Genomic DNA, 144,179 nt, shown 5'->3' with positions numbered 1-144,179 from the left:
GTGTATGCAGTTATCAACATTTGTCTCTGGACCACTTCTGCACAAAATGACAGACCAGATTAGTGCTCACCTTTCAAAATCTGTGAAGCAAAGCAAGTGTTGGCAGAAAGGCCAGCAGCTGGGTGGCTTACATTACACTGCCACACATCTGTTTGCGTATAAAAAAAATTCTGTCTTAAAACCATGTCAGCTTAATTCCTGCACTTAAATATATGTTATTTCACATATTATTGTCCATCCTAGAAGGTTTTCAAGACTGGGCTAGATAAAGATCCAGGCAACTTAATCTGAGTTATAATTGACCCCACTTTGAGGATGAGGTTAGACAAGAGAGCTCTTGAGGTCCCTTCCAACTTGAATTATTTTACAGTCCTATGAATCTTTATGCATTGCTACACAGAGCTACTCAGTCCTGATGTAATTAAGAACAGCAGAATTCGAGTTTTTTTCTTTGTGAGATGGTACTGAAGTGTTTCCACTGCAAAAGGTACCTGCCTCTCCATTCCCTGATGTCATGGCAGCCTATCTGTGTCCTGTCACTACCTTTCTCTAGGCCTGGATTAGGCTCAGCAGCAGCACAAGGAAGCTTTCTACCTCCACTTGCTGAGGGAAAGTTAAAGAAAAACTCTTTACACTCTTTCAAATAATAAAATAATAGTTTATTATTGATTTTCTACTTAGTTCTGTATTTTTTAAGAGATTCCTTCATTACACAGAGAATGGGAAATATTTAATATTTATGTCTCTGACAGAAGCAACTGAGATTAGAAGTAAAATTTAATTGGCTTCCATGCAGAGTTTAATTTTCTTGATATGCCCATTATAGCTTGTGGTCATTGTCCCAAATTGTTGTGATGCAGTTTAACATAATCAGGAGAACAACAAATGAAAATAGCATCAATTTTGCTCCATAAAGCAAGAATAGGTTGCCATTCCTTCTGAGGCTGAGTGTGGCTAGTGGTTATTGGCCTGAGATAAGGTTTCCTAAAGCTCTACCTCCCAGATCACTGCAAGTTAATTAGAACCTGGAGGCTGCTGCTTCATCACACTCAAAGAGATTGCGGAAGTCGGAGGAGTATGTTTAACACACTGCACTGGAAAATGTACACATTTATCTCTATCAGCCTCTGTTTATATTGAAGAATAACACAATTTAGCTCTCTCTAACCTAGCTGAGGTAAGGATTTATCTTATACTGTTTTCGTACATATTCAGCATAGTTGAAAATTACTATTCCATTGATTACAGGTTTCTTTAATGGAAGATGCAACCAGGTTTAATGTTGCCCCTGACTGTGCTCTACATAAGTCACTGCTTTGCTGCTAGTCTTTCTGGTTTGTTGGGAAACATTTGAATGTGGAGAGGAGGAAAGTCAGCTCCTGTGCTGTCTTCTGCAAATCTTTATCTTGCAGAAAAACATATTTTCACAAACAAGGAGTGAATAAATCCCAGTCCCTGACACTTATTGACTAAATCTCCAGAATAGGTAGATCCATTGCTGGTGGTTTATTACAATAATAAGCTGAAAGGAAATCCCCATCTCAGTGCTGAAGGTTTTGTGTAATCCATCAGCTCTGATATTTATTTACATTTTTTTTTAATTTTGTTTAGAGCAGCATCTTTGTATACAAATAACTGTCACTAAAAAGGAAAGAGAGAGGAAGAGACATATATAAATTCTAAAGCTGTTTTTACAATCCCAAATTAAAATGAAAAAATTTTACTTAAAGTCAAATAAAATTTCATCAGCATTGAAGTTCATAGAAACTTTTAAAAGTATACATAATGTGGCTTTAATTTGAGCAGAATCAGGTTTTCAATAGGATTATTCAATGTCACCAATAAGCTGGAAGGAATAAAATTCTTCCCATGTAGAATGACAGAGCAGAGCCTGAAAGAGGGGAATCACCAGGCATATGTTTCCTTTCCACTCACACAGATGGGACCTGATGTTCATGAGCCCTTTTTGCCCTTCATTAACATGCCACTACAAAAATATGGGCTATGCTTAAAACATTAGTGCAGCTGATGGACACTTCAATTAAGGCTTTTCTGAAGTTTTGCCAAATTGCTTTAAAGCAGTTGACTGAAAAGTCAGAATTTTCTTTCATTAAACCTCCCACTAAAGCTCCATCCCTTGTGTTTCAGAAATCTTTTTATTTTTACCTTTTCCACTTGGATAGCAAGAATAACTTGCTGAAAAAGGTTTTCTTCCCTGACTTGCCATATATTGTGCTGTGAGAGATAGAATTTCAGATTCATGTTTACTTTTTGGGTTTGGGCATCAATACTAAGTTATAAGCTGTGAGTCACTATGCATTGGCTTTGCCACTTTCACAGATGAAAATTAATTAACTTTGTGGGGGGTTTTGGTTGGTTTGGGTTTAAGTTAAACTACCGTGTTTTCTACTCATGGGCTTGAAGACAGGGATTGGCTAAATGTTTTCTCAGTTGTATTAGTCTTAATTTTTTCTGTTAGACCTGGCTTCTGGGTGTTGAAGTCCATTATGTCCATGCTAGATTTAATTGTCCTCTACTAGGGGTTGCAGGATGCTGCCAGCAAATGTCCAGGAACAGCTTCTGCATTCTTAATCCTGGGTTGCCAAAAAATTCTATCCCCGCCCAGATTTAGGGATGCCTCCTAAATATAGGCACCTTTCTTACTTAGAAATCAGTGGTTCCTGCAAAGATTTGCAAATCAGGACTTGACACACAAGGAAGGTTTATCAGCTGGATGTATATGGGCTGTCTCTGAGGCAGGTGTGCTATGTTTTGGAGTTTCTGTTTCCTTTGATTCTTCATCAGATTTGGGACAACATTGCTCAGACACTGCTTTTTCCTTCCCCTTTAATCAGTTGACTTGCAATTTCATCTTCAAACTCATCACTCTCTATCTTGGTGACTCATATTTTAAAGTTATCAGATCTCATATATTCATTAAGCCTCTAGACAATGATACACAAGCCAAAATGAAAACCATTTCCAGCTCCCATGATTGCTGGGATAACAGAGTGAAAAGATCAGTTGTCTGGCATTAGGCAAATGAGACTGCATGTACACAGAGAGAAAAAAAATGTTGAATAAGAAGGGCTCATTGCTGCCTACTCACCCTCTCTCAATCATAATTGCAATCTTAAGTCATAGCCAAAAATTATTGAAAAGATTTCAGAAATAAAAATAGCTTGAGTATATTATTCATTTTTTTTTAATAGAAATCTACTTTTTCTGTCTTTGAAGACACAATTTGTTAACCTTTCCTCATGATAGAGCTTCTTATTAATGCTGTAGAGAAAACAAATACATGTATGTGGAGGCAAAAAAACCCAACCAAACAAATAAACAAACCCAAAAAATCTCCTGTTTCTTTAAGAGATGCTTTCCTAAACCTTTCTAGAGCACATTTGCTTAGTTTGTCCATTTATCAGCCTGTCAACACATCCTTTGTGTTCTAATTGTGCCATCTGTAGTTTTGGATTTATACAGTTGTCAGTATTCCAGACTGAGAAAGCAAGTGCTCAGAAGTATGTAAACTTTGGGGCAGCACAGATGAAGGGAAGGGAATATTTGGAATAAATAATATTCAGGAATTTATTCCAAATGAAAAAAAATATCTTACAGTTTCTCCTGTTTTTCTAAACGCCATGTAAACAAACGACAGTGTTTGGCCGTAGAGAAGCTGGGAGCCATGACTGTAAATGATTGAAGATTCAAATGTCCAAGCTACGATAGATTTTGTACTATACGCAAACAGTAAATCTAGTGCTGTGGACATGTGTACCTCAGTGTCCTTCTGACACAGGCTGTGGTGTGGTGATTTTATGCCATTTTGGTTTAGCCTAACTTTGGAAAATGCTAGTGGATCCCCTTGGGAATTATGAAGGCACTGCTTGGCTTTTAATAGCATAAAAGACGTGTATGAGAAAAGATACATAGAATCATATAATCAGTGAGGTTGGAAAAGACCTTAGAGATCATCAAGTCCAACCTGTCACCCAACACCTCATGACTTCAAGTGCCACATCCCATCCCTTTTTGAACACCTCCAGGGACGGTGACTCCACCATCTCCCTGGGCAGCCCATTCCAATGGCCAACAACTCTTTCTGTGAAGAACTTTCCCCTCACCTCAAACCTAAACTTCTTCTGGTGATGCTCATGACCACTGTACCACCATTTCAGATCTCAAGGCACCCTGTTTTTAATTGGTTTTGCTCCTGGTTCCCAGAATTAACTACCTGAGGTAGATGATTTCCCAGAGCTGGGGTAAATTAGTAGCACCAAATCCAGTAATAGAAGTAGGGAGATTTTGGCAACCTGCTGTGAGGTGAGAGGAAAGACTCCTTTGCTGGTAGAGACAAATTGAGCATATCCCAGGCATGCACCATGGACTTCATTTTGATAGCAATGGTCATTTGTCCTCACCTTCTGAATCTCATATATTGCAAATACTACACCTAATTTTGCACAAGGAGGGACACTTCAATGTATGCATGCTTACCACATGCACCTCTGTACAGGGACAGTTGGAATTACATTTTTTTTACATGTTTTCTAGTACCCAGATATTTTTTCACTCCAACTTCTGGTAACAAATAAAAGATTGTTTGTATGTGGAATATTTCATTCCCTCTTTTCAGTCCAAAACCTAGACACTGGTAAACATTCAGGAAAGAGACACAAGTTACACCCATTCCCCAGTCACTTCACCTCACACCCACTCTATCCGCTTCAAGGAACAAATTAGAAGAAACTTCACGCCTCTTATTTCTGTGTGTCAAGGGTGAAGCCTGAGCGGGCTACTAAATGAATGACAGATGCTCTCTATTAACCTCTCTACCTTTCCAGAAGAGGAATAGAAAGGGAATAAGAGAGGAAGACTTATGGACTGGAAAAGAAAATGGGGGTGGGGGGAAGCTTTAATTAAAGAGCAATGTTTTTTCCTTTGTTTTACTCAATAAAAAATTAATATAATGCATACAAATATATGCAAACCAAATAATGAACTCCCAGAGGGTTCATGCTGGAGTCAGTGGCAAAAGGGAACTAGATTCATGAACTGGATTCAGGAAGTCATAGGCTGGGATCAAAGGCAGAAGAATGCACAGAGTCCTTCTCAGACACCAGCCACAGAAGGTGGCAGCTTAACCCTGATGATCCCTCAGCGTTATAATGGGTATGACATACATGAAATGGAATACTTTGTTGATCAGGTTTGGGTCACCTGTCCAGTCCACTCCTCCCTGCAAGTGCAACCATTCTACACACAAGATTTAACAGTGACTTTGGTTTCTATAGTAGCAATTTTACGGAAGTGTCTTCTGCACACAAGTCTACTATAAACATGGAACATTATCACTTCTGGAAGCAGACACTGCCTGAAAAAATTGTTGTTAACTTCAGAAATCACAATTTGTAAAAAGAGATTTAGATGAAAGGTAAAATCATTGAATGCAAAATTTGTTCTGTTCTAACTCAAACCAGGACAGTGTGTGGACAAATGCAAGACATTACTAATGGTTATCCCACCTACAAGATATGCACCTTCTCTTGCACCAGGAATTCCTTTTACTCAAGTTGTACTATCTAGAGCTGGTTAAAAGCTTAAACTCTCCTGATTTTCTATGTGGAGCACTCTGACATTGAATTATATGTTTTATATGCTTTTTTCATATATGAAATTATATTTGTAAGCTGCACCGAAGAAGAGAAGTGATGATCTCAGAATCTAAGGTCACAGAATCACAGAATTATTGAAGCTGGAATAGACTTCTGAGATGATCAAGTCCAGCCTATGATCTAACACCACCACATCCACTAGACCCTGTCACCCTGTCACTAAGTGCCACATCCAATCTTTCCTTAAACACCTCCAGGGCAGTCCATTCCAGTTTCTAATTACCCTTTCCATGAGGAAGTGCTTCCTAGCATCCAACCTAAACCTCCCCTGGCACAACTTCAGGCCATGCCCTCTCATCTAGTCACAAGTTGCCTGGAAGAAGAGCCTAACCCCCACCCTACTACAACTTCCCTTCAAGTAGTTGCAGAGTGTGATAAGGTCCCGCCCCCCCCCCGAGTCTCCTCCAGGCTAAACAGCCACAGGTCCCTCAGCCTCTCCTCATCACTTTTCCTCTAGTCCCTTCACCAGATTCTTCACTCTTCTCTGGACCTGCTCCAGCATCTCAGTATCTTTCTTGAAGTGAGGGGCCCAAAACTGCACACAGTGCTCAAGATGAGGCCTCACCAGCACTGAGTACAGGGGCAGAATTACATCCCTAGTCCTGCTGGCCACACTATTCCTATACAAGACAAGATGTCATTGGCCTTCCATGTCCCCTGGGTGCACTGCTGGCTCATGTTCAGCTGTTGTCACCCAGCACTGCCAGGTCCCTCTCTGCCAGGCTGTTCTGTAGCCACTCATCCCCCAGTCTGCAGTGCTGCATGGGGTTATTGTGGCCAAAGAGTAGGACCCTGCACTTGGCCTTGTTAAACCTCATCCTGCTGGCCTCAGCCCATTGACCCAGCCTGTCCAGGTCTCTCTGAACTGTCTTCCTACCTTCAAGTACATCAATGCTCGTCCCCCAGCTTGGTGTCATCCATGAATTTGCTAACTATGGACTCGATCCCCTCATTTAAGTCATCAATAAAGACGTTGAATAGATGTGTTGGAATTAACTCTTCATCCTTAATGGTAAAATCATGCAATCCAGTATTTTGTCTGCAAAGAAGTTGTTTCATAGTCTTTGGATTTGCTCAGAAATTTGAGATCAGTCTTTGGATGAAGCCAGGTATTGACAGGGTGCCATTACTGAGCCAACATAGTCTGAGATGGGAAAAAAAAAAAGCACAGCCACAAACATGTTGGTCATCTGTTTCTTCTCATTGCCAGGACAGGATTACTCTTCATTATTGTACATTTGGCTAGTGTTGTGTCCTGTTTGGTTGTCTTCCTGCCAGAGCATGAGTTTTGAGAATTTTTCCTGAGAGATGATTTCACAGGCTACTAAAGTTGTAAAATTAAATTAAAACTGAAGCTGGTCAGATGTGAAAATTTTGTATTTCCCATGGATGCTCATCTGAAGCTGTGGAGCCTTGAGTTTCCTTTTTTTTTCTTTTCTTTTTTGAACTAAAGCATTAAAGATGCTGATAGCCTCTTTCTTATTAGAAACTCAAGCAAGCTCAAGGTAAGATGACAAAAAAATGTGAAAACAGGACATGATCCAAGGAACAGGACAAACTTGGGAGCTTCAACTCAATGCTCGAGAAATCAGGAAGAACTGAAGCCACTGTTCAGCCCTCTTGCTTCAGAATACCAGTTTCTCCTAGCAACTGGAATAGAGCAGCCAAGGATAAAACCTGCAGATGAAGAAAAAACAAGCAATTATTTTTATGGAGGTTTTCTACAGTCTGCATTCATTCTGTCAGGAACTCAGGGACAGGCTGTGTGGAGGCAAGAACCTTCAGTTCTCCTCTTCCAAGTATTTCCCTGTTACAGCCTTGGGATAAGCACTGCACCTTCTTTGCAGTCCTCCAGAGGATGCAGATAACTGAGAAACACTATAGTATGGCATGGTAGAAAAGGATAATGGTTCCTACAGTCAAAGTTCTGTGCTGCTGACCCACAGGACCTGAAGGACCCTTGCATGCACATACTAGCACTGCTTTGAGTCTGTATTATCCTAATGTTGTCATTAAATGTGTAAATCTGTAACAGGAACCTTGTAACATACTGCATCCTCTCAGGACAGAGATCTGTGAGTATGTTTTGTGTTTCCAAGACTTCCAAAGATGAGACTCTCATTCATTACTGTAGCTCTGGGCATCACACATGTAACTTCAAGGCCAGACCCCAAGAGAAAATATTAGCCACACTTGATGCCAAGTCTGCGGTCTTTTGGGGAAATTAAACAGGAGATGTGTTTCAGTCACTGTTCCTAACAATGCAGCCTCTTAACTTTGTCCTTTGATTAAACTGCAAAAATGTCTTCCAGGAAATTCTGCCATACTCTTCTCTTAACAGGCTCTGTGGCAGGTGGGAGTTTGGGCCACTCCTGCTAAGCTGAGGATGAACTTTCTAACACCTCCACATCAGATGCCATGTCTCTATAGACTTGAGAGGGAAGATAAAATTCATGAAAGGTGAATTATTTGAAGCAGTGTGGTCTAAGCTAAAATAAATGAACTATTTAAGTAACAGAAGCACCAAAGGATCAGAGCAAAGAAACTGGGTGTTCTGTTCTTGTGCTGAGCACAAATAAAATGCTCCACAAAATGTCCCTGAGCTCATGGAACCAAGGCCACTCAGGACTTAAATAGAGCACATTGAAGGACCAGGCTCTAAATTTGCTCTTTATTAAGATGATAAACTCCAAAGAAGGTACAGAAGGGAGTACATATTTCAAAATGCAGAATTCTGGAAAGGTGTGAATAGCTTCATCAACAAATCACATGAACATTAATATTCATATACTCATTTATAAAGCAATCATTGGTGAATGAAGTTGCTTATCTTCAGAGCAGGATGCAAGGTGGTTTTATTTAATCAAGTTTGGTTTTTTTTAGCTGGCTTGTTAATTAGGTTTCACTAAAGTAAAGAAGATCAAATAGTAGCACTGAGATCTGAATGAGTCAACTCTGAGAAGATGAAATATTGCAATTTTTTTTTGTTTATTCTTTTTACCTGTGTTTTATGTGGTTGGCTATGTTAGCTCCCTACTGAAAACTGAATGCATGCAGGGTATAGAGAATAGACTGCAGATCCTTATATGAAACTTCTGAGGTTTGCTTATTACTACCTGATAAGTCAAATTATGATAAAATAAAGATTAGTGCACTAGTTGTATATTCACTAAAACCAAATAAACAAAAAATGAAGTGAATATTGAATCAAAAAGATCAAGTGCCAGTAAGAATAGTCCCTGAAAACTCAGAGGCTCTGCAGTTAGTACAAGTACCAGAGACTCCTACAGGACTATTTCCATGTCTAGTTGAAATATGCTTATAAATGAAGCAAATCCTTGTGCTGAAATTTAGATTTCACAGCATCTTAACACCAGGAACAATTCTGCTTTAAGCATTTTTCTAGGTCTTTCTCTTTCTTTTCTAAATCACTGAAATGGGAGGTTTTGAGTCATGTAAATTTTACAGGATTTTCAAACTGGAAACTGAAGGCTCATGAATTTTTGCACAGGTATATAAGCAGTCAGATGTAAAAGTACACACTGAATATACTTAAAAGCAATTCTACCAAGTAAAAGCTTCTGGGACTTCAGTTCTGGCTATATAGAAGGAGGCTCAAAGCCCGGAGCCAGAATCTGAACATGTGAACATCACATGGGGCTCAAACCCAGTGGAATTCAAGTGTATGAACTAGGAAAAGCTGCTTAGTGTTGCCATGCTCAACTATCCTGCAGATCCCCAAGACAAAATCTCAGTTCTGTTTCTGTTTGAAGCACTGCCTAAAATGGCCTCCAACAAACAGACTGTCTAGGGGCATAGTTCTACCCTCCACTGAGGTTCTGGCACGTAGAGAGGAGTGCCTCCAGACCCAGAGGCTTATGTAGTCCCATAAGTATGCTTGGACCATGTCTACCCAACACTGAAAGAATGTTTTCACAGAAGATTGCTATAAGGGGTAGTGTTATGTCTCCCATCTAAGTGTTATATGTAGTAGCAAACCAAGGATCAAGAAGACTAGGGTCTGGAAGAATTTGCATTCTTAACTTCTTGGAAAAGTGCTTTTACTCAACTGGTCCCATCCCCTGCTCCAGGGACTGTTTTCTTTTAACATGAGGTGCAGCTTTTTTCCTTTCCATTATTCAGTTTTTTTGCTTCACTTTTTTCCCAATAATAGTTTTGTGCATGAATTCTGACTGAGGGATATGAGAACACTGCAAGGCATGAATTCACAGAAGAAATTCCATTGAGGATTGCTACAAGGGCAAAGAGTTTAAAGAATCCTTCTGGCTAAGAGTTTTCTGCACAGCACATGGACCTCTGTGACTCCTTTTCCTGGATGTCTAACAACACCCAAGACTTATATGAAGCCTGAACACCAAGAAATACACTAAGAAGGAAAGTGCCTTCTAGACAGTTACTCAAAAATTCAGCACTGTGATAATCAAGTTATTTTTTCTGAACCCAGTCACCTATTCCTTCATCTTAGCCAGAGCCAAGAACTATTTCTTTTTACTGCTCTCTTCAATAAAATAAAATAACTGTTGTGACTGGAATAGGTCCCTAAGAAATGATGTTGTTTTCTTTCCAGGCAGCCACAAAATCTGTATTTAAATGAAAGCTGTGATGTTGAGTAGAAAGCCATATACATTTATCTACTTTCATTTAGAAAAGTAAGAAAGAGGTAGAATAATTGCTCTTGCTCACAGACTTTGTGTCAAAATCTTTTCTGTAGCAGTCACCTAAAGAGTCTAAATTTCTTTTGGCCCCTGCCCTTGCTTTAACTATTGAAGAGGAGAAGAAAGACGAGGTCTAGATCTAAGAAGTTTTAGAACAATCAAGTTGAATGCATTAGTTTTAATCAAAAATCATGGGGCATCATGCAATTGACTTCACTGGGCTTGAGGTCAGACCCTATCTGAAATAATGTACTAGGACAATAAATTGTCCTACTATTCTTTCCAGGAATATTCTTTCCAGGAATTTAAGAGTGCTAAGAGAAGATGACCCAGAAAACCCAGTAAAGGAAAGAATATCATTGTACAAGGAAAGATAAAACAGAAGCACATCCATCAGTTTGGTATAGTTTAATTAGATGAAATCCAAGATGTATTGGTAATCATTTAAAAGATACTCTGCACACTGGGGGATGAGGAGATGATTTACAGACCTATCATTTGCAAATGCAAATGCAGGAAAAAGAAAGGCATGTAAGCAAGGCTTTGCACTCATTTGGAAATTTAAACAAGGCAAGTAATCTAAATTTGGATTAGAAGTCATGATACTGAGATAATCCTTATGTTTGAAAAATGCAATGCTCTTAGAAGAGGCTACAATTTAAAGATCTATTATTTACTAATAAGAATATAAGAGCTCTTGAATATGAAAGAGCTGAGAGAATTCTGGGAATGAAATAGATCTTAGTTGCATGAGAGGGAAAATATCTGTAAATCAGTATCATTATACCTTGCATTTCTTGTGATATGATACAGGAACTGGGAAATCATTTCCCTAAAGGAAGTGGCATATAATTAGTAGGATATGGTAGGAACTTTAATCATATAAATCTATAGCAGCTTTCTTCAATGGAAGGTGAAATTACTGCTGTGTTTTGTGGAAGGGAAATAGGAACTTTTCTTAATTTCTTAAGGTTATTAATAAAAAGTTCAAAGAATGATTTTCAAAAAGATACTTTTTTTCAAGAATATGCATTCAATTTTTAGGATCTGTCTGTTCCTGAGTTAGAAGAAAAAGATGTGCAGAAAAAGCAAGAGAGGCTTATTAAAAAGGATGAAAATTTATTTTTGAAACTGAGTATATTAATGAAAGGTCATGACATCACCATGAATAATTCAGTCCTAAGAGATCTGCCATTTCATTTGGCATGAAAAGCCCCATTGCACAGCCAAGCCTTTCACAGGTGTCCTCAACATATGGGACAACAGTCAAAAGTGTTCGTAAAATTAATTCTACTGAAGAGATGCTCTTTTGGTAGAGCATCACCAGTGTGACAGTGGGGTTCCATCACTTGTCTTGCAGAGATCAAATAGCAGAACTTCTAAGAAAAAGAATATTCTTCCAGATATCTCAGTGCAATTAACATCAGAGTTTCTATTTCAATAGTACACTTCAATTACATAAAAATGTTATATAGTGTGAAATGAAGAGCTTTTACCCACATTCTGGAAGGCTAGGAGGTCAGGGCTGTATGGTTTTTCTTTAAATTATGATAAAAATTGATGTGAAGATTGCAGCTAAAACAGCTGAAATGGAGGTGAGAAGCCACCCTTGGGCTGTCCCCTTTAACTGTCTGGTTACAATGAAGAGTGATTTTTCACCCCTGGGTTTTCAGAAGGAAAAAGGTCCCTTGCAGAGGCAGAAAAGGACTGAATGAAAGCAACTGAGAAAGAGAGTGAACTGGAGCTCTGCAGGAAGGCAGTTCAGCTCAAGGAAATTTCTAGAGACAGGGATCTTTAGGCTGTCTGCCTCCATCGCAATGAGCGGGTGTCTCCTTTCTCCTCAGGGCTGACTGTCAGCAGACAGCTTCCCTTTTTGGCAGGACATGTTTTTGCTTCAGCTGATTTTTCTGACTAGTAGCCTACAAACACAATGGATACTTATGTTCACAGTGGTATTATAAGCTTCCTACTTCCAATCCATTAAGCATGGTCTGCAACAATGTGTGTACCACATCTTATTACATAAATGCATGTAATCCATCAAAGAACTCAAAAAAGTAAAACTCTTCAAAGCTTCTATAACTGGCTCATAGATTCCATTTGCTTTGTGGAATACTCACAGAAGGCAAGTTAACTGAACAGTTGAAAGTGCACCATAAATTACGTACGAATCAAAGCAGATGTGGATGCACAATAACAAACAAAGCCTCTCCTAGAACAGAGATGGGGATTCGACTTGAAAGCAGCAGAGCATCCAGCATTATGTTGTGGGTTATAATGTTGGATCTAGAGTGTTGGAATAAATGTTCTTTGGGATGAAGGGGATTCAGCAATTTTTTCATTATCATTAATCTCCCAAAAAGCATGTCTAAGAGAAAAATAGCAGCCAGTAGCTAATTAGACATCTGCTTTAAAACCGCAAAAATTCATGTTGTGTTTTTTTCAGTATAATTAATACATGTGAAATGTGCCAGACAGCAGGGGCTGGAGACAGAAGCTCTCCTTTTGCAGAGCAAATACAGCCCCATGTGAGTCTGTGCCAAGCTAGGACAGTTGTTTAACCTTCTCCCAGCATGTCCCTTGCCAAAAAAGAATTTATTCATTTTAGGAACTTCTCCTAAAATAAAGTCTGGTCATCTTAAAGCCCTTTTCAGAAGAGCAGCCATGATTTGAGCTGCCATGTATATGTACTACTGCCTTTATATGCAAATGAAGAAGAAAACTGACAGCAACACTCCAGAGTCTTCTAATTCACAAGCCTGCTAATTCCCATCCATGTTATTTTCTAAAAGTTTCTTCCTTTTAAAGAAATTAGATCTCTTCCCTCCCAGATGAATGATCTAACTCACAGGTTTGTGGTCCCAAAATCTTCAGACCAAAACATCTGAAGTCTCAAACGTCTGGCACATCAAATGTGCACATCAACAAATTTTTAACTGCAGATGATTTGTAGTGAGTATTGTTTCATGAAGCAGGTTGTGGAGCTCTCATCACAGCCACCACTATTGGAAACCTCTAGCACCAGAAGCACTGGTCCTAGATGGACACTTGCCGGGCCTCTTCATTCACATGCAACCACCATATTTCTTGAGAATGAGACACCTCAGTTTATCCTACATCAAAAGTGTTAACCTTTTCACCTAACCAATCACACATACAATTGTTACCCTAAAAGACAAAACCACTGATTTCATTCCTCTTTCATACAAACACAAGCACAAAACGGCTCAAAAGGGTGTTTTTCTACTACATAGCAAGAGTAAGGCTGTTGTTTGCCCCAAGGAGTTTACTGTCTAAGCGTCACAACTGAGATCTAAGGGTGGTATCTCTGAGAGATACACATCTAAAGAATGTGGTTGCTTATGGTGTACACAAGAATTATCACCTCACTTTGTAAAAACATCTGCATTTGTGCTTAAATGTAAATAAATATATTTGCATATACACACATTTTTAGTCAAATAGGAGAATTTATCTGAAAATTGTGGGGGTTTAAGAATCACCGGGTTAATTAATATGCCCCAAAAGGCAGTAGTACCACCTCCACTGTGAGGCATTAATCTATCTCTATGCTAAAGATATTTGATGACTTTATTTCAAGATCCTGCAAGGAGAAAAAGTTAATTGCCTATGAGATCCGAACTTGAAATACAGGCTTCGTATCCAGAAGGTAACAGTAATCAGAGGCCAATAATTATAATTTTGTTTCTCCAAAATCTTAATCATGCCCAAATCCATGTCTGTTCTTGAAGGATCTGTGGAGTATCTTGCAGAACTGAAACCCTCTTAGAGAGCATGACTACCAAGGGCCTGATTTTGCCATCCTTGTTGCTGATTTCAGTGGCACTGTTTGTAAAGTGAGGTGGCGGTGTGAATGAGCTGTTTATGCTGCTTGTTTTTAGATGAAGGAATGTCTGAGACAGACTTGGGCGTAATTTTGCATTAAGGTTGTTTGAACATACCACGGAAACTGCTCTAAAGATAATCTCTAGTAGGCAATCTTGTCTTTATAGAAATGGCTCTAAGGTATCTTTCTGCAATTGACATTGTAATTTTCTCTGATATTTATTTTCTTTTTCCCTAGAGCAGATTGTCAGAGACAGATATATCTGTTAAAAATCTGCTGAGAAAACTGCAACTTGAATGAGGACACTTATGTCTCTAAATGTAACATTGTTGAGACAATGCTTTGAAAACCACTGATTGCCCTGTTTTCACAGTTCTTCAAAATGACTACAAGCCTTGTCAGTGACAAACTACTCAGCTTGACCTTAACATTTGTTAGATGAAAATAAGAAACTCCCTCACAAAACTTGTTCCACAATATTATTTTTTCAAGCCATGGGAGGCACAGTTTTGCCACAAGTAGCATAAATGTGATAGGATAATTTTTTGCTCGGGGGTTACACGCAATATTAACTTTGTGGGGGTTGTTAAATGAATTATGTTTGGCTGTTAAAATTAAAAAGTAAATCCAGCATTGCAGCACAAATTTAGGGGCTGCAAAAACTTTTGCACCGATGATTCAGAGATTCTTACAGATGAAGGCTGGATAGGACGATCTGATTAGTTAGCTTGACCTTATCCTACTAACATACACCTTTCAGTATTTTACTTCTCTGCTGAGCTCAGTAATTCGCCTAAATTTGTATCTTCCAGGAAATTTCCCATTCTTAATTCGAAGACATTGCAGTTGTAAAATCTTTGCAATCTGCTCTAGTGGCCAGCAAGCTTTGCAATCAAGTTTATTTTCACTGCATATTTCCTTAACATTATTTCCCAGCTATAAGGCTACCTGAGGGGAACCAAAATTAAATTACCCTCTGTAGATGATGGAAGCAGAAATATTACCATCATGCCTCCATCTGTCATATTAAAAATGGGAATACGAGCCAAACATTTCTATTGTGTAGGAAGATGTCTTACCTAGGAGACTAGTATACAGAGAAGGTGAGGTAGTGCTTCCTATTCAGCTCATTGTTACAGGTGCATACACCTAAAAACAAACAAAAATTGTTTCAGTCCTCATAGCATAATATAAACCATGTCTGGTCATTTCTATTTCATAAGTATTGGGCTGAGATCATGTCAGGCATTTTTTGAGACCCTTACGTAAACATTTGATCAGCTCAGAGCCACACAAAGACTGAAGTGCAGAAGTGCCATCAACATCCACTGCTGGGGATCATGAAGCAATGTGCTCAAAGCCTACCTAAAAGCACCAAGAATCTGTTCACAGAGAGAAGCCCTTTTTCTGGATATTGGGGCTCCATCATTAAAAACAGCGGTCCCTCTCCTGCTTGTGAGAGTTCAAAGACAGCTGTGCTTTAGCTGATGCTATGGAGAACAGCAGCCTTTAGAGGGAAGTATCACTGCAAAATCCTCCCCCAGGTAGTGCCACAATCACTTCAACAGAGATGATAGAGAAGCAACTCAATATGGATGCACAGAGTGACAGAAAACAGCTCTCTGAACCAGCACAAAATGAGAGTAAACTTCACTCAGCTCCTTGAGATCGATTAGGCTTCACTTTAAGTCCACTGATTTCAATTAGTACCCTGGAACTAATTTCTTCTCTGATCTCCAACACCCCTGAGTTGTCTTGCTGGTTTACTGGACCCCTTTCCTTTGACTGTAATTTTTTCTGGCTGGGGACCAGAGAGAAGATTAAGCACCTGAATTTCCAAATTTAATTATAGTGTTTAAATAATGACACAGAGTATTGATTCCATTTACTCACAATGGCAAAAACCAGCTTTAAGTATTTAACACCTGGGGCACTTCCTGTCTCACTGCTCTCCATTTAATCACCTTCCATCAATTAGAAAAATCTCTAAGAGGCTGGTCTGCTTCATACTGTTAGAGAAACTGAATACCCCAGGCATTACAGCACTTTTTATTTAGTGCTTTAAGTCCTGGAAAGTTCCTTGAAATTAAATAGGTGATATGTTTGAATCTCTATGTTGTGCACCTACAACTCACTCTGAAACTCTTTGGGTACTGGCACGGTCTGACCTGAGTGTATAACCAATATTTTTACAGACTCTTTTTGCTGGTCTGGCTGCACAAAAGGGCTCAGTCTGGGATACGTGGATCTTTGTAGACAAATCAATGTACAGAGGGTTCACAGCATGTCTGACGTAGGGCAGTCATGTGTTTCAACGTACCAGGTCAGAGTTCCACCTGGGGCACCAGTTCTCAAGTGCATTTCACCCTCACAGCCCCAGGATACTGCTTATAGACGTCTAATGTGAGCATCTGGTGAGGTGCTCTTGGTCCCCAGGTCCTGAGAGGCCATGGAGTGAGGCATGCTGAGCAGCTGCTCTGGAAGATGAGCTAGCCTGGGACAAGCATTTCCATCTTACTCCAGTAAAAAGCCATCCCACAGCTATAAACATCAATGTAACAGCACACCTATGCCACAGAGCTTGGAGCTTTTGCTTTAATGAGGCTAAGCAGGATGTTTGCTACTGCACTCACGCTTTCCCCTAAGGCTCCATCCAGTTGAAATTCACTTGTCCTTGCAATGTTTCTTTACATCAGCAAATCCATCCCTCCTTCTCTCTGCCTTGGAAGCAAATCACACTGCATGCAAGCAGCAGGTCCCCTACTTGTTCTTCCTCATCTCTCCCTCTGTAAACGGGTATTCCCAATGGCCATCCTTATCAAGGGACTTCCTCTGCTGTACCTTTTCCCTCCCTGCTGTTGGCATCTTTATCCCTGTGCCTTGCTAGTGTCCGTGCAGTCAGGGAAGCAGAAGGACCCTTTCTTGGCTCTGGCCGTGTGGATAGCATACAGGGAAGTATAGTTTGACCCTTCTGCCCTTGAAAACCAGCACAAGGACTAGGAGTGGAAAGCAAATAGATATATGTTTGAATTTATAGCTTTCCTTTTTGGTGTTGAAATTGCAGGGTTTCTAGCCCAAGCATCCCATTCTGACTTGACCAAATAGTCCCCTTTTTGTTCTCTGTGCCACATTTGTTCAGCTTCTCTCCTAGGGGAGGATAATTTTACAGCTTCCATGAAATGATTAAGAGCAACTTTACATTAATAACAGTGTCCTCTTGACAGCTCTTGAGGTTGATTTGCTATGCTGCTACAGCAGCTGTCCTAACACAGCAGTCCTAACAGCAGTCATAAGCAGAAGAGCTGTAAATCCATAATGCCAACTAGAGGCTAGAAACATCCCATCCCTGGTGTCCTGGCTGGTCCCACCGGCCCGGCAGAGGACACATCTCTTCTCTCATCCTTTGTGGTTACTAGTGAAGTCATAGCCAGGCTGATGATGCTGTGACAGACCAGAGAAGGGCTCATTGCCCTCACCTGGGAGTTTTCTTCCCTGCTTACTATTCCATCCACTACCTGTGAGCATTTGTTGCCACAGAGCTTCACACTAGATCTGATTTGCTCATCTGCCCCCCACAGAGAGATTTACTTGCTGCAAACATCTCTTCCTTCTGTCCTTAACCTCCTGCAAGATCCATGAGTATCTCGTGTCACTCAAGAAATGTGCTGTCAAGCTGCAGACTGCTTAAGATCTTGTTTGGCTTTCCTTGCAATCGTGGGCACACTTTTATTTAATCCTTTCAAACATCTGCAAGTTTGTTCTTTGCCCTAGTACCTCCTGATGTTTTCTTCCACCCAGCAACTGCCTGTGCACCTTTTGACTTGGCAGTCGTAGCAGAGGATGCTGCAGACCTGCTTGGATACAGTCAAGTTCCCCTTTTCAGAAGTTTCACATTTCATATGGGGGCAAGGAAATTCCTATTAGATCCAACTGCTCATATTTCTGCTGAAAACATCTTAGCAGACCCTCTCTGAAATATGTTGTTAAATCAGCGTTGAGTGATTTTGATTTTCATCTAAGTCTCCTCTAAGTGGCTGCTCTTTCTGAAGTTAAGGGTATGCTTGCACAGACGGTGTCTGCTTCTAGTGGTGATAATGCTCCATATTTATAGTTAGTACCATGGACTGGTGTGTCGATCACTGCTAAATCTTGTGTACTGCATTAGGGGTGCAGAGTAAAAGAGTTCACCTGCAACAAGGAGCAGACAAAACAGGTGGCCCTAAACTGACCAACAAGGGATTCCACTTCATATACATTATATTCAGTACGAAGCTCATAAAGTTCAAGCTCTCTTTTTCAGTGACTGGTGTCTGAGGAGGACTCTGTCTAATCCAGGTTCAATCCTGAACCATGTATTTCTGAATCTAGTCCCTGAATTCAACTCCCATCTTCCACTGACTCCAATCTGAGACTTCAGTGCCTTCCCACAGTGGCAGTGGTGATGGTGATATCATTGCTATTAGGAGGTTTGGATTCAATATTTGGTTTGGATATATTTGTATCCATTTCTTTATACTTTGGTTGGCTGTTTGGGTGGGTGGGTTTTTTTTACAATTTTCATTGAAATTGTTTTAGTTTTCTTTTCCAGTCCTTAAGTATCTCCCTTACTCTCTTTCACTTCCTCTTTGGGAAGGGAGAGGGCTTAATACAATGTCTGTCAGTTATTTAGTGGCTTGTCCAGCCCTAATCCTTGACAATCAGTCAGGTATAGGTTATTCAACTGCCTGAGTTTCTTCCCAAGTTTTTTTCCTGTGTGTCTCTTCTGTCTAAGACACCATTTACTGGAATTGCAGTTTTAGCTCTAAGATGTAACAGTTCCTCCTAGATCTTCCTATTTTGGGCAATCGTATCTTCTTGACAGCTCTGGGATAAGCTGTGAAGTCTAAGTGCTGAAACCACACTTAAATTCCATATACCACATTAGATCCTAGGCACAAAAAATACCTTCTTGTTGATGTAGTGTTTTCCTTCTCTAGATCTCAGCTCTCGTCTCCTCTTTTACTAACTGAGCACTGGTTGCCACACCAGAAGGCAGTAAAGTGGTATATGAGGTGATTTTTTTTCTATGTAACTGCTTGCATTTGCAAAGACAGTTTTAATTCTCAAAAATAAATACTAGTAGAAAGGTGGGGGGGGAAAGCCATAATCTCAGCTTGCTTTGTATCCTTGTTCACCTCCTTACATATCTCCTTCCTAAGAATAACAACTCCTTCAAAAAAAAAGGTTTTTTATTTATTTGTCTTTAAAGTATAGCTTCATATTGATGTTTTCATTCTTCTCCTACTATTACTTTCAGAACAAAGAAGGTGTAAAATGTTTCCGTCTCACCTGAGGGCATTTTATATATTCACTTACCACTCAGATGTGAATGGCTACACCAGGAGCACTTTCTGGAGAATTGTGGGCAACTGCACACTCCTCCTCCTGCTTCCCAAAGCAGCTTTCCAAGCTGAATTGATGGAGGGCTGTCACAGGGAGCCTGAGGTGTGAACAAGCCCGTCATCTCAATGGAGCCTTGAATCTTAAGATTAATGTAGGTAGTGAAAAAAAACTTTTCCCAAAAGGCTTGGCCATGCTCACATCATTTGTAAATGCAATTACTGTAATGGTGTGCTCCACTTGGGATAATGTAATTTGCATGAGCAAGTGGTCTATATTTAATTTAATGAGAGGCTGTTTATCGAGTTTAATATGAGGCTGAAACTTTGCTGACAAAGACTACAGACCATGGCTAAAAGTTGTAATTGTCTTACCTCTCTGAGAGCATTTGACATCTCTGCCCTACATGGAATGTATTATGCTTGGGCAAATGAAGAAAATCTCAGGGCTTTACTTCCATGAGTTAACCTGTGAGTTAAAGCTGCATGCTGAATTTTTTCACAAGGCTTTTGCTGGAAAACTGCTCCAGAATATAAAACAGTAGAAAATATCAGACTCATATATTAGCTCTGAAAAATAGACGGCACAGACACTGAAAATGAAAACTGGAATATGTGCATACATGCAAGGCCTCCAGAGGAAAATGCATGGAGGATGCTGGGAATCAAATGATGTTTAGGAAAGAACTGATAGAAATTTATGCTCTTGGGAGGAGAGGCAGATGTATATTGAGGAAACTTGCATTTTATTAAGGGAATTTTTTTTTTCTCCTTCATCCCTCTTTGCTCTGGTAAGACCTGACCTGGAGTACTGCATCCCTGTCTGGAACCCTCAATATAGGAAAGACATGGACCTGATGGAGTGGGTCCAGAGTAGGGCCATGAGAATGATCAAGGGGTTGGAACACCTCTGCTATGAGGACAGGCTAAGGGAACTGGGGTTCTTCAGCCTGAAGAAGAGAAGGCTCCAGGGAGACATAATAACAACCTTCCAGTACCTGAAGGGGACCTACAAGAAGGACAGAGAGAGTTTGTTTACAAAGGCCTGTAGTGATAGGACTTGGGGCAATGGCTTCAAACTAGAGAACAGATTTAGAATAGATCTTAGGAACAGGCTCTTTACCATGAGGGTAGTGGAACACTGAAACAGATTGCCCAGGGAGAATAGAATAGAATAGAATAGAATAGAATAGAATAGAATAGAATAGAATAGAATAGAATAGAATAGAATAGAATAGAATAGAATAGAATAGAATAGACCAGACCAGGTTGGAAAAGACCTCGAGATCATCAAGTCCAACCTACCACCTAACACCATCTAATCAACTAAACCATGGCACCAAGTGTCTCATCCAGTCCCCTCTTAAACACCTCCAATGATGGTGACTCCACCACTTCCCTGGGCAGCCCAGGTTGTATAGGGCTTTGGGCAACCTGATCTAGTCGAGGATGCCCCTTCTTACTGCAGAGGGGGCTGGACTTGATGACCTTTGTATTCTCTGTATGGACTTTCTCTGCTGGAGGAATTGGCTCTTTTGGGTGTTTACAGAGTGGGCTTGTAAGTGAGGCAAAGGCAGGATTTTATCCTTTTAGAGATTTTTTTTAATGTTACAAAAAAAGACAAACTAGTTTGCTTTAAAATGAATGAAGCTTTTTATTATTGTTGTTATTTCAAATTCACTATTGTGGAGGTACAGAAATTTCATGAGGTTATTTTTATGTGCAGAAGAGCTCCTGGTTTTATAGTCTAAGTGATGACACAACTAGCTAGAATAGCAGACACAGCAACATGGAAAGCCAGAATAAAAACTAAGGCTATGGAAGCTGCATTCATAAAACAAAATGAGACAATAAACCAAAAGGAAGTCTTCTCAGAAGTTAGTTATTTCATTTCTGATGGCATCAGCTCCCACAAAACAGCCAAAAAATATAGAGAGATGTAATCTTTTGCTATATAATATTTGTCAGATAGTAAATCTAAGTACTGCCAACCTCTCTGGAATTGTTGGCTTTATTGGAGGGACCTGGGGAAAAGTATTCTTCCAGGGAAATATTTAAAACAGAAGCAATTTGCTATTGTAGAGAAACTCATAATAATCTATTTTCTTCTCAGATTTTCAGGGCACTCAAGGGACTAGTGAATTTTGCTTTAATTCAGTAATAAATAAAAAAAAGCCTCGTCTGAGAGGAGAAAAGACCTAAGAACAGAGATTGTTGCTCTACTGTACTCCATTGCATTTTGCTATGTTTTGGGCTTTTCACTTACAATGATTAAGCCACAGCAAAAGAAACTTGCTGGAGATATTATTGCATGTGTAATGAAAAATCCCACTAACTGGGACTGCGCAGTTACCAGCCTTTGCCTGCTCAATCAGGACAACAGGACCTCACAAACTGCTAGGTGTGAAAGTTTTTCTGGTTTAATTAATTAAAGCTGTAACAGTGAGCTGTTAAAGGAATTTCAATTTTGATCTCTTCCGCAGAAGTGCTTTATTCTGCCCATACTATCAAGCATCTCCTCACTTCTTGGCACCACACTGATGTGCCTAGTCCTTGCCAGACATTGCTCATTTTTCTCTTTTTTTTCCAGAGAAAGTCAGTGTGAGAGTCTCCAAGAGTCCCAGAGACACTCTCTGTTATGAAAATGGAGGAAGTTAGAAAAACAGAAGAAATAAGTGCTGGAAATGTCCCCTTGAGTCTTGGGGAAATTCACTTCTTTGAAGCTAACTCTGTTAAGAGACCTGGCTGTTGATCACATTTCTAGAATGGGAATGATTTAAAGCTATAAGGGCACCACTCAAAAATGCTTATGCCATGCTACTGTGTTCTTTGAGGATGAAGACCAAGACTAAGCAGTCAGAGCAGCCAGAACAAGTCTCAGGTTGTCAAGGTAGCCCACCATACCTCAGGGGCTGCTGTGATGTTCTGCACTAACAGGAACTTCTACAGGTTAGCAAGCAGGCAGTGGTCATCTAAGTGAAAAGTAAGTGTGGTTAACTGATTTCAGATCATTTTATGCTAAAAAGGAATGGAGTCTTCTAGCCATCCAAGTAAGAGCACTAGGCCCATTCTGGAGCAGTTACCTTGGGGAATGACTGAGTTTATGTTACAGCATGTTTAAATCTCTTGCTGTCCTGACAAACCAGAGAGATCTCAGTTGATTGAAGGTTAGCAAATATGACACCCATCTTGCTGCTTGGGGGTATTGGTCAACAACCAGTCGAATATGAGCCAGGTGACCAAGAATGCTGACAAGTCAGCAGCATCCTGACTTGTACTAAAATAGTGTGGCCAGCAGGAGTAGGGAAGTTATTGTCTGTTTGTACTCAGCACTGGTGCGGCCACTCTCTGAATACTCTGTTCAGTTTCGGGCTCTTCACTACAAGAAAGACATGGAGGTGCTGGAGAATGTCCAAACAAGGACAATGAAGCTGGTGAAGGGTCTAAAGCACAGATCTCGGGAGGAGCAACTGAAGGAACTGGCGTTGTTTAGCCTGTAGGCTGAGCAGAGACCTGAAAGGAGGTTGCAAGCAGGTGGGGATCGATCTCTGCTTCCAAGTAACAAGAGGAAATAGCCTCAAGTTGTGCCAAGGGAGGAACAATTTCTTCACTGAAAGGGCTGTCAAGCACTGGAAGAGGCTGCCTGTTTAAGTGGTTGAGTCACCATCCCTGAAGGTATTTGAAAAGTGAATATATGTGGTGCTTAGGGACATGATTTAGTGACAGACTTGGCAATGCTGGGCTAACTGTTGGACTCAATTATCTTAAAGGTCTTTTCTAACGTATCTGATTCTATGATTCTGAGATGCCATCAAAACTAAGATCAGTGATTGTCCTGAGTGTAACATACTCTGCAAGGTGTAATATGCTCCTCCAAACGTGTGGCTGACTTTTGCTGTTGTTTCCTGGGTTTTGTATAGGGATCCATCATATAAAGCACAGATTGTCATACTCTGGAAAGCTGAAAGTCTTCATGTATCTACAGCCACATGCCATCAGACATTCATTTCAGCAGATTAAATCTGAGAGGACAGTAAGGCTGTCTTTCTCCATGGATAACAGTAAAGGGGTCATTATCAGGGTAAAAGACATTTCACATTTAATTCAGTAAACAGATATGATATGCAGGCAAGTTAGAAACCACATACCACATTACAATCAGGCAACTTGGGTTATGGAAGGTGTCTACGCTATTCCAGTTGTGCCTTTATCTTTCAGCCTCTCAGACATAATTACATTTTGTGGAACAATTTTTAGGCAATGTTAGGTCTGGATGAACACAACTCTATTAATGAGGTTTTCCCATCAGATAAGCTGTCCTCTGTGGTTTGCACTATGTTAACATCACAACATTGCTCCCCAGTGCAGGCTGCAGGATGAAGATTTTAAGCCACTACCCTTATCCAAAGCAATTACTTCACATACCAGAGAGTAATGAAGGAATTGTGTTTTCCCCTGTAGCTGTAAACAACAATATCAAGAAAGATCAAAGGAAGGCTTTTCCCCAGATGTCGCACTCCATTTCCACTTCATTTCCCCTTGCTTGGTTTGATTGATGCTCCAAGCTAAGGAAAAGAGCTGGCATGATAAATACCCAAAGAGATGGGCTATGTGTGACAACGCTGTAGTATGTTGCAGGTATAAAATCCATATTGTGTGTAAACACCTTCTGGTCAGCATTTGGAGCACCACAGTGATCATGTCCCGTTCTAACCCTGAGACACCTACCCTGTAATCAGCGTGAAAAGAGGGTGCCTTGAAGCAAATCCCCAAACCAGAGAGCACTAAGAGTCATCAAGTGATGATATTTCTCTGTGGTCTGGGAATTTGAGCTATCTAGGTCCATGCATTCTCTGTTGTTGTTAACCCCATTGTCACAGGAGAAACTATAATGACATTTGAGTTTTTGAGGTGACACATCCCTTCCTTCTTGAATTTCAGCTCCAACTATGCATCTTTTATCCTTCTGATTCCCCCATCTCACCTGGGAGAAGTGAGCAAGCAGCTGTGTGGGGCTTAGTTGTCAGATGAGGTTAAATCACAACAGTGATTTTGTCAAATAATCTATTGCATGCTTTTAGATTATGGCTGGAGGGGCAAAAGGGCCTGCTGTTAAGCAAGCAATTAATGCATAATTCCAGAGACAGCAAATTTGGGATCATACCTCCTCCCAGATGAGGAATCCTGTCCTATACTCCTCATAGTTCCATCTTTTCTCCACCACAGTCTTTTTGCAGCTACTGCTTGGATCCAGCTCAGGACACTGAGGCTTGTGGCAGCTCAGAGGAAGAACAGGCAGAGATGAGTGTGTCTGTTGATGAGCCTCTTGTACAAAGTTCTTGTTAAGATAACAGTACAGGACACTAAAGCCTCTCAAAAAAAAGGTGATTCTTCTCTATTTATAGCACCAAGTGTAGCTGCAAGAGCAACCCCTAAATAATATGGAATACAATATTAATATCAGTTAACTAGGAAAAAATGCATTAACATACAGGAAGCCAGTTTACCTTATGTCCTACCTGGTAACTGAAGGGCAAGAAAAGGGTAAATGTGCATTAGATCATTAGAATGATGATAAAATGCATTACTGTGATCAGAACCATTTCATATATTCACAACCAAGTCTCCATCATCCCCTTGCATATGCTGTGATTTAATTATAATGGTAGCACCAGTCTGTTAATATTGTTTTGAGATGGCTTAATTTGCCTTCTATAATTTAGGCAAATTACAGGAGGTGAGAAAGTCTGAACAAGTAACCTCATTAGCAGAGAGTTCTTCAGGATGCAGACTGAATGAAGGTTGAAAGAAAATTACAACAAAACAAAGCTAAATAGATCAGTTTCAGAAATTTTGCTTTTTAGATGGCTGCTGTTATAACAACAAGTGAATTTACTTGACCCCATATTAGAATCAATATTTTTATTAGGGTTTTATTAGGGTTTATTCCCATGTTAGAATCATATTTGTTTTAATTAGGGTTTTATTTAGAATAAACCTTTATTTAGAATAAACCAAACCAGGTTGGAAGAGACCTTCAAGATCATAGCGTCCAACCCATCAACCAGTCCAACCCACCCAAACAGCTAACCCATGGCACCAAGCACCCTATCAAGTCTCCTCCTGAACACCTCCAATGACGGCGACTCCACCACCTCCCCACGCAGCCCATTCCAATGGGCAACCACTATCTCTGTATAGAACTTCTTCCTAACATCCAACCTGAACCTCCCCTGGCACAGACTGAGACTGTGTCCTCTTGTTCTGGTACTGGCTGCCTGGGAGAAGAGACCATCATCTGCCTGTCTACAACCTCCCTTCAGGTAGTTGTAGAGAGTGATAAGGTCACCCCTGAGTCTCCACTTCTCCAGGCTGAGCAACCCCAGCTCCCTCAGCCTCTCCTCATAGGGCTTGTGTTCCAAACCCCTCACCAACTTTGTTGCTCTTCTCTGGACTCGTTCCAGCAAGTCAACATCCTTCCTAAACTGAGGGGCCCAGAACTGGACACAGGACTCGAGGTGTGGCCTAACCAGTGCAGTGTACATGGGCAGAATGACCTCCCTGCTCCTGCTGGCCACACTGTTCTTGATGCAGGCCAGGATGCCATTGGCCTTCTTGGCTGCCTAAGCACACTGCAGGCTCATGTTCAGCCTGCCATCGACCAGTAACCCCAGGTCCCTCTCTGCCTGGCTGCTCTCCAGCCACTCTGACCCCAGCCTGTAGCACTGCATGGGGTTGTTGTGGCCAATGCAGAGGCTGTTTTTGGTTTTGTTTGTTTTCTTTTTCTTTTTCAGTCTTTGGGTTTTGTTGACGGTATGAACCTTTCTCGATGGCTATTATTTGTATTTCTGGCATTGCAGATGATCCTTCTCCAAAGGAAAAGAATTATGTTTCTGAAAATTACTCTGTCCAAATTATAGGCTTTGGCACCTATATTGAAAAAAAAGAAGAAAAGAAAAGAATTTGTAGAAGCTTTTTCTTGTGTCTCTCTCACTGGTGTAAATGCAAAGTGATCACATTAAAATGCATGAAATTACCCTGGCATAAAATTAATATGTGAGGCGATTTGGGCCCATGCTTTTTGTATAGATTCTGAAGTATCAAAACTGCCTTTGTTATATCAAGAGATGCATCCATGTAATTCAGGAAAGGATGGGGTCGAATGCACTCTGATTATTCCTTTATCAATTTTCACTGGCAGTACTAGTCTATAGCATTGAATAAGCTATTATGCTTTGATTGATTTTCCTTCTTCATACATGAGTTTCATATTTGAGGTAAATCCTATGAAAGAAAGAAAAGTGATTCCACAAAACATGAACCCAAACTTTTCAAAGCAAGAAGTTACCTGGGGAGTTCCCATGGAAGAAAAAGTTGCAGTAATTAATTTTTCTACGTTTGACACTTAACTAAAGACCAGGACATTGATTTCCATGAGTTTTGGATCAGGCAAAGATGGGTCTTGCTTGGCCTCATAAGTTATGGAAGCATGGTCTTGAGTCAGCTCTGCTATTGTGGGACTCAGAAGAGCTACCCAAGTCAGCTCTGCTATCGTGGGACTCAGAAGAGCTACCCAATCACCATTAAGCAGTAGATCAACGTTTAACAAGAAAGTGTCTTGTTCTCACCATCCCATGCCTTTCATTGGAATCCCCTCATTTTCCTCTCATATTCCTGTGTTACAGGGTGGTTATGGTTAGTAAAAGAGAGTATTTGGCAATTTAAAGCAAAAAAATAGGGGGCTTCCATCATATTTCCCCTCTCTACACATAATGTGAGCCCTAGGACATTAGATTTGTCACAATTTCTCAATGGAAAATAGATCAACTCAGATCCTACAAAACTTCTGGTCATCAAATTCTAGTAAAAGAGTCCATCCTCATTCATTCCCACACAAAAACAAGCAGAAAGTTAATTAGAGCTGACTACCTTTATGGCTTTGGGGAGAAATAAGTTTCAAGTCTACAGATGTGTTCCTGTGTGATCTACTCTAGGTGATCCTGCTCTGGCAGAGGGGGTTGGACTGGATGATCTCTTGACTTCCCTTCCAACCCCTAACATTCTGTGATTCTGCCAGGAACACAATGTTATTGAGGAGGTTATTACCATGAAGATGTTAATACATGGATATGGACAAACCCATATGGGGCTCTTCATTCAGTCCACATAAAAGTCCTCGACACAATAGAATAGACCTTAGACAATTATTTTGTTAATTCTGACATCATGTAATAGTACTTATATCTTTTTTTTTTTTTTTATTGCAGAAATAAGAGGATAGGTTCCCTTTGTTTTTATTCTTCAAGTCCTTTTTCTGTCACTGAAACAGTCCCTGTTTCACAGAGGTATTTCACTGTGAGACTTCAGCACCCGTCTACTTGGAGCAGGTTGCATATTCTAGGAATGGACACATGAAATTTGCTTCATACTTGAGAGACAAACACTGATATGCTGCATTTATTCAGGAATGAGATTGGTTGTTTTAATAATTCAATGCCTGTCTTGAACAAATAATCTTACATATATTGTTTCCTTTAAGATGGATGAGCTATTGCACCAATATTAAAGACAGTTAAGAATAATTACCCTCCACAGTATAAATCACCCAGTTGCTGTGAGGGATGTCACCTTGTATGACAAAAATGGGAGTGTAGGAAACTAGAAAGGAGATTAGTGTCATGTTCTGATGCTCTTGCATAAAAGTTATATATAGTTTGCATCTATACTGCTTGATCTTTCCATACCTTGGGTAAATTGCTTTATGAAACAACCAGATGCATGTAATGAAAAATTAGATACAGTAAACATTTAAATTAATCTTTCTACTAAATATGTTGAGCATCAGTACTGGAATGTAGACTTTTAGCCTTTTGAGCTAAATCCCTCACTAATGAGAGGTTATTTTTCCATCTAATGGAGGTCTTTTGAAAAGCAAGTGTCTGCCATCTCATCTGATCACAGCAAATGACCTTCCTCTTTGAAGATAACTTTATTGGATCTGAATTCAAAATCCTTTCTAACAAGGATCACTAATAAACACTGAAGTTATCTGCAAGGGAACACTCCAGAGTGGCAGCCAATGACTCCTCTCAACGTCTCAGTGTCTCCTTGTGCTGAGGTGTAACCTCCTGTGTTCTAACTTGTATCTGTTGTTCCTTGTCCTATCACTTGGTGCCACCAAACAGAGACTGGAATCTCCATCCTGACACCCACTCCTCAGATATTTATAGATGTTGATAAGATCCCCTCTCAGCCTTCTTTTCTCAAGACTAAACAGGCCCAGTTCTCTCAGTCTTTCCTCCCAGGAGAGATGTTAAAGTCCCCCAGTCATCCTTGCATCTCTCCCTCAGACTCTACTCCAACTGATCCATGTCATTCTTGAACTGGGGAGGCCAAAACTGGACATGCCATTCCAAGTGTGGTCTCACCAGGACAGAGAAGAGGGGGAGGAGAACCTCCCTAGGTCTGCTGGACATGCTTTTCTTAATGAACCTCAAGATGCTGTTGGCTGTTGCATGGATAACTTGCTACCCACTAGGACTCCAAGGTTTCTCCCCATGATGCTGCTTTCCACCAGGACAACCCCTAGTCTGTACTGGTGCTCGATGATATTCCCCCAAGATGCAGGGCTCTGCACTTGTCCTTATTGAACTTAATGAGACTCACCTTCGCCCACCTCTCCAGCCTGTCCAGATCTCATTGGATGGCAGCACAGCCTAATGGGTTCTCAGACAGCCCCACAATTTCTTATCATCAGCAAGCTTTCTGAGGGTGCAGTCAATCTCTTCATCCAGGTCACTGATAAAGATATTGAACAAAACTTGACCCAGTTCTGGTCCCTGGGTAACAGGCTTCCAAGTGGATTCTGTGTCAGTGATTACAACTGTCTGAACTGTTGTTGAGCCAGTTACCAATCCACCTCATAGACCAATCATCTAACCCACTTTTCTTGAGTTTACCTACAAGATGTTATGGGAGGCAGCATCAAAAAAAACCTTGCTGAAGTCAAGATACATGATACCAACTGCTCCATTTGGTCATGCCTTTATAGAATGCTATCGGACTAGTCAAGCAAGATTACCCCTTAGAGTGCATGCTGGCTACTCTTGATAATCTCTTTTCTTTCATGAAGATGTGAACAAGCTCTACCTGTTCTTTGAGCTGGCCAAAACCCTTGACCATGGCACCAAGTAGAAGGCCAGGCCCAGTATTTGGATTCAAAATGTTTCTACATGGCAGCAGGGCTGAATCTTGGAGGCTCAGCACACAAGAAATTTATTGTTCTGATGTAATCACCATCATGCCTATACAGTCACTTTCTGGATGCATTCTAAAACTACTGGGAGTACATCTTATAGTTCCTTATCTGGAGTGCTAATGCCAAAGAGGGCCAAGAAATCTGGTTAATGATTGGGGCTGAAATGCTGTGTTAAAATAAATTATCATCTAAACTTGCCTTTGTAATTAAAGTATGCTCCTTAAATACATTCCAGCATGACATATCACACCATCTGCCAGATACTGCCCTTGGGAGAGAGACGAATCTGTAGCACAAAGGAAAGACATAACAGTTTTGCTTTTTAATCCTTAGATACATTTAAACTAAAATAAATTCAGGCATTTTCCATAAAGAACATCTTATGTCAAAAGCTTGAAAGTTCTCACTCTCAGTTCCTTCAGGTTGAACTGGATTGGTCTACTGAGTAAGCCCAATTGCAATGGGACATGGTTTGATGTGGCAGCCAATGCCTAGAAGGCTGCTTTAAATTGGGAATTATTTTAAAATGAGGATACTGTGGCCTTATCAGATCTGCTTGGATATGTAGCATAAAATAAATTGGGTCATTAGAATGTGTCGTATAGTTAATGCTAATGAGCTGCTTGGTTTAATTACATTAGAAAATAGCTCTAATCATTGGAGGATGAGGTATTTGTTGCGTGTTTTGCTATGTTGTTGCAGGCTTTTTCCCTAAATTAGCAGCAGCAATGATAATAATATTCTCTTTGCTAAATATCTTCTCAAAGAAAATGTACTATTTATCATGTCTGGGGATACAATCTCTAAAGTTCTAAAAATGATTAAAAAAAACCCTACCATACTGAAAAGCTGTTCCTGATGCTGGTTTTCTGAATAGAGAAATGTTTTCTCACCTCTGTTCCTTATTAGATGGAAGGTAATACACAAAGACTCTCTGAACTCAGAAAAGCCATAGAGGTATGAACTAACACCCTTGGTCTATTTTCAAATGGAGACAGTGTTAAATGTCGTCTGGGAGGGTAAAGTAAGAAATAAGCCTAAGCTCTTCACTGTTCAGCTTTTTCACTAGATACCCTGTGTAATGAAGGTCCTTTGAATTATAACTTACTGTCATATGACTGTTAGAAAAGCAAAGAAGTAGAAATTATTAACATATTTTAGAACTACCTGAGCTATCTGATCCCCAGAAGACATCTCTATCAGCCATCTGGTATCCTGCTGATGTTCACCAGTAAGTGCACCTGCACTGACCCTGGTAAAGTCTGTAAATCATATCCATGCCAACAAAATACCAGATATTGATGAACAGTATCAGTCACAGAGTCACCTGCTCCACTTAATAAAACAGGCCCATTTGAGAAAACACATGGAAGCATCTAACACAAGCCATACCCCAGGAGTAGACTGGGAAAGACTAAATAGCCACAAGCTCTGCTGTGTCAAAATTAACCTGGGAGAGACAACCAGCAATTGCAAGAAGAGAGCTGATCTCACCTGTAAACAAGAAACCAGCAGAGGGGCATTTTGTCTAACACTGGTGTTCACTGCAGAACTCAAACTATTTAAGATGATTGTTTGATTTTTCTTTTAAAAGTGTAAGACTTTATTAAAATAGTTTAGCTAAACCAGCTGTAATTTGCAGACTCAGTCCACCCATTTCTCTTCCCGTGCAGGCCAGCTCCATCTTGCAGTGCCTGCGCCAAGAGATGTCTGCTAGTGAACGGCGCTGAACAGGTGGAGTCCGGATTATGGTCATAGTCTGTATCCCTGAGATTCCCCTGAGACAACACAATTTGCAAAATCTTTGTCAAGCTCAGCCTCAGAGCCATCACTATATGACTGACCTCATCTCTAAATGTAGCAGCTCAAGTTGTTCAATGCTTCTGACTTCACAAACAATCATATGAAGTATAAATAGCATGTGCCAAGCAGAATATAAATGGCCATACTTACGGGAAGCGCTATCCACGTATGCTCCATAGGGCTTTCTGTCAGAAGGGCATTAGGGGAATACTAAATACCTCAAGAGCAGGGAGTTAAATGCTGACCCTCATTTATGATTATTAGACTATATGCTTTACTGTCAGGGGGCATGAATGCTCAGTCACAACAAATGTCCCATCACTAATGCAGCTCCAAGACTTGTATTTTTTATGTGGACCCAGTACTGAATATCAACAAGATCTCCAGGACCTTATCAGTTTAACAACTGGAACCATCAGTGACAGCCTCATTGTCTCCCAGGGTGTAGGTTTTGATCCAGACTGCTTTTTGTATCTATACAGAATGTATTTTAAATATTCCCGGTTTTAGCAGATCATAACAGCACAGATGCAATATTATAAGCAGTGTTTTTGTTTCAGTACTTTGGAGGAAAGAGCAATAGTTAGGAGGTGATCATAGAAGAAATTATATGTTTTGAGAAATATTTTTTCTGTATATCCCATTTGCTGCATACAGGCTAGATGCATGTACATTTTCCCTGAAATAGAATGTGCAGTGATATATTGCTTTATTTCAGTCAAATGCAGATGTCTAGCCTGCTATTACAGATGATTAGATAGCAATATTTACTGCTCTGAAATCATTCTTAATAACACCATTGCTTTCTCAATGTGCTGCTTAAGCTCCAGAAGGGAAATTGGTGTTGTGGATAATTATTTTCAGTAATTCTGAATATAATGAAACCGCACACACTGGAATTGCACATATGACTGTTCATAAAAACAAACATGCCACTGATATAGAACAATAGAGATTAAAAAAAATATATTAAAACTCCTGTTTTATCCATATATCATAAATAATAGGCCTATATGTGATGGATAGTATATAGAATAACACCTTACTTTGCTCAGCAATTGCTTCACTCACTTATCTTTAGAATACAGCTCTGGCTAACAGTAAAGAAAGTGACACATACCTCCCTCATGGTCATTTAAAAGTAATAGCTTCACACTATTTGTCATTTTCATTGCAGTGGGGCTAGTAAAGGAAGTCATAGTGAAGGCTTGTTTCTGACTTGGCATTTGACCATGAAACTCCAAAATTGGAGGTGTAATGTTTGATGTATCCAGCAGAATATGCCTCATAGGCTCCCTCTACAAAGCAAAACAGCAACCTGATCTGCAGTATCCAGTGGGCTACTGACACCTAGCATCACACTTAATAGCCTTGCTCATTGTTTGGCTCTTGGGAGTCTTCAAAATAGATTCTACTTAGCCTGTTGCAGATGTCCCAGGGAAGAAGATCCAAATTAGCTTCTGCAACAGGATGTATCACTTTTCATTTCCATGAGACCCACACACCCTGGCCCCTCGTTATCTGCTCAGAGAAATGGATAAAGCATCTTGGTAAAGCACAAGCTGCATTCCTCTATTCATTCTGCTCTGTACTAAGCCAAGAGGAGGATGCTAAGGAGTGTCAACGTCCTTCATGTGTTACCATGAAAAGGAAAACCAGAAACTAAGAGATTTAACTTGAAAAAAAAAACAAGACACAACCACCACCTCAAAAAAAATACCCAAAACCCAAACAACAACAAATTATTCTATCTGAATCTTACATCTTTCTGTTAAGCAAACAAAGTTTATTACTGGATAGGCTGAAAAAAACTCACCCTGACATCAGATGCCTCTCATTTGATTGACTTGTGTCAAGCCGGTTTTGGAGCTCTTTCAATAATCAAGGTGTTCCTTCTCCTAAGATGGATTTCCCTGAAGGGCAGTTTGTTTCCCTAATGATTTTGTACCAAATGTAGCTAGCTTGATGACAGCTTTCCAGAGGGAGACAGATGAGATGACTTCCATCTTTGGGACCCTGACCCATTTGCAAATGAAGGAGCAATGGAGAAATCAGCACAGTATCACAGTATCACAAAGGTTGGAAGAGACCTCAAAGATCATTGGGTCCAACCTGTCACCACAGACCTCATGACTAGACCGTGGCACCAAGTGCCACATCCAATCCCCTCTTGAACACCTCTATTTAAGTAATTTGAATTTCCAGTCGTAATAACTCTTGAAGGCGAGAGCTGAGAGTTGCACAAACTTGGAAAGAACATTTCTACTTGAACTGATGAAGATTCAAAAACAACTTGTTTCATGCAAGGCACCTGCTCTTGTGGAGTGGCTCATTTCCTGTATATTCCTAACAAAAATATATCAAGCTCCTATCTCTCCTTAGCACTAAATGATAAGCTTGGTAGTAGATACACTATTTTTTGGCATGAGTAGCTGCATTTATTTATAATGCTTTTAAATAATTCTGTTTAGCAGCTTGATGTGAGATGAAAACATGTGCCTGTTACTTATTCCTAGTCAACAAATACAAGGTATATAATTCACACAAAGAGAACAACATCTGGCACAATCCTCGCTGCTGGGAATAATGGAAACTGCACAAGGTATCCCTATTATCCTATCAGCCTAATTTTGCTAAGCTTATTTTAATGAACCACAGAAATGTGACTGCCTATTCAGCTTCTCATCCTGGGAACATATTGTAATTAACTGCCTGAGCAGCTGTACAGTGGTAGGAGAAGGCTTTAAATGATGTGACTCTGTTGATATTACTTGTGTTAAAATTATTCTGGAGATTGGAAAGGAAGATCTGATTGCCTTTTATGGCACTGTCTAAAGCCTAAATGAGTTCTGACACCTGAAGGAAGAAGAAATAACCTACAGACTTCACATCAGCAGCCTGTAAAATGCATTTGGAAGCATGAGAATTGTGACCAAAACTTTGCAGTTATTTCATCCCCTCTGGTTACTGTCATATATTTGATCCTCAAATGTTGTTTAATTGATACTGTGAATGTTAATATGAACTTGATAGCAAAGGAACAGCTATTTGCTGTGTAAGCCAATTTCTTCATTATTGCAAGGAATCAAGATACAAGGAATAACTTTTATTATGAGTAAACAGCAATGGTTAATTGAAAATCTGGGGGGGAAAATGTACTTGGAGAAACTATTACAACACTGTTACATGAGAGCAGATGGAGGTAGTTTGTTAGACAGCTACAGTTTGTAAGACAAGGATGGGGCAAAGCCCTAAGTAATACATTTAAGGTATTAATAACAGTGGTTAAAATACTGTCTTCTGTAGGGTGGCATAATGGTTCTGCAAAGCTGATTGGTATCTTTGTTTCTAAAAACTGGTTGGAGAGATTAAAGCAAATTATGATATAGAGTCCATCAAGGTGATTTATCATCAAATGCAGACATGAGCCAGAAGGCTACTTAAAGACTTCTGCACATCTACATTCTGTTCAAGTGGTGTCAACAAAATAACATTTGAATAGAGGAAGTCTTCCAGGTTACACTCCAACCAGCTGCCCATCTACCATTCACAAAATCTCACTGCAAAACATTGACAGCAGATCACCATGAAAGTGCAAGACCCAGCAAGAAAATATATCCTAGATTTTGCAACGTGGTTCTGATCTCAGTCTTAATCCTCCACTAATTGCCACATTTAACATTTTGCAGCTCTTTTCTAACAAAGCCTTCAGGAACATATGTTAAGTATTGGAAATTGAATTTCAGTTTACTTTTGTGGGAAAGCTTTATGAGACCAGACTCATGCTTTCCCAGTAGGGGATGAGACACGCTCCTTCATGTTATAGAATCACAGAATCAGTCAGGGTTGGAAGGGACCACAAGGATTTTCTAGTTCCAACCCCCCTGCCATGGGTAGGGATACCTCACAATAGATCAGGCTGACCAGAGCCTCATCTAGCCTAGTCTTAAACACCTCCAGGGATGGGGCCTCAACCACCTCCCTGGACAACCCATTCCAGGGCTTCACCACTCTCACGGTGAAGAACTTTGTTCTCACATCCAGTCTGAATCTCCCCACCTCCAGCTTCCACCTCCCCATCTGATATCCTAAGAAGTCCCTCCCCAGCCTTCTTGTAGGTCCCCTTCAGATACTGGAAGGCCACAATAAGGTCACCTCGGAGCCTTCTCTTCTCCAGACTGAACAGCCCCAATTCTTTCAGTCTGTCCTCATAGGAGAGGTGCTCCAGCTCTCTGATCATCCTCATGGCCCTTCTCTGGACATGTTCCAGCATGTTCATATCCCTCTTGTAATAGGGGCTCCAGAAATGGACACAGTACTCCAGGTGGGGTTGCTGGAGGTATTTGCTTTTCTTGCCTGTTTAGTCTGTTAGAAGCAAAGAGAATGAGCTGAAGGTGTCAAGGATGTGCTTCCAAGCACTTGATAAAGGGAAATCTGTGGGATCTCCAAGAAACAGTATGGGAGAGAGCAATCTGGATAAACATCTCATCCATCATTAAGAACCCCTGCAGATGTAAGCTTGCATCTATCAAGTAGGTGAACTCACAGCAGAGGCTGGCAACAGGACATGCAGCTCTGAGTGATCCCAGAGCAGGGACAAATGAGGCTGTTGCTCAGTAGGGACCATGAGCTCATGAATGTTTTTCTGTTTGATTCTGTCTGTGAAAATAAGACATTCTTGCAATTCATTTTTATGGATAGCCTTCATAACCACATCTTGGCTAGCTATGGTTTCCTTCCATAACCCCTTGTTTGCAAAAGTCATTTGATGCATCTTGTCTGAGAACATAAGGTCCCATGTGAGGAAACATTTCTCACAAGATAGTTGCATATTGTTCAATGTAGAAGTGTCTGGGCCTCATTAGTGTTATTGTTTGTATTTTATAGAGCACCACAGAGATTTGAGAACAGTTGTTCTTTGGCTAGAAGAATGGATTTCCCCATGAAAAGCTTCTCCAGGGACATTAAAATCAGAAGTGGAAATGGCACAGCACAAAGCACACAAAGTGGCATTCTGAGATGATTACAAGTGAATATAAATTACAGCCACATTGCTACTAAATACTAGTACAAACATTTCTCTATTCCAGATGTAGATTCTTACAGAGATTTAGACACATAAATGCCTAATAGTACCAAAACATTTGTTCTAAGAATATGGATTTTCATATTTGCGCTGTTATGAGCAGTATTAATTCCTCATTTAAAGAGCATTTGTCTTCATCATTCAGAGTATCCCTTTTCATTAGCACTGAAAATTCAGTCAGAAACTTGCTGTAGTCATTCCAGTGATTATCATCTAAACTACTCTCTTGGGTGAAAAAAAATGCAAAATACATTTATTCTGCTTTAATTAGTCCTCTAGTAAATCCCTGGCAAATGACAATTTGGAGCAGAAGATGAGAGAGATGTTTCCTTTAGCATTTCCCCTCCACGACAGCAAGATGACAGAAGGAGCTAGGAGTTAATAGGAAACATTAACCAAAATTTGCCCTTGTGGCAGCTAGCAGTTTAGCTTCTGTTTTTATATTTCTTCTGTGAAATCACATGCATTTCCAGACTTCAACACTTGTCCATGGCCTTCAGGGAATGCACACCATGGTAATAAGATGAACTAGTTTTAAAAGATTGTGCTAATACCATTAAGGCTGATGAGGCACTGGTGTCAGTGGAGGTAAAGGAGAGTGCTGAACTCCTCACTTCATTTTCTATCACAGGGAGGATGAAAAATAAACATCTTGATGCTGATAGCATTGCAAGCTGCCTCCAGATGCCTACAACCAGCAATCAGGATCAAAAGGTGGAGTGTGCCGATGCCCCAACATCCACAGTGCTCAAGGTCTGAGTGATGTGATGGAAGAAAGACAGTGGGGTCTACTCAAATGGCAGACTGAAGGGATGCTGAAATCTCTCCCTTTTTTTAACCCAGGAAACCTAGATCCAACCATCAGCTTAAAAACTGCAGTTGTTCTCTCCAAAGATACAGGTACATTGAAAGATTATTACAGGGACCACCCTAGTCATCCTTTATGGACTGGCTGGCCATTGACAGGTTAGAGAAGCATTCAATTTCTTAGCCACAATATTATTTGCCCTAAGAAAAGGACACTAGCTGATGGGAAAAGCCATGACCAAGGCATCACTGAGACATAAATTCCTTCCCAGGCTTGCACTTTGCCTGCCCACCAACTTGTTATCTCTCTTAGATGTTTCATTTAGTCAGTGCAAATCTTTTTAGGGCAACTTTCTTAAAAGGGTTTGTCTAAAATCAAAGATGACCAAGTTCCCTGAGTGCAACTGTAGTGTACAAGTTGTAGGAAGGACAGCTGGTTGCAGAGGGTAAAAGACTTGTGCTCTGCATTTTTTGGCCTTTCCAAACTGTGTAAACTTACAAATATCAAAAGGAAAGAATCCAAAGGCAAAGGAAGAGGGCATTAATAGGAGGAGGAAGGGAGGGAAACCGTGTACTAATGGCTTATGATAAATCACTTGGTAGTTCATCATCTGGCTTGTCTGAGATAAAAATGATCAAGAGCAATGATGTCCCAGCCTATGAAACGTCTCAGGCTGTGCTCAAGCCTTCACTTTTGGTTCTATATGATTTGTGCTTTGTGTGTTTTGGATTCTCTCACCATTACTAGTTGTTACTTTTATTATGGTCTTTAACATACTCATGAAGGCACATGATGTGGATGAAAAGTGACCACACTGGAGAATATATTGGGTTCTAAGGAGTTCTTTCATGTACTTGGTGAAGACATAACTGGGATAAGAGACTGAGAGCTAAAACTTAAAAAAGCAGAATTCTCATCAGTCAATACACCCAAGCCTCTTCCTTCAGAGCTATTCTCAACCCACTCTGAACCCAGCCTCTATGTGTGCCTGGGATTGGCCCAACCCAAGTGCAGGACTTTGCACTTTGACTTGTTTAACCTCACGCAGTTGGCACTGGCCCACTTCTCAAGACTGTCAAGATCCTTCTGGATAGCATCCCTTCCCTCAGGTGACTCCACTCTTCCACACAGTTTGGTGTCATCTGCAAACTTGCTGAGTGTGCACTTGATGCCACTGTCCATGTCACTGATAAAGATGTTAAATAGCACTGGACCTGGTACAGACCCCTGAAGAACTCCACTTGTTGCTAGTTTCCACCTGGATGCTGAGCCATTGGTCACAACCTTTTCAGCCTGTCCAGTTCCTTATCCATCAGGTGGTCCATCCATTAGGTCCATTTATCTCCATCTCAGAGATAAGGATGTCACGCAGGATAGTGTTAAATGCCATGCACAGGTCCAGGTCAGTGATGTCTGTTGCACTTCCAATATGTACCATAGTTGTACTTCTGTCATAGGAGGTCACTAGATTCATCAGGCACAATTTGCCTTTTGTGAAGCCATGCTTGCTGTCACTGATCACATTATTTTCCATGCGCCTCAGCAGACTTACCAGGAGGATCTGCTCCATGATCTTACCTGGCACAGAGGTGAGACTGATTGGTCTATAGTTCCCCAGGTTTTCTTTTTGAAAATGAAGGTTATGTTTCCCCTTTTCCAGTCTGTGGGAAATTCACCAGACTGCCATGACTTCTCAGATAGGATGGCTAGTGGCCTAGCAACCTCAGCTAACAGTTCCTTCAGGGCCCATGGATGTATCTCATCAGGTCCCATGGACTTGTGTACCTTCAGGCTTTTTTGGTGTTCCCAGACCTGATCTGCATTTACTGTGGGTGGTTCTCCACTTTCCTAGACCCAGCCATTGCCCTCTGTGACTTGAGTGGTATGGCTCAAGTGGTTACCAGTGAAGACTGAATCAAAGAAATGATTGAGTACTTCAGCTTTTTCCATATCATTGGTAACCGGGTCACCTGATTGCTTCCAGAGGGGCCCTGCATTCTCTCTTGCCTTCCATTTTTTCCTGGCATATCTGTAAAGTCTTTTTCTGTTATCTTCAGTGTCCCTGGACAGATTTAATTCTGTCAGGGTTTTAGCTTTCCTAACCTCGTTTCTAGTTTCCTGAACAGATTCCTTGTATTCATCCCAGGTAACCTGTCCTTGCTTCCATCCTTTGTGGGCTACCCACTTGTATTTGATTTTGACCAGGAGTTCCTTGTTCATCCACATAAGCCTCCTGGCATTTTTTCCTGATTTCCTTTTTTTAGGGATGCATTGCCTCTGAGCCTGGAGGAGACAATCCTTGAAAACTGACCAGCTTTCCTGGGCTTCCAGTCCCTCCAGAGATTCATCCCACGGCACTGTACCAAGGAGGCTCCTGAGGAGACCAAATCAGCTCTTCTGAAGTCAAGGATTTCAAGCTTGATGAACACCCTCTTCTTCGACACCCTGAGGATCTCAAACTCCACCATCTCAAGTTCACTGCAGCCAAAGCTGTGTCCCCCCTCCCTGTTGGTGAGAACAAGGTCTAGCACAGCATCTCTCCTCATTGTTTCAGGCTGAGATGTTAGGTAGGGCATTGACTGTGGTGCAATACCCATGTACTGCCCAGCACCGGATTTATTGTTGAAACAGCTGACAAGACAGATTTGTTCTTTTTTATAATACATGCTTCAAGAATTCTGCAGCCAGCCAGCTGATCCAGCCTCTGCCAGCCATAGGTGGCCTGTTTTCTTATCACAGCAAGCAAATGCAACTCTATTGATTTAAAGATCTATGAGTCTCCTGCTAGAAAATCATTGTATTCAATGATTTCTTCATTGCCTTTAATCACAGAAGTAGGTTTTCCATTGTATTCAAATGCACATTTCTTTTTCCTTTTCTAGGAGACAGATGGAAAAGCACATAGCAAATGCATGGAGAGAGGCATTTTTAAATAAGACTGCACAATGGAAGCAAACTTTAATGACATGGGAGGTCAGTCTGGCAGGTCCTTCTCACAAATAGGTGTGCAGCACTGAACTTTCTAACTGTTGAACTCTTAGTACAGTAGTGCTCAGCACTAAACAAAACCTACTTTTGCTTTCTCCTTCAACAAGGCTTATTAGTTCAGACAGGAATCTCACCTGATTTTCTAAAAAGGGAGTCATCCTGGACTCAGAGATTTTAAACTTCTAGTTGTGCATCTAGAGGGTTGGAGTGCATGTCCTTGGAGCACAAAGGCTAGCAACGTGAGACACAAGAGACTTGAAACTCTTCACATTAGGGAAGGTTAAATTCCTGCTCTCTAGGTACTGTCTTCATGGTCTTGAATATCTGCCACATCTGTCAGCCACATGGATATACCCATTGCAAAGTGCTCCTGCAAGCATAGCACTATATGCCAGAAGTTCTCCAGGCTCTTGGATAGAATTAGGTATTAGTGCTCAAATCTGAGTATCAAGGGATCTTAAAGGCAACATTGACCTCAACCTGATCTTAATGGTTGACAATGGAGATGTGCAGTGTTCACATTTATATGGATAAGGAAGTTTGGGACTGACCAAACAGACACATAGACAATGGACAATGAGGAGGATAACGAGAATGTTGTTGTTTTGAAGCAGTGGTCTCAGCTGCTGGTATTCAAATTCTGCAGAACGTTTGTCCAAATTCAGTCTTAATTTAGGTGACTTCAATCTTGCCTTCACTGCAATTACATGGAATTGAATTATGTCCTACACTTATCTCTGCAGTAAGCTCTTCAGGGACACCTAGGCCTTTGGATGGTATCAAAACACATTTATCATTCCCCTGTATTTTCATTAGTTCGGTGACTCTGCTTTCCTAACCTGATACACTGCTTCCATTAGTCCTGACACAGAAACAGTTTTATCTCACAGAAAGGCCCTTGCCTATCTTCTCTGAAATACTTTTTTAAACATTTGTAGATCATTTTAAGTTTGGAGGGTAACTATTTGAATACATTCTTTCTTAGCCTGTTGTTATTTTTTTATATTTGAGTCTCAGTTTAATCATAGCCAAGAACTTCAGTTTTGATTAAATCTTTTTGGTCTTCTCCCTCTGGTCCTCCAAAACAGTAATTGGGTAGTTGGATAGATTTAATGAAAATAGCATTTTCCATTTCAAGCATCAAAGGTCTTCACAAGTATTTATTGATTGCTGTATCTTATGAATCTTCTTTGGAGCAGGTAAGGTCTGTTACATCTGTTTAACTAATGGACAAACAAGCCTTAGGTTCTTCATAGATCTTGAATGACAGACTAGCATCGATATTTTTATTAAATTCTTTTTTTCACATCAAACTCTGATAGAAAGTTTCAAGCTGCCCTTGCAAACCTGGATCTGGAATCCAGAGCCTGTGAATTTTACTTAGTGTTAGTTCAGCACATTGCAGAGTGCAACGGGGTGCAGACACTGCACAAACTGGGGCAGAGCACTGTGGTCTTTCTCTGATCTGCCCATGCTGTCAGGGAGATGTCAGTAAACTGCTACTGCAAGGGCTTCCTGGACCTGCTGGAAGTCAAGCTGCACCTAAAATAATCTGGAGAAGGTTGCACAGGCCAGAAAATGTACAAGACAGTCTTCAAGCAAAATAAATCCAGGTGATCGCATTCCTCTGATATACCTTAGGCCATCTTCACCCTCTAGCCATCTAACTTCCTGAATTACATCCTAAATCTGCTCCGAGATAAAACTGCTTCTTAATTTTTCTCATAAGCAGTTTTCTTAAGTTTTCCCACACTTATGCTGTACAGTCTGTTAATGTGCTTTTCAATATTAGTTTCCATAGCCAGAGAAGTCTATTCCCCTGTAGTAATTTGCTCCTCACCACACTCTACTGTACAATTTCTTTTAATTTCATCCCTACTTAGTTCACAATTCTTCACTGATATCTGATTTATTCCTCTTAAGCAGTAATTTCTCACAATGTTGGCTAAGTTAGAGAATCTTATATCATACCAAAGAAGACTTCAGATTATTCTGGGGAATTTGTTTTTTGACAAAGTCTTCTAGCATATCAATTAATTTCCTTAAAGATACCATACCAATATATATCTTTATATTTATATCAATATATTTTCTTTGAAGGTTTTCCCCAAATACATAGATATAATTGGGATTGCACTAATTGGGTTTTAATTATCCAGTTCTTTCCACCCACTTCAATGAATCTACTGCAGTTATCTGATTTGAGAAGATCTCTGATGAGATCAAAAGATATGCAAAGAAAAAGTGTGTGGGAAACATACTAATCACAATACCACAGGTCAGCTATTTTTCATTAGTCCACTGAAATCCATAGGGTTGATGAACATGGGCTTGTGAATTCAGAGTCAGATATTACAGCCCTGCCCTTAAAGCCACCTTTTTCACAAGATTTGGCACTTTGGGCCCGGGTGATTTAGAATCCTGCCGTCCTGAAATGCCCCTGCCAGGTTACTGATTAGGTGTGGTGCTGATTTTGCTATTGCCAGTAAATGTAAACAGCTATCAATCTCAGTTTACATTAAAACATTAAGCTGTAAACTGCAGGTTGACATCTCAGATTCACAATCATCTTTGATTTAGCTACAACTTGAAGAGTTTATCTTCCAGGCTGGTAACTTCTTCAGCCACAGCAAGTAAATCCAGTGTGAGTTTTTGTTTTCCCAATTATCCAGCTATCAATGCACAAAAAGTCATGAGAGTCATGCTGCAAATCTCTACCCTCTGCTCCAGAGGTCTAAGTCATATCAGATGAGACGTGGTTGATAATGCCATACATAGATATCAACTATTCCAATTGTCTCATCAAACAGTGACCAATTATTAATAATATTAACTCAAAACTTATCAGATTATTGTATTCCAAGGCCTAGGAGAGAAATACTCCAGGAAATAGATCCTCACTATTCATAATCTTGTGAAAATTCTGACTATTTGTTGTTACAGTTAATGTTTCAGCTGGCAGCTACATCAATGACAAGCTGACAGATGTGAGAGCTGTTGATCTACAATTAGACTGTGCCTTGTGGAATAAGCCTCAGTACGAGCACAGAGCTCTATGCCTGCTGCTGAGTGATGGGATTAGCTCACATCTGAGCACAGACATGATCTTGACACGCAGGCTTTCGAAAATGGTTTGGGCTGAGAGTGAACAAGGGTCCATTGCAGTAGCTGAGTCTTGAAACAACAGGTGCCACAGGGCAGCTGACAGGCATAGAGAAAAGGATGTGGTGGGATATGCTGACTGCCTGTAGTGATAAATAGATGCTCTTGGACTTTGAAGCCAAGTACTACACATCAGCCTGCATCCACACTAGTAAACTATAGTAGTTGTCAAAACAAGGTGACTGCACAAGAAGTACTTTGGGGGATGATCCATGGACCATTCTAGCTGTTGAACTGGATTCAGGAACTGCTGGGAAGTGCACAAATTGGAACAGGACAAATTCTTGACAAGGAACAGTCTAGTAATTTACCAGCACAAGGAGCCACATTCCTGTGCCGAGGATGATGCTAGTAACAGCAGAGGCAATCCTGGTATACAAATGGTGCAGAGCTGGCACTTCACTGGCAGGAAAATCCTGTGGGAGGGCTTGTTAGCATCCAAACCTCATTATGTATCTTTTCCACCCTTATTGATTCTATGATTCTATGATATGGCTAAAGAAATACATCAATAGGTTTGGCTACACACCAAAATTGGAGCACTCAGTCCATCATGTAATAGATAATTCACAGAAAAGATAACACAAGAAAGTATGGACTGGTGATGTGCCTTCCTCAGTACTGTCACATCCAGACTAAATGGAGCAGACACAGCTCCCAGTGCTGGTTGCAGAGTGCTGCTTGGTGCTTGCTGGCTGCAAAACACCAGGTGAGTTCACTGCCTTTGGAGCCTGAGGTTTGCAAAGTGCATCCTGCACGGGTCTGTACATCCACAGACACCCACTCTGCTGGAGCAAAGTCTTTGAGGTCACCTCCTGTACTCATGTATATGGGGAAATATCTACTTTTTTTTTTTTTTCATTGAACTTCAGGCAAAATGTGCTATTTATCTACTGAGCTTCCTTACTCTGGTATTAATTTAGTCTATTTCACAGAATCACAGAATCACCAAGGTTGGAAGAGACCTCAAAGATCATCAAGTCCAACCTGTCACCACAGACCTCATGACTAAACCATGGCACCAAGTGCCACATCCAGTCCCCTCTTGAAGACCTCCAGGGATGGTGACTCCACAACCTCCCTGGGCAGCACATTCCAATGACGAATGACTCTCTCAGTGAAGAACTTTCTCCTCACCTCGAGCTTAAACTTCCCCTGGCACTAATACATTTATTCTGAGAAAAGCAAAAGGAAATGTTTAATCAATCATGTATCACATGTGATTTTCAAAAATGACCTTGCAGGCAGAGATTTGTAATTTTACCCAGTTAAATAAACCTTTAAAAAGGAGTCAGCAAGACCTCTGCCATGTACAGTCCTTGTATACCAAAGAGCAGCTTCTATGAAAGGTAATGGAAGAAAAGGAGAATCACCTACATCATAACCCCAGTGCAAGTGGATTTTTACAAGAGGATGAAATAGATGCATTTATGGATGCAAACAATGCATCCATTGCAATGCATGCAGCTACATGTCACTTTTTTTCTTTTTTGGATGACAGTAAAGATAAACAATTTCATCTTTCAAGTGACAAATTACTTCTTATTTGGCACACTTGATTAAATTTGTTTCATAGCTAGGAAAAAAAAAAGTGCAGCAGTTCACTGATACAGAAACAATTAAAATAGATTGGTTTTGTTGATGTAATTCTAGACATGAACTAATTATCCCTTTATAGAATCACATCTGTAAAAGGATAATTGATTTGAATGAGTACAATATTTCACAGAGACATGAGTGAGTACAGCACCTATTTTACCTTCATAGTATATTCTTAATAGCCTTCAAAAACACAACACATAATTGTGGCTGTTTTACTATTGCTTGGTTTTGGTTTATGTGTACACATGAATTAATGTGCACATTTCCCTCCTGGCTATATGGTTACACATAAAAATGTTGGGTTTCAGCTATGATAGGTTGGACACGATGATCTTGAAGGTCTCTTCCAACCTGGTCTGGTCTGGTCTGGTCTGGTCTATTCTATTCTATTCTATTCTATTCTATTCTATTCTATTCTATTCTATTCTATTCTATTCTATTTGCCATTCAGAGGAGCCACAGTTTACTTGAATGATACAATGGTTTCTAAATGTTCTGTTAAATTTGGGTGCTTTCATAGGATGTCCCAAATGATTCATACTACATAAAGAAGTTCTTGGTTTGTTGGGTTTTGGTTGGTTGGTTGGGTTGGGTTTTGGGAGATGTTAAGTCAAGCAGTAAAAATTTCTCCCATTTCTCTTGCGTAATGGATACTCTTCCTAGAGAGTAGGATTCTGTGGATTTCCTCCTGGCCCTTGCAATGCTTTAACAATTCAGAAATAGGATCTGCATTGGCATCCAAAAGTCTGAGATGAAGTGGAATAATGCCAGACAAGAGCCACAAGGACAATAGAAGACTTTCAAAAGAATTTATGACATACAGTGTAGAGAACAACTACCTAACAGATACAGTGATAAACAATATTTAGAGAATGTGCTAAAATACTGTCAGGAAAAGAGGAAATTTAAGTACACTATTTGGAAGTGATCAATGACATTTAGTTGTCAGGTCAATTACTTGGTGGAATAATTTATATAGGGTAGTAATAACTTGAAGTACCTGAGGACAAAGGCTGGTTTGTACTTGCCCATTAGTGCTGCATCTGTGAGAAAGGTAAAGGTGTTCCTAGGACTTATGAGACCATATTTTTCTAGTATATACAGTGATACATAAGTCATAGATTCATAGAGTCCTAGAATCATGCAATCACAGAATGGTTTGAGTTGGAAAGGATCTTAAACTGCGTTTACTTCCAATACCCCTGACATGTGCAGGGACACCTTCCACTAGACAATGTTTCTCAAGTCCCTGCCCAACCTGGTCTTGGAGACTACCAGCTTCTCTAGGCTACCTGTTCCAGTGCCTCACCACCTTCAGCAAAGAATTCATTCCTTATATCTAATCTAAATTGTCTCTCTTTCAGTTTAAAGCCATTAGTCCTCACCCTGTTGCTATATTCCCTGGTAAAGAGTCACTCCCCACTGTTCCTATAGGCCCCCTTCAAGTACTGGAAGGCTGCTATAAGGTCTCCCCTTCTAATGCTGGAGACCTCAGCGCTGAACACAGTATTCCAGCTCTTGTAAGAGCAGAGTAGAGGGGGGAAATGTCTCCTTACCTCACAGCACTTTGATGTCCTTATTCCTGGAGAAACCCTACCTGCACATTCAAAAACCCAAACTGGGTATGGTGAAGGAAAAGCCAGTAATGTGGCTGGACTTCCACACAAGGAAATTTGGCACCCAGGGCTTGCTCAATCTGTTATGATAAAATTAGGAAAGATTTTATTAAAAATTACTTCCTTCTCTCCACTTATTCACTTCCAAAGAGGGAGAACTAGGCAAATGCAAGACAAATAATTTGGGCATGAATACATTTAGACAGAAAGCATGAGAAATTTTCCAACTCTCCAGGCTCTGAAAGCCTGGAATATCCTCAGTAAATATCAATAACAGGAATAAAATTTTGAGACAGATCCTGATCATCAGTTCACATGAATAAGAAACTGTGTGTACTTATAACAGCAGGAGGCAGTGTCTGATGATCCTTCTAGACTCATATTCCATGTGCAGTAAAATAGCAAAGCCTGATCTTTCAAGGTACCAAAGAAGAGCAACCCATGACTCAGGAAATTGTCCTCTTTTTGTGGCTGACCTAAAAAATACACAGTAATTAAGTATCTGTTGAACTATTGGACTGAATTAGAGCTCTTACAAGGACTGCAGAGTAATGTATTTAATTAATAAGAACTAATTTTCAAGATGCAACATTGCACTGTTAATAGAAAAAAAAAAAAGGAATAATCATAAAGCAAAGTCAAAACACAGCATAAAATAAACTGAATTTAAGACGAAAATTATAGCTTAAATACTGCAGTATCGATTTTGGAGTTTATAGCAGAAAGTTAGTGGAGGCTTCTTCCAACTAACAGAGAAACAGGTTTTATACCAGCCAAATGTGAAACTTAAAAACAGTCAGAGTATATCATGTTCTGTGTGCTTACCCTGGTTCAGAGTTGCATTGATTTTGTGTTATTCTCTGCTTTTCAATTTATCCTATTAAAGATGTGTGCTATTTCCATATTGTTGAAATGCTGTGCTATTAACACAGAGGAAGGAGGCTTTGACCAGTACCTGAGCACTAGCCTTTTAAAAGTCATAAATATCCATGATGTTGGTAGAACTAGGATCATCAAGGCTTTCTGTTGGAAACAGCTTACCAAAGAGAAATAAAAAGCAAAAAGAAAAGTGAAATTTTTGGATGTATTTACACAGGAAGTTCACAGCATCACAGCATGTTAGGAGTTGGAAGTTCATTCTTTTCATTCTCAAAGCACACACTTCAGTAACCTAAGAAATTAGTAATGGAGCCAGTGTGCTGATGATCAAAAGAGAAGCTTGAAAGAAGTAAAGATTCTCAACAAGATACTATTTTCTGGCCACAGGTCTACAGCCAACATAGTTATTTCTTATGATGAAGTGCGAAGCCAGGTTTAAGAAAGTATTTTTTTATGGAGAATGTGCTTTCTTTTGGGAATACAACAAAAAAACAGTTTGCACTTGGCATTACCTAACAGGTGTAAGCAGACAACTTGGTTTGGTTTAATTATTGGAAGTATTAGATATGCCTTAATGATGAAGCAATTTTAGTAAATTCTAAACAGCTACATGCTGATAATCTTCAACATTTCTTTTCTGTGATTTATTAGAAAATTTTGATTTATATCTGCCCCACAGCACTGTGTTATGTATCAGATGTACTGGACTGAAAATGCAGATTCTCTTAATGCTACTATTTTTCATCACAGAAGCCCTAGAACAGATTAGACAGAGATGAACACAATTGACAGAAACTTTGTGTTTGACAGTAAATGAAGCAAATGAAAGGAGCACAAATCTTGTGAGAAGTGGCTGAGGGAACTGGGGTTGTTTAGCCTGAAGAAAAGGAGGCTGAGGGGAGACCTTATCACTCTATCTGAAAGTAAAGTGAGATGGTTTTCAGTTTCTGCTTCCACGTTAGTAAGTGATAGGACAAGAGCAAATGGTCTGAAGTTGTGCCAGGGTAGAGACACTCCATAAAATTTGTGTTAAACTACGTCCTTCTTCATTTTGCACACGAGTTACATTCATGTTAATTTTCTGCTGCAGCCAGGCAAAGCCAGACACAACACACAGGTACCAAGTTGCAGGAAATAAAGCTTTTTAGCAATGCCTGGGAACAAGTTAGGATAAGTCAAAGTTCCCCCTCTGTTCTCATTCTCACAGCAGAGAGGAACAGTGGAAATACTAAACAAGACACACAAGTGCTAAAAGGTGAGACTTTTAAAACATCAGTACACTTTCTGTAATCCCAGGTGTTATTAATAGCATCAGTATGGGCATTTATTTTCCTTACACTGAAACTAGAATTTTAATCCCCTATTGATTGAAGCTAAAGTGCAGAAAACTCTGCAATTTATGTGATTGATTCACGTACCTTGAGGGAATCAAGTCATCTGTAAACCAAATTTTTTCTTACCTTACAGGTTCCTGTTAGATAAATGTCTCTATAAGCAAAACATCTTCTTTAAACTAAGGGCAAGGGGTCAAATACACTGCTAGCAAAAGCAGGCAGAACTTCTGGGAAGTTTGAGTAGAAAATTTGACCTGATAAACACATTTTCTTATGTTACAAGAATGTAATTTGAATTTCAGAAAAATAACTTTTTAAAGCTGAGAAGCTGTGTGATTTCACACAGAAATACACTTGGCAGCACCAGGAAAGTGATATCTATCCACTTTTTTCCCCAAAATAGTGGGTTATTGCAAGAGCCCAATTTAGTGTCCAGTTCTGACAGCTGGGTTGTGCTCTGTTTTTCAGAAAGCACCAAGTACCCTCACACTAAAGCTGCTGGTCTTTACTCAGGCATGAAATCAGAATATCCCAGTCACTTCATGAAAGAAAGACTGGAATCTTGTTCAGAAATCACAGATAAATCACCTTTAGGAATCAAGCCAAAAAGGCGGCAGCCTTGGGTGCCTCTGATGTGTATATCCATGATCGACATCTTCTTAAGCATTCTCTTTAAAAGCCTCATGTCGAGGTTTCTCCAGTCTTTTGACAAACTGAGTTTTTGCTACATTCAGCCCAGCAGGGGAAAGTGTAATTTAGAAGGATGAAACTCAAAAGTATTTCTGGTTCATTTGAAATAGAAGCAGCCATGACTAGGTAATAGAAAACAAAGTTCTTCTCATTGCTCTGAATCTCAATGATGCTGTCTCGGGCAGGAACGTTAACATTTGATTTTTCTTCTACATTCATCATGCAGGGACTAAGTGCCTTGGGGAAGGGAAAGGAACAACAGCTCACAGCATTCATCCATGTATATATTTATTCGTATTCTGAATATCAAGGCTGAGGAGTTTGAGATATAACATAGGAGAGCTTTCCAATCTATAGCACTCAAGATTGAGTGCTAAGTATTTCAATAATACAAAGTTTTGATCTGGTTCATGTAAAAACCTAATTTACATTTTCTGATTTAAGTGCAAGTGAGCAAACATTTCCAGTCCCAAGGGTGGAAGGCAGTCTGTTCAGTTCCAAGGCTGGTCTGTTTCTGTCCTGCTATCAATACAGCAAGTCAAACTGATGAAGTATGATGTTATACTGTAGAGACACCTCTCTGCAAGCTGCTCATGAAAGTCATTGTGAGCAAAAGATTTGCTATTAGAGGATTTCCCCCCCTGCTTTCTTTTTCTTTTTCCAATGTATTATTGATGCCAGAGGTAAATAGATTCAAGACTGCCCTGTGTACAATATCTTTCCAACAGGGTAAATTGCAAGGAAATTATTATTGGAAGACACCTCTATAAAACAAGGTAAGTGAATCAGCTCTTCATCTTTACCACAGATAGAGACTTTTACTTATTACACTGTTTCAAAGCTCTACGGTTAAACCCAGCTATGAAGAAGCTGGTCTCTCTTTCTAGTTATACCAATGTCCTGGCCTCTGGTCCAGAGGGAGGAGGTGAGTGAGGCAGTATTTGGAAAACCACCTGTATTTCCAAAGCCATGCTGCATCTTTGGAATGACCATGGACATTTAGGCTGTTTCCCTTCTTCCTAAGTAAGTTTTCATTTTCATGCATTCCTGTGCAGCCACATCTCAGCTGGATGTAATAGCGCCAACATTTTGAAAGGAAAATTGCTTTCTGTTCCTCACAGTATTTCATGCATAAAGCATCCTTTACAATCAGAAAATGCAATTCCTCAGGCTGTCAAAGCAGGGCAGTTACTGAGGTTTCAGGAAACATGTGGACTGAAGTCTTCTCTGCTTTTATAGTCCTACACAGGTCAGATCCATGATCTGTCATGATCAAGGGACCCAGGGACTACATTGGCACAGAGCAGGACTAAGAAAAGGATGATGATATTTCTGGCCACCTTCTTCAGGTTGAGGAGGACTTGATTTAATTTTGAAGAAAAACTAATTCTGTCTGAAAATTCAGTGCAATGAAACTAAACCATAAAACTGAAAAAGGTTTTTTCCATTGCTGGCTGCAGTGTATGTTCATTTCTGCTTGTTTGTTAGCCAGAATCACACGAAGAGAACTTTATTATTATTCACTACCAAGAATAGTTTACCATGTGCATTTAAATGGCTATGAATGAGCTTTGGGGGGAGTGAGAAGCTCTATTTATGTTATAGGCAGCATGGCATTAGCAGAAGATGTAGTTCTAGTCACTTCCTGTGGGAGGTAAGGATTTTATTCTTCCTTTTAAAATGTGTTTGTACATAATGCTGTTGGGAGGTGCCAGATAATGACATTCTATTCTATTCATCTGTCCATAAAACCAGTTCAGGCAGTGCCCCATACCCGAGGGACTAAAGTTCCTGACCGGTCTTGGGCAGCAGTGGTGAATGGGATGTAGGATATAATCTCCCACACAAAGAGTCTGTGCTGCCCCTAGACCAACATCTCTATCTCATGCTGTGAGATACAGTCACTGCCAGTTGCTCTTTTGTTAACACAGATATTTTTATCACGTTTAACCTCACTCAGATTTATCACAGTCTTTCCTTTAACTGGTGTGAAGTTTATTCTTGCTGCTCCTGAGGGAAAGTATTCAGAGCCCAGTAGAACAACTTCTCAGAATGACTACTGAGGATGAATTTCATAACAAAATATCCAGGGATTCATTGTGATCTCTGATATTGCTGTCATTGTCTTTTTCTGCTCTCTCACATTTGTTACAATGTGGATGGGTCAGCTGCCTTTCTGCAGCTGCTCTGTGTGACAGTTAGGAGGAGGTGGAATATGTGAGTTATTTTGTAAACTGAGGATTAGAGAGGGCTAGGAGAAAACAAATGCTTGGCATAAAACCAGCATGAACTGGAGGACAGACACACGGAGTGTTTCCCTTGAACTAATAGAGCAGGGAACCATTCACCCCCCCAAAGGGCCCCCACAGTGTCCTACAAACCACACTATGGAAATAATGACTCAGAACTTCCACTTCCCTGTGCTTTGCTGGCAGCAGGGTTACAACTAATCTCCAGCATTCCAAGTGCTCCTCAGACTCATAGGAGGTGAAAAAAATGGGCTAATTCTAACCTATCAAGAATGGGTTTAGGCTGTATCAAGAATGGGTTTAGGCTGTATCAAGAATGGGTTTAGGCTGTCAGACCCAAGTTGTGCATCCTTGTGAAGTAGAAGGAAGGGACCAAAAGGTCCTTAAGAAAAAAAATCAAAGGGTAGCACAAGCACATCACTAATTAAAAATAATAATAATAATAATAATAATAATAATAATAATAATTATGCAGCTGTGATCTAGAAGAGCAATAGTACAAAGTAATAGGTTATAAATCCTCAATTATCTTAAAAAAACTAATGCAAATCATCTCAAGTTTGTTATTTATGGATTGTCTGCACAGCTGCCTCTCAGTGCGAGCACTCAAGGAGATATTTCTCTAGGCATGTTACAAACCAGCAGTGATTAAACTTTAAAATCCAGTTCACGACTTTGACTCCAAAATCTCCTGTACTCTGCAGAGAGTAAAATTGGTCTTCCACTTAAAATTTAACAACAGACCAGACCTGCTTTTACCAGTTTGCAAGGTGCCAAGGCAAAGAGAAACTTCACCATTGGCATTCAGGGTTTTTTATAGAGGGAGAAAGAGATCTGAAACATTTACTGAGGAAAATCTGTTTAGAATCTGTTCAGAACACGGGCTGTGTCACTTCAACCCAGCTTGGTTATTAAACGGAAGTAGAAGCAATCAATCCAGAATGTTCTATCTTCCGATTAAAAAGAGAAGAGAGGAGGGAATTGTTATCACTGTATTTGCAGCACAGCATACAGACTTTTTTTTTCCTCTTTTCCAGTAACTTTTACAAGTGCTCCATCAATAATTCATGCTGCTCCTAAATGCAGGGCAGACACTGTCTCTTTGTCGCATGTCACAATGGCTGAGTGACAACGGCGGCTCTGACTCCAGGCTACTATCTTTGACTATCTGCTGGCAGAGACACATTGCTGTCCTTCCTTTGTCATTCAATCCCTAACACAGCTGTGACAAATTCTGGCATACCCTGTCATTCCCCTCACCCTCCGATAACAGAAATCTGCTGCTTTTCAGTGGGTGTTCTGCACTCTTGTCCCCCAAAGAAGAAGCTGTATGTTAATGATGCCTGGTGATGTGCAAGTCTGCTTCTGCTGGCTGCTTTTCCTCTGATTACATATTTGGATTGACCGTGCTTCAGAAAGTATAGACATTAAATACTGCTTTGGGATCTGCAAGTGCAGAGCGGCTGAGTAGCTAAAGCTTGTATGATAATGGTGACTTCAGGGAGTTGAGGAGGGAAATGACTCTCTTCTTTAGCAAAAGTGATAAGAGACAATGCCAGATATAGTTTAGGGATGATAGTAAAAGACCACAGGAAGAGCTTTACCTTTCCCGACAGTGTTGAGGAGCTTTGGGCCTCATCTGGCAGGGCATGGTGTAACCCCCTGTGCTGCTGGAGGCTTCCCAAAACCTGTGCAGGATAATGCATGCAGGATGCGCCACATAGCTTCCTTCATGTCCTTCCATCATAAACTGCTCTGCAGAGGTCTGTAAAGAAAACCATTTGGCTTTCTTTCTCAAATGCTTGGACGTGGTGGGTTTGTTTTCGCCAGTGTTATGGGACTCACTCTGACAGAAACTTGCAGTCCCGCTCACTTCCTCCCTCCTTGCATGTTGCAGGAGGGGCACAATGTCTGATGCATTCAGACAAAATAGCTCCAGTCACTCCATGGGCAATATCCTTTTCAGAGTATCTAAGCCCCTGTTGGTGTTGCTCATTCCAGGAAGGGGCTGGGAGCCTTTGTGAGTTTCCTCGTTTCCAGCACTTTGATCTTCCCAGGTAAACGGATGCAGGCAAGTGCAAAACAAGGATTAAGTTACCATAGCCAGAGATGCCAACGCCAGTCTATTAAATCCAGCATGCCCACGGAGCAGGCTGCAATGCCTGCCATGAATGTTCCATGAAGGGGCACATCCAATATTCATCAACACACCCTCAGCAAATCTTCACTATATGTTGCTTTTATAAGCACAGGACAAGATGTTACAAGGACATTTGTTTTACCATGAAGACACTGAAAGCTATTTCCTTTATCCTTAGCTACAGCAGCACTGTTCCAATTAGTATCACTAAAGAAGAGCAGCTGGCACTTGTTTGAACAGTGCTCTCTCCAAAGCCTACTGAAGCCAATGGAAAATGGATCTCCTTTCTTTCCCTGGATTTTGGATCAGACTCAGAGGGACTTGATGGTTTAGAAAGCAGGGTGGTTTTGTTTTGTTTTGTTTACATTCCTTTGTTATTTCTCTCTCTCATGTTTGTGACTAGAAACCATTTTTTCCAATCTGCACATCCAGTGGCAGGAGGTTGGGGCAGCTTTTTTACAAAATAAGAAAAGATAATGTAAATGCTGCACAGTGGGGCTGGACCTATTAGAACCTAGAAAGGGAGAAATAATGAGGCAGAACAGCAAACAGGGGCACACTTTTGATGTCCTTTGCACATGATATTTTTTCCCATTAGAAGACTTTCATGGCTGTTCCACAGGTTTCTCAAAGCTCAATTTATTTTGCAAACAGCTCTTACTGAAAGGAAATAAGCACCTCCTGGACAGAGTCAATTAGTATGTAATTTTTGACATTTGAAATCATCAGCAGTGAGCAGATGGGTCTCTCCTTTATACAGGGTGAAACCTATTGCTTGAGTGTTTGAAAATTTGATTTTATGTTACATTTTTCCATATTCCTCTAGACTGCTCTGTCTTCCAGTCCCATGGTGGGAAAGCGAACTGAGTTTTGCCTCTGAAATTATTAACAAAACTCTTCTTGAGCTCAGGGAGTAATGAACTGATCCAACGGTGATAGTGTTGGAAGATCAGAATTTCCCTTCACCTTGTAAACTTGGGGACAAATTTTCATTTTCATACCCATAGGGCTCTGACTGGTGAAGATATGAGTGGCTAGATGACTGCAGCAGCTGCAGTCCTTTAAGGGTTCCTTCTCTTGCTGCACCAACAGCTCAGCTACTTCTGAAGCAAGTACTGAATCCATCACATGATGATAATGATATGAGCTGATATTACCTTGTATTATCAGAATGCAAATCAGGAGAAATTCAGCAGCTACTTTACAAGGCAAAAACTATGGGGAGAGTGTGAAACGATGTGAAAGCTGAGGATTATTATCTCTGCATCCTTCCCAAGTTGCCAAGTGGGTCCTTTATTTGAAGTGCAATAACAGTTTTGCTGGGTTTGGCAGAACACATTACAAGTCAATAACCTTGCAGACTGGTTGGTCAGGGATTGCAGTTTCTTGGGTAACTGTGAAGGAAACCAGCTGAGGTTTTGATTGCTACAGCTACAGAAATACTTACTAATGGTAAGTAAATGATTATCATTGCTCTGTAATTTCATTCTGTATAATAAAATGCAGTGTGTTTGTTAATAATATGCACACTTCTAAATACAGGAGTTGCAATAAACTCCATCTTGCTCATCTTTCCTCACTAAAGGTGGATTCCCACCAGTCTCAACATGGCTGAGATTTCGCATCAGTTCAAACAGTTGTAATTACCTGCACTTGAAAGACTAACAAGAAAGCAGGATTATACAAAACAACATAGTAATGTAAGAAAAAAATGTGGTTGGACTAACCTCTTAATCACCTGTGAAGTCTGGAAAGTTGTAAAATTGCCCTTTCTTACTGAGCTGTGTGTTTTCTTCTTGTTTAGCTATGTAGAATGTCTGAAATAAACTGTCACAGAAGAAAAGCTACAGGACTATTGTAATGATAACTTCAGTTATTCTGGGCCACTTGCTAGAAACAGGCACAGTTCTGCAAGTTGTTCAGTTCAGCTGAATGTCATCCAAATATATTTGTTTGCCATTAAGTGATGTCTTTGCTGCTTTCTCTTAACACTTCTGAAAACCAGGCAAGATAATTGCAACATTCATGGAAGAGTGATTATCATCATTGTGTTAATGATGGTCACAGAAGAAAGGCTCTGGCTCAATGAGCTCTGAATTGGAAATGAATTTTGCAAAAGAGATAAGGAATAAACGAGAGAATCCAAATCTCAAATCCACAAGGAAGTGATTTACTGCAATTTTCTGTGGTCTGTATAACCCTACAGTAGAATGGAATTTCAACCTTTTAAGAGAGATCTCTGCCACATAAAAATGTTTCCTGCATCACCACCATAAAGTGGCTCTATACACTATAACACATTGCCCCCCAGTCAGAGTAAATGGCTTGCAGCTCAGATTCACTAGATGGTCAATTAAATCAAGCTGATAAAGCAGATGAATTCAGCCAAAAGACAAATTAAGCAGCACAGAACGCATCGTGCCAAGACAGAAATGTAACTCATGGAGCAGATGCAAAAAAGTTGATATTCTCCCAGAAAGGCTCTGTCAGCCAAAGCAAGGAAACACTACCAGAAATTAATAGCAATACGGTCTACATGCTGAAGAAGAAAACCATGCCATGAAATGCATGGCCCAAGGGTGTTGGGACCTTTGCAGGCTGCTACCCGCATGAAGAGCTGTGACAGTGTTCTGGTTTAGGCAAATAAAACTTAACCTTTGCAAAGTGGTGGTGCAGCTTTTCAACAAGCCTTGAGTAACTCCTCTGCATTTATTTTTACCGTGGCTTAATCTCATATTCCATATATTGCAGGAGCCCCTAGACACAGAAATGACAACCCAGTTCCCACCTCAACTCACCCTGCAGTTGGATGCCATTATGATAGCAAAGACATTTTGCAGGATAAAAAGTATTCTGTTCAGGCAAATGGAAAACAATTTTACATAAGAAGCATATTCAAGCATTACAAAAATGAAACACCTTATGATATTCCCAGCCTTAGCTATACTAGTGTAAGCAGCTTGATCTTGCCACTTTTGCACCCTTTTCCACGGCCTATTGGCTGATAACGGTGAGGTCCCCAAAACACTCATGATCAGCTGCCCCCTTAAGGTTGCTCAATATCTCTGTGAGCAGAAGGGTCAGAAGAAAGTCTTCTACATGTTTCAAGGGAAGCACATAGGATAAAATTAATGCTCCAGTTTCCTTGAAGTAGATTAGAGAGCTCCTCCATTACATTTTCTTCTGGCAAAGCTATTGAGTAAAAGCCAGTAAATTGAAGAAAGCAGGACCTGAGGGCCACACTGTCTTTGGTGAACATCTCTAGATTTAACAGTGGACATCCATCTAGAACTTTAGAATTTTGTTAGTTTCAGGTGTTACTGTTCACTATGTGTTTTCTGACTTTGCAAAACAGCACAGTTAGGCCATAAAAATATGCAAGTATTAACATGTTCTTGACCTGTGACAGTGCCCAGAGTGCCAGAATCACCCAGATAGAAATGGAATACATCTTCACACTGCACTCTGAATAGGCACGGTCTCACAAGCAATTCATCATTTGAAGATTTAAAATGTGACCTAAATAGCTAGAAGCAAACTTTAAGTAGCATATCACTGCCTAGGCTAACTGTGGCAAGTGAAGGATGGCTGTTCCTGAGAGATAAATTAATTGACATTTGATCAAGGGATAACAGGAATGCACAAAAACAGCTCCGGAGTTAAAGACAAGGGGATAAATGATCCAAACTTTTTTACATCAGAATTATATGATGAAAAATTATAAAATTGTGTGGGGTTTTTTTTTTTTTAAAGAAGCTTCTTAATTTGTCTCCCATTCTTTTTCTAGTCTGGAGTTCTTACAGTAGCTCTAGGATTATTTACTTCCCACTCTGACTACAGTCCCATGGATGAGGAGTGCTGGCATCAGTAACTGGTTCTCTATTTTTTTAACCTTATCTTTTTTTCTAATTCCACGCAAAATATCGCTGTACTGGATGTTACTTTTCAGACACAATAATCTTAAAAACTCAACTACAGGACACTTCTGTCATCACCAAAATTGAAAATCTAATTTTCAGGGAAGGTGTGTCACAGAACATGCATCACAACAGGCACAGAAAGTTTCCTACTGATCTACTAATGTGTCTTTTGAATACTTTGAGGGTGAACAAAAATGAAGTTTCAGGTGGCTGCTTGAATATTTGTTTCAGTGAAAACTGACATGCTACTGCTCTTTTGACTTGGACCTTTTAGACTAGACTAGACTAGACTAGACTAGAATTAACCAGGTTGGAAGAGACCTTTGAGATCATCAAGTTCAACTGATCATCCAACACCATTTAATCTATCATCCAACACCATCTAATCAACTAAACCATGGCACCAACCACCCCTTCCAGTCTCTTCCTAAATACCTCCAGTGATGGTGACTCCACCACCGCCCTGCGCAGCACATTCCAATGGCAAATCACTCTTTCTATGAAGAACTTCTTCCTAACATCCAGCCTAAACCTCCTCTGGTGAGCTTGGGACTGTATCCTCTTGTTCTGGTGCTGGTTGCCTGGGAGCCAACCCCCACCTGTCTACAACCTCCCTTCAGGCAGTTTTAGATGGCAGTAAGTTCTCCTCTGAGCCTCCTCTTCTCCAGGCTAAGCCAGCTCCCTCAGCCTCTCCTCACAGGGCTGTGCTCCAAACCCCTCCCCAGCTTTGTTGCCCTTCTCTGGAAATGTTCCAGCAAGTCAACATCTTTCCTTAACTGAGGGGCCCAGAACTGGACACAGTGATCTCTTTAATTCATTCAATTACCATTAGATGAAACAAACACTTGATTCTTATCATTTAAATGTAGATTTGAAGAAGATACTGAGCAGTTCAAAAGTCTGTACTTTTGACATTGCAAGCCCATTCTATTTTCAGCACCTGGTAAGTATTTTCACCTCTAATGGTAGCAGCAAAATAAATGCTATCAAGGCTAATCAAAAAGGGAACCATTTCTGAAACAAATTGTAAAAACACTGACTAGTTCAGAAATCCTCTGTGACATTTTGTCCTTTATTTCATTGCTGGCCCATAAAGAGTATTACAGATGAGGCAGCTCCTACTGTCTCATTCTCATATATCTCACATACTCCTGTAAAACACACTTAGAGTGTATTTCATTTGGGTGCATAACACAAAATGGTCCTTTATTTTCCAGAAGATAACTTTTCTTGAACTGAAGAAAAACACATAACAAAACTTGTTCTATAAATTCCCAGTAATCCTTTGATTTTATTCCAAACCACAGGAGACCTTCTGAACCCATTTAATTTGCTTTGGCTGATAAAGTTATTTCCAGCTTCTCAAAAGCCATTACAGCATTAAAACAAACAAACAAACATACAAACACAAAACCCCAACAGCCAGAGGTCTGTGCAATGTATGGACTGTAATTATCTGTTCAACCACTCTTAACAAACAGGACTGTACAAAAATATTTTTATAGAGCACAAGAAGGTTTTTGTATTTTACTGGCAACTGCTACTCACTTCACGTCTTGCTCTGGACTTCTCATGAAGAATAAATGACATAAGAATAAGAAAATGTAAGTGACAATTTTGCTCCGATTTAACATCCCATCAATTCGGTGACAGCTGGCTCTGACAAGCATCCTTGTTAGGTGTGGATCTGAATACAAAAAAGCCCTTATGTCCTTTTGTTCTCCTTTGCTGTCATTAAGTGCCCAGAATTCTGAGGTGTGAGAAAAACCTTTGAGGTCAGCTGCCCTGCTCTTCCCATTAGGCTCATCCCCAGTATATGGTTGTATTTTATTCAGCACAATAATAGAGCAACTCAAAGGGAAGGTTCTATTATTTCAGTTACTACTTTCCAAGCTAATCTCCCCAACAGGACATTCATCCTGTTATTTGGCCTAATATTTATTTTCCTTGATGACAATTTCATCATTCCATGGTTTTCTTTTTCACCTCTGGTGAAATCCTTAAAATATTGTTAATCAGGATATATACATCCACTTGGTACCAATCATCTGGCCAACTGATGTAAACCTAAGTCAAGAGAGAAGGAGGGGAGGAAAATTAAGTTTTCAGTAATCCTCCAGCTTTTCCATTCCTTGGCTTCTGAGGAGTTGTAAGCTGGTATGGAGTCAGTTGAATTCATGTTAAGTTGAATATAGTAAATTAAAGGGGAAAAAAGTAATAAAAAAAGCCAATTCAGTTTCACCAGGCTCCTGGCCTGCATCAAGAATAGTGTGGCCAACAGGAGCAGGGAAGTCATTCTGACCCTGTACTCAGCACTGGTTAAGCCACATCTTGAGTCCTGTGTCCAGTTCTGGGCCCCTCAATTTCAGAAGGACATTGAGACACTTGAATGTGTCCAGAGAAGGGCAACAAGGCTGAGGAGAGGCCTTGAGCACAAGCCCTATGAGGAGAGGATGAGGGAGCTGGGGTTGTTTAGCCTGGAGAAGAGGAGGCTTAGGGGAGACCTTATTGCTCTCTACGACTACCTGAAGGGAGGTTGTAGCCAGGAGGGGGTTGGTCTCTTCTCCCAGGCAAGCAGCACCAGAACAAGAGGACACAGTCTCAAGCTGCACCAGGGGAAGTTTAGGCTCGAGGTGAGGAGAAAGTTCTTCACAGAGAGAGTTGTTAGCCATTGGAATGTGCTGCCCAGGGAGGTGATGGAGTCATCATCACTGTAGGTGTGCAGTTCAAGAGGGGATTGGACGTGGCACTTAGTGCCATGGTTTAGTAGTCATGAGGTCTTGGGTGACAGGTTGGACTTGATGATTTTTGAGGTCTTTTCCAACCTTATTGATTCTGATTCTACTATATACAGCCTTCCCCGAAGAAGCTGTGGCCATGGAGAGCTCAGGCAGGAGCAGGCTGTCCCTGGAGGGCTGCAGCCCAAAGAAGGACCAGCACTGAAACAGGGAAATGTGAGAGATCGATCCAAAAGGGACTGTGATGGACTGACTGAAACCCGCATCTCCAACCCTGCTCTCCTTCAGATAGAAAAGTGGGAAGTGTGGGAGCAAATTAAAGATTTCTCAGGCACTTTAAACTTCATTCAGAGCACAGAGAGAGTAAAGTAGGTAGTGGAGAACACAACAGACTTGCACAAAAATTTTTTGTTAGGAATATACAGCAAGAGCTCTGCTCTTTGCACTGTCCTTTGAAATGTGTGGCACTGCTTTTATTCACTTGACGCCTAGTACAGGCAAGTTGAGAACAGGGACACATAAAAGATCTTGTAACCAATTACCTCTACCTTGTGGAATTACAGAAGAGATGAACATGATCCTGCAATGCTGTGCCCTAGTATCAAGCTTTATAATCTCAGGATGTGCCAAAAGACATCTCTGGATATGAAAGACTTCAAGGTGAAAAGTTGTCCTCATTTTAAGAAAGAAAAAACCCTGACAAATAGAGTAGTGCTTTCTATAGATGGAAATGATGTCTGCTAACTATGGGATGGCTGGAAATGCAAGTGGAGAAGCTTTCAAGCCATGTGCATACAGTAAAACTCAGTAACCTACCTGTCCTCATATTGCAAGAAAGAAATTAACATCTGCAAGTTTCTCATGATATGAACAAAGACTGTATTATTGGCAATACCTAAAGAAACCACATTTCTGCTAATGATGCAGCCTGCAAATAAGCTCATCTCTCCCCATTCTAAGTTTGAGACACAGCTCAAACATACCTACAAAAAGCAGAAGCTGAAATCTGGTGTAATAAAACCCCCACACAAACCACACCACCAACTATAACAATCAATATATTGTAATTTTTTGTACACCATCTGTTTCACTCAGCTCTGCTATGTGCACTGATAACAGTCATTATTTTTAGATCAAAAGCTGAAATAGTGCAACTTGTATTGAATGGAAAATAACATTGATTTTTACTTTTTAATTCTTTTGACATGAAAGATAACAGCAAGACAAGACAGTCTTTAAGGTGTAAGAGAGGTTGATAATTCTCCTACCTCCATGAAGGATTTGGTGCAGCTCCGGAAAAAAGCCCTCTTGAAGTGGTCAGCCTCAAGTATTCAATATGCTTTTATCCCAGGAGTTTGATTTTCAGAAGGGCCTCATACTTAAAACTGCCTCACTGGGCGAATTTTCACATCTTCATTGACTTTACTGAAGCTTTAGCAGTCTGAAACACTAATGGTAAACCTCATCCACAGGCAGGCACTGAGAGTTCAGGCCAAAAATCAAGTCCTGATCCTGCAGTTGAACACAGCTCCAAAAGGTTCCCTCACATGCCAAACTCTCTGTCCACTTATATCTTAAAACGTTTATGTGAACACCTGAATATCCTGCAGTATTATTTCTGCTTTCTTCCATTCTCTATTAACAGCACTTGCTTATGCTTGAGATGCAGCAGTTTTTCTATGTGTTTTTCTTTTGGTTTGTTTCTTGTAAGTTTGCAAAAAACACATCCATTCTGTCAGCAAATTTATTGGAAAGTGAAAACATTTTTCTTACCCTGGGTTAAGACTGAATAGATTAAGTGCCATGTTCTATACGGCAGTGAGACGATGCTGTGTGGACTCAGAGCTTTGTAACTCAAGAAGACATTTATTAAAACGTTTTGAAAACCACAAACTTGCAGCAATGTCACTCCTGTCATCTTGTTTGAAAACATGCCATTAAATGCATTCATTTCAAATACATCTGCTCAAAGAGTGTGATTTCTTAGCATAGCAGGAACAACTGGTCTAACATCATTGCTATAGAATAGAATTAACCAGCTTGGTAAAGACCTTCAAGATCATTGAGTCCAACCTATCACCCAACACCATCTAATCAACTAAACCATGGCACTGAGTGCCTCATCTAGTCTCTTCTTCAACACTTCCAGAGATGGTGACTCCACGACCTCCTTGGGCAGTCCATTCCAATGACCAATCACTCTTTCTGTGAAGAACTTCTTCCTAACATCCAACCTAAACCTCCCCTGGTGCAGCTTGGGTCTGTGTCCTCTTGTTCTGGTGCTGGTTGCCTGGGAGAAGAGGCCAACCCCCACCTAGCTACAACTTCCCTTCAGGTAGTTGTAGACAGTACCCAACTCTAGCTGAGGTAAAACAACAAAGGGTATATGTGCATTTCCTTTCTCCTTTTGTCCCATGGATTTTGCCGATGATACAGAGCAGTACACAGCCTCTACTAATGTAGCTTTGTATATGTTGGTATGCTACTGGTTAAAAGATAGTTAAAACCACTAGTATCAAGAGGAACCACAACCAACCACAGAAACCAGAAAGAAAAGCAGATCTCATCTTCTTTACTCAAGAAAGAAAAAATACCCTTTGGGGATATAATTTAGGGATGTAAAGAATTCTGAAACCTCCATTTCCCATACCCTCTCCTTTGCCTTTTGCACTGCAAGGTCCAAATTTCCCCCTTTGTGTACAGATGCTTATACCATTCTGTAACATGAGGTCCCTCCCAGAACTTGTGTACCTGGTTAATTTTTTAAGACCTTTCAAAGAAGTCAGCTTCAAGCACCATAATCTTACCTTTCAAGACTCTTGCTGCCACGAAAATTGTGGTTTCCTTTTTCCATTTTTAAAATCTCTGCACGATTCCAAGCCCTATCTCCCCTCTGTGTTCAACTTATTCCCAGAAATATTTGATGTGTTCTTAGCTGTGCAGATCAGTTAGCCCATCAGGAACTTGGCTTATGCATACATAAGCTTTTAAAGAGGAGAATTTGCCAAGTGCTAGCCTAAAGCCAGGACACTCCTCAGGTGTTGAAGAGAGAGAAAAAAACCAGATCACACAGTGTAGTACATGCTAATGAAAATGACCACTGTGAGGGAAGAAGGTATAATCTTCAGAAACAGAAGCTACTTGACTAAAACATGTCACCCCTGAAACAGGAAAGGTCACTTAACCCTTGGGAAAGATTAATTGGACAACAGGAATCTGCACTGAAAACAATCTGTGATGTGTAGGTGTAAGAGAATCAGAGGAGATTTAATTCCTACCTTTTGATCACTCCAAATTGAGACGAAAGACAATTGGAGCAGCCACGGCCTCTGAAAATAAATGTCACTTATAAACCAAGCTGTGTTTTCTTTCTGAAAAATTGAAGATCTTTGGACCTTCACTTTGTGAAGTACAATGGCTTACATTAGACAGGAAATAGTTAATCTCCTCATAGCATTACAGGTCTGCATATTCTAGAACGAAGAAAATGTATCAGCTATGGAGGCAAGAAATCAATGTGCAGTATTAAGCACAGCTGAAAGTCCTTCCTGACTCACACCTTGTATGTTTCAAACGATTGCAATTCCATTTAGAGGTGGAAAAAAACCTGGAACTTAGGGAAAGACCTGAATTGAAAAGTATCATAAAAAAAAAGACAGAGCACTCACAAAAAATCATTATGCTATAGGGTTAGAAAATGTGATATAACTTGTGAATTATAAATCAAGCCTCAGCTTACAGGAGGTATGCCCCTATTTATTTTAAGATCTTTCAATGAAGTCAACTTCAAGCATCATAATCTTACCTTCATTAAATAAAATTCTAATGGTGAACAAGGTTGGACCCAGTACTGACCCCTGAACACCACTAGTTACAGGCTTCTAACAAGACTTTGCACTGCTGATCACAATACTCTGAGCCCTGTTCTCTTTCCAGCTCACTGTCCACTCATCTAACCCACACTTCCTGAGCTTACATATGAGGATGTTTGGGAGCCTTGCTGAAGTCACAGGGAGTTAAGGCAGAAGTTAGCACTAAATGTTTACACTCTGATTTTGGCTAGCATTAACAGAACCCAGTAGCCTTAGAAGAGGCAGACAACCAGCTCACTACATTACATCAACTTAGAAACTTTTTTTCCACTTTTCTGTACGGAACACCCACAAATGAGTCCAATCACATAAAAAGGTCTTCATTATGTTACTTTCTTGATTAGAGACACTACTAACTGGAGAAGTAATTCGTCAGTCAGTGTAAGCCAGCATTTTTCACTTAGCTGTGAAAGGCGTGCCAACACTTAAGGAATTAGAACATCCGAAGAAAATACCACAGCTTTTTTATTAATTAATAACTCTTATAGCTCAAATTGAAAAATATTAAATCAGAAACAATTCAAGATTCATGAAGAAAACTCTGGACCTATATACATGCATAATTAAGAATATCTGGATTCTTGTCAATATTTACTTGAGGTTTTTTATACAAGTTCTTTCACACAATCATATTTACAAGCATATGTTCAAAACATAGAAACATATATCTTTTATAGTATTTACAAATCATTTGAATAGATTATTTTTTTTCTTACAAACAGAAGAGTATTTCATTAACTTGACAGATTTGGTTCCAACATATGGTACTGAACAAGTATTTATCCAGTGGGATAGAAAGCGTTATCACTATTCATTTATCTAAATAACGATCAACCTACTGGTACTCAGAATTATCATATATGGCTTTAAATACCTCCTGAATTCAAAGGATTATCTCACCAGTGCAAACTACAGCCCACCTGTAGTTATTGAAATCTTGAGCTTCTGTTTGGGTTAAATCCATAACTTGTCAAACACATCTTAAGCATGTGCTCAGGAATAAGAGTACCTTCTAACTTAAGAAAACCCAGTCTCCTTCCAGTCAAGTCAAGCACATATTAAATATGTATACAATGGGATGTATGCATTTTTCTAGACATTCTAGCTAACTTGTATAGATGTTTTATTACTGCAAGATAACATGATTTTGAACAGACAATATCTGTGGAGATTCACAGGAATCAAGCAAGACATCTAAGAAGGGGAAGAATACTTTTTCCTCAAAAAGTAATTATTGTTTTTTTAAGTCAGGAGGCTGCACACATACTATGTTCAAGTTATGACACAATCCAAGCAGTCAGACCACTACCTAGTAAACAAGACTTCACTTCACAAATTAACTCAAAATTTGTCAGCTTGCTTACTTTTGGCTAGGAAAAAGCCCCAAAGCTTTGCAAATGAATTAGTCATCTCCTTTGAACACATTTCTCTAGAGCTCCTGCACTGATTGTTCCACAGTTTGTTCTTCTACAGGTTGCACAGCTTCTTGAACATAAACTATGAATTCTGAGGCCTCTCCACCCTGTGTATAGACAGTCACTGTCTCAATTCCCTCTACTTCATCTGATGAGACTACCAAGTGATGCTGTTCAGACAGCTCCACTGAAGCCTGCTGCAGTGTCTCTTGAATCATCAAAGTGTGATTGGCTGATTGCTCCTCTTCTTTTACCTAAGAAGAAATTGAAGAGGTTACAGAATTTTCACCTTTCCAATAAGCACCTGGTATTGTGATAATTAATGGAAATACAGCAGAGACATTAGAAATTTTGAAGGGAAATGGCAGTTTTCAAGGAAATGTGTTGTAGTCACTTTTGATTAATGAGGGTGTAGGTAGACAGAATACTGCAAGTGGCAACACAGTACAGAAAGGAGCAAAGTTCCAGGAACATAGGTCTTTGGAGACAACTTTAATCTCTCAGCAGTTGTACACACAAAACTATTCTTGTTTAAATAGGTCAGAAGTCAAACAACTCCTGAGATGAGAATTCAGTGAAAGCCACACAAAAAAAAACCATCTATTGTACCCATTTCTTTCTTCTAAAATCTTTTTCTTTTTCCCTAGCCAACTGATTGATCATAGATGTAAACATTTCATTGTAAACCTTAATGGACTTCTATTAGAAAACTGAAATGTAAATATTGAAATAGAATCTTAAGACCCACTGAGTTTGAGGCAGCAATTTTTACATTATTTAAAGGATAGTGACAGGAGCAACTGAAAAGAAAAGAATTTTTACTCCTCATATTTTGCTTCTTGTTAAAAATTAACAAAAAACAACACAACTTGGTACTGAATTTCAAAGAGTTCAAACAGCTGTCTGTCAACTATTAAAATGCAGTACTTACTGGAACTGAAGAACAAATCTTAATTCTTTACTGGATCCATAAAAGCTCCTTTGAAAAGTACTCCAGACCAGTAAAAACTGTAAGTCATATTGTCTCAAGTGTTACTTTTGAGAAGTAAATGCAAGATATGGTTTAGTCATGAAGTCTGTGGTGACAGGTTAGACTTGATGATCTTTGAGGTCTCTTCCAACATTGGTGATTTGGTGATGTATCATAGAATGCCAGGTTGGAAGGGACTCCAAAGATCATCTGGTCCAGCACCCTGTCAAGCTGCATCTTAAAACTGACCAACGTAGGGGAATCTACTGTTTCTCTTGAGAATTCATTCCAATGTCTAACTGTATGCAAATGCATGTGTTACATATTTTCAGTCCAATACCACTCCCTGTGTTCATAGAGGAGAGGTGTTTTATTGCTGTATTATAAATGCCAATCCACCTGCAAATGCAACATGCAGTTAATCAAATCCTCTCTTTTTTCTCTCTTCAGAAAATGGGTTGGTTTTATTAAGGCCTATTTCTCTTTCATTTAGGCTTAGCAGTAAGCATCCAGAGATAAATCATGTTTACTTCTTGTTGTAATAAAGTAGCTGATTGAATTTGTAGGAAGTCACAGTCTCTACAACAAATGCTGTTTTCACATTATCAAGTGCATCTATAAAGTGTCCACTTACACAGCAGGGAATGAAGACAGAGCTGCTGGCTCACCTGCATCTCATGATGGAAAGCAAAACTCTATGGTACTTCCAACAACCATACAAAGAGTAATAAGCAGACAACAAAGGCTTGATAGATATCAATTTACTGTATCTCAGCACACTCTTGTATCTCAGAGCATATCACATCACCAAACTTACAAGTGATTTTAAAAAGAATAGGTGAAACAAAGTGTGGAATCTAAATTATGCAAGTTAAAAAGGGGCTATGATTTTTAATTAGAAGCCAGTTCAAAAGCTCTTCAATTCTCACTTATATGACATGGTTTTGTAAACAGTAGTAGCAGAATAAGGTCACTATTGTTGCTTAAGAGAGGAGTGGGAGCAGAAGGGAAAAACTACAGTCAAGATTCCAAGCATGTGTTTGTCTCCTTAGAGACCAGCAAGGAGGAAAAGAAGTTCTGTGTTTGTTTCCTGAAGCTCTAAATTTTTTTCCCCTAAGTACCATCATTGCCATTATTGTACACTGACTTACAACATTTTTAATCTGTGTTTAAAATATTAGTTGGATGAAGAAGGTTTTGGAGATGGTTAACCCCTTAGGACTTTATATCACTTCGAACTTTCACTCAATTCATCAAGCCACACAAAGCTTTTTCTTGAACAAGAATGCTCAGGTGTTAAAATTATTCAGAGGTCCCGGAGTCAGTATGCCTGTAATACAGTGATGAAATGCATGTGGACTTTGTATGGTAAAAGATTTGACACCTGAAGAGAACCTTGCCATTTTCATTGACCTTAATGCAATGGCACAACCATACCTACTGATGCTGACTCTGGCTTTGCTGCACACAGATTGCAGGGATAAAACTCCATGAATGGGCTGAAGTCCTTTCCACATTCTGTTTCTTTTACCAAGCATATCTGAACATTTTAATTGAAAGTTATTTGAAATAGGTCCTGCTGAAGTTTAGGCTCAGCACCCTACAAATGTATGTGTCTTGGCACAAGAAAATCTGCAACCATTTTCAGAAAAGCTAATTTGTGTTGTCACAAAATATGGGTATGACCAAAGCACTCTTTACTAATGGAAACTTGAGCCTTTCTTTGAAAACAAGGAGCTAAATCATGAAAAGAAACACTGTCAAATTTCTTCTCTTCTTTTCCCTCATGCACCCCTTAAAAAAAAAAGAGAGAGAAAGCCTAAATCCTACTTAAAGCAATAGCAATTTAATGAATTCATGCACAGGATGTACTTTCATCTCTCTCCTCTCCTTTCCTGAGGCTACCTGTCACCACCCATGAGAAAGAAAAGGACATATGGAAGATCTACTAATGAAGATTATAATAGGCAGACAAAAGTCTAATCACTAGTGAATTCAGATAGGAAGCTGCTGTTAAAAATGGGAGATAATTAAAATCTCACAGCTTGTTAAGAATCAGCCCACAACTACAGTCCTTGATGTTAGAGCTCCTCACAGAAATATGTAAGGGGTGTCTACAATTGGGCCCTTTAATTATGTGATATAAACTAACTTCTATGCTAGTGCACTATACATTGTCCTCTGACATGTCTCAGGCTAGAAAAATTACACATTTGCTAAAAGCTGCAAGAATGCACAACTCAGTCTGTGAAGGATCTTCTACAGTCACACTTTAGTTATTTTAAATCAAAATCCATAAATAATTTTAAATATAGTTTTGTGCGTGTACATATATAATGAAGGAAAGAAAATAAATAACACACAGTTGACATGAAAATGAAATGAAACCAGGATCTCATTCAATTCGGTAGCAGCAATCTAATACTTGTTCAGTTTTATATGCTTTTGAAATGAAAATGGCCAATAAAGAAAAGTTAATTTAACCTCCCTATCTGACCTTATCAATATGATTTTATTACCCTTGTCATGCAAGGTAAAGAAGACTAATGCCCTTATTTCTGGAGTTCCCAGCTTCCCCTATCCTTTTTGGACAGCTATCTGTAATCCTTTTACTTTGACAAATCACCACATTATTTTGGATATTTACATTTCAAATCAGTTGAATGTTTACATGCTTCTGTTTGCTTCCTATTAGATTGTTCCACAGGGAATAATCTCACAACATTAATTTACATCCCTCATATTGATGAAACAGTGGGACAGCTGCCATCACAATGAATGAAGTCACTACACTCAATTCTTTTTATAGCCATCTGAAATCTTTTGAAAAGTAGCATCCAAGACCTCTTTTCTGTTTGAGAGCCAGCTGAAAAGCATCTGACTGCTTACCCTTTGCTAAAGAATGACAGCAAGAAGCTGTAGCCACACACAGCTGGCATTTTAAATCCATTCAGTATCTCCATAAATATTCACTGCATCAGAGTAAGTTTGGGTTGGAAGGGACCTCAAAGATCATCCAGTGCCAACATTCCTGATGTGGGAAGGGACACCTTCCACTAGACCAGGTTGCTCAAGGCCTCCTCCAACCTGGTCTTGACCACTTCCAGGGACCCAAGCACTTTGGGTTCTTCTCAGATATGGGTCCTGCTCTGGGTGTGCTTTCCTGTGACAAAAGCACTCTCCAGCAGTGCTGTTTCCATGTGGCTGTTTGGTATTCCAGGATCTGCAGATGCTGGCAGGCTGCTCCTGCTCTGGATGCCCCCATTCTTTACTAGCTAGATGTCTCTTGCAAAAGTCAATAGGAGTTTCACCCCTGTGTCTTCACAGGAAGCTTAACATTTCTAAATTATGAGAGTTTTCAGTTTAAGTATCCAAGGACTATTCAAACACATGTAAGTGACATTAAAAATGGGTATCTCTTCCTCTCAAATCAAACAAGTCTTTTTAAATTTCAGAAAAATAATTCAAGCCAATAAGGAAAATATATTTTGTCCCTTTCATGAAAGGGAGTAAATCTATCTGCACTAAGTTGCTTTCTTATTCTGGAGCTCATCCTGAGAAATAATGAATCTCTTCAATTTTGTTTGAAGTCACCAGGAGTTGCTTAGTCCATAGTGTTTTGAAAGTATTTTCTAGGCCTGACTCAAAATTCCCTGCAGAGCTTCTCCCTCAATTTGAGTTTGGATGTTGCCTTTCAGTTTACCATGAAGAAAAGTTATTAATCACAGTAATCTTGCAGGATGTCAAAACCTTATACTAAATTACTGATATTCCTATTTAGACTAGACTAGACTAGACTAGACTAGACTAGAATTAACATAAGAGACCATAGAAAGGAAATATACAAAATACCTACAAAAGGATTGAAAGGAAAAGTTAATATGATCACCTTAGATCACAGAAAACACCTGGTCATAAGATGTGCCAGATTATGTTGATGCCTACAGGATTGCCTCTACCATTTTGTTTAGTGCTTGAATAATTTGAACTCTCTCCCAGTTTTATAGTTTACACAGATACACTGTGTGCAACACACAGACACACTTGTAAAACTGCAATTTGATCATATCAACCTCTATAATAAGCTAGAAAAGAAAGGCAATCTGGTGCACAATACTTTCAGAATAATAAGATACTTGAAAATGGAAGCATAAAGTAAAAAAAATACAAGGTGGCAAACAAACCTTCACACTTGCGATGGAGATTTTTCAACAATTAAGTAATTGGCTGGTTGAATATATCCTGACAGAGAGATTGTGACAGGCAACTTCACTCACCTGCCAAAACTAGGTCTCCTTTGGAGGAGTATGCACTGCCATCATTTCAAGAGCTCTAACAGGACAGTAACCTTGATAGGAGATTTTATTTGTACATTACACAGATGACAGGTATTCCAAGAGGAGATGGCTCCTGAGAAAACAGGGCCATCTGCCCTAGTTAAAACTTTCCTGTGCTGGCACTGTCATGTTAAGCATCAAATTGCTTCATGTCCTAAAGGAGCTGCAAACATAACCATCAACCTATTATATAACCCCACGTATTGCCAAATTTTCTAAATGAATGCCAGCACCAAGCATCATGTAAGTACAAATCAGAACCAGACTGAAAGAAGTTGTGTTGCTGAAGTACAACGTGCCTTTGAGATGACAGTCATGCAAATACTAGTATACAATTTTTTTTAGATGTTTTACACTGTAAAATTCTATTCTATGATCACCTTCAAGCTGATGTATACTCTTTGCTGTGCTGTCGTTGTCACTTTAAACAAAGTGAGTGCTACCAGGGTAGGATTTTACTGGTCTGGAGAGATCACAGGATAAAAGGATAAAATGAGTTAAAATAAAAGGTTAAATACATGGAAATCCAGTGTTTTCTTCAGCTTTATTAAGATCTGCTTAGTTAATGAAATGGTTGCTACACTTACTCAACAGAGCAAATTATGTAGAACTCTACCTTGAAAATAGGTTACTCTGCTCTTCAGGAACAGAGTTAACCCTACACTCCAAGCTACTTTAGTCCCATCTCTGAACAGGAAGTGCGGGGGGAAATCAGAAGACCAATTACTCTCTTTGCTGTTAATATTACTGTAACTATTTGGGCCAGGATCTGGACATGCAAAAAGTATTTCACATCCCAAAGTCTTTTAAATTTCAGTATAAACCAAAAGACAGTAAGGACACACAGAAAAAGAAAGGTGAGGGAATACAATGTAAATCAGACAGTGGTAGTTTTGTGTGGCATGCAATGTACCAATAGCTTAACCACAGATAATTACTGTCATATTTTTGAAGAGCAGTTGAGAGAAGACAGCAAGGTACAAATCGCTCTTCATTAAAAATCTACATAACTAAAAAAAAATATGGAAGAAGGCATTAAATAACTTGTTTGAAGAAAGTAATTAGCAATTAAATCTTCTTAGTCTGAGCAAAGGCAGGAGTTGAAATCTGTACAGCTAATGAGAAATGGGACACCAAGTTAGAAAGGAGTAGAAAGCCTTGGAAATTAAAACAAGATTTTGTTTGTTGTGTGAAAAAGGAACATTGAGTGAACAGAGTAAGAGAGGGTGAAGTCAAGAGAAGCAGAGAAAAGTAATCTTTCAATTTTTCTGGAAGAATACAGAAAGAGCAAAAGAATCTCTCTGTGTGAGAAAAAAAGCCTATCAGAGTTAACTGTAGCATAAAATAATGATGGCTTGGACAACCATTCTAGCTAAGTGGCTGAAATAAGAGATCATATAAAAGCCACCATGCAGAAGAAATAAGCACTGTTTAGCTAATCACCTGCATGCAAGGCCCAAAGAATCCTACCTGAAGAAGGTAACAGCTTTCTGTCTTGAATAACAGGAAAGACTTACATCCCACAGGGTTGGAAAAGAAATGAAACTGCTGATGAACAGTTATGCAGAAAGACTGATATAATCACAACTTAGTTAGTAGTAGTAACAATGATTAGTGATTAATGCAATCTTCTTAGCCAGTTTCAGAGTGAGCTTCTAGTGATGGCTCTAGATCAACACAAGGAAAACTCTAGAGGATAAATGCAATCTTTACTTGGGGCAGAAAAATATTGTCTAGAGTGGCAATGTAACTTTGCAAACAAAGACGGTGCAGGTGTCTATTACTTAGCATGTGAAGCTCTGGATTTTTGACAAAAGCTTTACATGGTTGTGTGCTGCAAGTAAATGGCATAAAAATATGTTTATAGTGCTCATCCAGATATATTGTTCAGAATAACTAGAAATTAAAGAAAAGAGCAGGGAGTTCATGCAGTGAACAAGACCATGGGCATAGGTTAATTGGGGTTTTTGGGTGTTGTTTTGATAGAATAAAGCCTACTGCTCTCCTCTCTGTCAGTTCTCTGTATATGAGGCAGTCAGGATTTACTCTGAATTAAAAGGAAACTCAGTGGCTTGTTCAGACATAAAAAATCATATCATAGAAAGATTTAAAGCATAAAACCTGCCAAGGAGTTTCTCACACCACAACAATAATGTCTACTCTGAGACATAAAATATATTACAGGCCTAAACAAATTAGCAGCACATTTGTCTATCAGAATCTAAATGAAAAACACTTGAAAAACAGGTAACATGCAACTGACGGTGACTGGTTACTGTAGTACACTGATTTTAAACTCTGTTTAGAATCCAAAAAGTATACTTCTTGTAGTACACTGATTTTAAACTCTGTTTAGAATCCAAAAAGTATACTTCTTTAGCTAAGCAATTTGAAGCAAAGCTAAAAATCCAAATATGGACAAAGAACCACCTCTGTTTGGTACAAGTAATACACTGCATTTATGAAAAAATAGACTAATTACACCAGAAAGTATCTTGCTATCATTACACATTCCTGCTAGCAAGCACTGGAAATGGAAAAGTAACAGCAATTACAAAAACTGTATCTGATGGACACAGACCAAGAAGGGATAGCTCTTCTGATGTTCTCATCTAGTGCTCACTTCTGAGGGAAATGTTCTTTTTCTCCTCTCAACACCCAGTTCAGAAGTTGGGGGCTTTGAACAGACAATCTGATCTTAAAGGAAATGCTAAAATATGAAGATGGCTAAATTACTAGGAGACACATCTGGATTTTAAGGATCAAGTACAAATGGCATTTTTATAGTAGAAAATTAAGGAAGAGGGCAGCTGTAGGATAAAGGTCAAGGGAGGAAACAGGAGACAAAGATATTGACCATATAGTGTAACTTTTAAAGGGAAAAATAAAATAAAATTAAAAAAAGAAAAACTTTTTACTAAGTTAGGGTTTAGAAGAAATTTCTAGGTGCAAATACAGATATATGAAAGTAACTTGACAGGACTAGCTAAAAATAAGATATGAAGGTAAGAACTGATGAAAAAAATGTGTGTCCTTAGAGAAAGAGAAAAAAACAACGTAACAGCATAAAAAATCAAACCAGCTACAATAAATGTTGTTAAAGAAGAAAAATAGAACCAGGCTGCTAAGCGAGGACTCAGGGAGGCCATTAAAGAACATGAGTGGAAATTCAGTGACAGATGATGCTGATATATTGCTGACATCCTGAATGAGTTTTTTGTCTCACAATCTGAAGGTCACAGAAGGAAGTGTGGAATAAATTTTTCCAGTAGGGAGGTGAAATATTAACATCTTAAGATCACTTCAAGGTTAACAATTAGGAACTCAGCATATTTAGAACCTGGCAAAAAGCATAGGTGCAAAGGAATGATATCCCACAGAAAACAACTTGGTACTAAAGTAAAAAGAAAAGATGACAGTTCTGAAGAGGAGGGGATTACAATCATGTTAATAACATTCAAACACTGATTTCCCTCAAATTAAAAATGGTTGTGGCTGTAATTCTGAAGCCACCTTCTGGTGAGAAGAAAAGACCTGGAAACTAGGTAAAGCTGGATAACAGATCAAACAAAGTTTGATAAAACACTGACCCATATAGAAAATTAAAAGAGAAAAATTTGACAGAGAACACTTGATCATTATCTGCAGACCTCCCCTGGTCCTTACTCTTCTTCCATAAAGCCCACTAAAGGTAGCAAAGCAGGCACACAGCTTCCAGTAGGTGCACTACCACTTGATCCTCTCTGGGAAAGCAGAGATCTGTACAATTCTGCACACACAATGTGAAAAAACACTGAGGCCACCAGAGAAAGGAGCGAGTAAGCATTCCAGTGCATGCAAGAAACATGTTAACATCAGAACTGTGCTTTGAGTTTCCAAGTAAGGCATTAGTAAAATCCAGCATAAACAGATGTAGCACATCACTCAGATGGAGATGAAATTTAAATTCTTCACCAATTTTTCTTCTGTGCATCTTGAAATTAGGGGAAAATAAAAGTGTTTTAAATTAACAAGACTCTAAAGGCGGTGGGGAGAGGGGAAGAAAAAAGAGGGAAAAGCATCAAAGAAATTCTGTGCTCCGTGAATTCAATATTTGATTTGATATAGGAGTGAAGCTTGTAACAGTTTAACATCAGACTAGTGAGAGGTATTGATGTACGAGGCGAGGGGAAAAAAGTGATCAATGCTTTCAGATTGTAAATTCAAAAGGCTAGAAATATGGATTTAAAAATGAGGGGGGAAAATTAATTTATAATATAAACTTTTACTTATGCAAAACTATCAGCAAATTCAGATTGTCTAACAAGGAGGATGAGAGATTTTAAGATGAATGAGACACTGATCAAATCTAATATTTGGGAGAAGGAAGAATTGCTGATTTTTTTTAATTATGTATTTTTCAGTTTTAAAATTCAAGTATTAGAATATTTTTTCTTCTTGGAAGCTTCTCTTTCAACAGTCATTTTTCTTACACTTTTAGTAGAAGGGCCTCAAAAGATGTATTTTTAACAGAAGAACAGGTTTCAGTAATATTGACAGACAGCACAGACAAATGCCAGTGGCTAATACTGCATTCAACCCTTAAACAGGTGATACGTGTAGCACAATGTGCATGTGGCAGTTACTCTACTATTACAATTGGTTTGAAACTTGCATATATTAGAACTAAAATGTCTTCTCTTTAATTGCTGAATTTGGTTCTCAAATTTAGATGTCATCCTTTAAAAGCCCAAGAACTCTTACATGGCTTCTGATCAAAATGTACCTCAAAATGCTCTGTCTTGAAATTCTGTCTTTTCTGCCTGATATTAAGGCAGCCAGTTTAGGAATTATCCACATGCTGCCTGCACAGGCTAGGGACTTCCCACTTCTGTGGAGCTCTCATGCATTAAACATTCACAACTCTACAAATAATACAGAACTCAGAAGTTAGTTCTAGCACTCAGAAAAGTTAGGGGCATAGTTTAGCACCAGATTTGGTAGCTAGAGGGGAGACCTTATTGCTGTCTACAACTACCTGAAGGGTGGTTGTAGCCAGGAAGGGAGGACACAGTCTCAAGCTGTGCCAGGGGAAGTTTAGGCTTGAGGTGAGGAGAAAGTTCTTTTCTGAGTCATTCGCCATTGGAATGTGCTGCCCAGGGAGGCTGTGGAGTCACCATCCCTGGAGGCCTTCAAGAGGGGACTGGATGTGGCACTTGGTGCCATGTTTTAGTCATGAGGTCTGTGGTGACAGGTTGGACTTGATGATCTTTGAGGTCTCTTCCAACCTTGGTGATTCTGTGATTTGATGATCTTAAAAGTCTTTTCCAATTGTAACAATTCCATGATTCCAAACATGTGTGTGGGTATGGAAACACACATACACACAACATATAGCAAAAAACTCATTTCTGAAAAATTCTGTGTGTGCTTTGCATGGTCATTCAAAGTTTAGCCCCTGCAAAATGATACTCATTTCACAATAAATAAATTAATATAGGAAAATTTAATATAGTTGTTTCAAAGAAAGAAAGATTGATTTCTTACCTGCTTTACCACTGTCACAGTGCCAGGGGCCATGGTAACTACAGAAGCAACCGCAGTGGCATCATGGGATTCTGAACCCAACTCAATGATTTGCTGCAGGATGTTCACAGCTGCTGGATCAAGCCTTTCACCTTATCAGAAAGACAGAAACCATAAGAGCATTACAGTAAAACAGCTCAGAGGGCATGTAAATCTAAGTGTTACGGGCACTCTTTCCCCTCCTGCCCTAACCCTGACTCACAGCACTGTTTATAAATCTCCAACAGCTCAATAACATGACAGTTTAATAATAGATCTATGGCAGAAAAGTATCCACAAAACACATTTGCCTGAGGAATGCACGAATCAGTAAGCAAAGACACACTGATCATTTTTATGCCTATTTGAAAGAGATCTAGAAGAATACATTGGATAAACAAACAACAGGTACAAGTCACAGCAGTAACTGTAAATTAGGAAGCTGCAACACTACAAATCCAAATGTGTATTTTCTAGACATTCACCTTAAAGACAACCCGAACCCAATAAACCTATACTCAAACCAGCTATCTGGTATATACAAACTTGTGTTTACTAGCTGTCCAGCCAGCTGCAATACCCTCAACCTAGAAGACGTATTGCTGTCATTAATGTGATGAAGAGTTAATGCCTTGAGAAAACTTATCATATGCTTATAATTTTATAAGCATGGGATCAGAACATTTGTCCTTTTTGAAAATAAAAATAAAAAATCCTCTTGATGTGTGTAGCCCTGCCAAAGAAAGGTAAATTTACCAAAAAAAACAACCTTACACAATTGTACTTTCACTTTTATTTCACTTTTACCAAAGTGTGGAAAGATTTGGATGCTAAAAATGGGTATTTGCTTTTTTGTTGTTTGGTGGGTTTTGATTTTTCTTTTTCTTGTTTTTTTCTTTTCTATGCAGGAGTATGAATTCCCCCCTCCTGTGGCTCACCATTCCTACATGTCCAGTGGCAGAAAGAGAAGCTATGTCAGAAAGGGTAAGAAATGTTCTGGGTCATGTTAAATCTGCCTCACGTGGGCTGTAATGACTGTTGGAACTAAGAAAGAGAAAGCAGATAGAATAAAACCCATCTCTTAGTCCCAAACCCTTTCAAAGTGGGGATCTAGGTCTGATAATTTAATTTCAAAAGAAAATAGTTGTATTTTATTATCTATGAAACAAGTTTATCTGAGTACTAAAAAAATATTTGATTAACTTCTGCACAATTTTCTTTGGACTCTTCACTTCTGCTTTTCATACTCAGAGGGAATACTTTGGAAGAGTACCTGAAGTCAGGCACTCTAAAAAAGGATGTCATTCAGTATTCAGTATCACTAAGGTTGGAAGAGACCTCAAAGGTCATTGAGTCCAACCTGTCACCACAGACCTCATGATTAGAGTAGGGAGGACACTACTGCCCACTGCAGGCTTGAACTCACGACCTTCCCATTAGGGGTCTTATGCGCTACAAACTGAGCCATGACTGGAAAACTACAGCCTCATGCTTAAAATCAAAACTATTATATCCAGTATGTTCCATGATATTTATTTAAATACCTTTATAAAAGCTTAAGGAAAGTTCAAGATATTTTTCAGAATTCAAAGTCACTAAAGTAAGATACAGAAATTGTCAGAAACATAACCTACTTGCAACATGCCTTGAAAATCCATTAATAGTGGGAAGTTTTGAAATGTATTTAGAATATGAACTATAAAACCCTCGATAGTAAACAACTACACAATGCTGTCTTCTGATAACCAGCACATCTATTTATATATATGAACAAAACACATAAATACCTACTCTAGTCTCTGATACTTTAACACACTCAGAAACCTGGACATTTCTTCCTTTCCTCCTTTTGTTTTTTGTTATTTCCCACTTAGAAATCATTACCTAATCTCACTCTAGTTCTTCTTCAATCTGACAGAGAACAGCTTACAAGGTTTTGTGTATCATCAGAATTAATTTTTGTTAGAACTATCTTGGGAACATGGTAAATGAGGTATTCCACCATGTTACTTCTGTAGTCTGGCTGAGTTAAGCAGGAAGAAAAATAATAGCTAGTGAATTGTTATTAGATACACACCATCTACTCTGCCAAGAGAGCTGATTTCACAGTGCATTTAATAACAGAAATTCCACACACCTAATAATAAAGCACAAAATGGAGTGTGGGAAGCATTAATGACTTAAGAATATAAAGATTCATAAGGAATTGTCATTTCTCATTATTTACCTGCAAAGAAATATATAACCCCCAAGAAATAAGTTCTAGGTGACAAATTTCATAATTTTTAATAGTTTCACAGGAGATCATACATTGCCCAATGTACTCAAAAGAATTAAGTATTTTTGAGAAAAACAGATATATTTTGTGTTCCCGGCTCTAAAAGGTAGTTTACCATTCTCAGAAGTATAGCGAAGGTTCTGTAATGCAGCCACAGCTGCTTGAGTGCCTTGAACATCTTCTCCAGCCTCTGTGATATGGAGATACTGAGTGGATGCTTCTTCAGAAACTTCAGCAGTTAACTTGAAAACAAAACCAAAACCAACATATGAGTAATCTCTCTCATTTTAGCAATTTAGAGAACAGTGACAGTTCTGAGCCTGAAGGAATGCATTTTGGACCACAAATATTGTAGCAAGAGTTACAGAAATAGTGGGTGAAAAAGAACTCAATAAAAATATTACATGAAGTCAGGATATCACCCCATAGTTTTTTTCTAGATTCTACTTTAGAAGTTGCTTTAAGCATGCTAAATTATCTTGACTTTGTTTTTGTTGCACATTTCTTTTAAAGCTAACAACAGGCTTTTATTGTGTAAGGGTCTAGTAAAGATCTTTTGGACAAAATCAGTTTATAATGTATGCTCTGGCAGGTCTAGTGAAATGGCTCTTAAGTCTGAAAATGAGAGTTTATTTCAGAAAAATGATCCTTCTCATAACTACATTTTTTTCAAGACAAGCTGCAAATATGCATTTGTGCTCTGATAGGACTTTATTTATAGCCTTATCAGGAGAAAAGACATGTTTCAATCCTGGATGTCCTCATATTATTTCAGGTGAGCATACAGAGAATTGTTTATGAAACTTTGAAGGACTACATTTTAAAATGCTTGCCCTTATCCATCTAGGACCTACTTCAATATTTTTTTAAACAAGAACTGCACAATTCTTCCAAATGAGACTTTAGATTTATGACAGAGGTTAGACTGCCTGGAACATAGCGCAAACGATTCTAAACTGTGCAGGTCGTCCAACTGCAGTTGACTTTTGGCTCTTTCCTCTCAGTGGACACCAACAATAGCATACTCAGGCAGTGGAAAAGATTTAGCTTGCCAACTGTAATGATTTAAATAAAAGTGTCTCCATAATTCTGTGGTCTTCCCATAGCTTTTGCATTTACAGTCAACTCTGCCCTGAAAGAGTAACAGTTTTCATTATAGAACAAATCACTACACAAGTAACAGCAGAAAAAAGCCTTTCAAGGGTAAACTCTCTCACGGCAGCTGCCTGACCCAACTCGACCCCACCCTGAGAAACTTCAGATTGTTGGTTTGATGGTTTTTTTTCTCATCCAGCTTCTTAGGTCTAATTTAATTTTTTTAAGGTCCAGTCTTAGTTATACTGTGATTTCCTCAGAAACATGTGATAGATGGCATACTCTGTATAATCATTGGTATACTCAGTGTACCATTTTTTAGGTGATCAATTTATTATAGTTTCATAGTTTCATTGAGGGTTGGAAGGGACCACAAGGATCATCTAGTTCCAACCCCCCTGCCATGGGCAGGGACACCCCACACTAGATCAGGCTGGCCACAGCCTCATCCAGCCTGCTCTTAAACACCCCCAGGGACGGGGCCTCGACCACCTCCCTGGACAACCCATTCCAGGGTCTCACCACTCTCATGGTGAAGAACCTCCTCCTCGCATCTAGCCTGAATCTCCCCACCTCCAGCTTCAGTCCATTCCCCCTAGTTCTATCACTACCTGAGATCCTGAGAAGTCCTTCCCCAGCCTTCCTGTAGGCCCCCTTCAGATACTGGAAGGCCACAATTAGGTCGCCTTGGAGCCTTCTCTTCTGCAGACTGAACAGCCCCAACTCCTTCAGTCTGTCCTCATCGGAGAGGTGCTCCAGCCCTCTGATCATCCTTGTGGCCCTTCTCTGGACACGCTCCAGCACCTCCACATCCCTCTTGTAATAGGGGCTCCAGAACTGGACACAGTACTCCAGGTGGGGTCTCACCAGGGCTGAGTAGAGGGGGAGGATCACCTCCCTCGACCTGCTAGCCACACTTCTCCTGATGCAGCCCAGGATCTGATTGGCTTTGCGGGCTGCAAGTGCACACTGAGAGCTCCTGTTGAGCTTTTTGTCCACCAGCACCCCCAAGTCTCTCTCCTCAGGGCTACTTTCCAGCCAGTCACTGCCCAGCCTGTATTTGTGCCTGGGATTGCCTCGACCCAGATGCAGGACCCTGCACTTGCTCTTATTGAACTTCATGAGGTTGGCTTGTGCCCACCTCTCCAGCCTGTCAAGGTCCCTCTGGATGGCCTCCCTTCCCTCCAGCGTGTCTGCTGCACCACACAGCTTGGTGTCATCAGCAAACTTGCTGAGGGTGCACTCAATGCCACTGTCCATGTCACCCACAAAGACGTTGAACAAGACAGGTCCCAGGACTGATCCCTGAGGGACTCTGCTTGTCACTGGCCTCCACTGGGACATGAAGCCATTGACAGCCACTCTTTGGGTGCGGCCATCAAGCCAGTTCCTTATCCATCTAGTGGTCCACCCATCAAACCCATGTGTCACCAGTTTGGAGACCAGGATGTGGTGCGGGACAGTGTCGAAGGCTTTGCTCATGTCCAGGTAAATGACATCAGTTGCTCGCCCCTCATCTATTAATTTTGTCACCTGCTCATAGAAGGCAACCAGGTTGGTCAGGCAGGATTTGCCCTTGGCAAAGCCATGCTGACTGTTCCCAACCACCTCTTCACTATTCTTTTGAGCGAGTAGTGACTCCAGGAGGATCTGCTCCATGATCTTTCCAGGCACAGAGGTGAGACTGACTGGCCTGTAGTTCCCTGGTTCCTCCTTCTTGCCCTTTTTGAAGATGGGGGCAATGTTTCCCCTTTTCCAGTCTGTGGGGACTTCACCAGATTGCCATGACTTATGAAGTCAGTTTTCTAGATTATAAACTCATCCGTAGAAAGACAAAAGCTTTTTTTCAACATAAGTCTTCAGCTTTGTGCACCTTGCAGTTAACACCAGCAAATATTTGGCATGTAACAAAAAGCAGTTAGTTTTTCAGTGTCACGGGTTTGTTTCTAAAACTCTCACCCCTTTTGCTGCAAACAGAAGACTAAAACCCTAAACTGCAGAAATAAGCACTTACGAGGTTGTTAATCCCACCAGGTATTAAAGCAGTCAAGCTTAACATTCAAAATGGAAATGAGATCGTATCACTTCCTGGTCCTTTAAAAAGGCAGGATGATATGTTTTAATACTTCTTACTCTTACCCTTACTTTTCTCCCTTAAAACCTTAGGGACAAAGCCATGGCAACTTTACTTTACCTCCCACTTGGTCTCCCCATCATGTTCCACTAGCTTCATTCCATGCTTGTTTTTAAGGTGCCTGTTGAACTCCCATTTTGTACCGTACACAAAGCTGCAAACAGGACACTTAATACCACCTGCAAGCAAACACAAATTCCATGAGTTATTTTCATGTATGTTCTTTTTCAAGGCAGTAAGGACTTACTTAATTTGACACCATCTCAACTGAGTCATGTAACTGTAATGTAAAAGGGTTTCCTTTAGCCCTTGTCCAACATGAAAAAAATGGGGGGGGAAAAATAGTTGAACTCTCATAATGCTTACAGGGCAATTTTGGATAATGGCAATGGAAGAAATTTGTAACAACTTGCGTATCTAGGAAACCACAACAATTCTGCTTCCCTGCCTGCATGCCTCTCTCCTTCAGTGGATGTCAAACTGCAAGAATGCTGTTCCCAACTGTCCCCCCGCACCTCCATCTTTCTCACTGGAGAACTCCTACCACAGATCAATTAGAAAGATAAAGCAAGAACAGAACTGTTTGCATTAGTCTCAGGCACAGCATCATTTCCATAATTAGGTGCATGTAAGAGGCACTGGTTTAATCTCTCAGGAGATAGATGGTAAGGGAGATAGCCAAACTGTAACAGAGAGAACACAAATCACAAAGTAAACAATAACTTATCTACTGGGAGAAAACTTCTGCTTTCTTGGCTAAGAAAAGCCACTCTAGAAGAGGCACACACATTAGAAATGGTTTCAAGGAATGTCAATGTAGTGATTTTGACCAACCTCACCCCATTTTTTTGCTCCCCCCCCCAAAATACCGCAAGCCCAGGGGATGCTTGGGTCTGCAAAATTGTTTTTACAGCATGTGTCTGGTTGAAATTCAAGTTTAGCAGCACCAATGGAAACTGGTCCTAGTGAAATTTCTTTCAAATCTGAGGGTATCTGTGATTTATGCTCTGCTTTAGGCCCACCAAAAAGCTTCCGAACCAAAGCTACTGCCCTTTAAATATTTTTATTTCAAATAACAGAGTTTCTTAGAGACAGTTTTTAATGCTTACTCCATTACATATCATTGCAGGTTCAAATGTAAATTTTATGTGTTGTCCAAAAATCTACCAGACAGGGGCCTTCAGCTTTAAATATTGTTGCCGTGCGTAGCTCTGGTGTGCTGACCTCCACAACAAACCACAAAATCATAATGCATTGTACTCTTTTGGTAAGGGTTGATATTTTTAAGTGCTTATACATAACACTGAGGTCTTAATATTTAACATACGTGGTAGTGGCATACTGAAATATTTTCTTTAAAATGTACCTTTGCTAAGACAGCAGTTCTAGTTTTCACATGTTTCAAGCAATCGTTAAGGTTTTTGGCACACTATCAAAGCAAACTAGGAAGAGTTAACAATGTAATAATGTCTTTGCTTTTCAAGTTTCTACTGTTTATGCTAATGCAGAAAACTGTAAACCTAAGCTTTCTGTCTATCTACAAAGTGATGCATAGCATGCATTTAGCACCATGTTTACTGTCTCAGAATGCAGCATTACAGGTGAAAAACTGAGCATGGTGAAATTGTAAGCATCCAATTTTCTGCAGCGGATTGAACAGTTTTTACTTCTTTTTCTTATGGAAGTAATTTGGTCAAATGTCAGAACTCAGCTGCTTGCAATTATGCAAATGAGTATTGCTCCTTTTTTCCCCCCATTTTGGCTAAAGCAGAACAAAAATAATCTTCACGTGAAAAATTGTTGCAGCAGGTGACCAGAACTTGCTCTGAGAAATCTAATGGCTGGGGAAGTGTGTTATGCCACTTTAGGAAATATACCACCAGATGGCTGACTCCACATTATCACGGCAAATGATGACTCTTGCTCATCATGTTCAAATGCTTCAAATATACTCTCATAAGGTGGTTATAAGCCAAGTCCTCATTGAACATAGTCTTTAATGACTAAGGTCATTAGAAAAAGCATTTGGTCTTACAGTAAGACCTACAGGTTGAAAAGAAATACATTTTTTATTTTGATAAAGCAGAATACATCCACACCCAATCATTAGAGTCTTTCACCGACAGTTATTCATATACAATTTTCCCTCTTTGCCCTCAATCTATTTTAACTTTCCACCAAACTTCACTGTTTAAAGCAGATGCTCAATGCTCCATCTCTTGACCAAACTGAAATATTTTCCCTACTCAGGGAAACTCAGAAGTTCACATAAGTGAAACACCTTTGTTCAGATTAGGACAAAGATTATGAGTTACAGAAAATTAAATTAAATATCAGTTTCACACTAATCTCTAGCATTAGGAAAGAACTTGCTGTTGTGAAAGAGAGCACACTTTTCTGCACTACTTTGATATTGAAACTATTAGTACACCAGATAAATTTAAGTTGTAACTTCTGTCATTATGGCTTTAGTTAAGAAAAAATAATGGATGCATAGAACTGTAAGACACAAGTTGCAAAACCGTTTGTTGCTTGTTATGCTCAAGGAAGAGAGAGCAGGTACCTATTATAGCTGGTATCTCAAACCAGGGGAGCTGTATGCTGGCTGTTAAGAAATTCTTCACAGAAACAGTGATTACCCATTGGAATGTGCTGCCCAGGGAGGTGGTGGAGTCACCATCATTGGAGGTGTTTAGGAGGAGACTGGACAGGGCGCTTGGTTGCATGGTTTAGTTGATTAGGTGGTGTTGGATAATGAGCTGGATGCAATGATCTTGAAGGTCTCTTCCAACCTGGTCTATCCTATCCTATCCTATCCTATTCTATTCTATCCTATCCTATCCTATCCTATCCTATCCTATCCTATCCTATCCTATCCTATCCTATCCTATCCTATCCTATCCTATCCTATCCTATCCTATCTTATCCTATCTCCATGTCAGTGACTTGTTAAGTCAGGGAAATTAATTTCTAGCCAATTATTTAAAGTAATGGGTAACCTACAGAGAAAGTCAACAAATGACACACAAATTACACTGCTTTTAATACCAAAACTGATGTTTGCAACAAAATAATGCATACACATCTTACCCAGTTCCACAACTTTTTTCCATCATAGCATTGATAACATGCTTTCCAAACTGTTTATTGGTCTAAAATCTCAATCAGACAATTGTTGATTGATGGTAAAAGAAAGTATGTGATGATAGCAATACAAGAGAACACAGAGACCACAATGCATATATTGCACAAGTTACTGCATGAATACAAATAGAGTATCTGTCTCCCAGAGAGTGCAAAGGTATGTAAACAAAACAACTGATGGTAGGGAGTATCAATGAAGAGAAAAGAAACAGTTTCAGGAGAAATTTTACGTGACCTGCCCAGCATAAAGCAAAGGAAACTAAAAAAGGAAGCTATCAAATGAGCAAGTAGGCAGGGTCTCACAAAAAGTCTAGTGGGTAGTACATATGCAATACTTTTCTCTCCTATGCAGAATACATCAAATTCTTATAGTATTTATTTTCCCTTATTATTTTAAAGTACTAAAATAAATGTCAGATCACAGACTTCTATTTAAATGACAACAAAACAACCAACTGATAAAAAAACCAATCCAAACTTGCAAGCATTTCTCTGATCCTGGCTGATCCTTATTTCCAATACAAGCTCAGAAATTAAATACTGCTGTCTATCCCTGGCAATGCAGTTGCTCAAATGAAAATGTTCCCTCTTCTATTGTACGAACCATTCATTTATTTATAAACTCATTCTAGGAATCTTGAGCGGAGTCCAACAGTCTACATTCATATAAATATTTCCAATTAAGATTATTTGCAATGTCTGCAATGAAGTCAAAAAACAATTGACGGTAGAGAAGAAAAGATGAGCAAGTATGAGGCAATTCACTCTGGGCTCAGTGGGTAACTTGGAACAAGCAGAATACAATACAAATAGTTATAGACAGCTTTTATTAATCTTTCTTAGTTGCCCTTCTTACTTTTTTCCCAAACCCTTTTGCTTGCTGGTTTCTCCTGCCTTTTCCTTTTCATCTACAGTCCTGTTATCACAAAGGACTTGTTTAATACTAGGACTGAAGGGGCTTCTTCCCTTATATGAATATATGAATAATTTTCCAAAATTGCTTTTCAGATTTATGAATATGGTAAATTGAAACTTGATGGAGGCTAGTCAGACAGCAAGTTGCAACCACTGGCCCAAGCAGCTCACAAACACATACCTTGTCATGCTGCATAATATGTTCATAATAATCTGTTTGTGCTGTGTGACCCAGATAAAGATCTTCTGATTCCGAAATCAGGAAAAATTTAAGTAACTCCAGTAGGACTCATGTTCATCAACGCCAAATGTAAATCCTAATCTACTAAAGTCTCCCACAAGGATAGATACCACAGCACTGAGCAAAAATGGTATTTCTACAGTGTAAAAAGAAACCTGCAGATCTCCTGGTTTTACTTTGAGCCCACATGCAAGACCTAGGTGATGTGGCATACAGCAGGAAACAAAGCTGGCAAAGGAAGTTGCATGTGAGAAAAGTGCACCTGTTAATGCAGCTCTCTTCATGGTAGAGTCCTGACAAGCTGCACTGACTTCATAGCTACGACTCTACTGCTCAAAAACTCCACAAAGGAGGGGAACATGTGGAAAGCAAGCACAGCAGTAGAGATAGCACAAGAAATACAAATTCTGTGTAAGGAAGGGAAGAGAAAAAAGGATGCAGTCAGAGGTGAAGGGAATAATGTATTTCAGTTGGAGGGGACTTGCAATGATCATCCAGTCCAACTGCCTGAGCACTTTAGTGCTGACTGAAACTTAAAGCATATTGTTAGGGGCACTGTCTTAGGCACTGACAGGCTTGGAGCATTGACCACACTTTCTAAGAAGTTTGTTTGAAAAAAAGCCAAGAAGGTATTTTAAAAAGGCAAGGAGTTTCTGTTAAACTTAACAGTAAATACACTTTCTAAAATGATCAGAAATAAACTCAGAAACTCAGCTCTACCAAGCATTAAAATAATTTCAACACAAATTAGCATTTAGTTTCTCTTTCTCCTTCATCACTTCCCCCCACACCAGGCACTAGAACTGAAGAGGCTTTGCATCCAAAAAGGCACCTGACTACAAGGTCAATTGTTTGCTTGGGCTCACCTGCTCAGTGTTCAGTAACAAAACTATTATGGGACAGTAAGTATGACACAACCCAAACGCAGTTCTTTTGCTAGCACCCAGATAGTGCAAGGAGTTACATTTTGCAGAAATAAAGCAACTAGTGGCACCTATTGTCTTCTCTGAAAGATGAAAGATTTCAGCTGGAATGAAATTTATAAACGAAAACAGTAACAGCCAGGAATTTAACTTTTTATGCCACTATGTACATGTGGCACTAGCTACTGCAATCTGATTTTCTCCTCCTCTTTTCTCCAATGGACATGGCAGTCCTTGGTTTACAGTTGGACTTGATGATCTTAGTTTTTTTTCCAACCTAAATGATCCTATGTTTCTACTTCATTACACCTTATAACATACCTTGAACTTTTAATTCTCCCCAACATCTTTGTTGCCTTTACTTGGTTTATCTCTGACAGTTATTTCTCTGAGTAGGTGTCTAGCTCTAATTAGCTTTATTTGTCTTTGTGTGGTACAACTATAGTTTCACACAGACAGCTGTAACAAGCAGTTGTTCTAGGCAGAATAAAATATTTATGACTAACACGGAGGTGTGATGTAGAGTAATGCAGGTCTGGTATGATGGCCCTGAAATGTAAAGACACAGGATGTGTCACAGAGGTGGGCAGCCATGGAGCAGTAAGAAGGAAGGCACATGCTTGGCACTGAAGACCCACAGCTACAAATGACTCAGAAATGATCAGTTAAAAATATGCAAATTTGTAGCTGGATAGATCCGGGTTTAGGGACAACACAACAAAGTAATTCATACTCATGAAGGGCAGTGTATGCAGGAACTTTGGATTCAATCTGGAGCTACAGACTAAGAAAAAAGAAAAGCCTAAATGCATGTAAGCGAATGTGTAACAAGGGCACCCAGCAGAAGAGGAAAGGAAGATGAAACCATCAAGATGAATATCATACTCCTCCCACTTCAGATGCTCACAAGTTAATGAAGCCTCTACTCCAATAAAAAAACACCACAGGAAAACCACCCATTTCAGAAAAAGGGAAAGGTGAATACAACACCAATTAAGTGTATGTTACCATTTTAATTGTATTAATAATATTACTGAGGCTTCTCCTGCATATAAGTATTCTAACTATAATTTTTGATTTATTTAGTTTAAAAACAATTATCTAGATTAATGGTGATTCTAGAATTAGACTGTTAAGATTTCCACTATACTAATAGGAAACTCTTGTCTTACACAGATGAGGTGTGCTTTCTTTGCCCATAAACAAGATTCTGAACATAACAATTTGTAACTTGTTTCACTTGTACTCTTTTTCTCCCCATTTTTTTCTAGTGTAGGAATAATTTGCTGCCACTGGCTTTTCAGCCTCTTCCTTTGTATTTGCTCAATATTACCTTGAGTTCAACCTTGCAAAATTGTCATCAAAATTTATCAGTAGAATGATAGAAATTTATCATTCATTTCAACAGAAGTGATGCTTCACTTACCAAACCAAACAAATGAAATGTATGTAACAATGTACAGGGAAGGTCAATCAAAATCTCGGCTCATCTACCATTAGAACCCAAGAACAAATAACACAGAATGAAGGGTAAAAGGTGGCCATTTCAGAATTACTAAAAAGCAGTAAGGATTTATCATACAACATCCAATAAACTGAGTAATGCATCATAAATGTGCCTTTGGCAGAAAAATGTACCTTTACACCGAGTTTACTTCAGAAGAAAAAAAGAACAAGGTGGTAGAGATGTACCTTGTTGGATAAGGGCCTCTGCTGCAGGCTCTCCAGACCCTACATTTACATACTCTTCATGAGGATGCTTTCTGTTGTAATGCCTCTTCAGGGAACCTGATATGTTGCAAGAATAGTGGCAGTGTGCACAACGGAAAGGCTGGCAGGAAAAAGGAGAATGTCAGAACATAATTCCTGACCTTGTCAGGACACAGGTCTATGCTGCAATGTTTTGATCCTGAGAAACCATGCTCATTCCTGGTTTAGGCATCTTCTAAGAAGACTTCCTAAATTCAATATAAATAGAAGTTGTAACTACATTAACTAAAGTTTAGCACTTATTATGTGCAAGACACCAAATATTCTCAGCATTGTAAGGTTACTACCTACTTTCCATAACTCAATAAACTGTGTGTTCTCATAATTAATGATCACAGGTTTAACCACATGGAGACTTTCCACTACAAGGAAATGACTCGTCATGAGTTTTGCACTGAGTAGGGGGAGTAAGAGAGCTAAAATAATTGAAGGTGCCTGCACCCAGGATCCATTGACCAGAACATTACCCTAAGTTTGTTGCTCTTACTGTTTCTTCAGGCGCCAAACAACAAAAATAAGGAAGCAAAATGAAGTTCAGATTCCTTAACCTTACAATTCAGAGGGTACTGTAACATTCAACTATTCCGCTTTTCAGAATGTGTCACTCTCCTTTTTAACTGCTGAAGCTGTTTTTTCCCCAAGAAAGTAACCCAGATAAACTACTGCGTACCACTCTATACATGTCCTGCCACCTAGTACTCTCTTGCATGTCTTGCATGTTATCTGCTATCAGATAGCAACACTGCAAATTCATGGAGCTTGGAAATACGATAGATTAAATTATCACTAAGTCACATAACTACTGACAGTCCTCTGAGTTTGACATGCATGCAAACTGTCCCAGACAGAGGCTGCATGCTACTAACAGACAGGAGTTTTTTGTCAAAATCCTTTTGACAAATACTCCTGGATTGACCTATTTCAGTGCTTTGCAGTTCTCTTGATAATGCATCGAACAGCCACCATTATATGCAGGCTGACACATGACTGAAAAGTGGTGCTGAGTCAACAGTTCTAAAGCCGATCCCAAGGTCAGAACCAGCTATATTTCTAGAACTGCTCTATTTCTAGTACATTCATCCTGTTAGATGTCAAAAAAAAAGAAAAGATAAAATTACAAAAGTACAAAAAAATCCTCTTTGAAATTGTAAGTTCACAGCAAAACTAACATGGTTAAGAAAGAAAAGTTATTTCCTCAAAATGCATTGCCTCTTTAGATGACTTGCTTCATTTTCTTTCACGCCCTGATGTTCAGATTAAATCATTAATCAAAAGGTTGCACTCCTTTCTGCTTCATGGGAGTTACACAGCATTGGTACATATTAAGAATGGTTGAAGCATACTCTTCATGGAAGCAAAATGATTTGTTAGAGAATGAAAAATGTTGCAAATGAAAAAAGTATGACAATAAGACATAATGCTCATTGCCAAGATAAAGTGTTACATTAAGAGGAATTTTTTCATACATACAAAACACTGGATTTTTCCAGAATAGAAACTAGCATCATTTCTATCTCCTGAATATAACACTTCACAATTCATTACATCAAGACCGATCATGCTGAGAAGCAATGTGAGATTTAGGCATAAAATGATACTCAAGTTTATTAACATAAACCATATCTCTAATCTAAACACTTCATAGAAACATTAACAATCTTCAAAACTCTTTCCAAGACATGCTTCAGATAAATGAGGTGTTTTAGAATTAATTCCTTTCAATCTTCTTCAAGCATAGAAACTCATCTACAGTACATTAGACTGGCAAACTTTCAGAGAAAATTAAGGTGGGCAGTGAACACTGATGTATGGGATTCACTTTTCTACTTCCCTGGGATAGTTTAAGGTACATATTGTATCAGTTCTCTCAAGGACTGACAGTCAAATAACCCAAGAATGTTTGTTTTATATTTCAACATACATATACTTTCGGCAAGTAAAGACACTAATTACAAGTTGTTCATGAACAGAATAACTCTATCTCAAAATTCTGAATATAAAATCAAAATTCCCAAAATATTAAAATGTTGAGATGCTATAATTGTCCCCAAATAGGAAAATGTGCCACTTTTGAAATTCTTGCATGGAGTTCCATATATTTTTAAATTACTTAAATAATTTAGAAGCATGACTGATATATTTTCTTACTTTGAAAGAGACGTGTTGTTCCATATGCCTCAGGAGTTGTGGTTTTTGGGCAGCTGTATAGTCACACACTGTACATTTAAACTGCTTTCCTGAAATGAGAACAGAAAATGGAGTAACTTTTTTCTATTCAACTTCTGAAAACTCTTGATTGTAGTTCTTCATAGAGGTGATTTCCAAAAAGCTAAGAATGAACAATGAACAATACTAAAAGAGTAGCACTCGCTTCGTGAACGTTTTGGTTAGAGATAAGAGTCAAATAAGTAAGTGGACTGGTTCAAGTGTCATCTTTAAATTACAGACACTATAAATAGTCCAGATGCTCCTGGAAGAGTCACTTGGGAAAGAATAAGAAGAATCACTATAGTGCAACCTAACTGAAACAAGAAAATAAATTATTTTCAAATGCAGGCACAGTTACTTTGCTATTTGTAAAACAGATGTGAAATCCTTAGAACACAGACATCTGGTCATGTTCACATGTTTTTACCTGCTTCTGTCCCAAGCACTGAATTATTATGATTCAAACATATTTAAATTTTATTGGGCTTTCCAGTGTAAATCTTCTTGATGTGTTTCTGGTAGGGTATGACATGACCTATTCTTTTTACCACAAGATTTGGCTATGTGTTTAGTGTAAATGCTGAACGACGACTCAAAACCATCGTAAAAGGGTCTTCTACACTGGCATAACCCTAGATACAGGGAGAAATAAAATATGCTACAGGCAAAGATAAGCTTAGAATGGTAAATACAGAGGTTTTGTGTTCTGACCTTTCACTTCTGTTTACAGTTCTAAAACAATGGGCACAAGTTGCTTCATCAGTATCATATTGAGGGATGCCTGCTTCCCTGCTATAAACACAGCATGAGTTAGTTCTTTCTCATCTAGATACCTTAGTAACATCTAGTTTCATCTAGTAACCCCAAGTTTCACATACAGTCACAGAAGGCAAGAGAAAGCATATACCATGACTAGTTCACACTTTATGTGTGGTGACTTACACACTGGTGGCTATCAAACACTAGGGATCATGGGTAGGTTCTGTGACTTGTTCTTGGAGAGTGCTGATTTGTATTTGTTTATTTGGGCACAAATTAACTCTTAATGTATGGAGATAATCTAACTATTTGTCTACATACATTGTTACAAAAATCTCAGAGTGGACCAGAAGAGGAGCAAAGATAATGAGTGCATGTTTGCACAAACATTGCTCCTTCAGATACCAATCATTGAAATATTTGAGAAAGTCTATCACTTGATTATTTGTCAGACTGGAAGTCTGTGTTGTTAAGTAGGTCATATATGGAAATTACTTCAGAAGCATAACCCAAATCAAGACTTTAAGTTCCACAGACATGAAACTTCTTTACATGCCTGTGAGCTTTCTAGTCAGGCATCAGTACTGAAGGTATTAGCCCTCCAATCTGAAATAGCACCAAAAGAAATTAAGAACAAGAACTGGATTTTCAATTAAAGAAAGCTGACACTCAAAACATTCAGTCTAAAATACAGTCAATATTTCTAACAGACAGTATGATTAATGACTATGACAATTTACTTAGAAATCAGATGGATGCCCTGTCATATGAAGTCTATAAATCAAGTCTGCTTAGCCCTTCCTAAAATTATATACTACAATCCAGCAGAAGTGTGATGCAAAATTATTAGATTAAGTTATGGCTTGTTCTCTGCAAAAGATCAGACTTTGTGATACTTTGTGATGCTTTGGGCCCTGAAATCATTAATCTGAGTCCTTCTTAAGGCAAAATGGTCAGATTATGTCATGATATATTTCTAGGATTCTCTAACAGGAATGAATTCTCTCTGACATTTTTGAGGAACACTTCTTGATGTTTGCAGCTCTGCAAAGAGATAAATTCCCAAACATATTACTGATCTGTAGGTTTCTCTTACTTAGTCTTCAGAGTATTCTCTCTCCAAATCTTATCTTTCCTTATTATTTAAAATAACATGGTTTCCTTCCTCTAATTCCCTGGGTTTCACACTCCCTTTCTCTGTATCTCTCCTTTAAGGTAAGTCGTGCTACATTCAGTCAAATTACAAGGTATATTAATTATAAAAAGTCTTAATTCCTGTATTAAATGTGTTTGGCTAGCAAACTGTATTTGACTGACACAGAGTAAGTGTGTGCTAAAGACTACTCCAAAAGTAAAAGAACTAAAAGGGAGAATGGAGAAGTACAACAGAATTTTCTGCATTATCCTGAAGAATTGTTTTCTTTAAATTCTGGATCCTGGTAAAAAATTAAAAGCATTTTATACTGAGTGTGAAAGTTTCCATAAAACACAGCTAAGAAAACCCTTAAGACAATTTTTGATATCTAATTAACCTAACAAACCCGGTTTTTCTAGCTTACTTCTAATCACAAACAGCAACAAGGCTGGACTACATAATTGTTTTCTGCCATGGCATTTTTGAGAAGTCTGTCTCCAAGAGAGTAAAAGAGACAGAATAACTACTTTATATGTATTGACCTTGCAGGGCTGATATGTGAACAAAAATTGCCTGGACTCATAAGTCAGGAAGATAAGATTCATAAAGAGCAAAACATCTTTCAAATTCATTTATTTGGGAAAGAACTGAAGAACACCAGATGTGCACTGGTAAGACTTCTGAAGTGCTGTGCTATAGAAAGACTCCATGCAAAAAGAAATAGCCAGCATTCCAGAGGCTGCAAGTCCTTTGACAAATCATACACTACCTTCCTTGTGACAAATGTTATCTTATTTTTCACCAGTTTTTGAAATTCATGAAGAGTTTACTTGGGTAGCCTTAGTGAGGGAAATTACTTAAGATTCCACAGACAGTGAAATTTTGTTTCCACTAGAGCCAACGACAAAATTATTTTTCCAAAGGTACAGGGAACTTCCTGGAACACTTCTGGAGGTGTAAAAAACAAGGCAAAAGAGCATGTTTTGGATTTATTTGTGTCTATTAAAAAGAGATGTGAATGAAAAAGGAGCAAGCAGTCACCTCAGTTACTGCAGAAGGCAGTCTGAAGTCAGATGAAAAAGGCTGCTGCTGGTAATATGATTGCTTCTAGAGTCAAGGTTTCAGCTTGACCTAGTAGTAAAAGAATATAGTTCCTTGCATGCAATTAAATGTTTAAATTTAACTTCATATCTTTAAACCAAATCCAGACAAGGCTAGCTCCTGAATGACTGCAGTGGTATTCTTAACAGTGCCAAATTTCAAAGCAGCCTCAGGTGAATAGCAGTAATTATGTACACACATGCACATTTTGTTAAAAAAATAGAACTCACAGGTAAAAGCATTCAGATATTCCAGATGGTGAAAACAAAAGAGAAAGGTTGTGAAATGAAACATCATGCAGGAATTTTTTATGGCGCCAGAGATCTTTTTTCTTTATATTCTGATCATGCTCCAAATTTCCCTCTAATTCAAATGGAACCTGCTTTTTCCTCCCAGCCAGGAATCAGATGAGGATTGCATTTGATAAATAAAATCTTGATTTTTGCATATGAAGTTTAGATGCGTGTGCAGCACTTGACTGTTACTGACCAAGTTATTTCAAAATATTGGAAAGTAATAACAAGTGATTTACTAAGTCTTGGCAATACTAGAGAAACATCAGCAACACTCAGTAATATGTTTCCTATAACATGTATCATATCAATGATAGGCTCACCAAGCTGTCAGGCCATGGCTTGGACAGCAGCACTCTGCACTGAGTTAGGAACTGGCTGAAGGGCCAAGCCCAGAGAGTGGTGGTGAATGGTGCCACATCCAGCTGGCAGCCAGGCACTAGTGGTGTCCCCCAGGGATCAGTGCTGGGCCCCATGCTCCTTAATATCTTTATCAATGATCTGCATGAGGGCATTAAGTCCATTATCAGTAAGTTTGCAGATGACACCAAGATGGGGGCAGGTGTTGATCTGTTAGAGGGTAGGAGAGCTCTGCAGAGGGACCTTGACAGGCTAGACAGATAGGCAAAGTCCAACAGCATGAGATTTAACAGAACTAAGTGCTGGATTCTACACATTGGCCACAACAACCCCATGGAGTGCTACAGGCTGGGGTCAGGGTGGTTGGAGAGCGGCCAGGCAGAAAGGGACCTAGGAGTACTGGTTGATAGTAGGCTGAACATGAGCCAGCAGTGTGCCCAGGTGGCCAAGAAAGCCAATGGCATCCTGGCCTGTATCAGGAACAGTGTGGCCAGCAGGAGCAAGGAGGTCATTGTGCCCCTGTACTCAGTGCTGGTTAGGCCACACCTTGAGTACTGTGTCCAGTTCTGGGCCCCTCAGTTTAGGAAAGATGTTGACTCAGGGGAGACCTTACTGCCGTCTACAACTATCTGAAGGGAAGTTGTAGCTAGGTGGGGGTTGGTCTCTACTCCCAGGTAACCAGCACCAGAACAAGAGGATACAGTTTCAAGCTGCACCAGGGGAGGTTCAGGCTGGATATTAGGAAGAGGTTCCTCATAGAAAGAGTTATTGCCCATTGGAATGGGCTGCCCAGGGAGATGGTGGAGTCACCATCACTGGAGGTGTTTAAGAAGAGACTGGATGGGGCGTTTGGTGCCATGGTTTAGTTGATGAGATAGTGTTGGATGATAGGTTGGACTCAATGATCTCAAAGGTCTTTTCCAACATGGTTAATTCTAATTCTAAAAATTCTAATCTTCTTCACTTATCCATACAGGTATGAGCAGATATAAATATATTCCTCTGACACAACCTTCACAGATATTCTTAGGATGGTATAGAGCAATGTGAGCTCTCTGTGAATGCTACTGAATATGCACAAGAGCCTTAACCATGGAACTATTTCTAGCTTCAAATTCCTATTGAGATAAAAAATTCTCTGTAACAATAGAAAGCGATATAAAGCAACACAACCTTTCAGAATCATCAGGTATTCCAGACACAGCTGTCTTCCACAGGAATTTATTTTGCAAAGTTTTTTAGTATGTCACAAACTATGCCTCCTGGGGATAAACGATATTTGTAAGGAGCACTTAAGTGTTCAAAGGAAAAGTTGTTGTTAATAAGATTCTATAGTACAGCCAGCATTTATTGCCCTAAAATAAACATGGATTTAATGAACATGCACTTACCATCAGCAGTATGAAGAACTTTATGGCTCTTCAACGTGCCTTTTGATTTGAACTTCTTCCCACACATATCACAAAGGTGTGTCTTCTCAGTGCTGTGACGATTCATGTGGGCTTTCAAGTTACTCTTGCTCCGAGTGGCATACTCGCAGAGAGAACATTTGAAGGGTTTGACACCTAAAAAGATGTAACAAGCAAACTGTAACTTTTGATGAGAGGGTGGACATTTACTAGGAAAAAAAATCAGGTCATGGGAGCACTATGGACAACAAAGTCAACACATAAAAATATTAGTATCTATATTTAAGAAATTTCATCTCTAGGATCCAGGTAAATCATACCAAGCTCCTGACAGCATCTTACTAAGCCATTGAAGTCAGGTATTGTATTTAATCAAGAAAATACTAATACTTTGGTCTTGGTGTGTCCATTCTTCCTTTAAAAGTAGAATCCAGACTGTCTAGGTGGATGCCTACCTGGTGTACATACCAAATATCCCTTTAGAAGTCTTCAGATAACTATAAATTGTCTATTTAAGACAATAAAGAATGAAAAAGTCTGTTTTAAGGAGGTCTGGTGCATTAGGTACTTAATACGTAAGCAGGACTTAAATGTACAAAGAGTTGTGTTTTATTGTTAATTAGTATCAGTTTTGCCAACGGTTTACACAGTAGTACTTTTATTTATTTTTCCACCTTGGTAAGATGCAAGCACTTACAGTGTCACTTCTCTCAAACCTGCAGAGAGATGCACAGTATGACATCTAGCAGAAGGTCTACAAGAACAAATTGAATCCTTCAAAGAAATGTTGAATAAATTTGAACTGTTTCATGAGGCTCTGGCAGTTTTATATTGATATTCATGACCTTAAAACTAGATTTACAAGCATAGGGAACTATAGCCTACTGTAATCAGATTTGATTGAAAACTTTTATTTGGGAATACATATCTATTCACCTCTTTCTCATGCTGGTTACATAAGATGGGTTCCAAGGTTTCTTAGCAGAATAAAAAAAACTGTATCTATGGAATGCAGAAGTAATTGCTTTATGCCTACAATTTTGCACTACCTGAACTTCTTAACGGTGTAAAGGCTGCTGGAGAGGACCTAGTACTAATGTAGTACACTAGTAGGAAAGCTCATAGTTAAAGCATTCAAACAAATATGCAACACTATGATTAAATGTCCAAATTATCTGCATGGGAACAAACACTTTGGAACTAAAATACCAGTTCCTCAGTACTGAATTTCATTATCCCCTTTACACAGAGGCATGGCTAAAGAATCCAAAATAATGCTCAAACGGCATAGAATCATAGAATGGTATGGGTTGGAAAGGATCTTTAAAGGTCATGTAGTCCAACCCTGCTGAAGTGAGCAGGGACATCTTCATTAGACCAAGATGCTCAGAGCCCTGCCCAACCTGACCTTCAATGTCTCCAGGGATGAGGCATCTACCACCTCTCTGGACAACCTACTAACAGCGCTTCACCACCCTCATTGTCAAAAAATGTCTTCCAATAGGCAATCAATTGCATAGGTTATTAACTGACTGAAGAATAGGTGATTGGCCTCCATCAGAGGCAAACTGGGTAGACACAAGATTTTATTTGGAATAGATTTTAAGTTCAAGGTACTGGAATTTCTCCCTCACACTGCATAGACATGATCAGCATTACCTTATGGGTTTTTCATCACTGCCTATGTCTGTGTCAGCTAGCTGCCATGCTTGTCATGATTTAATTGAAATACACACAGAATTTATATATATACATCAAAGTAAATGGATTTCAGTTGTTTTAGTAATACACCTCCAGACCAAGCATTTTTGGACAGATGTGAAAGCAGCAGCAGTTAATCATGAGAAGACACAGATAATGACTTGGTTTTAGAGACTGAACATGTATTTAATTATTTTCTTCTTATTCACAGTTATTATAGAATACTTTATAGATTGACTGTTGGAAAAAGAATTGAATCAGAAACTTACTAATTTTAGAATACATTTAAGCTGTCTGTTCATGTTATGACATACAGTTCCACATGTGATCCAGAATCTATTAAACTAATTATTTAACCTCTGCTGTAGCTCAAAGTGTTTGATCCAGGTATAGCAATATATTTGAATTGCTTTCTATGTCAGCAAAGCTTATGTAGGACAGGAGAACGATTACATGCCCAAAAGCTTGAAATCAGAATTTTACCTTCATGAGCCCAAATGTGACGTTGAAGGTCTGATCCATTCTTCATAAAATAAAAATCACAATAGGGACATTTCACGGCTCGTTTTCCAATAAGGCCTTTCAGCTGAACTCTTCTGCCAAGAATCTCAGAAATAGTAGTCATTGAAACCTCTGAGAGAAATATAAAAGGTAATAAAAACCAGAAGGACATGAGGGGATTTATTCTGTAAGTAATATTGAAGATCCTGATTTACGCTTTACTTCCCCTACTGCCATTCAGATAAGACCTGAGCAAAGAATGTAAGGACCTTTTTTCATTTAGGGCTTCTAGCATGTTCTGACCTTTCCCTCCTGATCTGTGTACTCAGTGCCCCCACTGCCTGGTTAAAACCCCAAAAACTTTAAATAAAAAAGTCTTCTAAGTCAGCAGCAAAACCAAATAATTTTCCAACTAAGAACTATCCAAATAAGCTAACTTGGCACTTTCATTTTCTTCAATATTTTCAGTAGTTTCTCAGGGCCATATCCAGTCCTGTTCTGAACATACTCGTGGGTAAATAACCACCTTTTACAGACAAAATTATCTTCCTAAGCTCTAATCAGAATCTCCTTGTTCCAACTCATGCCCCTTCACTGTACAGTTTCAAGAAGACACTAGCTCTGTATTTTTTTAATCTTGTATTAGACAGCTGAAGGAAACAAGATTTCTCCCCCAGACTTCACTTATCCAGGCTAAGCAGACTGAACTCTCTTTTTCTTTCATGTGATCTAATGTTTAGATTGATACAGTGAAAAAGGTCTAAATAATGAAGTTTGAACATCCCAAAGAAGCCTAAAGAAAAAAAAACTGTTTAATGATTTTTAAAAATAAATTCTACTACATAATATCTTTCAGATGAATAAAATGCTAAATGTCATGACTGTGAAAGTACAGGACTCATGCAGCCTAGATATTTAGACATGAAAGTTGATGACTTGTTATGTCCAAAATCTTATAACATTTGAAAGTTACTGTTTATACTTAGATTTTTACTAAATATGAACTGTCATAGCTAGTGCCCTCATGACTGGTATCAGAGTGGAATCAAAAGTCCTGCTTGAAATCATATCCACAAGGAAAACAACCTCAAAGGGGAGGTATAAAAGCCTAAGAGCTGAGCAGAGCTACATTCTAAAGTACCCCAGAAAAGAAAAATACAGACACAAGTCTAAACCCTCATCTGCCTTCTATGGCTTAGATCCTTCATTCATGACTTCAGGCTAGTATTTCTGCTCAGTAGGGATCTATGAAAGCTGATGCCTCTCATGTCCCAGGACTATTAATAAATATTGTATTAAATCAGACACTGGATGAAAAGGTAGATAATTCCGAGTGTTGAGACCAGAATCCAAGACTCACTGCTGAGTAACCCAACCATTTGGCAATAAATTCAAGATGTTATCTGTTGGGTTTGAAATACTGCTCTACCTACAGGGATTTTTGTCCCTTAATGGGACTGGAATTCAATTCCTATTCTCTGCAAATCTAGATGCAAAAGGAATACTGTCTTACTTTATACTTTCTAGTTGATGTAATAGAAAATACAAGAGAGGGGTGATGCTGAACGATATTAAAAAAGGAAGGAAAGAGGAGCTCCAGAAATAGTAATTTAATGATAAATATGAAAGGGATTCAGTTTAAATTAATTTTTGATATGTCATTTTAAAATTCAATTCCTTTTAACAGTATCCATTTTTCCTTTTATCCTTATTCTTTTCCATTTAAATTCTAAAAAACAATTGCACTGCAGTACTTGATGGCTTAAATCATCAGACTCCTCACATTTATTTGGCCTGTAATTAAGTATGTTGTACAACTAAAGGATTTCCTCCTGATTACAAGGACAACATGCACAGGGAAAAGATTTGTGCATTAATTCTCCATATATTAAAACAGTGTTATTGCATAACTACAGCACAGGCATAACTTCGATGTAGTATTTCCTTAGTACCACGGAGACATATTTAATATATTGGGTATTTCACATGTAAGTTCTATTCCCCTGTGATAGATGAATTAAAAATGAAGACACAAAAATAGTAGGCTGTGCGGATTTTCCTTCTAACCTTACCTCTATTAGAACCCAGAGTTTAACAGAATCCATTTTCCTGGATCAAAAATTTTACACCATACATTTAGAGGGATTCAGATACCAAATGAATTGTTGTAAAGTATTTAAATGCAGGAATTTAGCACGCCAGGGCTCCAGAGTTAATTGGTATTTCTGGAACCCCAGACACAGCATACACTAATAATTCAGCTGTCAATGGACCAGTGTAAACCAACAGCACCCTGTAAGAGCACAGCATGTTACCCACTACCACTTCACAGATCACAATTTAAGGAGGCCTCCAATACTGCCTAGCTGAGACAGCCCAAAGGCTTTACAAAACAGCTCTTAAGATTCAACTCCCTATGCCTTCTGGGTGACATACTTCCTGAGTACAGTATAGCACAGAAGCCTTTCCTCATCTCAATTTGCTGCATCAGACATGTCCCCTGATGTGTAACAAGCCCTTCAACCACATTGTTGTGGAGTGGTCTGCAAGTAAAGGCGTTTGGTGACTAAAGGGCTAAAGTGGGAGCAAATTCTAAAACTGAAGTGAAGGAAATAGTTTAAAGCACGGGTCTAGCACTATCTAGTGGCAACAGGAAAATAAGCTGCTGCTTTAGCTATTACATTGTATTTTTTCCCCAAACTCAGTTTGAGCATGGACAGTATTTTATTTTTTAACATCAAATTATATCAGATAGTAAGTAACACTATAGGTGAGCTGATGTATGTTAGCCAATGACGTCAACTCTCCTCTATCTTCAATAGCAGCGAGCTTTTCTGTCCAATGCAACACAGATACTGAGGAGGAAAGTATGGATACATCAGTGTGTATCAGTCAGATTTAAATTAGTTCCTGCACCAGTCACTTGAGCACTTTGGCACTAAATTCCCAAAATCTGAGAAAGGACTGTTCAATCAGGCACAGCACACTGACTTACCACATTCATTTTATGCTGTGCAGTCTCAAGCTACACCAGGGGAAGTTTAGGCTCAAGGTGAGGAGAAAGTTCTTCACAGAAAGAGTTACTGGCTATTGGAATGGGTTGCCCAGGGAGGTGGTGGAGTCACCATCCCTGGAAGTGTTCAAAAAAGGGTTGGATGCAGCGCTTGAAGCCATGGTTTAGTTAGTCATGAGGTGTTGGGTGATAGGTTGGACTTGATGATCTCTGAGGTCTTTTACAGCCTTATGGATTCTATGAAATCAGGCCACTACAACACAAGGTATAAACACAGTCTGAATGCACTGCACTGGCTAGATTAGATCCAGCCAGGCCTGCTAGATCCAGCTTAATACTGGCCATTCTACATCACAGCTGATTCTAGTAAGAGCCCTGCTGCAGAGCCCAGCTGGCCCTGAAGGCAAAGCCCTGCCACACACTAACTGAGGATATGTATAGTCAGCTCCGGGGCCTCTGCATTCACAGTAATTACCTACGGACAAAATAAGGTGCATTAACACATTTATGTCAGTTTATGTACAGCCAATGGGCATTTTATATCTCATGGGTTGTTACAGGATGTCTATATGCCTAATTGAAACTTCACAATGCTTAATCTGAGTTCACCTAGGTCCTCTTCTAGAAATTAGTCCTTTACCAAATGAAGACAGATTTCTTAGCACAGCTACTTAATGTACTCCACAACACACAAGTAACTTTTTGGATTCTAAATTCTAACATCTGCAAACTCAATAAAATTCTTACTCTAAACCAGTTAAATTAGACATAGACTCTTTCTTTGGAAAGAAATCACAGTGCACTGCTCATTCTAAACCTTTATCCATTTATTGCAATATACTGAGAAATTTTTCTTGCTTTTTTTCTTACCAGGGTGATTTGTCTTGATGTGAGATTTTATAAGTCGATCTTCAGAAAATGACTTCTCACACACGGGACAGGAATAAGTCTTTTTATCCTTAAACAAGAAAGAGAAGAAAAAGACTGAATTATCAGTCCACTGGTATAATCACTATAGTCATTATGCAGTAATACATGGTCCTCAACAAAGTTATAATTGAAGGCTGAGCTTTTAAGGAAAAAAATGAAGACATTTATAGTGAAATAAGTGAAGGAGAAATATTAAAGTATGCTAAGCACATCATTAATCCTCATGAATGAGGGGCTCCAAGTTACAGAATGAGAAAATGCACAGTAAATGTAAGTATTATCTTCTGACCAACTCTTTACAGAATCAAGTCGAAAGATCAAATCACATAATAGAAGAAAATGTATTTCATATAAGCAATAATATTCACATTTTTTTTCATTTTTTTCACAAGTTCACCCTTCTGAAACCAAAGAATCAGATCTCATTATGCTAAAGACATCCACCACTATGAGTATTTATAGCACTACTTCATGGCCTGAAATGGAACAGAAGAGGTAACAGGAACAGATGCCCTTATTTATTCAGTGTCTACATTTCTATCTACTTTATAAACATGCAGCACTTTATGTATTACCAATACAGTATTATTCTACTATTTTGATTTAAAAATTGATAGATTACTCTGGCTTTTACTAGTGTCATTAATATGGTAATAGACTTAACATTATCACAGAAGCTGAACTGGAGAGTTTTGATGCAATTTCGTCCTATATGTAATTTTAGTGCAAGTGTATTTTTAATGCTTTTAACAAATGGATCTAGTTCCACATAAAAATGTAGGACTCTTCTCCATTAATTGAAAAATTACTCAAAATAATCTTTGCCAGTTATTATATAAATTGAAGAGGATATTCTTTCCAGAAGCACCTGCTGACACCACACGGGACACTCAACCAAAGGACTGGGCCATCTAGTCACCTCTGCACTGACCAGAGTAACATTTGAATGGGTTATCAAAACAACAGATGGAGTGAAGTCTAGTTAGCTCTGACAAGTAGGCTGACAACCAGATAACACATCACCTGGTGGAGATGCGTACCTATCAGACCACCAGGAAATCACTGTAAAATGTGACAGAACAGACATTTCACTAGTTACTTCAGGACAGAAAACTTGAAGAACATGAAAGAAAGATTACTGTATCAAAAAGAAACAGGTTCCTTCATTATGAAAGATACATTTGGAAGCAATATAACAAAGGTCCTGAGCTCTTACCAGTTTCCAGTTTTGGAAATACTGTCTAAGAGCCTACCTGCTGACTACAGATGACCTGAAACCACTAGCCACTGTAATTTAACAACTTTATTAAGTTGCTACACAGAAATTGCTCATGTCTGGGGAAAAATAGCATGAATCCTTAACTCAAGCATCACATTTCACTATAAAAATGTAACATCATTTATCACAGTATGTAAACAGTTGTGATATTGCTCCCTCATGTGCTTGAGATGAATTTGCTATATGTGGTGCATTCTATCAAAGATGTGTGAGATTCTTTACAAAACAATGCCATCAAAACCCATAATGTTGTTTAAAGAATGAGGAGAAGCCTATCTGTGTGACTATGTCATCAGTCTTAAAGGATAGAAGAGTGAGCCTTGAAATTAAACAACTGGTATTTTCTCCTCTGGTGAAGTAAGAATCAAATTCAGGAGACAGAAGGATTGTCTTTTGGAAGTACTTTACTGCATAAATTTTTAACACCCAAAAATGTAGTTCATGCCCTTTTCCTGGCAGTATCAGTCAAGCAAGTTTAATTACAAATAACATGCTTGTCAAATGTTTTTTGAAATTCCAAATTTTACTTTGTTCAATACCAGTACCTTCACATATAATGGCACGATGTTCCACCTCAACACTCCAGAAGGTCTTCAAGAAAGATTCCAATTAAAACTGGACTAAACTTATTATGCTCAGAGAGCAAGCACTTGCCAAACATGCCTTTCTAGGAGGTCAGTCTGGAATGGGAAAGAATTCCCCTGTGCTCACACACTTTGTCAGTGTATGCATATCATACTCTCTCTGGGTATGCACAAATCTAGAATGTCCTAGATCACTTACACCTTGCAAGCAGAAATGATCTTGCCATGTGGTGGGAAAAGTCACCGATGGTAATGCAGACTTTTTCTGACAATAGCTTAATCTATCTGGGGCACTCATGCAAAACAATAAAGCAAGAACAAGAAAAAGCTGGACAACACTGATACAAAGAAAATAATTACTTTTCTTAATCTTCCAGGAAAAGTATGTAAATAATTCCACTGCTAAAAAACCTATTTTAATCAACAACGAAGAATACAAATTTCACTCCTTAGTTCTAAGACAGTTCTTATTCTGAATACAACAATATATATATTTGAATTTTTAAAACAAATCCAAACAATGTGGTTTTCCTCAAAAACTGTTGGATCAGAGAAAGATCACAAAGCAGTGTCTTGCATGGAGGTCTTCTAGTGAGGCATGCACAGTTTGCATTTCTTTTCTCGAAGAAAACATGTTAAAAGGCACATTGGAAAAGTAGGGTAGACTTCTTGGTAACACAGTGGCATTCAGGGCTGGATGGCTTACTGAATACAACGGGAGCCTTTAATATGTCATCTCCTCATCTTCTTACCCACAACATAAAATGATAGATTTTCAAAGAGATTGGTTGCAACTAGGTCAAGCCATTAGTTAAAAAAAATAATAAATATATCCTTTCACAGAATCACAGAATCACCAAGGTTGGAAGAGACCTCAAGTCCAACCTGTCACCACAGACCTCATGACTAGACCATGGCACCAAGTGCCATGTCCAATCCCCTCTTGAACACCTCCAGAGACGGTGATCCCACCACCTTCCTGGGCAGCATATTCCAATGGCTAACAACTCTCTCAGTGAAGAACTTTCTCCTCACCTCGAGCCTAAACTTCCCCTGGCACAGCTTGAGACTGTGTCCTCTTGTTCTGGTGCTGCTTGCCTGGGAGAAGAGACCAACCCCTTCCTGGCTACAACAACCCTTCAGGTAGTTGTAGACAGCAAAAGGGTCTCCCCTGAGCCTCCTCTTCTCTAGGCTAAACAAACCCAGCTCCCTCAGCGTCTCCTTGTAGGGCTTGTGCTCGAGGCCTCTCATCAGCCACAGTATCACAGTATCGCTTAGGCTGGAAAGGACCTCGAGGATCATCGAGTCCAACCTATCAACACAGACCCCATGACTAGACCATGGCACCAAGTGTCACATCCAATCTCCCCTTGAACGCCTCCAGGGTCGATGACTCAACCACCTCCCTGGGCAACCCGTTCCAATGACGAATGACTCGCTCGGTGAAGAACTTCCTCCTCACCTCGAGTCTACACCTCCCCTGGCGCAGCTTGAGACTGTGTCCCCTCGTTCTGGTGCTGGTTGCCTGGGCATGTTCAAGAGCCTCGTTGCTCTGGACATGTTCAAGTGTCTCAATGTCCTTCTTAAACTGAGTGGCCCAGAACTGGACACAGTACTCTCAATGACTTCCATCTATAGTAATTAAGAGGGGAACATACTTGCATTTTCCACCAGTCATCTATTTACAAAGTCCATGGAATGTAGTTAAGTAACAATAGTACCAGACCTCACTGTATTTAAACCCAAAGAATCTGAGAATAATGAGAAAATCAAAGGGAAAAATGGATACCAACATACTCTACTTGAAATTACTACATGATGAACCAAGTATCTAGCTGCTGTACCTCATGTATTTCCCTGCATAGAAGCATCTAGAGAGCACTTGGATAAGTACTCTTATCTAGGTCCTCAAATATTGCCAGGTGATTTGAAACACTATGATGATAACTCTGAATTTAGATAAATACACTGTTTGGTTTGCTACTTACCAGTTCTGTGTGAACTTTAAGATGCGCCTGGAGCTTGTATTTATCTGGAGTAGAGTAATCACAATGTTCCGTGGGACATTTCAGCAGAATATTGCTGTGCTTCTGAATGACGTGACGCTTCAGACAGTTTTTGGTGATGGAAGAATAATTGCACTGGGAGCAGTAATATAAATGTTCTCGAGTATGAGTACGGACATGCATGTCATAATGCACTTGGTACCAAAACAACTTGCCTGAAAATAAAAATCAAACATGAAGAAAGAAATTTCTAAACCAATTTTAGCGAAAATTCCAATGTATACCCATCTTCTTTCAGGGCAAAGCACATTGTTTGAACCCTGTCCCTTTTGACATCAACGAAAACTTGTCCTAAAGACTCTCCACTACTTAAAATATCTTTACAAAACACACTTTTGTCTAAAAAGATTGTATCGTATGTCCTGAAACTGCCCAACAAAGGCAGCTTTAATACAAATCAATGGTCTTTTTCCTAATGAGAATATCCTTTAAATCTGTTCTCCTACACAACAAATCTGAATGCAACTGTACACTGAAAGAAATTGTCAAAATCTTCCTTTCCTGTTATTCCTTCCTAAAAAGCCTTTCTTCCATATTGACATTAAAAAGTGCACAGCAATTGATTTAATGTGCAATGTTACGGTGTTCCAAACACCCAATTTCCTCACATTTTCTTTTCTGTCCTCAAGAATGAAGAGTACAACTTAAATTCCCTTTCCAATTGTGTAAATGAAAATTTTCAAATGGGAATGGTGCATAACTCCCACTTTCATAAGGTTAAAAAATAAAAACTACAATCAGAACAGTCTTGATCTGATACTGGATAAAAGATTAAAAAAGGTAAAAACTATGCAAGTGTATATCTTTATCTCTTGTATAAGATGTGTATTACTATAATCCTCTCACAGTACATGGAAAAACCTCTGAATTTTATACTAAACTAGTAACAAAGCTTAAGCATTAGAGCATGGACTGACAAATTCTGACCACATGCCTAAATGTGCCGTGCTTGGCCCCAGTGAAACTTATAAGGTGGGGAGAGGCACATGGACAGAAATAATCTAATTCTATCCAGTTTCACAGCAACAAAAAAATTGAGTCTAGCAAAGCATTGCTTTGCTATTATCCCACTAGTGTTCTTTGGAGAAGAACCTCATTGAATTCCAGAATGCATACAGAAGCACAAAATTAATACCGTTACAAAGATACACAAATACATCAAATTCTCTAATCTGGAGAAGGAAAAAGATGGCCCACAATAAAACATTTTAAAAAGCCCAAACAAACATAATTCTACTGCTCCTTACCACAATATTCGCATTCTAAGTCTCCATAAACCTTCCTTATTTTTTCACACAACTCTGTGTTCATCTGCCTCTTCTGTAAGCTATTCAAGATCTGCATAAAGGCAACAGTTCCAGTCCCACTATCTGATGTATTAGAAGAGGCTGCCTGTGGACTGGTGGCTGCATTAACTTCTGGTGCTGGCAAAGGGTTTGTGGTTTCTGCTGAATTTTGAATTGGCAGATTGCTTGTTTCTGAGTCACTAGATGGAACAGATTGATTTCTCTCCTCAGAGACTGAAAGGTTCTCAGTCATTGTATTGTTCTGACTCGGATTTAAACTTTTGACCTCAGACAGCAAAAGCCGAATTTCTTCACCCTGCCCGTTTACAGAACTGCAGTGATTATCTTCCTCTTCATTTGCAGGAGAAACTTTTAACTCATCAGGAGCAGACGTACTGTTCTTCAGCAGAAAGCAGTCTGATGCCACACTGGACTGAATGTTTGGGACTGCTACATCTGCTGTCCTGCACAGTGTCTCTGTTACATTCCCCACCAGAGGATTTTCAAATTCTGAGGAAGAGACTGTAACGCTTTTCAAGTCACCATTATGTTGACCATTTACATCTACAGCTGTTGATCCACCTTTACTATCAGATGATTGTGTTATGTTAATAGCATCAGTATTCATGACAGTCAGCTCAGCTGCACTTTGTGTTAGCTGTTCACCAAGGGCTTCTGGCTGGATATCGCCTCCTGGTTCAAGAAGGCAGAAACTCTGATTGATGGAACTGTTAAAAACAGAAGTCTCCTGTAAATCTGCATGTGCATCTTTGATGTGAGCACGGAGTCTTATAGAGCTGACAAATTTCTTCAGGCATACAGAACACACATATACAAATGGGTGCTTTCGAACATGAAGCTCAAGGGCTTGGTATTTAGTGGCTCCATGACCACAGAGCTCACAAGCAAAAGGCCTTTCATCACCATGTACAAGCATGTGACGGTCTCGATCGAGCTCATTTTTGAATTTGCGTTCACAAATGTGGCAGTCATAAAGAAGTTGTCTTTTGCCTTCTCGTGTCATCAAGCGAAGCTCATCAAAAACATCTTTCACCTTTTTATCTTGAAGGTCATGTGTTTCCTTGATGTGCTTGATCAAGTTTTTAACATCAGAGTACTTCTTTTTACAGAAGCGACAATGCTGTTTAATTTTCTTATGAACTCTTTCAATATGGACTTTGAGATGGCCTTTGCTGAGACAAGTGAACGTGCAATAATCACAGCTAAACTTCTCCCCTGTGTGTTTCCGCATGTGAACATTAAGGTTGGCTTTGATTGCACTGGCATAGCTGCAGTATGAACACTTGTAAGGTTTTTCATTAGTATGAATCCTCAAATGTGCTTGGAGAGAGTGTTTAAATTTGAACACCTTGTTACAGTATTCACATGTAAAAATCTTCAGTTGAGTCGGACCCAACCTAAAACGAAACCAAATCAGTTGTATTAACAACACTGAAGCTTGTTGACATGAAGTGGCAACATTTTCCCAGGTACTCATAACAGACAGAAATGTTTATTTTAAAGTAAGGTATTCTCCAAAGGCTTTTTAAATTCTACAGCTGATGTACCGATTGTTTTCAGCCGTTTCTACATTCAAAAGGCTCAGAATATATTTTGTTCATATTTTGTATGAGCACAAATATAAGTACTTGAAAATCACCTGCTTGATTTCATTGCCTGTTCATATGGGGTTTGCTGAATGGCATATTCTTGATATCCTCTCCGATGTGATGGGTCTTGAACTGTTGCCTCTAGAGTTGTGGGTTCACTTTCCTGTGGAGCAGCCTCAACGGGAACAATTTTTGTGGCTCCTAAAAGTAAGAACAAAAAATGCCTGTTAAAAATTTCATATTAAAATGCCCACTGTCTATAATATACAAATACAAACAAAACATTAAACTCTGTAATCATCAGTTCAACTATTTTAATTTCTGTTGTTAAATTCATGTGCATAAAACAATGGCTATACTTCCAGAAAACGTCAGTACTTATACCACAGATGTGCTTCAGTAACATGCCAGGACTGCTGGTTCTGAGGTTTATTACTGGTGCTTGATGCTACTATTATGAGATCCTATAACCAAATACTTTTTGTCTTTTTCTCTTTCTGCCTAATACTACATCCTTTGAAAACTTCATCCAAGCTGCTTAATCAGCTCCACAAATAAGGCTGAGGAAGAGACACTGTTTAGTCTACATTTAGAAGTTGTCACTTCTTTACTTTAAACAGATCTCTAACTGCTTACATATTGGGGCATGATGCCACCCCACAGAGTAAAATAGTGTGTTCCATATGCACATCTCAGTCTCCATTAGAAGCAGGAGTAAATGGGCACTTCTGAATGCAACAGGATCAGATCATATCCCTCAGAGCTCTATAAGTGGTTGAAGCATAAATAAGCATAAGTAAGATGTGATCCAGTTGAGATAATTTAGCTGTGTGTTCTCTATTTTCTAAACCATGGAAGGAAAAGTTTAATGCTGGGCACCAATAATTATCACTGATGGTAATGAAAATCCATTTAAATATTAATTTGCACTGAAAAAACAAACCTCAAACCTCATGTGTACCAAACCAAGAGCCCGTTATCAATTGATCCTCTCCTCTTTAACTTGCAACTCACCTACTCACATGTTCAATGGGAATTTACAATAAGAATATAAAAAATCTGAGACACAAGAGCCTATAAAGGGCCTGGAAAGTAAAAGACAGTCAACATTTTTAATAGATTCTCACAGTTATTCATATATAAATATATATTAAAATAAATGCCTAAATAGAAAGAAGTACAAAGCATTATGTATGAGATATTCCTTTAACAAAAGGATGAAATTAATTCTTGTTCTACTCAAAGAGCACATTCCTGAAGATATTATTTACAAAATATATGCAGTATTAACATGAAGTCTCTGAAACAACAATTCTAAGTACAACAAAACTAAACCACAAAGACTACACAGTCCAAAGAAAACTCACTGGCTAGCAAATTACTGATTAGCTTGCCTAAACTCTTTTAGCCTGCAGACTGTCAAAAGCATCAGGAAAAAGGCAGGTGGAGTATTTGGGACAAATCAGTAATAAGCAATGGTTACCCAATGACATGTGTGAAAGACTTCAGAACATTAAGCTGAGGAAAGCAGCGCTGGAGACAAGGGAGAAAGATGGGAGATCCATTTGCTTCTTCAGAGTGATTTAAAGTAGCAAATAGAGATATTTTGAGAAGAGGCCATTGACAAGTATGTCAGGCTATTAAAGCTCTTTTTTTTTGTCATATGGGACATTAGCCAACTCTGTAAATAAACAGATTGTAATAGCTCTGTTGTTCACTTAACTGGCTGGATCTAAAAATGGCACATTTTGACTACTGCTTTTTAATAATACTTTTAGCTCATCAGAATCGATCTTCCAAGTTTTCAACCTAAATGTTAACAGAGTGTTGTAATTTCTACTCTTCCTGTCACTCACTCTCCCACAACTGCCAGGTTCTTAGCAGGACTGCATGCCCAAAATTGCACTGCAGTATTCCAGAGAGACAGGAGCTTGTCACTACAGAACAGGAGATGTGGTTCAATCAGTGGGTTCAGCGTAAAGATGATACAAAAGACATTAGACACCAGACCAGTGTTCCCATAATGGAATATTTTAAAAATAGAAGCAAGATCCCCTTTATTTTGAATGACTCAGTTAAAAGAAAATAGATCTTGAACTGCTCTACATGCATGGTTACCTCTTTTGGGCCTCCCATTTCCTGAATGTGAGACAAAGATCCTCATTAAATGCTCTGCACTGAACCTCCTCTGTTGCCCTTCTGCCTTTCAGGATGTTTTAAGCATTTCCTGAAAAGATTGTTAAACTGTTTAATAGGCTTTTATGTTATCAGTATTAAATTATAAACACCTAAATTAGATGGACTAGGTAAGTAGTATTTTGCATACTAGAGTGGACAGAATGCTCCAGGTAATCCTAGCACTATAGCCTACAGAAAGACAAATACCTCTAAAAACCTAAAGAGAGTGATGCAGTTCTTCAAACATACTGATAGAGTACTTTCTAGAAGTAAGCAATCACATTCCCTCATGTTAGGTATTCACTTGTTACTCTTAGAAGACACAGAAGCATTAAGAAACATTAGATGTTGGGAACTTGGGATCACTTGGGATACTAAGTATGGCCTACTAACAGACCAGTAGCCACAGCAATCACTGCTGTACCATGATCTAATGATTACAGTGAGAAACTTGGTTTCTTGGCTGCACCCAACTTAGCAGTTAGTGACCCCTGTCCCACACCCCAAAAGAATGTCCTCAGTATTTATGTCTTTAAAAGCAGACACAGGCCAAGGAAAAATGTGAAACAAGACAAATACATACAAGGTCTCATTTTCCATTAAAAATATTTTATGTTCAATAATGAAGATAAAAGTTTTCCTAACTGTTTTCCCTGGACAATCATTTCAAGAACACAGAATACGCAAATACCAGGAGGCAAAAAAGAAGTTAACTGTACTGATAATTTCCTTCACAAAAATCCTTCCTTCAGAACTGTTGTATCTCTATTTTAAATGCAAAATGGACTTTAGTTTACTAGTTTATTTATGCCTTTCATTTTCCTCTTTTCAGTCAATATCATCTGTTCTAAGTCAATCAGCTTTAAGAGCAATAAGGTTTGAGTTCCTCACAACATTCTGACAGCAACTTCTACAGATAAGCATTACTCAGTGTGCCCTATCTCTGGCTCAAACTTAGTGATGCCCTCTAATCTCTTACAGTCCATCCCTTAGAAAGTAGCTTGCCTTTCACTATAAAGCTCTCCAGTACTTATTAACAATCAAAAAGATAATCACAATGGAAGGAATTATTAGAAATAGATTAGAAACAGGAAACGTTATCAAACAAATTTATATTAAAATCCAAGTAAATTCTGTGACCTTCCTACAACTTCAAGTATGGACAACAAACAGGGTCTAGAAGAACAAAAAAGCAGCAACACAGACAAAATCCAAAGTATTTTGTTTGAAAAGGGATACATATCTCAGAGACTTCCAGATTGGAAGAAAGAAGAATGAAAGAGGAATATAGGAGAGACCTCTAAAATTAGCAATGCTGTGAAAAAAAGTGTGAATAATCATTCTCTATTTCATGAACCATGAACAAAGAAGAGTTTGAAGAACTAAGCAATCAGTAGGCTTGAAACAAAACAAAAAGAATGTACACTTTCACCCTCTGTGTAATTATCTTACAGAACGATTACTGTGTAATGTTACAGAAACTGAAAATATAAATGTATTAAGGAAGGGATTTAGACAAATATGTAGATATGTATTAAATAAGATGATCCAGATACAATCCCCAGCTCCCTGAATGTCAAAGTCTGGAAGGCTTCACATACTAAGTATTGTATTTTTTTCCTATAGGAAGATATTCCGAATATTCATAGATGAGCTCATCCAGCTTCTTCTACCATCACAATTAGAAACACATTTTAGCAAACAAAGTCTAAGAATATCACAGATCTCAATATCAAAGGGTATTAAAAAACAACACAGAAAATCCAGCTAGCTTCCAACCCACAACAATAAAATAAATAAGTGTGTTCCTCTTCTTCTGAGAGCTATAGGCAAAACAAATATTCAGAGATGTTGGTAATAACGAAAAGGAGAACAATAAAGCTACAGAGATAAAAATATGCACAAATCTATGAAAAAGGGATTCTATCAGGTGAGTGAATGGTTTATATAAGCAGGCAAATGCAAGTCTAGTTTTAAAATAAATTGAAATAATTCCAAAATACTTTGCTGAAAAGGCACTATAGAAATTTACTGAGGAAGAATCATTTAATCATTATATAGCAATTTTACTTGACTTCCAGTTAGATATACATATTTTCTGTCAAATAATTTGTATGCATAAATATTATGATTTCTATATATACACTACCTTAGTGTGTATATATATATATATGTGTGCATACATACATATATAATCTATATACATGTATGTATATATATATTTATAAGCTGTTTGTGGGTTTATATGTGAATTTATATTTATCATGAATATACACACCAATCAAGAGTTGTAATAAACGTATTTCAGGGGGAAAATACTTTCCTGTTCTTTGTTGCATATTCAGGCTCAAGGTGAGGAGAAAGATCTTCACAGAAAGTTGTTGGCCATTGGAATGTGCTACCCAGGGAGGTGGTGGAGTCACCATCCCTGGAGGTGTTCAAAAAGGGACTGGATGTGGCACTTGACGCCATAGTTTAGTAGTCATGAGGTGTTGGGTGACAGGTTGGACTTGATGATCTTTGAGGTCTTTTCCAACCTTACTGATTCTATGATTCTATGTTTTTTTTCACTTTCTTCTTTATTCACACGTTAAACATATTTGATGTTAATGCATACAACTCTGCTTAGACCCAGCATTTGCCATACCTATGAAAAAATGTGATGGTAGTTCTAAAGTTATGTAGCTGCTAGATGCAGAGATTTTGTATTGAGATAATGAAAGCATAGTAAATATTTTTTAAATAATAAATGTCCTAAGCAGTTCAGTCTTAGATCAAAATGTCTGCATGGATAAACTTGGGTTTGGTTATATAGCCAGGGATTCTGATTACCTGGAATAGCTTCATGAGCTGTCAAAACCACACTTATAATAGGATTTTTAGCTCCTGACATCTGTTCACTCTCCTTAGTTGATGGAGTCTTCTCTATTTTCTGAACTCGAGGCCTCTTCGGAGTTTTTTCTCGCTCATCTTCCTTCCTGTCAAGGTCAACGTCAGAATCATTACCTAAAGAGCAAACATCAAAAAGAATGTAACCATGTACAAAAGAAATTATGTTAAAACAGTCACCAACACTATAAGAAAGAATTAGGGGGAAACTACTTCATATTAACCTGTAACTCTATTAACTTTTGAATGTTGGAATTCTAATGAAAAATAAAAAACGAAAGAACCACAATGCATTTGTTAGTGAACCCAACAAGTGAACAACTATTACCACAGAAATAACATCGCTATTTCAACCTTGGACATGGACGGTAAGCACTGAATATGAAAATTAGGGCTATGTGAAGTATTTTCTTCAGAAACCTTTCTTAAGAATTTTTTTCTTCACATTTAGAAGGTTCACCCATAGTTCTCAAAACTTTCTTTACAATGAAAATTGAGTCTGATAACAACTCCATTCTTAAGAGCTCAAATGTTAAAGACTCAGTAAAGCAACTCAAGTATAACAGTTTTATGCCTAGAACATGCTATTCTTGTGCACGGTTCAGAACGTTTTGAGATAGTGTAATCACACTTCCTTAAAGTACAATATTAATGTACATGCTACTTTCATCTATGTATTCATAGTCATTAATATGGTAAAGCCAGAAGTGGTTAGTTTTCCTGTAATGGAAGACTGGTCTGAAGACTGAAATACCCAGCCCCCAGTACTTTCACAGTTTGTAATCAAGATATGAAGCTTCAGGCTGGAGACATACTAGCTGCACTAGTCACCAAAAACTGGAAGCCTTTGCTATTTGCTGCTCAAGAATTACTTCGTTTGAGTGGTTTGCTTTTGACAGTGAATAAACAAAATATGTTTAATCTGCCCAAAATTGAGGCTTTTTTTTTTTCTTGTTGAAGAAGGGAAAGGATAATCAATTTTCTTTGAAAAATCTGCCAGTGTGTTTTGTAGCAAAACAGATGAAGGTAAGATTCAGAAGATCTAATATGCTAACAGGTCAAGAAGAGCTACTTGGAGTTTATACTAATCTGAGATTATTTTTACAAGTACATTAGAAAAGGCAACATTGTTGTAATAATGCAAATAGTGACATAGTACCTGGCACATACAAACAGCTAAAGACAAGAACACTTGTGATGCCAGATGTGAGACAGCTGGAAGAAAGGTCACTATGTGTAGTTGAAAAATACAACTGATGATGCTAAAAAAATAACTAGGTACTTTATTAAAGCAAGAGTTTCTGTGCTCTGCTAATATAGTCTAAGCTCATTTTAATTAGTCTCTCCTGCAGAAGTTAAACTCTACATCTCACTAAGAGTAAAATAACCATGCTAGTTGTGTATCATAATGACAGATTGGACACGAAAGGGTAATAGAAAACTGGAGAAAAATCAATGGCAAATTTTGTTTACAAGAAGAAACAACAGGATATCATGCTAATCAACTACAGCAAAGGCAGAAACCTAATTTTAATGCAAATACAAAACTCATAAAGACTCAAAACAGTTACTTATGAAAAGAAGCATTTTTGACTTTAAAAAATTAATTAAAATATCTTGTATCACAGTATCACAGTATCACTAAGGTTGGAAAAGATCTCAAAGATCGAGTCCAACCTCTGACTTTATAGTCAGCTTTGCTTCAACATTCTTTCTGTGTTAAAGAAAGACAATTCCATTCCACTTAAAATTTACACCGAGGTTAATATGAGTTGGCATCAATCACGTCATAGGATGAAAACACACTGTTTCACAACATATTTCAGGTATTTTTGTTGGATATTTTCTTACCTCCATCTCCTTCTTCCTCTCCTTCATTTAAAACAATAATGCAGATATGTTTCCTCAGCTGACGTGTGTTAGAGAACTTCCGATTGCATTTCCTACATTCCAAGTTGCCTGGTGAGACTTCAGCCAGTTCTGGTCCTTCTTCAGTCCCAGGTGGAATTTCTTCACTTGGAACAGGGTTGTTTTCTGCCACATCTTCATCCACACAAAACTTCTTAGTAGACCCTTTAGGTCTGCCCCTTTTCCTTTTCACTACAAGAAGCTCTAAAAAACAAAGATGAGAAAAAGCTATAATTAAATTCACCAGCTGATTAGCTAATATCATTCTAATCTTTGAAAAGCAGGAATATTACATGAACTTTGACAGTCTTTATCCCCAGAGCTTAAAAAAAAAGTTAGCTTCATACAGATTTATTTTTAACCAGTGTTATTTGCTGGCATTCCTTGTGGCTGCAAAGCAGTCACATTTGTGTTACTGAGATCAGCAGATGTCAAAGTACCAGTTTTACAGGAATTACACTGCAAGCCCTCTTTTTGATTGCTGTAGAACTCTATCAGCATGCACATTCTACAAAGTTGCACTGCTGTGTTCTGAAATTCCAAAGAAAGCCTTTTTAAATCACTCTCAGAGAAACTGCATAAGGATTGAGATGCATTCAGAAGAAAACAGTTTCTCTTTTTAAAACCAAAAGCTCATTGTTCTTTTAATAAATGTAATGATCTAATTATTTCCCATGGTTACTTATTGCTAGCACTTTCTAGCCAAAAGTTGGTATATGAAATTGTTGGCAACAAATAAATTACAGGAGTCCTGGGGGAGGAAAAAAGTTTCCTTAACGAGTATTTCAAATAATTAAAATCAGCAGTCATCCACAATAATAACAACATACTTTTACATTTCCATATTTCTGTAGGGAAAACTGATAAAATGAGCAAGATGTAGCAAGCACAGAAATGGATGACAACATAGAAAACTCTATACTTGTATTTCCTGCTTAATATTTCCCTCATCAATACTGGGGATACTTCAAAAGGCAACTTGCTATCCTCTACTCATAGATGTAACTTCACTTCAGTGACCAAACCAATTGGATCTCAAGAAAACATCATCAACAAAAGCAGATACACAGTGAGTTGGGGGCTGGGGAGTTGGGGGGAATTCTGGACAGTGATTAAGTTATTATGGAGATTTCATCCTAGCTCTAAATTACTTCCATCTAATATGATGAAAAGAATTACTCTCGATCAGTCTGTCCTTGTTAATCTCAGAGGTTGCTTGCTTGGCTTTTTTACTCCTTTATACTGTGCTTCCTGAGGAGTTATCTGATTGCTGTTGTATAGATTTTAGTTATTTACTTTGAACTTGCTTTTCTGCAAGAAACTGTCAGCTCACAAATAGCAAAAGCATAGATTTAAATTATTTTTTTGAGTTTGAGAAGATATCTAGTGAAGTGTCATATCTTCTTTGCATAAAAGAAAAATAAGTGCACGTTGAAAAGAGCTTGGCTGATGGCGTATGGATAAACAGGGCAGCATCAGGCTTCTTCCAGGCTTTTAGGATTAATTTTATCTAATGTTAGACACTTGAGCTCTCAAGTTAGTTAATATTTGTCTTCTATATTGAAGGAACAGAGAAACTGCTCTTCAGAGTGCAGTTCAGATGATATAATGCCCGAATCATCTCTAGATCCCAGGGTGACTAAGATCTCACTTTAAGAACCTTCATTTATGTTCCGTGAATTCCAGCTCTGAGAATTAAATGGTAAAAGAGCTCAATATGGTCATAATTGCAAAAAAACCCCAGAGTATAATGTGCACTAAAATGTGCTAAGTGAAATAGAACAGGTATGAAGCGCTTGTCAGCCACCTTCTTTGCAATATCAGAGACGGACAAATGAATGGTACATACTAAAACTTCGCCAAGAGCTCTGTTTTTAACGCTCAGAAAAAAAAAAGCCAGGCAAGCATAAAACATTCTTCAAGTTTCAGCTTACAGTAGTTACAGCAAAATAAAATATTTTTTAAAACCCCAACAAACTCCTTTCTCCTCACAATTTCATACTTTTATTGTTAGTTCAAGGGGCTTTTTAATGTGGATTGGATTTGTTATTGTTATTGGGTTCTTTAGACAACACAGGTGGGAGAAGTATGAAATACATCTTCTGTGTTATAACTGAAATGCCCAGTAATTAAGCAACTGTTGTGGTTTCAAAGGTTTGAAAGTATCTTGGGATTATTCAAGCTACAAGAGTTTGACAGTACTATACATAAATTATGCTTCTTTTGAGAAACATTTCTCCTGCTCCTTTTCCAGAATTTTTCACCAAAACCAGTAAATCTGTCAAGAACAAAGAGTAAAAGCTCTCTAAAGCTTTTTAGCAATTATCAATAGTGTACTTCCTGGATAATAAATTGAGACTGACAATGTACAAGTCTGAAAAATCATGAAAGGAAAGACTGTTAATAAACCCAAACATATCTTGAATAATTTTCACACACTTATGTCAAAAGACCTTACTGAACTTGTTGGCTTAGAGTATACATAAAAACAAATGACCTCAAGGAATTTTAAGAGGCGAGAACAGAAGGTGGTGGCAGAGTCTTATTCAAAATACGTTCCACATTTCCCGCAAGTATACCAGACAAACAAAAACCCACACACAGGGACCATAGCTTTGAGTTAATCATGTAATTGATATTGGGCTAAAAAATAAAGCATTCTGTCTTATCACAGGAGTGACAGAGTACCTGTCTGCTTAATATAGAACACTAAAAGTCTCATTATGCATAGGAAAACAGCAACCCTCTCACATTTTTGGAACCTCCATCAGCAGTGTTCAGTATTTCTGTGCTACTGCAATCTAGTGAAAGTAGTTTTGTCAATTATCAGCCAAAAAAGTGAGGGGTAAGTTCAGTGCTCTCAAAACTTCTCTTTGCTACCATTCGTGTTCTTTTTCATATTTATCAATTGCAGCAATCAGTATTTGGTGCAATTTAAACATGCAATTAAAACAATCAAACATTATTTATCTTCATGTCAACTTGTAAAAAGGTCACAGTTTGTCAATGTGTCAAACATTATATAATGAACAGACATGTGGATACTGCTCAGGTTACTTTAAGATAATTAAATCCCAGGATTTGAAAGGTGTATGCAACCACCACATTCTCTGTGTATAACACTCTTTTCAAGCTTTTAAAATGCAGTCGTCAGAATACCCAGCAGAAAGAAATGAAGCAATATCAGGTAAAAGAAGTATGCTTCTTGACTGTTTTAATGTAAACTTAGTAAGAAACAAACAGCAGTTTCACTCTAAGACAGAAATTGAAAGCAAGTGGAAATGTGAAAACTGCTGATTTAGAAGGTTGATGGTAGATCCTCTTCCATGGTCTACAAAACTGTAGTTCTTATCACTGTCAGTATGAAGGGTGTGGCAAACATATAAAGAATCTGTAACTTTTACAAATATTTGTAAGTGACTCTACCAGTGAAAGAATTTAGAGCACTTCTCATTTGAGAGTTAAAAATGCTTAGTGCAAGGGCTGGGCAGCAATGTGCACCAGAACAGGAGGACTCAGGGGCAGCTGATACCTCACCAGAACTTCTGAGGCTTGCTTCCTTACTCCTTGTTTCCCTCTTTCCATGACAAAACATATCTTAAACTACTTGGAATTAACAATGCCAGAATTAAATGTTTAATGATGTACATGGCTGTAATTCCAGCTGTCGCACTCTTGTGCTAGACAAAATGTGAGTTATGCAAAATCTGTGTAACAGCACTGACTGCCTGGTGCCTTTGGTTCCACTTGATAGGAAAAAAAAAAAAAAGCTTTAACATCATCCAACTAAAATGGCTAGGACAAATCAAGTCTAAACAGATCACAACCTAGCTATGGGAATGCAGCCTAACTAAATAAAATTTAGCAGATAGCACTCCCAATAACATGACTTTAGGGTAATAAACACGCATTACCTGCCTAGCATTTTACTTGTTCACAGCACTTATAAAATCATTAATTTATTACCCAGGCAGAACAAACAGCTCCATTAACAGCTCAGCATTGACTCATCTATACCAGCTCTGGAGTCGCTACAATGTTTACCAATACCTGAAGGGAAAGCAGGCTTTCAAAGGACAAAAAGATCTTCGCCTATCAGTCAAAGAGTACTAAAAGGAAAACGTAATTTGTAAGACTGTCATTCAGGATTCAATTCTCCTTTTAGTGATAATATTGCACTCCTACAAAATAGGGTCTCCTGAGAAAGAACTGTAGATTATGTAAAGTTTTATCTATCATAGATTCCATAATGGGAAGAATAAAATTGATGCTTTGAAACAAGAACTCCCCAAATTCCTGTATTCATCTGTGAAATACTCTTATTTTTTTAAACAGAGCCTTTAGAATGGAATTCTCTGATCAGTCTCTGTGGTGAGAAAGAAGACATATTAAAGTATGTCTAGAATAAGAGTTGAAATCTGTGTGAAAATAATTTACCTTGACATTCTTACTGACAGCAGATGGCAAAGAGTTGGGCCACATAATCTGAAAATGGTGGCACCGTATGATCATTTCAGATGATGATGAAAAGCATTCACCGAGAATAATGAAAAATGTAACTTATGAATATGAAAAAGGAAACTTATGAATATGTAGCTTAACATATGAATGCTGTATTTTACATAATTAGAATTGCAAAGTTATTTTCTTAAATGCTGTATAGGTCTAATTTCTGTTGTTTCAGATCAGAATGGTACTTCCATACTAATCTCATGAATGTGCAATGTATGATTAACACCATACAACACAGAAAGTGCAAGATAGTCCCTGACACAAACGCAAGGTTTACAAAAGAACCTTTTTACTAAAAGGACTGTGTTACAAAGTACCAGTCTCACTGTGCTCAGAAATATAGTTCAGTGAAGGTATAACAGGAAACAAGGTTTTAAAAAAGGAAGATGCATTCTGCACATCTGAGAAATTACTTCTATATGATTAAAATAAAATCAGAATGGTATTTTGAATCTTGATGTAGATCTAATATTTATTTGTCATCTTCTGACACACTCTTAATTCTAAGCATTGTGTGAAATAATAATCTGGTGCAATTTTTCCTCACCAACCATCTGAGGATATAGCAGCTATAGTGAAACACTATATGACCATTATTAATAATATCTCCTCATGTTGATAAAATGAATATAACTACTGAATTACGGATGGTAAATAAAAGAAGTATCACATGCATATGTTAATAATTTTTAAGTATGATATTAGAGTGGATTTTATGCATAAGCACAGAGTCTTTAAAACAGAAATCATAATGACTGGAAAATTTAAGTAGTTGGGTTAAGCAAGAGGTCTGCCAAGAATAGAAATCCACTGCTCAGTATGGGTCTAAAAGAAGAAACAATTACAAAGTCTGCATTATTTTCAACCCATTGCTAATATTACCAGGGACTGCAATTATAATCAGCCTAAAATGGAATGAATGCAATTTCTTCCACTGCAGAGTAAAATTGTTCTGTATAACTAATTCAACCTTTGACTACCAGATTGCTTTATTTACCAATGACCAGATCAAAAGACAGTCATCAATTATGAATCACGCTGCTTCCATTTTGGAATAGAACTATTAATATTATCTGAATCACAACAAACAAGTTAGACAGATTACTCAAAAAGCACATTACCATGCCTAAGCCTAAAAGCACACACCCCCATCCAGGGTGTCCTGGTTGTTTCCCATTGCCATTACACAGCTCAGAGCTGCAGTAAACAGGTTTTGCTATACTTGACATATACTAAGTTTATCCATATATGTCTTCCGATCTATTCTGCACTGAATGAAATCCAGGATGGCAGCTGTACAGTGACCATTATAAAAACTATGGAAACTTTGAACATCACATTCCTCTCAATTTATGAATGTACCTTCTCCATCTTTGTTTATGCTTCTGGGTACTGTTAGAGGCTGGAGCGGAATAATGATGTCATCCACATTACTCCCTTCTTCTGCATGCTTCTCGGAGACATGAGACAATAATTCGGACTGATTTGGTGAAAATAAATTACAAAGTTTACACATGAAGATGGCATTGATCCCTGAAAAACAAGTTTAAAAACAAGGTGTTAATATCTCCAAATCGAAGTTGTTTATTTATATTACTGCTAGTACTAAGATTTCAGTTCAGCTAACACAGTAATTGTCAGTTCACTTAACACAGTTAACAGACAGTAACAAGGTGAAATTAAGTGTTACACTGTTAAATTAAGATTTGCATAACAAATCCCAAAATTAATTAAGAAATAGCCAAACTTCTACCCAGATCATCACAGGACAACAAACAATTTGTCTGGTTCAAATCTTGAAAGTTTTCTAACAGAGCCTCTGAGCTTCCCAGGACTCTGACATTACAATTTTACTCTTTTTAATGTATGGTAAAATTACAGAAGACATTAAGCCATTGGCTTATGAAGCGAATGCAAAGGCACAAGACAGCAAATAAAAATAAAGAAGGGCTAATATAAAGTTAACAATTTGGAAAAACCCATCTAAAAAAGGAGCACACTAACTTTTGACAATGTGAATTCAGAGAACTTTTGTTTTCTACAACCACTATCATTTCCTTTAATAGTTTGATTTTTCATAGTCCCTGCTCCCTTCAGTGTACAATGAAACCCAGCAACTGGGAGCTGATTTTAACAGCACACTCGTTTTTCAACTACACATGGAAACTCCTGGCCCAGAAACAGGTTTCAATTACTTCTTTCACTCTGTCTCCCTAAAGAAAATTAGGGACATAAGCTCACTGAAATCAAAGTGGAACACCCAGTGCTATTTGAGGTACAAATCAAACCACAAATTAAACTGGCTAAGTACAGAACTAAAGTGTTGTTTGGGGATTTTTTTTGTTTATTTGGTGGTTGTTTTGTTTGATTGTTTGTTTTGTTGTGGTTTTGTTTGTTTGGTTTTTTGAACTCTGCAATGAATTTCAGGGGAAGAGAATAAGGAAGCTGTGTTTTGGAGGCTGTTTTTGAAACAATCCCAAGCAAAGCTCACTATGTCTATTCCAAATTATTCTTCTCCCTTCATGGCACACTAAGTATACAGTTCACCTGCAGAAAAATCCATGTTTAAGGTTTTCTGAGTGTTAAGAACAGCAGAGTTGGCTCTCTTTTACAGTTATTTGCACCTGAAACTAAAAAGCATCCTTAACTTCAGAAATAATCCAACTCTCTCAAAAGTATAAGGCAGACATCTCTGAAAGGTAACTCCAATACTGTTTCTGTTTTCTGAACTATGTATTACATACACAAGTAGCTGTGTAAACTGTGCAATACTCTCAACATGGTCTTAAGATCTCGGCAGGATTCCTCCTTAGGTATTCAGATGTCTTGAGCACACACAGGCACATACACTTGTATTTTGATTGAAGTATGTTTATAATGGAAATGTTCCTTTGAATTGGTTCCTTTGAACTAGTGCTGCTCTAGTTAGCATTATTCATTTTTATGAAATCTAAGTGTCAATGCAGATTTAAGTTGCACACCACCAAACCTATGAGCATTTGTTTACCTGAGGTTTTAACTAACAGAGAACAACATTTAGGTGACATTTCTATTTTGAGGTTTTATTTACCACGGTTTCTGCTTCCCAACCTGCTAGTTGTTTTCCTTGAAAGTCCAGAATAAAGTGCTGTGTCTCTTTCTTCAGTAGCTGTAACCAGTACTCACATAACATTTTATCTCTCACTCCTCCCACGGAGGACTTGGAGGTAGGTACAAGAGCAAAAAGAATCCTGCAAAGTCTCTGGGTTGTTTAAAGTGCCCGACTACACACAATATCAAACAGAAGTAAAACTGTAATAAAACTAGAAGTGAACAGACTCAGTGGCAGAGGACAGCGCTAGTGAAGGTCCAAAACGCATTAGGACATGCAAAATATTTATGTGCTTTGCCCAGAGATGAAATGGAAACAGCTGAGTAAAAATTACTTTAGTAAGAATGACTGGAAAAGGAGGTCAGACAGCAGAGGATAAACTGTGCTGCTCATAGGCCTAACCGACAAGATTATGAGTAAGCAAACAATAATTGATTAACCAGTTGTTAATTAGGTGGTATAGCAATAGAGCAATAAATTATAGTCAATTAAGTGTACAAACCAAATATGCAATAAATTAATGAACTATGCAGGGAATCAATGATTAATTAGTGAATAATTAATTACACAGGAAATTAACAGAGCAATTAATTAGCAATTAAATATACAGAGAAAGAAAGGAAGAGTAATCAAATATGCAGGTAAACAAACAACAGAAATTTCAGCCAAAACCAATTTGGAACATTCTCTTCACTAAATGTGCTTTGTGTTAATTCATTATCTTCACTTTGCCCATATAAACTGTGCTATGTGTACACTGACATAAATAATACCAGTTATTTTCTTCTTAAATGGTGAAGTGGAAAATTAAGCTATAATGTCAGTGAAGCCATTTCAATTTTTTTTTTTTTTTAACTCTTGCAAAAATCTCAGCACATTTTTTTTCTTTTTTCCCCTTTTTTCTTTATACTGTGCATGTGTACATCAAAGGGAGATTAACAAATGGATTACTGAAAACAACTAGCAAGTTGCAGACTAGAAAGCATAAAAGGTAGGCTAGAGGTTAGTTATTGGGTTGTTTTATTTTTAAATAACTATTTTCACCAGAAACACCAAACATGGAAACAAATGTGTATTTATATGCTGTAAATCATTCTAATACAGCCAAAACTTTTCAACACTCTGAAACAGGAGGAGGAACTTCTTCAAGGGTGACAGAGCACTGGAACTGCCCAGAGAGATGGTGGTGTCTCCATCTCTGGAGACATTTAGAGACCTGATGGAGTGCTTGGTGCCACTGTTTACTTGATTAGTGTTGGATGATAGGTTGGACTCGATGACCTCAAAGGTCTCTTCCAACTCAGTTAATTCTATTCTATTCTATTCTATTCTATTCTATTCTATTCTATTCTATTCTATTCTATTCTATTCTATTCTATTCTATTCTATTCTATTCTATTCTATTCCTAATTTCTATTCTATTCAAAATCCACGTGCATGTGTTCCTATGTGACCTTCTCTAGATAAACCTTCATTGGCAGGGGGGTTGGACTCAATCTCCAGAGGTCGCTTCCTACCATTCTGTGATTCTGTGAGATGCACCAGACACTGGAGCAGAGATCCCCTTGGAGACTGGTATTGCTGGCTGTCCCCCAGTAGCCCATGGAGGTTAGAGGTGAAACAGATATCCACCTGGAGCCCATGGAGGACCTGACCTCACATTGGAGTGAGTGGATGTGCCCTGAAGGAAGCCTCAACATCTGGAGAAAAGCCCATGCAGGAGCAGACTCCTGGCAGAAGCCATAGCCCATGGAAGGGAGCCCACACTGGAGCAAGTTTTTCTGGCAGGACCTGTGGGGAACCTATTCTGGAGCACTCCAGTCCTGGAGGACTGTTGTAGGAAGGACCCACACTTGGGGAAGTCTGTAAAGAACAGAGGAATGGAAAAGAGTGAAGAGGAAGGAGTAGCAGCAACAAAATGGTATGACCACAACTCCCATTCATTGTCCCCACCTCCAGCCATTGGGATGGAACTATTGCATGTCCCAGGCACAGCTACTGGGGGAACTGGGATGAGTGAAGCAACTAAGGGGCTCAGAAGCAGTAGCAGGAGTGGAATCAATGGTCATAGTTTGCATGACTGGTGTCAGCTGCTAAGTGGAGGGGTCAAATGATTGGATTTTTCCCAAAGTTGGTGTGTGTGGTGTCATAACTGGATGGACAGAGGAGCCATGACAGTACCTGGGAGGTATCTGGGAGATCTGCAAACGTGCATGTGCTTGTGAATCCAGAGTGCTGTGTGTGTGCTCTCATTAGTGAACTTCAGTCTCTATCAGCTGAAGAGGAGGACTAGATTTTATGCAAGTCCTGTATGCAGGTGGTGTCAAAGGCAGCATGTCAGTGTCTTGTGTGTGTAGGGCATGTCTCTGAGATACACAGCTCTGCCACAGATGGAACACGCAAACGGCAAAGCGGCAGCCACATCAGTCCATCAGCCTGCAACAGGGACTTCCCCAGGACACCCCCCCAGTGTTGTTTCTGATCCTTCTCCCAACAAGTTTGCTTTCCTTAAGTGTGCCATTGTCAAATCTTCAAGCCCATACCTACAAAAACACCTGTGTTTGTGAAACAAGCAAAAGCAAACTCTATAGTTTCACCTAAGTATCTCTCAGCACAGGACTATAGTCAAAGATAACCACCCAAAATCCAGCACTAATTTCAAAATATTCCTAAATCAATTACTGATTCTTACAGAGCCTCCCAGTAGCTAACATCTTAACAATGTCTACAACTGGCTAACACAAATGTTTACAATGCAGTCTGAAACACATTACTGTTTCACAGAAACATCCAGGTTGGAAAAGACTCTCAGGATCACCAAGTCCAACTGATAACCCTACTCTACAGAGTTCATCCACAAGGAAAGCACAGCACTGTACTGCTGTTGGACAAGCTTATGACAGAAGAGGTATTTATGTTATTTCAGTTCCTGCCTTCCTCACTGTCTTGCCATTGCTCTCCCTCTGCACTGTTATCCTGAAATCCGCAATTATTCAATCACAGCTCTATTAACTACAAGCTGTCTTTATTTAAAGAAGTTAAATCTCCTATCATAATACCAAACCTGATAATAATACACTAATGGGAGAATTACTGAGAAAATACAAGGCCTTCTGTTCAAATCTCAAGTTTAATAAAGACTGGGCATAATTCTTCCAAGAAAACTATTGTTTTTATTAAAGAACTCTTCAAACACAAATGCTGAGCATGTAAGATATTAAGGTGTCAAAGAACAATGAGCAAGACTTTTCCTTGATGGTTTCTCTAGGGAGAAGTACTGAAATTGTGAGCTAACAGTTAATATAAAAGCAAAACGTTTAAAAAATAAAAAAGCTTGTGATAATTAGTGTTTAATAAATGCAACATGATTTCTCAGTTAAAAAAATGGCTTGAAGTGAACACAAAAGAACTGGCACATGCACTACAATGAATTATGATATATTAATGTCAAACACATTAAAATAGTTTTCTTGGATATCAGATCTTGCTAATCTGTGCTTGTTAACATTTAGTTTAATTTTATTTCAAGTACACAAAATTTCAGAAATATGTTATAATGTGTCTCTGACTCATTGCTTCACTGGAGGGACACTTTGTTGCTGTTGAGTCTTTTACTTGAAATCTACTTTAATCTGTTCTAAGAAAACAAACACACACCATTATTTTTTTAAAATACTGTGAAATGCATGATTGTGTGAGTGTAATGCCTACAAGTAGTGAGTACTATTTCACAGTTTCAATAGAATGTAAGTAGCTGCTACATGGAAATACTGAGGACAGAAAGTAGGATGTATTGTTTGTGAAGCAGTGCCATCTGTTAGATGCAGCTTAGGGTCCAATCTGATTAACAGGCTATCTTAACAACTAACAGAATCCCTGAGGAAGGAAATGCTGGCCTAATACAGAAAAGCAGTGTTACCACTGCATGAGCAACAGTCTGACCACAATGGTAAGAATGACTGTGATACAACTGAATGGGTGAAAGAGGTTACAAAGACAGAATCAACAATATATTATAGGCTTCAATTACAGTTATGCAGATTGGTTAAATGTCAGCTCAGGGACAGGACGCCAAGATTAAATGTTTATACACCATTAACGAATGTTTCACCCAGCAGGTACTCAGGGAGACCAGATGAGGAAAAACATGATCTTTGTCAGAAATAAACCGCAAGACCCCTTTTGAAGTGATGCTACTTGAAAATGACTCTGTAACTGTGATTAAAGTAGTACTCAAAAAAAATCCTTTAAAAGAGTGATAAAGAGGCAAATGTTTGTGTTTAACTGCTACAATGTGAACTATGGAAGATAAAAAGCACCTTCAACAAAGCAAAAACAAATCACAAAAAGGACTAAAAGCTTCCAAGAAGAGTTAAATCCTTAAAAGCACCCGGAAGGCTATTTAAAAGCATCATATTTGATGCTAATCATCAAAGAAGATTTTAGAAAGGAGAAGGAAATAATCTAGCACAACTAAACAGCAGTGAAAGGAAGCTTTAGAAGAAGAAAACATCTTTATACAAGTTAGTTCTGCCAAACAAGGAACACACACACAAAAAAAATGTTGTGTCAAATTAAATGTAAAACCACTGTAAGGCAGGTCAATAAGGATCATTTTATCAACCTGAAAAATAAAAAGCAGAATGCAGCATTTTTTATGAGTATCTCAACAGTACCAGGACTGCCTGAGAGCCTGTGTAGCAGAAAATAATTTGTGTATGACAGGACTCTTAAGGTAGTGAGCCTCTAGCAAAACAGGCTTTGTAATCTGCTGCCACTCCAGAAAGGTTTGGTGAGGTTTTCTATTAAAGATCTCTCAATTATGGTAAGTATTTTAAAGCCAGTCTCAAAATTAATCTAACTACACTACTCAAGAACAAATCCTTAGTTATAGTAGATGGTCCTACAAAACAGATGGTCCTGTAACATGTACGTTTTCTAAAAACCAGAAAAAATTATTACTGCTGCAGAAGTCCATACTGGGTTTATACCTTTGGAAAAACACTAGTTGAAGTTCAGCAAGGCTATAAGAAGGCACTACAAGAGCATTACAGATAAGTATCACTGTTGCACTGTTCTTACACTTGTCTACTTAGAACTCCACCACCAATCACTGTTAGAAGCATAGTCTAAGTCGTGTACAGGGAGATGTTAGGTTATGGTTGGACTCAATGATCTTAAGGTCTTTTCCAACCAAATAAATCTATGATTCTATAATTCCATGATGTGTCAGACATGATACAAATTTCAGATCCAGATCATTAATACTTTCCTGCATTTTTTTTTTACCAGGCAGCAAAAGCACTACACAATGCAGACTTTAACACAATTCACTCAAACATTCACATATTATAATATTTCATCAACATAACACAGTATCTCTGAAAATGTCCAAATAATTGACATAAAAACGTCATTATCTCTAATACAAAGGTACAGAAATAGACTAGAAATGGGTGAGAGCTCTGCCATTTGGTAGGTCAATTTTAGATGCTTAACTGGAGTTATCAGAAGACTAAGTACCCAGGTTACATTGACTGGCTCCAGATTTGTCCAAGATATTAGCAGAAACCAGAACCTTGCCTCATGCTTCATGGATTCGAATCCTGCAATGGGCTGAGCCAGAGGTGTGCCTCCTTCTCTTTGGGGGGTGGGGGGTGGGGGTAAGGGTAAGAATCGAAACTGAGGAAAGTCTCAGTCGCACTCAAAACTTAAAGTTGCATTCTACCAATCTACCAATGAAATTCGTTTAGACCTGTCTTTTGTTTACAAAACATTCAGCCACAGTGCTGTCCCTTTCTTAAAGGCACAGCCTCAAACGGTCACACATCCCAACAGGACAGGAACACAAAGCTCTTATCTCACCCCTTTGTCTGAAGTATGTCCTCACACACTCACCATAACAAACATACTGCATTTAGCTAGTCTGCTACTAGATTTGTAACAAGAAATTTGTGTGTAAAACTACTTAACTCATGACAAAAGTGTTAGGTATTGTTTTGCTTTACACACATCAGTCTTACAGTCTTACAAACGCTCCTGGAAAAAGTTACATAAAGTTCTTCAAAATGAGACAACTGCCTACACACATTTATGTTGGCTAGAATATGCAAATTCAGACCTGGATTTAAAAGGATATTCTAAGAACTAGGAAAAGATTCTTTACAGCAGTTTACCATAATCAATTTATTACACATAGAAACAAGATAGCTTTTCCATCATTAAACAAGCAAATAAAGACCAAAACAAAACAAAACAAACAAAAATACCCCAACAACCCACACAACCCAAACCAAAACAAGAAAAAAAAGGTAACGTGTTACGTCAAGATTTTCTCTTTATTAATGTTCTAAGATCGCCCTCATGTGGCTGAAGGCAGCACTGCTGAAGTTCCCACCAAAATACACTCTCGTACAGTACGGTACCTTAAGCCACACTACCAGATACTCGGACAAAACTCAGATGTCTCAAAAAAACCAAGCACAAATCACGTAATCTGCCACCAGCTTCAGGATACCCTGGCTAAAATGCTTTGAACGTGGTTTTTATAAGGACGCATAACAGAACACCATCTGAATTCAGATACAGCAGTAGCAGTATCGAATGTATCAAACATCCAGGGCAGTTCACAGAATCACACAATCACCAAGGTTGGAAGAGACCTCAAAGATCATCGAGTCCAGCCTGTTACCACAGACCTCATGCCTACTAAACCATGGCACCAAGTGCCACGTCCAATCCCCTCTTGAACACCTGCAGGGATGGGGACTCCAACACCTCCCTGGGCAGCTCATTCCAATAGCTAACAACTCTCTCCCTCGACACGTTTTATTTTTATTAAGACGAATGTGCTAGAATAAACATGAATTTATTAGTAGCGATAAAAGAATTAATTTCTCATCTAAAACTGGATGAGAGATTATAAAGCACTGCTGGATTGCCTTTACAATTACTGTATAAACAACTCAGCACCTGCTCGATATTCTGCTATTCAGATACAAGTGATCCTTGTGATAGCGCTGTTCTCTGACATACTCTTCGAGTTGTAAACTAATTGTCTGTAAATATTTAGATTTCTAAAAAGTTAAACGTCATCTCAAGGACTGACAGCCGAAAGCCAAGTTTGAGTATACAGGGTGATTAACTAGCGTTCAGCTGTTGCAACATCACTTCACAAACGCGTGCTGCAAGGAACACATCGGGATTGTGAAATGCCAAGACCACCCTCAAAAATAGCCATGGCTATAGCCTCTGCATGATTTGTTTACACTTGCAACCTCCACGAAAGTCAACACAAGACAGAGGACTGAGATAACGAAGCAGTGGAGGCATCTATAACTGGTTATCTCCCTTCTGGAGCTGAACGTGAAGGCTGTGGAGCTGAACAAGCTGTCAAAGGAAAGCACGAGTGTTTTGAATCAAGACGTGCATTACAAGCAGCAGGCAGCCTGGCAGCCGTTTTCCAGGTGTTCTCCGACACGATCCCGAACGCGAACGACCAGACACGCTCCCGAGCTTGGGATACCCCTGCCCACCGGCGCTCTCCCAGGCATCACCCCATGCTCCCTGACCGCGGAGCGACCCAAGCTGTCTCATGACTGCCACGTCCGCGAGGACACCACGTTAGGGTACCCCCGGCGCCTCCACACACGCGGCTGATCGCAGCCTAGGCCGCGGCCCCCCGATAAAGCGGATCCACAACCCCCAGAGTGCCCGGCGGCCGCTGCTCCCGCCCACTCTGATCCCAGCAGAGGTGCGATGCTCGTTAACGTAGGGATAGCAGCAGCAGCCTGCGCGCGCATGAGGGAACTACTTCCCGTGCAGCCGAAGCATGACGACTGACGTCAGACGGAACTACTTTCACCCCCTCCCTCAGCGCCGGCCTTGCCATAAGAGGATCCGTGCGCGCTGCCCAGCCCTCCCCGGCCTGCTGCTCGTGGCCGGCCTCGCGCCGCCCCGCTCACCTGCAGCCGCAGCCTCCATGACCGCGGCGGGGAAGGAGCGGGGGGCTGTGGGGGAATTGACCGAAAGCCAAGCGGTGCGGCCTAGCTTGAAACGAGGGAAAAAAAACCACAAACTTCTGTGCCAGCGGGCCGGATTCCCGCAGGCCGCGCCGAGCGCCCCCGCGCTTCTCCTGTCAGTAAAGGAAATATTATTTTAATGGGTAGGGGCGGCAAAGCTTGATCCTGGCCGGGCGGCTGGTCATGGCGAATCTGCCGCGTCCGATACGGCGACTTCTTCCTGCTACGCGATGTCGCGCAGAGAGCGCGAGGGCAGGGCGGGGAAGGGGGCGGGCCCCGAGGCAGCTCAGGCGCCACCCCGCGGCTGGTACGCGTTCTTAGGGCGGCGCCTGCCCGGGGATGGCGTCTACGCTACCTCGCGGCTTGCTTCTGCTAGGATAGCGAGGGCGAGGGGCAAGGGGGAGGCTTCTCCTGTGATCACCCGAGCTATGGCAGATCCGAGCCTCTGCCTGCAGGGGTGAAATCTGCCTGCTCCACCGCCTGGCTCCGGAGCAGCCTCATCCCTGCGCCTGGACCCTGAGCATTCAGGGTGGGACTTGGAGGCATTTGAATTCACCACCGCTGATTACCAACGTCTTAATGAGCGTGGTACAACTGCGCGTTTACAAGATAACTTGACAGGTTTGGAGGAAAGTATAATTTCCACCACTTAGTACAAGTCCATAAACAAGCATCAGTGATGTAGTTCAGGTCGATACTTGTCTTCATAAGACCATAACACTTAAAATTTCATCTGAGTACAGTTCAGAAGTTTCACATTGGCCTCAGCAAACCATAGATCAGAAAACAGCAGCGGTCTAGTGGATCACCCCAAGTCTTTAAATTGCTCCCTTCCTAAGTTATGAATTTGGGTATTAAATTCCCCAGGCTTGTTTTCTTATTAGCAGCATGAAGGCAGCTACTTCATGACCACAACAGACTGTCACTGGAAGACCCACTTCTGCCTCATTTTTCTGTTCTGTTGGTTTTCTGTTTGGTTTCTACACTATACTAGTTTTATCACTTAAACTCTTAAATTATCATAAATATGCATTCATTCAATATTAACGAATTCAGTGTTAAATTCCATAGTGTCTGTTACAGTAGTTAATTTCAGTACAAATGACTGTATAGGAATCTCATTACCCTTCCTAAACATTAATAGCGGTATATATTTTTTTTGTCATACTGCAGATGTACTCAATTAGGTGTAAAGAGTAAAAATGGTGCAAATAAGAATTCATTGCAGCATTAATTACAGTAATAAACTTAAATAATTTCCTGTTGTAGGAGAAATGCATACTCTTAACGGAGAAATAACTTACAAAAATAGTTTTTTTACACATCACTGCTTATATCTCATTGTGGCAATTAAAGTTCAGCCACAGGCAGAAGACCAGAAAACTTACATATTTCTTAGTGCAACAAAACAGTTTTTAATCTAGAAAAGATCTGTATGATGGATTACAGCACCAATATTGACGTCAGAGCCCCAAACACGATTCACCAGAGCTCTGGAGCTAAGCCATCTCTTCTGTAACTTGGGCATTTTCTGACCATCTCTGCTCTATTGCACTGTAACATTACCAGTGCAATCTTGTTGATCTTCCTGCAGAAGCAGCCTCTCTACCACCACCCCATCTCAAAAAAAAACCCCAAAACAAACAAAACCCAACCACCAACAACAAAACAACAGTGGAGGCTAATGTTTGCAACTTTTCTCTTCCCACCCACCCTCTCCCAGGCCTGCTCTACCACGTGCTGAAATAGAATCTTTATCCTAACATCCAGCCTCACAGTTTTACCTTTTGGTCTGGGCAGAAAAATCCATCATACTGTTCAATGAACCAAATATCCTTAGATCAGAACTACAGCCCTGTAAGCCAGTAGGAAGGCGAGTCCCTGATACCTAACTCACCAGTATCTAGGGGAAGCAGCAGTCAAGGATCTAGCAAGCGTGGGAGCAGAGAGGTTTCTAACAGAAACGTTATTGGTACAAATGGAAGCAGAAAGAACTGAAGAAGGGCATGTGCTCAGCAGGTCACTGATACCACAGCATGCCTCAAGACACCCAGAGACAAAGAGGGCAGACAGCACCCGGAGAGGATACAAGATAGTAAATCAGCAGTGACTCACAGGGTGGGACAAGACGCATTAAGGAAGAAAATTACTGGCAGCTCCTAAACAGCACAGAAGACTCCTCCAAATACAAAGTTTGCCAGTTGAGGAACAACCAGGAGACATGGCAATGGGGACCTAGTGGCCCGAGTCCCTTGTTCTCTGTCATCACATGTAATTCCTGAACAACCATTTTTGGTCTTTAGGAAAAGGCAAGCCCAAGGAAGTAAAAATCACTTGTGTGTAAAACTATGTCACTTCTCCTAGCTGGTGTCACCTGTTAACTGCAAGCAGCATTAACCAGTCTTCTACTATTGTTGCTACATTAATTGCTAGAGATGCAGGAGTAGGTCTTGGACAGAGCCAGACCAAGCCTTGGGTCCCAGCAGAAAGACTTTTAACTGAGCAGCTGTACTCTACTGCTGTTCACCCCACCAATAATCCTTGATCAGGACTTGCATGAGACAGCTCATACGGAAATGTGTTCTTTAGAATTTCTATCAGAGACCCAAGCTAAAGGCACAAGGGAAGGAAAGCCAGTCCTTTCCAGGGGAGATGATTGTGATCTGCTAAATGACTTCTGGCCTGCTGGCCTGAATGATGGAGACCTTCATAGCAGAGTCTTTCACAGATATTCTGACCTCATGAGCAGCAACATTTAGGAGTCTGCTTTTGTCTTTTGTTTGCTCCTTTGACTTGCTGCTCTTCACCTTATGGACTCCTATTCCCCCTTTTTACCCCTCTTCCCATCCCTGCTCACTATCGCACCTACCTTCTTCTGGAAAATGTTTTCTACTAGGAGCAATAAAGATGACAGAACATTCATGCTCAGGCATTCACCACCCGTGAAAGGAGGGGATCATGGTCATTTTAGGACATGAATAATGCCCATCCTTACCTTGGCATTGAAAGAACATTCTCTGTTCTTTGAGTCACTGAGCCTTGCTACATTAAGTAGGGTGGATTCTCCTGCCAAGAAAAGTGCTTGTCCTAAATCTTTCACGTAGTTAGAACCACTGATTGAGCACCAGTATGACATGTAATTAATTACTTCTTCTATGCAGTTATTGCATACAGTTCTGCTTTGCACAATTAGGAGACTGGGGCACATTAATTAAGGTTTGTTCTTTACCAAAGATGAAAAATCAGAGCTGGAGTCTCTGAACTTTGGTGCCTGGCCCAGTCAAAATGTTCTCAGAGCTCTGTCTGTTAGAGGCCAAAAGAGAAGGAGAAAAGCTGTAACTGCTGTGGTGGCTGGCCAGGTCACAGAGCCATATTAAATCAAAGTCTTTGGAACTCTGAATCATAGTTTCCACAGCTTAAACAAAAACACCTTCAAGTTCTTCCAGAAATTCCACCATGTGCTGTCATATTAAAACCCACATAAACTCACCACCAGCATGAGTTCAGATGCACTGCACACAACAACTGATCCCGCTAACAGGATAACTACCATCAACTGTTGGTGCCATCTCACAGTAGAAAACTGATCCATGTCTATTTATTCATCTCATTCTGTCATTATTTCCTTATTGACCAAATTCAAGCTTCACCCTACCCATGCATTCTCTGTTTCCCCTGCATCCATCTCTTTGTTCTTTTTTGCTGCCTTTCAGCTCCCAGTCTCAGTTTTGATTCACGGGGAATATCGTGGTTATTTCCTCAAAGGCTCTTTCAAGGTACTTTCTGTGCTTACTGTCTCACTGCAGCTTCTGTTTAGCCAGTTACAGATAAGCTCCTGCATGCACAAGTGTTCATCAAACACAGCTACCTGTTCCCTCTCTATAGTCCACTGAGTAGTTCCTTGTTCTAGCTTCCATGTCTAGTCAGTACCACTTACTTCTAAACCAATTGTCATATAATAACAAAAAACCCTACAGAGTGCTAGAGAATACAAACTTCACATACAGAGCAAGGCAACTGTTGTTTAGGGCTTCAGACTGCATCTGGAGCTAGAATCTGTGAAGAGAGTGGAGATGCCTAACTGAAGGCACAGCAGCACTGATACCTCCTTTCCCCAGCGCCATGGCTTGGTTTTATTTACCAGCAACAGGAAAAACACTTTACTGAATTTTTGTATTCATGAGTGTGAAAGCAGAGTGCGCCTTGCTTGGCTCTTCCATAAGTGTGGTCCCACAGAATCAAAGTTTAGTCAATAAAAAGTGAGAATTAGTTCTGCCATGTACAGCTCTTATTGCCATTTGGTTTTGCACAAGGTGTTTCTGGAAACCTTCCACATCACAGTTGTGCACTGTGTTTGTGTGGGATCTCTGACTCACGTAGTGTTGCTGACATGCGTGGCCGAGATAAGAATTAGGGCTACATAGCAAAGGGGGTTGTCAGCAAAACAAGGCTCTGCCTCATTTGTTACAGTAGCTGGAAAATACTGAGAAGTGAATATAAGGTTTTACAAAGGGAATTATGAATAGATTTTTCAGGAGGATAATACTTTTGTCAAAGAGTTCGTTTATGATATAGAAACAGTGTCCATCAATTGTCCCTTCCTTCTGTGGTTGCTTACCATGACATCTTGCAGTGTGCTTTGAAAAGTCACATACTTCTATAGCTGAAAATTTAAGCGTTTGTGCTCAAATGTGATAAGTGCTTTAAAACTTAGATGCCATAATTTGAGCATCTAAAGTTAAGGAAGCATTTTACTCTAAACTTCAGTGCTTCACTTTCTCTTTTTTTCCCTCACAAGTCTTGTGAGAATAAAGCAATTTCTTTTGAAGCAGCAAATCACTATAAATGCCCCATAAGCACCCAGAACAAAAGTAAGTATGCTATTGGGGGGATGCAGGGCCATTTCATTGCATAAATGCAACAGTGAAGAAAACAAGTAAGTTACCTGATCACAGACCTAAGGATCTGCTACAGAAATATCAGCAAGAGGAAAAGAACAGAAACCAGCAGTCATGACTGACACTTAAGGAGCTTCCAGTGCTTGATGTTCCAACCTTATTGGAAAGATGAAAATCCTTTAGCATTTTATGAAGTAGAATGCATAAAACATTCAAGCAGAAGTGCACAGCTCAAGCATGACAAGCTGAATGTTTAAGAAATACTGTAAAATATAGTAATAATAAGAAAAATAATCTTCAGCTTTGTGTATGCTTGCTGCAGAACTGAAGAAACCAATCCAAAAACATTTGTTTCATTAGTAAGGAATGCTACAGTACAAATGCACTTCACTGCACATGAGTTTACTGCACTTGACTACAAACAATTTGGAGGGGGAAGTAAAATAAATCCCACTGAACTCACTTTGTTCTCCATTTTCATAATTTTTAAGATGAGCAGTTTAACCAAAATGCAGTTTTGGACAAACATGGAAGGTACGTTCTTAATACAGGTTAGATCACTTTACAAACTCACATGAAAATTGTCCCACTTCTTTCATGGCAAAGGGCAATGCAGCATGGGACAGTTGTGATCTCAGGCAGATAAATCAGTCCTATGAGCAGCACTGCCTTCACACAATTTTCCCCCTTATGATTAGCACATCAGGAGCTACAATTCTTTTCCAGGGAAAAATTATTTTATTCAGGTTTCATTCTTTAATTTTTCCTTTCAGGTAGTTAAATTATTTTAGCATAACTCATTGTTGACTTTCAAGCTAATGTGTTAATACTAATTATTTACTCCTTGGAGACCCCTTTGTGTACTCCCACTTTGAGATGTATCTTTACTGTTACTGAACTTCAAAACAAAACAACAACAACAAAAAACCCCACCCCAAAATCTGAAACCACACACAACCAAAAAGAATATTTCCTAGTATTTACTATTTTGCAGTCCCCATGTGGCTGCAATTCTTAGGGTCATTTTGAGGCCACAATAGTCCTTGCAGACATGACAGAATTTTGGGCAGAGGCAAAACTTGGCCTGTGAAGTTACACCACACCAGTTTCAGTGGCTGTGCATTGGAAGCAGGCAGCAAACCTCATTAGCCGGCAAATGGCCCAACAACCAGCAGCACTGCCACTGAAACAAATGCTCAAACTATGCTCTCAAAACACACTTGACATTAATGCCCACTTAACCATCCTGAAATTAGATATAACAGTTCCTCAGTCACAGGCCCAGTCATGTAGAATACAGATACTTCATTCCAGGCTCAACTTCTTCAACACAGGCTGTTAACAGTTTCCTGGTGACAAAACAATTCAATGATCTTCCCACTCCTTTTTCCCTGAGCTGTTAAGTCCTTGCCAGTAAATTTACTGCTGTCTAACTATACATCTTAAAACCTGTGCAGCCAAATTCTCTATGCTCAATTTGCAAAACAATCTACAATCAGAACTTCTTTAAAAAGAGTTCTTTGTAACCTGAATTAGCATGCTCAACCAGCCCACAGACACTTGTACTGAGACAACTGAGCAGGCAGAGCGGGAATGGGAGTTGTACTACCATTTTGATCCACTTTTCCTCTTTAGTCATGTTAAGAGGTTTTAAACCAATTAGTGCAACTATCAGCTTTCAATTTATGCTGTAGATACAGTCCATCACCTTCAACTCCAACTCAAGAGACCTGGGCAAACATACATTACCACATAAGGAATGTTTCATTATGTTTAAAATAAAAGCACTATTGTTTAGATGAGAGAAATATCCTAAAGTGTGTTGGCTAATGAAGTAGTTCCTCCTGGGTTTTGTAAACTGTTTTTTCACTGAGGTAAAACTCTAGTCATATTTACAGCTTTGGAGGTATTCAGTAGCCTCTATTTAAGAGAGATTCTGGAAGAAGACACAAAGGAATTGGAAGAGAACATGAAGAAGCACTTCTCAAAGTATTTTGAATATATAATTTAGGGTATTTAAGGTATTTAAGTTTAAAAAAAAGGCAAATGAAAAAGAAACACAGTCCTCTAAAAAAATAATCCAGGAGGTTCTTTCAAAGAACTCGAGAGACTAAATTAAACAAAAATATGAGGTATTTAATTTACCTTCACCTTTGTGTGAATAATATTGCCCTTCATCTTTGTTCCATTGTTTGGCCATCTGTGTGGCAAAAGTCATTCAATCACTGCAGAAGTGTAAGAAGAATTTTCAAACCCATTTATCTATTTTACCTCACTCTTGTTTTCCCATTGATTTCAAGGGGAAAACAGCTCCATCTGAAGATGTGCACTTTTGGAATACTTTCTCTAAAATGCAAATAAGATGAATACTCAGAAATTATAGGAGGTTGTTTTGCAACTAATTTTATGCTTAAGAAAGAAAAGTTGTCATTGCTTTACTGTAAACGCCTCATTTTTTTGTCCCCACTAGCTGTCAGAAGTAACTGTATCTGTTTGTTATTTTTATCTGCAATGTTTAATGTGGAGTTCTGTGTTTAGGACTGTATAATTGCTGTTTTCTTGATACAGAACATTAACTTTATGCTTCCAGTAACAACTTTATAATGAAAATGCTAATAAAAATGGGGCAGTGCAAACTGCACATTTACAAATCTCTCCAGCGCTTAGTGTGAGGCTTATCATAATTCTTGTCATCTCAGGATTGTATAGTCTACTGATACTGATTACACTGCAGAGTTAATTTAAAAATTATCTCCTGCAGGCCTGGGAGAATGGCAACAATTATAAATAACTTCAGGGGGAAAAAAAAAGAACCACCATCATACTGAAAACGCTTTTAATAATACAGGTTTTCATTTTCTCAGTGTAGCAATATAATCACTGCAGCACCTAGAAATGCCCCATATTAATCACATTTCTGCTTGCAGGTTTATACTGTTTAATCCTATTACAACTGTACAGCATGTTTTTCCTTTGCTAGGTGATGTCAGGCTGTCTGGAGACAGCAGCACAGCTGGAACACTGTGCAGATGTAAGTGGTGGTTTTCTTTGTTATTTAAAAGACTTTTTGATTGGGGGTTGCTTTCTTACACTGGCTGCTATGAGACAAGAAAAATATGGTTTAAAAAATGGAAATTAAGAATTGTGTGCCGTTTCTTCAGTTAAGTACAAAATCAACACCATGCAACCAGACTGAGATAGAAATGTATGTGAGAACACAAATGTTACCAGAAGCTTTTAAAAATGTAACATTGTCAAAATAGAAGATTATTTATGTGTGTATTAAAAAGAAAACCCACCAATCAACAAACTCTAAACAAAACACACCCCTCTCCCCCTTGCCAAAAAAACCCCAACCAAACAAAAAAAACCCAACACCCTGAAAAACACAACCACTACACAACACAACACAAAACCAAAAACAGAAACAACCAGCCACCTCCCCACACCCCCCAGCTCAGAGTCTAAACATCCCCATCACTGGAGGTGTTTAGGAAGAGACTGGATGGGGTGCTTGTTGCCATGGTTTAGTTGATTAGATGGTGTTGGGTGATAGGTTGGACTCGATGATCTCGGAGGTCTCTTCCAACATGGTGAATTCTATTCTATTCTAAACAGCTCCCTGCTTTCATTCTCTTCACCTCTACTGTAATTCAGGAAAAGAGGAAATCTGTCTGGGCCAAACAGGAAAAGTCATTTCATAGTGCAAATAGCATATTGGCACTACCACAGAGTGGTACTGGAAAAAGCAACAAAGACAGGTGTAGAAGAGAGCCATCTTGTTACAATATTCCTGCTGGGAAAGTTGCCACAGCTCTCACTGAACAGCAAGCTATTTATAGGACAGTATTGCAGAGAGGAAAACCAGCATCAATCATGCTGATTTTGATTTATTACCTCTACAGAACGGATTTGACAATCATGATATACCCTAACTGCAAATGATACAAATCTGACACTTCCTACATGATTTGTATGATATTCAGTTGATTAGACATTGCATCATACGTTGGGCTTCAGACTACTTCTCTATTCTTGATCTTGAACAAATTTCTGCAAGATTTGCACATCATTAAGTACTTCATACTTCAGGTTCTCTTCTAGGAAGGTGAGAACCACCACCACTACCTACCTAAATAATTTTAGTTCCTCCATTTAAATAATATATCTATCTGTATTTTACATACAGTCCACATACACTGTGCTACTGAAATGCATGTTTTGTACTTTATTTACTGCTAGTGCTTTCTCTCTCCTCCCCACCTCCTCCCCACCCCACCACACCCTCCTCCAATAAGCTTAAATAGAATATGAAATGCCTTCATCCATCAAGCTCAGTGAATCAGGGAACTGTAAGTTTTTTCAGTACTTGCTGATTCATTACTAAAACTGCTTTAAAATTACAAGAAATTATCCATACATTAATATATGCCCAGGACTTTCACCTGGAGAAGGAGAAAGGAAAAGTAATGGGGATTTCCTTATAAGCAAATAAAAGGTAACTTGCTTATTGGAAGTTTTCTTTTTCTGGTAAAAAAAACCCAAACCAATACCTACTAGTTACCAAATTGTAGTACAAAATAACCACTGCTAGTTATACTCTAACAGTTTTCTATCAGATACGTACAACTGAATGTTTCTAAATCAAAGACAGCAGTGCCTTCTCATACAGCACTACAGAATTCAGGCAGCCTGCAAGAGTAGCATTCACTATCCCTATTCACTTAACTGTATTTTTCACAGAAGACAATAATCAGAGAATTTCTCATTTTGAGGGATTGCAAGTGACACCTTTCAGAATCTTCATCTCACAGACAACTCTCAAGCCACTTCCACTAGTATTTGAAATCAAAAGGCTGAGCTTGGAGCAGTGGTGTCTGAGACAGGCTCTCCTGGCTCTGTATGAATAAACAATTTAGTATGTGGAAAAAATCTGCAGCTAAGTTCTTCAGAGCCTGTCTGCCTACAGCTTCTGGAGCTCTTCAGAAGCATCCAGACTTCCCCACCAACTGCAGAAGGAGACGGATGGGACTGCTGTGACCGGCTAAACAACACTTTAAAAGGAGCACATACCTGTGTATGAAACAAGGTAAAGAATCTAACTTATGTAATATTAATTGCTCATTAGTCTTTGCATATTATAACTTTCACAATTATCACAGCCCAATAAATCACTCTGACATAAATATCAATAACAGATAGCCTTAAAAAGAGAAAAACTGTAAATAGGTCCTTTTTCAGTACTATTGCTTGACTGGCAAAACATCCTATCACCTCTTGGTTTTGCTCCTTATGAGGGAGGAAGCACATGCACTGCACAGTGGCTGTGGAAGTTCTAATGATGTACCCTCCCATCTCTCTTTCTGATGAATTTTGAAGGTCATCTAGAGATTACGCCACAAAATGTTTCAAAGGAAAATTTGCAGTTTCCTAAAAATCACAAATAGTGTTCATCTTCTGAATACTTCAGCTACTAAAATGCAATGGTAACAACACTGAAGTGGTTAGTCTTCAGGAAGTCTGTAGGAGAAAAAGACTTCATCTATCTAATTTCCATCTACTAAACGTGACAGAGGCTTCAGTTAAACACTTTAATTGGTATAAGCCATTTGAATTTCCTTGAATATTACTCCTTCAGTTTAAGCTTGCACCTTCAGGTTTCATTGTGCAGTATCGCAAAAACAAATCAACTGTATGCTCTGTCTGGGATTGTTCTCTTGGCCTTGCTACCAGAGTTTTCTTGGACCAAGAATTATTCCCCACCCCAGCTCCTCCATGATAAAAATGTGTTAAGTATCTTTAATTTGCAACTCAAATGCTCTTATATTTGCTCAAATTGGGGAGTAAAATAAAATGAGTTGTGGTGCTTGCCTACCTGAATATTTCCTCTCTTAATGGAGTGTTCTTCAGGTAATTTTCTGTGTTATTTTAACAATGCCTGAAAAACGAAGCTGTGAAGATTTAGCTATTACTTCTTTTTGCCTCACTTCTCTTTCTCTGAGAGAACAGCACAGTTGCATAACACATGAACTACAGTCCCTAAAAACCATCTGCTCAGTCTGCTTTCATTAGTACATCACATGACAGGTTCTGGGGTTTATTTTTGTAACACAGACACCATTACTTAAACATCTAATCAAAATTCATGAGTTTGGTTTCCATGTTTGCAGAGGGAAACTACATTAATAAATTAATCACCCTTGTCATTTTAGCTGTCAATTCTGCAAAATTTGTTTAGCTAAACTCACTTATGTATTGTGTACACTTCACATGCTTTACACAAGTGTTTACTTTTGCTCAGATTTAGTATCTCCTGATACATTCCAAACCTTAACTGTAGCCTGATTATAGTCTCATTCATATTAATGAAAAGTCAGAAGAAAATACCTTAAATATCAGGAAAGTCATCCAGATGTAATGGAATTTAACAGAGTTGGAATCTGGCCTTCAGTTGCAACTATAGATTGAGTTAAGTACTCTCATGTCAGCACTACTATTCTGCTATAAAACAACCATCAAATCTCATTAACAGGTGTGGGGTGTGACTGTGATCAAGGCATTGGGAGCCATTAGTTTAGTGTGACCTCGCTTATCTATTTTTCTAGCAGATATACTGCGTCTGAAACAAAAATTCAGGAAAGTTCAGTACTCCTGAATGTTCCAAAATCCCATCTCGATGCACTGGAGAAAATTCATCTGAGGACCAGCAGAACCTTCACATACCATGTAATTCTCATGCACACAGGCCATGTCTGTAAGAGCTTCAATACCACAACTGTCAGTGACACATTTAGAGCTTGGCACAGCACGAACTCCCACATGCTCATTGTCACAGAAATGCACATTTCAGTCCTCTCCTGACCCCTCAGAGGTCAGGAAAGCTTCTCATCCCCATCACTGAGGATTCATTCCTCCCTTTTCTGTATCATAGAATCATAGAATTGTTAGGATTGAAAGGGA

The 144,179-nt window shown here is 39.1% G+C and overlaps 1 protein-coding gene across 5 annotated transcripts; it reads right to left on the bottom strand.

Annotated features, from left to right (window-relative positions):
* Nucleotides 1-65,168: 65,168 nt before the first annotated feature.
* Nucleotides 65,169-143,185, bottom strand: ZFAT (zinc finger and AT-hook domain containing). 5 transcript variants are annotated; one of them, XM_068155486.1, is made up of 16 exons: nucleotides 143,095-143,185; nucleotides 122,572-122,742; nucleotides 116,641-116,901; nucleotides 114,733-114,906; nucleotides 109,773-109,923; nucleotides 108,074-109,530; nucleotides 106,749-106,981; nucleotides 102,838-102,925; nucleotides 98,937-99,086; nucleotides 96,735-96,908; nucleotides 91,636-91,724; nucleotides 89,410-89,548; nucleotides 82,555-82,673; nucleotides 79,381-79,507; nucleotides 76,970-77,100; nucleotides 65,169-66,390 (listed from the first exon to the last, which is right to left on the bottom strand). In XM_068155486.1, exons 2-16 carry the CDS (start codon nucleotides 122,723-122,725, stop codon nucleotides 66,151-66,153), a joined length of 3,687 nt encoding a protein of 1,228 aa, XP_068011587.1. In that variant the 5' UTR covers nucleotides 122,726-122,742; nucleotides 143,095-143,185; the 3' UTR covers nucleotides 65,169-66,150. The 5 variants fall into 5 exon arrangements, with proteins under 5 accessions (XP_068011587.1, XP_068011586.1, XP_068011589.1 ...); XM_068155485.1 differs by lacking the exon at nucleotides 143,095-143,185 and adding an exon at nucleotides 132,265-132,561; XM_068155488.1 differs by lacking the exon at nucleotides 143,095-143,185 and adding an exon at nucleotides 125,818-125,954.
* Between the last annotated feature and the right edge of the window lie 994 nt (nucleotides 143,186-144,179).

This window comes from Melanerpes formicivorus, unplaced genomic scaffold (assembly GCF_026170545.1).
Source record: "Melanerpes formicivorus ecotype bairdi unplaced genomic scaffold, bMelFor1.0.p_v2 SCAF_32, whole genome shotgun sequence".
NCBI lineage: Eukaryota > Metazoa > Chordata > Aves > Piciformes > Picidae > Melanerpes > Melanerpes formicivorus.
Note: the sequence above shows the minus strand (reverse complement) of the source record. Positions and strands in the feature narration are given on the sequence as shown.

Bases quoted from the DNA above. Each gene is read 5' to 3' on its own strand.
- ZFAT (XM_068155485.1), bottom strand. The intron at 114,907-116,640 runs GTAAGAAAATAT...TTTGCTCTTTAG, and splicing joins AGAGGAAGAAGGAGATGGAG to GTAATGATTCTGACGTTGAC. The intron at 102,926-106,748 runs GTAAGTAGCAAA...TTCTTGTTTAAG, and splicing joins TTAAAGTTCACACAGAACTG to GATAAAAAGACTTATTCCTG.